Here is a 144,179-nt window from a genome sequence, read left to right on the forward strand (position 1 = left end):
TGAAGATTAAGTGACTTGGCCAGGGTTCCACAGCTAGTAAGTGTCAAGTGTCTGAAGGTGAATTTGAACTCAGGTCTTCCTGAATCTGGGACTAGTACTTTATCCATTGCACCACGTAACTGCCATAAGGCTAGTTATTTAAAAGATAGCCATATCTAGAGATGTTTTTGCTGCTAGTTTTTATATGTGATCATTTTATTTTAGAATTTATCATCAATTGCTTTCAACTCAAACATCACAAGTGAGAAAAGCTATCCTGAATGATTACTATCCCTCCTTCTTACCAGGTATTTTCCTACCTCCTTGTCTACAGCCTCTTCATTATTTGAAGTACTGTAATAAATGTTGTTTTTGCTAACTACTTATGATCTTATTTGCCCCAAACCTCTTCTATCCCTAATGTGTGGAGCCTGGCTGTTGAAAACACTATGGACTGACTGGTCTCACTAAAGCCATATCTCATAGGTGGCCCTGCTTCCACTATCTATGAATAACTTCTGTAGAGTAAATCAGAGCTCCATTTAAATGAGTAATTGAATAAGGTTCAATGGTCCAAGGGCATTCTAAAAAAGATAACCAAAAATTTTATGTTCATTTTCAAATCCAAGTTTATTACCAAAGTCTTTTGATTTTCTAGAAAATAAAGAATAAAATACAGCAGCAACAGAAGCAGTTCTAGAGAAATAATACAAAAATATAATACAATTTGTGTCTTTGCCCCTCAGTATTATTCATTGAATCACTATTAAAACCATTAAAGTATAGAGCTCTAGGGGGCAGCTAGATGGCACAGTGGTTAAAGTGCTGGCCCTGGATTCAGGGGTACCTGAGTTCAAATACGGCCTCAGACACTTGACACTTACTAGCTGTGTGACCCTGGGCAAATCATTTAACCCCCATTGCCCCGCAAAAAATAAAAAAAATAAAAATCTAGCTTTATATTTTAATACTCAAACATTTGATCCTTTTTTTCTGCTCGATCTGATCTTCAAATAATCCACTAGGGTACGGATTCTTACCTTTTTTGCTATCATGGACCCCTATGGAAGTCTAATGAAATCTATGGACCCCTTCTTAGAACAATAATATAATAATACCAATTATGATCTTCACCACCACCACCATCATCATTAAATATATCCCTTGCAATGTCACTTCTTTGACCAAAAAGAAATATTTTATAAGAAAATCCCCATCAAAAATATGCATAGTCCTGCAAACAAATTCTCAGATTGGTGTTGGCCATATCTCTCTCTCTCTCTCTCTCTCTCTCTCTCTCTCTCTCTCTCTCTCTCTGTCTCTCTCTCTTTCTCCATCCCTCTCTCCATCCCTCAAGTTCATTACTTCTCTGCCAGAGATGAATGAATTCTTTCATTTTCTCTCTTCTGGACTCATTATTTACTTTGCACTGACCAGAGTTCAGAATAAGGTTTTAAGATACAAAAATAAAATAAATAAAATGAAAAAGAAGTTAATTATATAGAAATATATTTATCAAATATTGCATTGAAAATAAGCTAACACATGCCATTTTAAGAACTCCTGTTACAGGATTTGAATTTAAATCCTAAACAGTACCAAAACACAGTGCAATTGGACACCTGCATATATTATTCTTCACATAATGGTGTTCAGAAACTATCAATATAACTTTCATCATTTAGAAAAACCTCTTTTTGGGCCCATCCAAATAAAGCAACCACAGTCCATTTGTTTAATATGCATGAAAACATCTTCCTAAAAGGTGCTTTTCTTGGAAAATTCAACCCTGAGCACTTCCACCAAAGTATGAAGAAGACAAGACATCCATGAAGCCAAAGCATGAAAAAACAGGGTGTAGAAGAAAGAAAGAGAGAGAGGGGGGGGCAGCGAAAGCAAAGAGGGACACAACAGGGCTGTAGTTATTTTCTCTAGCCAAGTGACCCAACAAACTGCCAGCAATACTAAGTCAGATGACTGGCATGTGGTATGGAATGTCTATCATGGACATTTTATAACAGCAGCACTGTGCATAACCAACATGCAGGTGTTTCATCTTCTCTCAGCCTGCCAGCCAGTGGTCAGATTTTCTGAAGGGATTATGCACAGTTGCTTCTCAGTAAAAAAGAGGATACTGTATGCAGACACAGGATCCACTGTTAGTAAATTTAGCTGTTCTCATTACCTCTTAAACCAACCCTGTCCTCTGATTTGTAAATTAGCAGGACAGATGCACTCAGTACTATTTTCATAATAAATGTTTTTCTGGTTTGTCTAAATTGGCATCAACAGTTACTATATAGTGACTACACAACTCTGAAATGATGCATGAAATGGGAAAAATGGAAATGATCCTTGCCCTCAACACCCAGGTCACAGATATTGTAGACATAGTCTGACATAGCAAATGGAATTAAGAGTCCATTGGATTTCAGTTGTGAATAGATGCTGATGAATGCTCCATCTTACTGATTAAAGTGAGGCGAGCACTCTGGTGATGTTGGGTTGTGGATTTTTCTTTCCTTTTGACTTCCTCATTATGTTTCTGCATAACTTCTGCTTTGTCTGTTTCCTTTATTTTTTGTTTATATACTTGATAAAATCTGACCTGATTTTGCATTTCCTTTTTCCTCTTTTCCTATTTAAATTTCTTCTCCTTTCCTGATACATTTACTTGTCTTTTCCTTTTCCCTCCTCTTTGTTGTAGTCCCTTGGTTCACATTGAAATCTCTTCTTTATTTCCTCAAAAATGTAATCTCTGAGTTTCCTTTCTCCTAATTCCACTCCCTTCTTTCTTGAGCTATCCTTTGAAGTAGGCCCTTTTTATTTTATTTTTTTTTGTCAAACAGTAATAGAAGGAACAAAGGGAATTCAGGGGTTATTGAGCATTGTTAATCATGTCTTTTTTTCTTTTCATTATTATTAGCATCATCATCAGCATTATCAGCATCATCACCATCCTCCTCCTCATTATCGTCCCTCTTCTCCCTTCAATTCCATGATCCTGCCTTCTCTTAGTCGTATCAATCTGAGCACATCATTTTTCTTTGCTGTGCGTCCTTCTTCCTCTTGCCACCTAAGTGCACTTGCCCTCTGTCCCTCTTCTTGTACTCCATTCTCTGCTTTCTTCAATCACTCTCATGTGTTCACCTTTATGCAGATATTTCTTGAAGCTATACCTAATCTCCATCTCTATTTCCACAAATCAAATGGCATGCTAGACCTTCCAGATATATATCCCACCAGCATCTTAAACTCAACATGTTTTGAACTGAAACATTTTCTACTAAACTTCTTCCCTTCCAAACTTTCTTCTGCTCATTTAGAGTATGACTAATTTTTTCAGTCACTCAGGTTTGAAATATCAGATTCTTTTTCTACTCTACCTTGAGCAACATCTAATTTGTTAAAAAATTAGGTTTATTCTCCATTTACAAGAGCTCCTTCATCCCTCCCCTTCTATTAATACATATGGTCAATGCTATTATGCAGACACTCACCATCTTTTATCTGGGCTCTCATAAGATCTTCCTCCTTGGTTTCCATGATGATAGTTATTTCTATTTCTAATTCAACTTTCAATATAGCCAATAAAATGTTTTCACTTCTTTATGTCACTAATAAGTTCAAAAATATTCAGTGTCTCCCTAATGCTTCCAGGATAAAATCAACCTCTTAAATGTGACATTTAAATACCTAACAGCCTCCAAATTAGTTTCCAATTTTTATTCATTTTAAGTTCTCCTTCACATACTTTAAGGTGCAACCAGTTTGGACATTTTGTGTTTTCTGAATTTTCCATGCAATCTCTTGATTCTAAGCATGAGTGCAAGTTGTTACCCATTACTTAGATAAATCAACTCCTCCTATGTGCTTTTTAAAATTTTTCTTCCTTAAGGTTCAATTAAGATTTCATCTCTAATTTTAATCTTTCTCTGATTACTTGAGTTGAGAGTGTTTCCTCTCCTCTTAGATTTTTCTAGGGTATTCTTCTTGGACATCTTTGATTCTATCCAGTGTCATACAGAGGACAAAGTAGTAAGTGCTTTGCCTTAGGGTGAAAAATTTAGAGGGCACAAACTGTATTTTCCTGGTGGTGCTTCCTACCTTGCCACCACAGTTGAGTTAGTCATGGTGGCATTAACAGCTACCACTGTCCATTGAAACCCTTCCTTCCCTACAACTTTTACCCTTGGTAGTGGTTGCAGTTTCAGTAGTAAGGGAAGGTTAAAGTATATCAGGTTAGGCTTCTTTCCCCCAAGAAGCCACCAGAGTGGGAAAGAAGGACCTTATCTGAAGTAATATGAAAATTACAAAGATATTGGAGGGGGAGGTCATTTCAAACAAGGAAATACCATGAAGAAATTCATAGCACTGAGAGATAGAAGGTGATGCTGAAGAATAACATCTGTAAGAAAATGTCCAGTCATTTTGTATACTCATTATTGCTTATTAGGATCTATTCTCCTTTGCTTCTGTGTCATAATGAAGTTTTATTAACTATCTTTGTGAAGCTCTGCTACTCTTTATCTAAATTATCTTGCACCACAAATATAGTCCCTTCCCTCAAGAGGATGATGATTGAGATACTACTAGATTCTACTAGGGGTAATACAATATAAATTAGAGGTCTACTACAAAGTTGAAATAATTGCATAAAGGAGGTGCAAAAAAAATTACTTGGTTTGACTTCCTGACATGGATGTCAGGAGGAAAAATACTTCTACCAATTTCCAGAAGAGATGAGAATTTCAAGTACACATGTTTATAGTTTCAAGTAAACAATAAAATATTTATTTGTGTCCTCATAGGAATATGACACTTCTATGCATTGTGGGTCTATAGCTTTTATTTACATTCCAGGTTTGAGAAAAGTCACATGCCCATGAAAAGTTCAGACTATACTATAATCAGTGATTAAGTGCTATAGAAAGGTCAAATAGTAAATAATTCAGAGGAGAGAATGAAAGTGATCACAGTCATCAAAATGAATTTGTAGGGATGATGTTAAGTTGAGCCTTAAAGGATGAGTGGAATTTGAGAGAGAAGAGGGGGAAGTCTTTTCAAGTGAGGGACTGCCATCAAGAAAGGCATAGGAAGGGGCAACTAGGTGGTGCAGTAGATAAAGCACCAGTCCTAGATTCAGGAGGACCAGGGCTTAAATCCGGCCTCAGCTGTGTGAACCTGGGCAAGTCAGTTAACCCTCCTTGCCCTGCAAAAAAAAAAAAAAGGAAAGCATAAGATATGGCAGAGGAAAGGCATTAAACACACAGAGCTCATGAGACAATTACCCCCAAAACAGCCACAAAATAAACACTGGAGCAGCAAAACCCACAAAAAGACAGGCTGAGATTATTTTTCAGCCAAAGACAGTTAATAGGATGCCATGCTGTGCTGTGAGAAGAGTCCAACCCTGTGATTATGCCAACACAGTCCCCAGGCAGGCTGCACCAGAGAAACTTAGCCCAAGCATCCACATCAGCTGGAGCACCATAATTTTCTGGAACTAAGCTTACAATTGGGTGAGATGGTTGAACAGTTAGCCAGGAGGAAAATACCGGGGTGCCTGTGGGACCTAAGGAGGAATTAGGCTATCCACCCTCAGCTAGGAACCAGAAAATAATCATGAACGGTAGGAGGACCAGTTGGGGGAGGGGCACAGGTTCATTGCAGCTAAGAAACACTTCACACAAAGTTCTGAAGGCTGATTAATTAGCAAGTTGGCTTGAGGTTATCTTCAGACCAGAGAACAGGCCAAGTGAGAGAAAAACCTGCCCTCCCTCAAAGCAAAATAGCTGGGACCCTCTGAAGCATGGGACAATATAGCTCAGAAGTAGGGCCCCACTGGAAGATGGAGATAAAAGTCAAGTAAAAGGGGCAGCTAGGTGGAGCAGTGGATAGAGCATTGGCCCTGGATTCAGGAGGACCTGAGGTCAAATCCAGGCTCAGACACTTGATACTTACTAGCTATGTGACCCTGGGCAAGTCACTTAACCCACATTGCCCCCCCCCCAAAAAAAAAGAGATATTGAACTTGGGGTAGTTAGGTTCCATAGTGGATAGAGCATCAGCCTGAAGAAAATAATTGCCTAAGAATTAGGCTTAAACAAATGGTAGCTAGTGACTTTATGAGAAACCAAGACACAGTAATTAAATCCAAATGAATAAAAAAATAGAGGGCAATATTAAATATTTCCTTGGAAAAAACAGCTAACCTGGAAAATAGATACAGGAGAGATAATTTGAAAAGCATTGGACTACCTGAAAACCATGACCAAAATAAGAGTTTATACCTCTTCTTCCAAGAAATTGTCAGGGAAAATTGCCCTGATATTCTTGAAGCAAAAGGTAAAATAGAAATTGAAACAATCCACCAATCACTTCCTGAAAGAGATACAAAAAGGAAAACCTCCAGGAATATCAAAGACAAATCCCATAGCTCATAGGTCAAGGAGAAAATATTCTAAGCAGCTAGAAAGAAAGAATTAAAATACTGTGGAGGTACAATAAGGATAAAAGAAGATCTAGCAGCATCTACATTGAAGGACGGGAGGTTATGGAATATGATATTCCAGAGGGTAAAGAAACTGGGACTACAGCCAAGAATCTCATACCCAGAAAAACTGTGTATAATCTTTCAGAGGAAAAAGTGGGCCTTCAATGAAAAAGATGACTTTCAGACATTTGTGATGACTTTCAAATACAAGACCATAGAGAAGCATAAAAAGGTAAACAGGAAAAAGAAATCATGAAGAAAATTCTTTGTCAAGTTTAAGGTACTATATAAAAGTTATAATGAAAAGGATCCTATCAGAAAAACTTGGAAAGACCTATGTGAACTAAAGTAGAGTGAAATGTACTGTATACAAAATAAAAGCAATAGTGTAAGACAATCTGCTGGGAAGCATGTGGTTATTTTCATCAATGTAATGATCCAATATAACTTTGAAGGACTTATGAAAATTGCAATACATCTACAGAGAAAGAATTGATGGTATCTGAAAACAGATTGAAGCATAATTTTTTTTGGACAGTTCCTTAATCTTAAGTTTTATTTCTATCTGTTTTCTCTCATATCCTAGCTAATGTGGAGGTGTGATCCATGACTATTCACATATAACTCATATTGAATTGTTTGAGTTCTTGGGGATGAGGGGTGGGAAGGGAGGAAGGAAGGGAAGTTGGAACACAAAGTTTTAAAAAATGATGTCAAAATTTATCTTTACATGGAATTTGGAAAATAAAATTCTAAACAGAGCAGTAAAAAAAAAGAATGAATTGGATGTAATTCTGACCAAAAAAAAATAAAGAAAAAAAATAAAGGAGTGAGAGTTAGGATGTATTCTGGGAGCTGTGCATAGGCTAACAATTCTGGAATAGAAAACTTAAGCTGGGGGTAAAATTATAGATGACAATTGAATGGAATGTTTTGAGGCCAAATTGTGGAATGTGAATTTTATTTTATATGCAATGGTGAGCCAAGGCTTTTGAGGTAGGGAGTGATATGATGAGAGTGATGATTAAGGATAATGTATATGACTGAAAATTTTCATTCAGTTTAGAGAGGGATGAAACTTGAGCCAGGGAGACTGGTTTTGACGATAGTACAATAGTTTACTCTATGAGATGATGATGGCCTGGAATAGATTGATATTAGTATGAATAAAAAAGAAGGCTTATTAGTCAAGGATAAATAGTCAAGATAGAAATCATGCAAGAATTTCCTGGACCTCTTGCATTTGCACAGTGCCTGGCCAATGGCAAGTATTTAATATATGTCTTATCCATCCACCAATTTATTACTGAACTTGAAGAAGGAGAGGAGTGTCTTGGGCAGGTCACTTAATTTCTTTGAACCTCAATTTCTCTCATCTTTAAAATGAAGTTGAAATAAATTATGTCTAAAGTTATTTTCACCTTGATTTATGATCCCATGACTTCATGATTATGGGATTCTGAACCTGTGTAGTAATTAGGAGAATGATGGCAAATTAGAGGATAGATAATATGATTTTTATAGGGTGAAGATTAGTTAAACTGATTTTAGGCTATGTGTGAGGTAATAATAATATAGGGAATATCCACACTCTTCTATTAATATTTATGTCACAGATTTAATAGGATATATGTATATATACACACACACACATATATGTATATATACACATACACATACACATACACATACACATGCATATACGCATATGATGTAGCTAGACATGTCCAGCAGGCATTAGGTGATATGGCTTGGAGATTTAGCTAAGGTTCATGGAAATAGACAAAGATGTGGTAGTCATCCAGGATGAGAGTCATGAATATTAATGAGTTCTTTGAGATCCTAAGATAGGTTCCTTCTATTCTGCAAGTAACAATTATTACTAGTGAGTAGGTGTGGAGGCTATGTTCAATAACCACTAAAATAATTGGAACCCTCAGAAGAAATATGGCATAGAAATGTCAGACTTCATATTACATATAAGAAAAAAAATAATTTACATTAATATAGAACTTAAAGTTTAAGAAGTACTTTTCTCACAATGCTGTAAAGATCATATACATATTTATATACATAATTTTATAGATAATAAAATTGTGTGTGTGTATATATACAATAAAATCATGGATCAGCATAGTTGAGCGACTTGATAAATATTGCACCAGAGTCAAGATTCAAATCTAGATCTCCTGATCTTAAGTCCTGTTCTCTAAATAAATTAATCCTTGCTCACTGAAGATATATTAAGGGTGTTTCTTTCCCAGATTGTGTGGGTACCTTAATTCCCCCCTCAACTAGCTTCCATTAATAGCCATGTATTTATTTGTATTCTCTTGATGTTTATTCCATATAGAAATCTATGTTTACTTGTTTGCTCTCCTGGTTTAATAAATTCCGGGAAAGTAGGGATTGTTTCACTGTTCTTGTGTGCCCAGGACCAAGCACTACGCTTGGCATATAGGGTTATTGATAAATGCTTTTGTTTTTTGTTTTTTGTTTTGTTTTGTTTTGCGGGGCAATGGGGGTTAAGTGACTTGCCCAGGGTCACACAGCTAGTAAGTGTCAAGCATCTGAGGCTGGATTTGAACTCAGGTACTCCGGAATCCAGGGCTGGTGCTTTATCCACTGCACCACCTAGCTGCCCCCGATAAATGCTTGTTGACTGTACATGGTTGAAGAGAATCATGAATTCTAACAGTTCCTTCCCACTTGTTAAAAGTGTGATAATGCAAAAGCCTCCCTGTTTTGAGAGACCTAGCATCTCTTGTGACAGGCTACCACCCCTAAGTATCCATTCCTACTCTCTTGGTACTTCTACTGTATCCATTTCTAGAAACTTTGGAAACTTCCCAGCCCTATAATTGTAGAGTGGGCATTTCCGTTGGCAATCCATGTTTGTCTGTTATAGCAGAGATGAAAAATGAATCAGATACACCTGATTGAGACAACTTTATATCTTCCTTATCAACTCTCACAATATTCATATATCTTTGCTTACATTATTGAGCTGCCTAGGTACGGTGGTGATTAAAAAACACAGGCAATATACCTATTACGTAGGAGAAATGTCAGAGATGTGCCAAAGACAAATTCAGGGACATCCTCTCTAACAGGCCTTTCTCTCTTTATGACTGAAGTTTATTCTATTTCAGGTCCAAGAGAAAACCATGTATCCTTTCTCTGTCTATGTTTTGGAGGAAGGAATTATTGCCCTGGTTGTATACATCCCTTGTGGACCCTTTCCCACCATCTTTATCTAATCCTCGAGACACTTTGATTGAACTAAAACACACCCAGAAAATGCCTACTGCTTTAAGCATTTATTGGCTATATTCTTTATTTGATGAAACCACCTCTTAAGTCTATTGCTATGGCATAAGACTAAGACATAAGGCCTCATGAGGACCATTTGGCACTTACCTCCTTCTTTTTACATTTGGCCAACAGTGTTTTTCCCCTTTTCATTAAATCTCACATCTCTTCAGCATTTAGTACTTTGAAGAGGACTATATAGTATTTATTTTAAAATGCTGTGGGTTCTAATGAATTTGAATAAAGTTACTTGTCCCAAGTCAAAAGTTCACTAATGGCATGGATTTGTATGGTTACTGTTCAGACTCCCAGTGGTTAACTAAGGTCATGGAAACTTACCACCTGACCAGAAGCAGATGAATTGACACTGCAATTTCTCAAGCCAAAATTGCTAAGTTTAACTTCTTTCTTTTTTACATGCTTATTTCACACAAACCACCTTCTATGATTCATTGCTATTGGCAGGCAAACCAATGTCCCCCTAATGGCATGTTGACTTCAATCAATTAATGGAGTTCAATAAGCCATTTCCAGCTGCAATATTCTGAGAGGTTAATTTTGCAAACATATAAATACTTCTGGCTATATAGCAATTTGAAATTACAGAGGCAGTAAGTTTCTGTGGGTTAAACATAGGGAAATCAGTCTATAGACCACATCCTGTCAGAATCTCTGACCTTGGACAAATCACTTAACCTGTTTTTACCTCAGTTTCTCTATCATTTACTTCATTCCCAAATATATTTTTCTAAAGTCATGACATAAGTATGCTCATATTTATCAATTTTATTGGCCCCCTCCCATCCCTGAGTGGTCATTCTCTAGTTGTCCAGATGAAAGAAAAAAATTAATTGTTGTTAGAGTTGTGGAATGTTTCAACCATTCTGGAGAGAAATTTGGAATTATGCCCAAAGGGAAAATAAACTGTGCATACCCTTTGACCCAGAAATGCCACTACTTGGCCAAATAAACAGGAAAAGACCTATATGTAAAAAATATTTATTGTGGCTCTTTTTGTGGTAGCAAAAAATTAGAAATTGGTGGGGGGAGAATTGTTCATCAATTAGTAGGGAAAGGATTTCTTTTTCTTCCTCCTTCCATTGTTCTCAGGTGGTTTTAACATTGGAAAACACATTTGAGAAATGGTATTTCTCTATCAGATAGGGGTTGGACTAGATTAAAACTTCTTGAATTGTGGGTCATGACCCCATATGGGGTCACATAACTAAATGTGGGGAATCACAAAAAATTTGACAGTAAATGTTTGATTTGTATATCTATTTTATATACCTGTATACCCAGGGTCACATAAAAATTTCTTGGCAAAAAGGGGTTACAAGTAGAAAAAGTTTAAGTCGCCCTGGACTGGATGAACTCTTAAGATTTTTACAACTCTGTAATTCTAATTCATACTATGCTTGAAATAATCCACAGTTACTTAATGTGATATCTGTTACCTCACAGAGAATTTTTACTTAATAAGGTATAATACAAAACCTTAAAGAATGGTGTTCAGATGTTCAAATTTCAGACAACATCAATTGATAGGGGAAATAATGTTAAGGTAGGAGAATCATGAAATTAGATTAAATAAGATGTTGACTGCAATGTCTACTTGTATGTCTGGTTAGTCCTTCAAATAATATAACACTATAGGAGATCCATATGTTTATGGTCCTCAGAGGATATTATATTTATATTTCATTTGAAATTTACAAGGATGATAGAACAATCCATTCACTTTAACTTTCACTTATGACTATAATCAAAACAATGTATGTTATAGGATTCAAACACTTTCTATCAGAGTAAAGCCAGGGGAGGCTTACCTGTCTAAGGATCCAGGCCACAACAGAGCTTTTCTCCCAAGCCACATATGTAAGACACAGTTTAAGAGGACTAGTAAATGTGGTGTTTCCTCATCTGTAAACTATAATAGCTAGAAAAAAATGTCTACCCATCCTCTGGCCTTGGAATTAGATGACCTGGGTTACACCTTACACCTATCAGATTGGCTAATAAGAACAAAAAAGGAAAATAATAAATGTTGGAAATGTTGGAAAACTATGTAAATTTCCCAAATGTTAGCTTGGTATTATGCAGCCTATGCTTTTAAAGGTGTGCATTGTGGGCAATCATTAAAGTGGGTCCCATTAAAAACGGCCCTTGTCTTTGTTTTGTTCTCATGAATCAAAATGGGCTATGCTATGAATGGAGAGAGAAACCAAATGGCTTGGGTAAGTGGTATGTCAAGTATTGACAGATGTAAACCAACTCCCTGGACTCTTGTCATATGAACTATGATGTTCATCATATATGCCTGCCTGACCACATCTCATGGTATGGTTGTCAACATTCATATTATGGACCAAGTTGTTTCTTCACTTCCTTGGTTTCTTCATGAAACACTACCAGTCCACCTGGCTGATAACGTGTTCTGTCCAGTAGGATGTTTCTCTATTTCTGATGTTTCTTCTCCTGAGAAGAGCGCCAGAAAATCTGAATCCCCTTTATTTAATAAAAGACAATTCAGTCTGACTAGAAACTATTCATTTCAGCAGGAGATGGCTTGTGTCATGAGATCCAGTCTTCATCCTATTTAAATCAGCTTTATTCCTTCCTTCATTCAACAAGCACTTATTAAGCGTTTTCTTCATTCATAGCAACAATGGACAATGGGAAGGGCCTTGTCTCTGGAGTCAGATGACCTGGCTTCAAACCCTGGCTTTGCTACTTAACTGTCTGTAATCATTGGTAAGTCACTTAATCTCCCTAGGGCTTCTTTTCTTCACATAGAAAAATGAGGGGATTGCACTAGAGAGACTGATGTCTCTTCTATTTCTAGAAGTATAACTATTAGATGTACATAGAAGGAAAGAGATTCTAAAGGCACTAAAAGCTAAAAATATGGCCACAGGAAAGTAGATATTATCTAAGGTAGTATAGATGCTTAAACACCGAATCAGAAGAAAGATGGACGCAGACAATAGTTTGGGTTTTCATTTTAAAACTATAAAGAACAAATTGATGTAGGGCAAGCCTTATTTATAATGATTTCTCTCCCTTCCCCCACCCCGGACTAACATCTCTTTCTCCTTACCGCTTTTTCAATATGGACAATTTTTTTTCAATCTCAGTGCAAAAACAAATAATTTGCAAGCTGGAAGCAATTCATTTGGTCCATTCCTCTCCTTTTACATAGGAGGAAATGGAATCCTCCAGCGAGGTTAAAGGACTTGTTCAGAAGCTTCCAACTAGGAAGTGGAAGAGCTGAGCTTAGAACCTGTCTCCTGAATACCTCCCTAATGTCCATTCCAGGCCACTGTGATGTCTCTTGCTTGAGGTCAACAAACAGAGTAAGGACAATAAAAGGCAGCTCTTAGTTGGCAAGCAGAAAGCAGTAACCAGGAGCTGCTTAAATTCTGTGAGCATTCCAAACTTTTCCCAGAGGGATACACATGAAGCTCTTTCAAAAGATCCCAGCTGGCTGAGAGTTGTTTTCCTTCCTCCTGCAATTTTAAAGCTGCAGATTTACTTTGCCACCCTGAGCCCTACTGAAATGGTCATCTGTCAGGCAAGATTCCTTGTAACCATTGCCAAGTCCCTAAGGCATAGACAGAGACAAAGGTTAGTGCTCCAGCAGACAGACCATGTATCATCCTCTCATGTATTAATTCAATGGTTTGACTAAGAAGGTTCTTCAATAAGGAAAGAGAATGGCTTTTAGGGTGTATCCTGCTTTGAAAGGAGGAATGTCCTGGAGCAATGGCCACAACATCTGCACTATTTGATTTCCCCTCAATTCTCTCACTAGTTATGAGCCATCATGGAGACACACACTATAAATCTCACTGTCTAGGAAAACAAGTAGATGGTCACATATGCTTAGTGATGCTAATTTTTTTTCACATGGGAATTTATTTTTTTCTGAAAAGAGTGAACTATAATTATATCAAAGAGTAGTTATTTTGCAGGATTACAGACTAACTACTACAAGAGACATTTAAAAAACCCATTTAATCCAACTCTCTCATTTCATAGATGAGAAAACTGAGGCTTAAAGAAGTTAAAGTTTTACCATAATCACAAAGATAACTATTTACTGATTTGCAATTTGAACCCATTAACTAATTATGATCCAAGTATTCTTTCCGATGCCATTGTGAAGAAAATAATACATGACTTAATAGCTAGCCACTTCGAGTATACTTGAAATGAGGAAGATCTATGTTTGAAACTATGTGATCCTAGACAGGTCACTTAACTTTGGTGAGTCTCAAATTTATTCATCATCCATACCCAAATGAAATAATCAATCCAGTACAAAATTTAGCACAAATCTGAGAGGGTTTACAGGTTCAAATGAGAGGATAGAAGTAAAGTATTGTGCAAATCTTAAGGTGATATAAAAATATGTTCTGTTATTATCCTAAATGGACATGTTCTCAATGTAGAGAAGCATTTTTTGGAAGCAGAGCAAACTTGTAAACAGATGGGATATAGGAGAAAGAAGAATAAAAGCAAATTCTGAGTTTTCAAATCTGAGTGATTGGGTATATAGAAATATCAATAGAAATATTGGAAAGAACATATATGGGGAGAGAGGGTGACAAGAGAAATTTTGGACAGGTTGAGTTTGAAGTGTTGGTATACTATCCATGTGGAGATGACCAACAAGTCATAGGAAAACTAAGAGCTAAATATGTGGGCCATCTACATAAAAAGGAGGTTTGAGCCCAATGGAGAAAGAATGAGAGCATAGGACAGAGCCTTGAAGAATATTAATATTTAGGGAACAGGAAGAGGAAGAAAAACCAACACAAGAGACTGAGAAACAAAGGTGGACAGCCCAATAGGAAGAGACAGTAGTATTTTGGAACTCAAGGCAAGAGAGTAAATCCAGAGTAATGGACAGTTGCAGGAAGGAGAAAAAAATGATAATTTAACAAAGGCTACTATATTTAACAATTCAGATGTCATTTTTATGAGTATGATTTTTAATAAATGATGTGGACAGAAACCAGGATACTAGGTGTTAAGGAGAGAATGGGTTGTATGACAGTAGACACAATAAAGATACTCTTAGTTTAGCAGTGAAAAGAAGATGAGATATAGAAAAGAAAAAGGAAAAGGACAGAAATCCTAAGTATTAATAATTTTACCGTAAAGTTTGTGTATGTGTGCATAGATATTGCATGTTTAATTTTGACCTTATAGGCCTTATAGGTATAATTTTTCCCCCAGTTCTTCAGATAAAATGGTGCAGTGGAACTAGAATCAGCAATGCCTTAAATACTTACTAGTTGAAGGATCCTGAAAAAGTCACTTAACCATTTAACCTTGCTGTATGCCTCAGTTTCCTCAGTTGTAAAATTTTATAAAAAAGCAACTACTTCCCAGAGTTGTTGTGAGGCAAAAATGAGATGATGCTTTGTAAGCCTTAAAGAGCTACATGAAAACTAACTATTAATATTGTTTTTATTATTATTTTAAAATCATTACTATTATCTTTCTCATCATTTTAATTTTAAGTTTTTTTACATTTTGAGTTTAAGTTGTTTCTTTCCCTCCCTTCTAAGAAGACCAACATTAGATATAGATATTGATATATATGGAACCCATACAACACAAATTTCTGTATATCAGTTCTTTCACGGGAGGTGGATAGCATTTTCCTTTATAAGTCCTGTAATTGATTTGAATATTCAGATTACTCAGCATAGCTTAGTCATTAACAGTTACTCTTTGAACAATATTGTTTTAATTGTAGACAATGTTCTTTTGGCTCTGTTCATTTAACTCGGCATTATTTCTTGCAAATATTTCCATGTTTTTTTCTAGGATCATCTTGCTCATTACTTATTACAACATAGTACTATTCCATCACAGTCACATACCACAACTTATTTAGCCATATTCTCTGATGGCCATGACAATAGCTGCTATAAATATTTTAGAACATATAGGTCCTTTTATATTTTATAGGTTCATTATAATTACTTATTAACTGAAGCTTGGGGCCATGAAGTGTCTTGCCCAATATCACTTACCTACTAAGTGTCAGAGTTACGATCTGAACCCAGCTTTTCATTCCTCAAATTCCATTATGTAACACTGAATCAGGTCTCTAAATTCCCTAAGGTTCATGTGGAGCCTATTTTAGGAAATGATACTTCAAACTGAGAACCACAAGGTTTTTAGAACAGTCTGTAATTGACAGAAAGGACCAGATGAACTGGGATACATTCCATTGAAATTTTTAGTCCCTTAATTTTCTTATGTACCATCTAAAAACTCATGTGAAAATTAGAGTATCTTCCAGGATAACCTTTGAAAAATATTCTTTGCTTCATTTCTGACATCTTTAATTATACATGTCTAAAATAAAATTTCATCCCTGACCATGATTATATTTAGCTAATTTACACCATGTCATAGTATGGATACTGAAAATAAAACAAACAGAAAAAGAAACATGAGGGAAGTTCCTATCTGTTTTGTTGTTGTTGTTGTTATTGTTGTTTTACCTTCCCTGGCTATTCCAGACCTGGAGAATCACAGTTGGAAAGGTAACAGGTTCAATTTCAAATAAAACAGAAATCTAAGGTATACGTCATGTTCTACTTGGCATTTCATTTTTAATTCTGGGGCACATGACTGACTTTTCAACATCTTTTGTTTTGATGCCAATCTGGTACTTCTAGCCCAGTTTCATCATTACTCAGGTCCTAGTCTTATTCTGAAATAAATAGCCTATATTCAATGTGCATTTCTTTAAAAAATGATGTTGCTCCACAGCAGTACATGAGATGCAATATTTGAATAACAGCTGATGGTGTATGTGCTTTTCACCCCGGGAGATTCCCTTCAAGAAAAGGACACGGCAGGGATGCTGTAGAGCTCCTGTATCAGTATTCACACAGTCCATATTTGCAGATTGATACTAATCCTCAAGTCTCCAAATTATAGACATAAACCTCCCCTCTTTGTTTGCATCATACATAATGACCAAGGAAGAAGGGAAGAAAAAGGCTCTCAAAGTGAGATTCAAAATTGATTCTATGCCCAGTGGGTAGAGATTAGATGTGAAACCACAGCCACATTTAAAATCAACATAAAAGAGAAAATATATCTCGACTCTCAACCTCTTTGTGCTGTTTGGAATCAGCACATAGGCTCCTGTCATAGAAGCTTGTAGCAAGAAACTGTGTGTTACTTTGAGGCGGTGAATTCTCAGATATTAATTTTAATTGGGCTAATCTTTTGGATTTGGAGAGTGGTATGTATGCACAAGCATGAACATGGCCTTGTCCTATTAAATCACAGGTTTCTTGTTGCATTTTTCTTCATCAATGAGGCAACTTCATTTCAGGTCTAAAATGCATAATATCAGTCTCTGCCACCTTCCTCCTCCCTTTACCACCAGCTTTTTTCCTCTCTTGCCCTGAATCTAAAGCTCTATTTAGCTTATAGCCAGATGCAAACAATCAGAGTTTGACAAGAGGTACAAATAACACCTTCTCAAGCCATCTACTCTTAAATTGGAGCAATGCCCTTGATGTGTGTTGGAGATTGTTCTGGTTTATGTAACTTGCACATAAATGGTAGTAGGCATCAAGTGAGAACTACAATGGAGAGCTTAGACCCTAAGCCCAGAGGCTACTCTGGACTCCTATCAAATGAGGCAGAGCTGTTTGGAAAATGGAGTGAGGTCAGAGGTCATAGTTTAGCCTGAAGGCCTAAGTAGCCTAATGGGTTCTGAAAGCACAGAGTAGTAGACAAAACAATACCAAAAAAACCCCCAAAACTTTGAAACCTAAATGATCATTTATTTGCTTCTTCTGTTTCTCAGTAAGTGCCTTTCCTACAGTCATCTATCGTTAGTGTTAATGCTATTGAACATTGGCCTTGCATTAACTTGCAGAGCACTGAGGAAGAGAGGAAATTGATTAGAAAGTGTAAAGGAAGTAATAGTCTGGCCTGTTCCCTGGCCAGACCACATCAGGCATATTGTGTGTGGTCTAAATGCCACATTTTTAGGAAGGACATTGATAAGCTTCTAAGACTCCAAAGAAAGCTAACCAACATGGAGAGAAATCTTGTGATCATGCTATCTTTTAGAAGATGTATGAGACAATTCAGTGTGGACACTAGAACACTTAGAGAGACATGATAGTCGGTCTCAATTATTTGAAGAAGAGTCATGTAAAAGAAAAATGAGATTTTCCTTGATTTGTTCCAGAGAACAGAACTAGAAACAATGGGTAGAAACTGAGGAAAAGGAGAGTTAGACTCAATTTAGTTAGAGTTTTGAAGTAAGAACAAGTTTTCTGAATACTGGAGTTTCCTCTAATAGAATGTGTTATCCTAAGATAGTGACCTCTGTAGATCTAGAAATCTATAAAAAGAGGTGAGATGGCCATCGGATAAGAAAAGATTATTGTAGAAAGGATTTTTGTTTGGGTACATTTTTGGACTAGCAGAGCCAGAAACTAGGAATGTTTTGACTTGGGTGTTTATAGTCTAATCCACAAGCTGTACTTGGGACAAGTACCTGAAACATCCTTATCTGTGAGCAGGACAAGATATTATTCATTGGTAAAGAGACAGAGACCCTGGGACATCACTTCAAGGTTACTGGGAAGGTTGTGTATGTGTGTGTTGGTGTGTATAGAGAAACTAATTCCAGTGTGTAATCTGAGAAAATTCTGTTATAGAGAATTATTCCCACTAATTGAGAATAATCGTATTGTTTCCATTGCTAAATCCTACTGTTTATATGCTGCAGAAAAACTGCAAATGCTTTTGGTACCCTCTAAATTTGACACCCAGAGGTAAAACGCTTGCTCGCTCACCCACCCTATTGATAGTTCTGTGGATTCCTCTCTCATGGCATGGATTAGATTTCTTCTGAAGTTCCTCTCAACACTGATATTCTGGGAGTCTGACAGGGGGAAGATATCTCTCAGAAAACTATTCTGGTGTGTTTGGTGGTCAAGATTGTGGTTTACCAACTTCCTCAGATGATGTTTTAAAGTAATTTTTAAAAAAATCCCTCCTTATAATTCCAAGTAGCTTTGATTTCTTTGATCTTTCCTGCATGAGTCATTTTTTTCTGAAGTCGAAATGCAATAGTTCCCCTTCCTCTTCTATGTCTAATGCTTGTTAGGAAGAATAACAGCATGTCCTTTTTAGCAGAGAAGGCCCATGCTGAGTTAATGTTCAAGACCACGATCCATGCTATAAAAATCAGGAAAACCTTTAGTCTTTCTTTGTAATTTATTCTAATTTTTTCTACCTTTATTTATTAATTTGCCTCTTCCTTAAGTGTTATTTTTTCCAAAAATGAGACTGTTCGCTCTTTCTAATTTGGTTTTATTTGTTTCTCATGGGTATTGAATTGATCCTCTTAGCAGAAACATGAAAAAGTTGCATCTAACTGAGTTAAAATAAACACTATTCATAAATTGTGGTCAATGCAGGAGAAGTTCCAGGTTGAATGTTTAGCAAAGGAAGTGAATTGTGGCATACACTAAAGTTTAAAATAGATGTAGGCTAGTTAATATATGTATGCATGTACACATATGATGTATGTTGATATATTGACTCTTTTTAGAGAATCTAAAATTAATGTGAACTCCTGTCCAATAGGGAATCTTTCCTAAGTGAAAAGTGACAATTGGACTTTAGGAAATTACTGTCATTTACCTTCAGTTGGAAGAAAAAACTCTTTAAATGGCAACCCTAGTTCTATTCAGTACATGTTGCTATGATGCCATCTGAAACTATTATTGTTTGCTCATGTGATGCCTCAGTAGAAGCAGCTCACTGACTTGTTAAAATTAGATTTAACCTTCCTTGGTCTAGGGACCTAAGAATAGAACACCCTTGTCTGTTTATCCAATGGGGAAACAAACTCTTTCCTACATATGCTCTCTGACAATGCATCCATAGGAGTGGCACTGAGTATCAACTATTTTTAAAAAAGAGATAATTAAGTACTGGGCTTATGTACACAGGTGGAAGTAACCAGTCTTAGAACTAAAGGGAAAAAAGCCAAGTCCAAGGCAGATGTACAATTAGCCAAATCAATACATGATAGATATCAAGGAATTTTAAAGCAAGCTGCAAAATCATAGATTCTAGAGCCAGAAGGGATGTTTGATCATTGACCCAAATCCTCTCATTTTTCAGAGAAGGAAATTGATGCCTCAGAAGTTAAGTGGCTTGGTCATGGTCACATAGGTCACAAGTAATAGAAACTGGGATTTGGAACCAATTCTTCTTTTTATGGCTATAGCTTGCCTTCCTGTATAAAAAGAGAAGGTTTAGTATATGGTTCAAAAACAGGGTACCAATAAATTAGACATAACTTCAGTCTCTTTATCATTATTCTTACCTTTATTTACATTTTTTATTGTTAACTTCTGTTTTTCCTTTGCATTCATTTCCCCATATATTCCTCCCCTTACCCAATTCAGAGCTATACCTTTTTCCAAGGAATTCCAAAGACAAAAAAAAAAATCAACAAAACTAAACAATACCTCATCAATGTGCAACAGTATATATAATGTTCCATACCCATAGTCCACCTCCTCTGCAAAGGAGGGAGGGACTATTATTTTTATATTTTTGGGGGGAGGTCAAGCTTACTTGTCAGTTATTTTCAGCTATTTGATGATAACGGGTCATATAGCAAACACCACAAAAGCATTTTAAAAACAATTTGAGGTCATTCAATTCTATAAAAATTCCTTGAGCATCAACTTTTTACAATTTAGCATGCTAGGAGAGAGAACCTCTTCAAAGATGAAGACAAAGACCATATTCTCAGAGATTCAATTCTACCGTTCTCTGTCTTCCACCAACCACATTCTTCTTGACCTAATTCCAACTGGGAGGTTTTTCTCTTGCTTCACTTTTGTAAAATAATAACTATCCCCAAGGCTTCTTCATGACATCATCTACTCCTGTTAAAAAATGATCTTCTTCTGGCAGAACTGGAAGTCAGGCTCTTCCGCTCTCAGATGGTAGTGTGTGTGTGTGTGTGTGTGTGTGTGGCGGGGTAATTAATGATTCTTTTTCTACTTTGCTTGCTTTCAAGGGTCTCTCAAGTCCCGAGATTTAAATTCATGAATGATCTTTTCCTAACACCTAAGAAGACATCAAATATTTCTACTCCCACAATAATTCTCTCTAGAAAAGAAATTCTTCTTTTTGCTGATTTAAGATGTTTTACTTTTACACTGAGTCTTATATGGATGCTTGATATGCATAAGAATAAGAAAGTGGATGCAGAACAAAGGTTAAGAAAGATCTCAGACAGAAACCTGGTAATTCACAGAATTGGCAGATATTGCTCTATATAGAAACAAGTAGGTGATACTGATTAGATAAATTCAACTAAAAATAAAACATTTTTTGTGAAGTCTGTGCATAGTGCATAGTAATGCTAGGTGCTCTGTGCTATGACACTGGGGACTCTATCTATTTCCGAATATATGTATATGTGTATTTGCACACAGGTGTACATATGTACACATACATGCCATGCTTTTACATGTACACATGTATTACATGTGCACGTTCCTATGTATATGGAGCCACACGTACACTAAATACACATGTATGAACACATATACACACAAACATATAGTCCCTGACCTTAAGGAGCTTATTATGTAAAAGATGGAATAAGACATACTACACAGCTAGAAAGTCCAAAACAACTCCTGACCTTGAGAAGCTTATATTCTAATGGAGGAAAACAATATTCTCATAGACAGGTAAATAAATATCAATTATATATATGTGTGTGTGTGTGTGTGTGTGTGTATGCTCATACATAACTATGCAACTGATTATACATACATATTTTTTATACATAAATATAAATTGGGGTCAAACCTGTATCATTTGCATAAAATTTTCTACACTGGTAGAAATTATACTATGTGTCTTTCTGAAGGGCAGACTTAATACCAAAATTTTCAGAGGGACCTTCTTTCTTTCTATTTTCAGATAATACATGTGGTTATGAAGTTATATGGTGAAATATCCAGAAGAAAAGAGAAAGTAATTAGGAAGGCAGACATATTGGGGACACTTGATATTATATATTCTGTCTCTGTCTCTCTCTCGCTCTGTCTCTCTCAACATCTGTTTGTCTCTTGATCTCTTTCTGTCTGTCTCCTCAACAGGAAGAGCTAAGCCACTGTACTTGATTATAATGAACTTTTGTATAACTAGCATTTTGGGGATGGAATTAAAGCCTTGAATATATCAGCCATATTCCATCCCTTTCAAGAGAGAGAGTGTAAGGAATTAATTGTGATTTGGAGTTTTTATAACCCCATCTTTGCTTCATCATGGTCAGACTGAAAAGAAGCAATCTTTAAAAGCCTAAAAGAAGATGGGTGCATACTTTAAGAGATTATAGAACAAACAACACAAAGAATATTTATTAAGTCAAAGTATCAAAATAAAATACCTAACCCCCAACTAGGAGTACCCCCACACCAACATGGGCCTGGCCAAATTATAATGGGGATAGCCCAGGGAGTATGTTAAACCAATTGGAGATTCAGCCAGGCTATAGAACCACCCTTCCTATGAAAGAGGCAGGAAGGAGGAGAGAGTACTCACAGAGAGGGATGGGGAAGGAAGGGGGGGAGAGAGAGAGAGAGAGAGAGAGAGAGAGAGAGAGAGAGAGAGAGAGAGAGAGAGAGAGAGAGAGAGAGAGAGAGAGAGCTAACCAGGAGATACTGCAAAGTGAATTCTCCTTAGAACTGCAGATTCCAGGTGGTGGTGAGTTTGTGTTGTTGAAGGGAGGCTGGCTCATTAGGCCAGCTGAGCTGGAAAGAAGTTTAGGGTTTGAGTGAGTTTTTGCCAGACTCAGGCTGTTCTAAGTAGCTGAGGAAGTAGAGCTTATTTGAGGTACCTGGGGGACTTTTTACCCTAGAGATTTAGATTCTAACTATCTCTATCCCCTTTCTCATGGTCCCTGGCTTTATTAGCTTCACCTGTGTCGTAAAGTTTGTTCCCATTAATAAAACCTGATTTGTTTGTGGAAAAGATGCTGTTAATCTCCTTTCTTATCAGTCTGAGAGAAATAACTAAAGAAAAGGCAGTGTGGAAAGGAGGAAACTCTGGACCTAGAGGTGCTCCATTATTTTCTGAACCCCAATATTATGGCGAGGCACGCAATTAACTCTTCCCATATTAAATTTGGCTCATATAAGAGCAACAAGGGCAGCAGATTGAACTTATAAAAAAATTTCTTCTAGACTAGCAACATTTATTTATTTATCTATCTATCAATTAATTAATTAATTAGTTAGTTTGTTTATTTATTTATTTATTTTTGGTGAGGCAATTGGGGCTAAGTGGCTTGCCCAGGGTCACACAGCTAGTAAGTGTCAAGGGTCTGAGGTCACATTTGAACTCAGGTCCTCCTGAATCCAGGGCCAGTGCTCTGTCTCCTGTGCCACCTAGACTAGAAATATTTAAAAGGGCAGAGAGATATAATTCTTTTTTGGCTATCCCATCTCTGAGGAGAGCAACCAGACTAATGGAGCCAAATTTCTGTTTCCCTTCAGGCAGGCTCATATAGAAAATGGCAGCAAGATTCCAATAATATCCAGCAGTGTCTCCTACTGACTCCCATTTAAACAAACCTATGTGGACATATATATAACCTGTGTGTATTGTGTGTATGTATATATGTGTATGTATATATATATGCACAAACATATATATTAATATCATACACATACCTTGCACAGACTCATATCTGTTTATGTGTGTACATACATATACACACATAATCTAAACAAAATCAATACGAGTTTATTTGAAAATAGAGGGCACTAGTATGGCTGAGAGCACGAGGAAATGTTTCTTATAATAAAAGGTGATACTTGAACTGAATATTGAAGGTAACCAGAGAGTCTAAGAAGAAAAGGAAAGGAAAGATACTATTCTTGGTGTAGGGAACAGCCTTTGGAAAGGTACAGCAATGGGAAATATAACATTTCTTGTGAAGAATAACAAATAGGCCCGTATAGGTCAACCTGAGAGTTCATGGAAGGAATTAATCTTATAAGAAGACTGGACAAGTAACAAAGAAGGCAGGATATGAGGACTATAAATACCAACCATAGTTTATATCTGTTCCTAAAGGTCATAGGGAAGTACTGATTTATTGATTAGAGGGGTACATGATCAGAAAACCACTGTGGTGGCTTTCTGGAGTGTGGCTTAGAGAGTGCAGAGGGTTGGATGCTATTGCAATTGTGTAGGTAAGATAATTTGACAAAAGAAAGTGTGAACACTGAGTAAAGATGGCTCTTTCAAGAAGTTAGAGGAGAAAAGGAAATAAGATGACAGCAAAGATTTTGGAATCTAGCTTTTAGGATATTGGAGATATGGACATATTTAGTCAGTGGAGATTGAAACCTGTAGGTTACAAAGGGAGAAAGCTGTGGGAAAAGTTTAATAGTCAAAACAAGGCAAGATGGGTTAAAAGGTGCATTGAGAGAATGTGTATTTGATTAGGAGAATGGCCAACTCTTAATCACAGGCTGTAATCAAAGAAAAAGAGTAGGGAATGATGCCATAGGATTATAAGATAAAGAACAGTGAGGAAGGGGCAGCTAGATGGTGCAGTGGATAAAGCACCGGCCCTGGATTCAGGAGTACCTGAGTTCAAATCCAGCCTCAGACGCTTTACATTTACTAGCTGTGTGACCCTGGGCAAATCACTTAACCCCAATTGCCTCACACACACAAAAAAAACCCCAAACAAAAAACAAAACAAAAACAAAAACAAACAAACAAAAAAGAACAGTGAGGAAGATCTAGGTAAATGACCACTCCTCCCACCTGCCCCCCCCCCCAATAAATTATGAGAGGATCTAAGTGAATAGTAATCAGTAGAAAGGACTAGGTTTGAAGTTAGATGATCTGTTCTTAAATCTTCCATCACTTATTACCTGTGTGATCTTGGCCAAGTCACAGGTTTATATTAGTAATAATGTATTTAAATGCTCATTTTAGGCTTGCAAAGTTCCTTACAAATATTATCTCATATGATCTTCACAATTCTGGAAATTCATGCTATTAACCCCATTTTTACAGATGAAGAAACTGAGGCAGACAGGGTTTAATTGACTTATTCAGTATCACAGTCATTAAGTCTCTTAGTCCAGATTTGTACTCAAATCTTAAGGACTTCATGTCTATAACTATTCACTGTACTGTCATACATACATACACAATACATACGTATGTACATATATATGTACATGCATGCATTCATTTGTACATAACCCTTCTAGGTCTTAATTAGCTTATCAGTAAAATTAGAGGGTTGTAGCAAATGACTTCTAATGTCCCTTTCACCTCCAAATCTATGCTGTTATGCTAGGAGCTGATGAAATATGCTGACCTGTGCTCAACAGTCATAACTATACATGTGGTCACACAGAGGGCTGGCTGCCAGATTTCTTTGAAGGCAGCAATGCTTGATGTATTTTCCCAAAGCTTGTTTATTTTGCCCTTTAGTGAAACTTTGTTGAGTTGAAAAGTAGTCAATAAATCTGCACTATAGTGTCTAAGAGACTTCAACATTGCTTTGGAGCAGTAATACTACCTGCCTTGGGGAGGTTGGTATAACACAGCTCTTTTGTCGAAAGTGCAATATCATTTGGAAAAGGAAGAACTAGGGAGGGCAAAGGGTAAGAGAAAAATGCTGTGAGAGTTGAGGGGAGCAATGACTAGAGGTTAGGAGGAATGTTACTAACATTCTGATCCAGTCTTTCAAGGGAGTTCTTGCCTAAGTTCTGGGTAGGAGCATTTCATAGGGTGTTATTCTGTCTATGTGAGGAGCTATTCCAAGATATGTGGGTGGACTGGTCAGGATGTCACTGTGTGATACTAAAGCAAGGCTTCTCAAAGCAATTGCCTAACCTAGGTCAAGGCTTGCCCCAAACTCCATGCCTTTCATTTGCCTGAGGTTGTTCCTGTACCCTCAAAGATTAAATGTCTTAGTCAGGAAGTATATGGAGTACAGTGCCAAGGGGAAATGAGATGCCACTTTAGTGAAGCTTTCTTGGTCTTTGACCCACCATCATATTTATCTCTGGACACTTCTAGAATAAGGTAAAGAATGGCACTTCCAAATGTACTTATGTTGTTTCTTCCTTCATTTCCCTTAAGATAAGGTAAGACAGGAGCTGGGAGGGGGATGGGGCAAGTGTTGTCCCAGAGAACCAGAAGGAAACAGTGGTAGAAGAGGCCTTATCATGTCATTCATCTATGAACTTGGTTCAAGGATTAGTGTGCATTTTGTTAAACCTTAGGAGTTGGTGACCGGAAATGACAGAACTTCACTTAGATATTTTCCAATAGTGATCAGGACAGTTGCCTCTCCTTTTTCTTCATAGATACTGATAGAATTCTGGGGTCCTAGATGTATATTGGAAGAACTTTGGAAAATATGTCTGGAAATATCTTCTATTTTCCCTTAAAGGTATTTTATTCAGGGGCAGCTAGGTGCTACCTGAGTTCAAATCTGGTCTCAGACACTTGACACTTATTAGCTGTGTGACACTGGGCAAATCACTTAACCCTCATTGCCCCATAAAAACAAGATAACAAGACAAAACAAAACAAAAAAAATGAAAGTATTTGATTGACTTTTATATGGCAGACCAAGAGGAAAAAACAATAGAGAGGAGGAGAGAGAGAAAAAGAAAAAGGGGAAGGGGGAGGGACGATATTATGTGAAGAAACTAGCAAATACAAATCATTCCAGATATTGCAACCATTTCATTTATTTTATCCTCATTCTTATTTGGGGTAAACAGTTTCTATTTACTAACATGATATCAATTAATAGGATAAAATATATATATGGAAACTCCCCAAAATAAGACTCTTATGCTATTTCTGAGATTTTAGTCATTTTTGTTAGTCACCTTCAAAGAGAATGGGGTATGTATAAGTGTATATGAAGGTACACATGTACATGGATGTACATATGGCTATAGGGAAGTAAGATGGGAAGAAAGTTCAGCTAAGATTCATAGAATGTTGGGGATGGAGGGAATTTTTAAGATAAACTATGCTAGTTTTCTTTATTTACATATGACACAGACATATTATGTGACTTAACTAAGGTTCCCCACAATGTTACTGTCACATTTCAGAACAGAACCCTGTCTTAAATCCTAGAGATCTGAAATTATACTATAACATACAATTTCCTGAAATTTTCTCTTTGTTTCCCCAAAGCCATTTCATTTCCATTACACCTACCAGAGGTGGTAGGTTTCTAGGAATGTCCCTGAGTAATAAAGTGCTATGGATAATTGTTTGTGTTTGGATCCATTCTACCATTGAACTTTGATGATATAACTGTTGGTGATTGGCAACTATGTATTTTGAGACCATGGGTTTAATGTTTGTCCTTGTCTTTGGCTCAATTCTAAGGGTAAAAATTCTTGCATAGTGTGAATGCTGAAGAGCAGGACTCCTTTTAAGATCTCTGTTAGTGTTTATCCATCACACTGGAAGAATTTGGTGGTACGTAGGTCCTGGACTGGTCAAATTGCCATGGGTATGAGCGATGATAAGAGCTGGCTTCATCCTAGTCTATATGCTTGTATATGTAAATACATTTCTGAGCCTTCATCAATGCATAGCAGTAGACAGGTTAATCAGGGGAAGTATAGTATTCTCTTGGACTACAGCAACCAGGGTTATACTAAAATGAATCCATATCTTCTGGAAGGGGTATTTTCCTAAGCATAGTTAAAAAGTCTAGCAAGAAGAACGAGTTCCATCAAAAGTGATTGTCAACTGTTAAGTAGTGGGAGGAGAAAAATACAGAAAACTGGAGACATATACTTCTCTGAGGCTTTTTTGTTTTTTATTCCTTTAGATGCTCGTATATCTTTTTACTTGTCTCTAAAAGTTGCCAGTGTAGTATTTTAATCGCAGTTTGAGATATATGCCTGATTCATGCATTTGAGAGGTGAACTCATGCAAGTCTTCCTGCTGTCTGAATGTTACTACTAATAGGATTAGTTCACATTAATGAAGAGACATAGAATGGGAAAATATCAGCCTCTAGGCAAGTAGATGAGCTATCAATGGCCATAGAGAAGGAAACTAGAACTGATAGGAAAATAGAATATATTGGAGTCTGCCTAGAACATGAATCATTTTCCAGTGGAATATGGTCTAAGACACACCTATCTTGGATACAATTGAAGAAGTTTGCCACAGCTATACACTGTTATGGCTAGCTTGAGGATAGATATTATTTCATTTTTGTTTTTATATCTCCAGAGTCTATCACAGTGCTTGGTACATGATAGATCTTTAATAAATTACTATTAATTTAATGTGCTGATTGCTTGCCCAGAAGCAGTGTGGTAAAGTGGGAAGAGCATTGACTCTTGAATAAATTAATGATGACTCCATAAAAATGCATTTCTGAAGACTTGACTCTGTTCCTTGCTAAGTGCTGGTGTTCCAAATACAAATTTAAAGACAATCCTGCCCTTAAATAAGTACATTCTAATGTAGGAGGCAACACATATAGAGATACTGTGCAGGGTGACACTTTGATCAGAAAGTTATAGGAATGGTAAGTGGGGTCATAGAACATTCACAAACCCCATTCCAGGAAAAAAGTGATTTGGTCATGGTTCATGTATCTAAAACTAAAGATAGGGGATGAAGAAGAGAAAATGGCATTTGTAGCAGCAAGGCAAATGGCAGTGCTGTGGAGGGTCAGAAGTAAAGTAGAGCATGGCTTGCTTTTTTGTCCTAAAGAATTGGTATAGGAGAGGCAATCATCAATCATGGCAGCAAGGCACAGAGTAGATGCTTCATTGATGGAAGATTAGAAAGCCTGGAACGCAGTTTCTGGTTTGGTTGGCAAAACAGTTGGTGAGGGGCAGCTAGGCAGCACAGTAGATAAAGCACAGGGCCTGGATTCAGGAGGACCTGAATTTAAATCTGGCTTCAGACACTTGACACTTACTAGCTGTGTGACCCTGAGCAAGTCACTTAACCCTCATTGCCCTGCAAAAAAAACTAAAAGAAAAACAGTTGGTGAGGCTGTGGAAGAAATGACAGAAAGTAGAAAATGAAGGATGAGTGTGGCTTACTTGAAATAATAGCTTTGAGAGGTAGTCACCAATTAGGAGAATGGTGTTACAGGGCAGCCAGAGATGGAAGGATGGAGATTTCAAGGGCATTATGTCTGGTTAGAATGGAAAAGTTATAGAGAAGATGGCTGGAGGGCCTCTAGTTAGGACATCTGGCTCCATATTCCATTTTTATGATGCTTACCTCCTGTCTGACCTTGTACGAGTCACATCATCATCACCACCACCATCACCATCATCACTAGTTTGTGTATATCACTTTGAAATAGTTTGGAAAGCTGAATTAAGTTACATATTGTAGATAAGATATATATTATTTCTTATAATTCTCACAACCAACCTACAAGGCAGGTGCAATTATTTTTGCCATTTTATAGATGAGATTGAGATAGGCTAAATGGCTTGCTAAGGGTAATGTAGCTAGTAAGTGTCAGAGGCAGGTTTGAACTCAATTTGTCCTGACTACAAGTCCAGCAGCACTCTATCCACTGTGTCACCAAGCTGCCTTCTAAGACAATTGCCTACTCGTTCAGTCTCAGTTTCTTCTAGAAAATTAGGAGGGCTAGAAAAGATGATCTCTGATAACTCTAACAGTTACATATCTATAAGCCTCTGACTGATTAGAAAGTGGTATCATTTATGAGGAAATCCCATTTCATTGAACCCTAACACCGCATTCCAATGAAATACCACTGGATTATAGCGTATTATATTGACTTAAAACATTCAGATCAAGACTTTTATATATACATGCATATAAAAGATATCTAGATTATGAGTATGTGTGTGAGGGAAAAATCTACTCAATATTCTAGCTTCAAAAAGCAGAATATGAAAATGTAATGACATTTTTCTTGAACTTTTCCCAAATTTAATTTACCTTTGTCTATAGCAGGTCTTCATAATCTCTCCTGTGTCATGGACAGACCCCTTTTGGCAATCTGGTAAAGGCCACTGACATCTTTATTTTAATTTTTTAAAATTTTTAAATTTATTTTTCTTTTTCTTTACCACTGACATCTTCTTAAAACAATGTTTTTAAATTCATTGTATGAAACAGAATTAGAAAGAAAACCAATTTTATTAAAATGCAGTCATCAAAAAAATAAACAAAAAAAATTGAGAACCCCAGGTTAAGAACCCCTGATATAAAGTGAGCATTAATGTGTAGATAAAAATTTTTAGATATTAACTGCTAACAGCATATTCTAAGATAATTGGAGGAAGAGAAATTAATGTGTGTCAGAGAGAAAATTAAAATACTGTCTTACTTTTAGAGAGATTATAGATTTTGATTTAACTACACACACACACACACACACACACACACACACACACACACACACACACACACACACACACGAGTATGTATTTACTTGACCAAAATGTACTAACAATCAGACCTATTGCAACAAAGAGAAGAGAGCCAAAACAGCCAGTGGCATAACCCAGAAGTTCAGCACCCTGTTTGTTACATCAGGAGAAAAGATCATTGAGCTCAGACTTACTCACATGATTCTGACTATTTGTTAAGGCCTCACGAAGGTCTGAAAGCCAGAGACCATAGTCTGTTCCATTAGGGTGCAAATCAACTCTCTTGACCAACAACATGGCTCTCTGTTGCCCTCTGCAGGGACAAAAATTAGACATCTTGTTTAGCAGAGGCCAGAGCTGAAAATGGAAGAGCTTTCAAGCCTTGGACCTTGGAAGGAAATACAGTCAGTGTATTAAATCTTGATGCATGTCTGGCTCTTTAAGGAAGGAGCCATCCATTATTGTGTGATTTAAATAGCAGGCAATATTTTAAGGAACTGTGGAGGTAAATGTTTGAAAGGGGCAAGAGATTTGCTGACTTTGGAAAATGGAGTAACTTGGGCAATAGGGTCAGGTTATTATGGGAGAAGAGGGAAAGTTTTTTTTTTTAATTTTTCAAAAATTTCTTTCCTTCTAGCATCATATGTTAGCCTCTCTAGGGTGAGCTTAGGGTTAAACAAAAACAACTGCATTTGTATATTTAGCACTAATGTCAGTGGAACTAATAAAAAGCAGTTTGGTCACAGGAACATAGAAAATCAATTCAGCAACTATTTCTGATTTGGCTTTTTGATAGTCCAGGGCTCCCTTCCTTCATCTGAGGATCTCAAAGTGGTGTGCAAAGGAAGGCAGAATTGCTAAGCTTCCTTTACAGGGAAAACAGAGACTTGGAGGTATAGTGACTTGGGTAAGAATACACACTTTAAAATGTAGCTTGTCCATGGCCTTAATTTTCAAGGCTATTATGAAGACAACTTCATGTTGATACTATCCCATAGGTTGTTTTTACTTTATTTTGTGTGTGTGTTTTTTTCCAGAATTGCATGGCCCATCAACAAAAAAAATTGTAGTATATATGCAATCATCAATGAATTTTGAACACCCTTTACTAGAGTTATTAAGTGGTAGTGAAAAAATATAATTTATAGGGCCACAGCTTTGAGGAAGATAAGAGGTCATAAGATCCATTGCCTTTATTTTACATATGAGAAAAAAAAGGCCTAGGGGATTTTAAACAACTTGTTCAATGTCATACAAGTAAATAGCATCCTGGGTATCATTTGAACCAGGGCTAATGGTGTGTCTACTGAACCATATTGTATCCCTCCATGATTTGCTTTATGTTTCTTAAATATTAAGTCATAGGTAAGCATTTATTAAAGGTTTATTATGTGTTAGGCTCTGTGCTAAGCTCTGGGAATACAAATACAAAGAGAAAGAGCAGTATATGAATGGCAAAATCTAGTCATATATGTGCAAATATGCCCAAAGGCAGGGCAATTTCAGGAGGCATGGAGGGTTGTTTTAAATGTGAGAATTGTGTTAGACAGTGCAAACTTCATAGGCACAGATTATATTGTAAATGTAGAGAAAGAGGGAATGGATTGAGCCAGAGCAAAGCCTTGAGATCATAACTTGGAAAGAGGAGGAACAAAAAAGGGGCTATAAGAGATGAGAGGGTCGAGGGAATGTGAACAACAAGACAAGGCAGTATGACTAGATGATAGAGACAAAATACCAACAAAGGATGGTGCTAGTGGCTTTCTGAATCTCCCATGCCCAGCATGATAATGACAGTAGAGCTGAAGTGAAATTTTAAGGTATTTTCTACCATGATTTGAGAGACCCCCAGGAAAGACTCAAAATAACACTGTACTCCAAGCTTCTGCTACTTCAGCCATGAATGGAAATATGAGCCCTCTATCCTGGGAAATTGAGGAGAATTGAATGACTATTACACTGTAATTCTTATGAAACTGGAGATTTATAGCCCTTGTGTATGGGCATAGGGAGTGTTTAAATATTAATTTCTTACCTTGCTGTTTATACTGTATCATGCCTTAATCAGATTTTTTTTAATATTAGATTTATGTGTCTCTAGTAGGTATAGCAATAGTTTAATACATTGATTGGAGTTTCTGGCTATATATCTCATGGTTACCTCCCTCTCACAGACACACTGAACTTGAGAGTAGTTGGATATATATATATATATATATATATATATATATATATAATTATTATATATATAATTATAGATATATATTACTATAGAAACATAGTACAATTATATTATCAGTAAATAAACAAAATGCAATAGGTAAGACTCCTATGTAATTAAAATTCCAAATACCTTTGCCTTATGTCTCTGAGTAATAGGAACAAAAATAGATTATTGTCTTGTCCAAATTATCAGAACAATTGACTTATTTATCTACATCACAGTATGTATGTAGATGCATCCTTCAGGATATGAACTCTATAAAGGAACTGCATGGGAAAGACTGATATATACATATATACATACACATTTACATATACATATACACACAAGTATATATGTATGTACAAATGTATATATTCATACATATGTGTATATATTAGTCCTTTCCATATATATGATATATATAGATATTATATTCAGTCTTTTCCATACATATGCCAATATGTGCATGCATATATACAAATACATTCATATTCACACAATTCATTCATGATATATAGCTTTTTTGCTATTATATGACAAATGTCATATACATATATATACAAATATATATGTATGTGTGTTGTCATGTGATAGAGAGATCTCTATACATATATACATATTATGTATATGGATACCCACAAAGAGACATATAAATATGATAGATATCCCTATTGTATATATAAAAAAATGTAGATAAAGATAGAGATGATATAGAGAGATAGAAGCATAGATATATAACAGAAAAATCTCTCATACATACATATATACAAATGTATGCATATATACATACACATATAAATGAAATAGAAAGCTCTCATACTTACGTATATGTACATATATATATGCATACATACATACATACATGTAGATAAATATTTGACAGAAAGGTCTAAATGTCAAAACACACAGCATATCAAAGGTAAGAACACTGCAAATGTAGCTACTGGTATAAAAAGCAGCATCATTCTGGGGTGTATAAATGGAGCTCTGCTTTCTCCACTCCTGTTCCTCCATAGCAGCTTTGAGCAGATCCGTATAGTAAGCTGAGTATTGGTCAGAAGACTTTACTATATCCGGTGTAAGGCCTCCAATTAAGAGCCAGAATTTGAATGAAGAGAGTTCAGAGACGAGCACAAAAATGATTAAAGAGTTGGAAAACAAGATCTACTTGGAAAGGTTAAATGAATGAGATCATTTAGCCTGGGGAAGAGATGGTGGAGATATGAGTTAATAATGATTTTCAACTATATGGAGAGTTATTATACATGAGATAGAGACCCCTTAACCTCCATTTTCTATAAATATATAAAGAGCAAGTAGGTTTAAACTGTAAACTCAGGGATTTTCTTGGACTTTGAAGAAGAATTTCTAGAGTGAGACTATAGGGTAGGGAACATTGATATTTGGTTGCTTCCTTTTTACTCTGGACAGAAAAGCATTTTCAATGAAGACATTTTCCCAGAAAATAAAAATAATATTTCTTAGTTCATTACTCCTATCATGTCAAACATTTTCTCATCAGAAGAATGAGGGAGTTGAAATAGATGGACTCTAATGTCCCTCTAACTCTAAGATCCTATGTATGAAAGCTTTACATTAAAAGAAAGGCCAGGTGATTTTTTTTCTGCATTAGTCATATTGTGAAAGAAGAATCAGAGCAAAGGGAAAAAACTCAAAAAAGAAGGAAAAAAAAACAGCCCAAAAGTACAAACAGTATGATTCAATCTGCATTCATAATACAGTTCTTTTTTTCTGGTTGTTGAGAACATTTTCTATCATGAAATTCTTTGAAACTCTTTCGGGTCATTGTACTGCTAAAAAGAGTCAAGTCTATCACCATTGTTCATCACACAATGTTGCTGTTACTGTGTACAATGTTCTCCTGGTTCTGCTCTTCTCAGTCATCATCAGTTCATGTAAGTCCATGCAGGTTTCTCTGAACTCCTGCTAATCATTTCTTTTCACATTGATTTTTTAAAATTTTGTGTTCCAAGTTTTCTTCCTCCCTCCCTCCTCAAACCTCCCTAGGAAATCCAACAACTCAAAATAAGTCATACATGTGAAGTTATGCAAAAAATGTTCACATTAGTAAGGTTGTGAAGGAAAATAGACAAAATAACTTTAGAAAGAGGAGCTAACAAATAAAATTATACTTCCATCTCTATTTTTAGTGGAGCCAAGTTGGTGGAAGAAAGGCTGTAACTCTTCCAGTTCCTGAAAACCTGTCCACATACCTCCAAAAATAATGCCATAAGACAACTTTTGGAGCAGCATATTCGGCATAAGAACATAAGGAGACTAGGGGGCTGCTAGGTGGTGCAGTAGATAGAGCACTGGCCCTGAATTCAGGAGGACCTGAGTTCAAATCTGTCCTCAGACACTTGACACTTACTAGCTGTGCGACCCTGGGCAAGTCACTTAACCCCAATTGCCTCACCAACAAACAAACAAACAAAACAAAACATAGTGAGACTCTTTTCTAGCCAAAGACAGCTTAATTAGATGACTGAGATCACCTGCTATTCAGGCTGATAGAGGAGTGCAGCACTCAGAGAAGGACAAGCCCTGAGGAAGCAGCACCTCCATAGCCTCAGAATCTTCAGTTGCTTCTTCTGAAGCTCAGCTCATGGACTGGTGAGGGGTTGTCCAGCAGTTGGTGGGAATGGCTATGGTCTCTGATGGAACTGGGGTGGGGTGCCCATGTTCTGAACCAGCAAGCAAACTCCAATGACAGCCACCCAGTGGGGTAGGGTCACAGGCACACCAAGCTTCTGACCATAGAGAATCATATTTCAGTCAGACTTCTGTTTCCATGTCAAAGAGAAAGCAAGTCATGGTTACTCATATACCAGGCAGGCTGAGAACAAGCACAATCACCCCCTGTGCCAAGCTGTAGCTCAGAATAGTGTGTCCTGGAAGCAACACTACACTTTGAGATAGAGTTAAAAGCCAAGAAATAGAGGATCAAGATGAGTAAGCAGAGAAAACAGCAGACCATCGAAAGCTTCTTTGGCGGCAAGGAAGACCAGAATACACCCTCAGAAAAAGATAATAACAAAGTTAAAGCTCCTACATCCAAAGCTCCCCCCCCAAATAGAAATTGATCTCAGGCCATAGAAGCACTCAAAAAGGACTTTGAAGAGAATCTAAGAGAGATAGAGGGAAGATTTAGAGAGGTAGAGGAAAAAAGGGAAAGATAAATGAGAGTGATATAGGAAAGTCAGGAGAAAAAAGTCAAGAGCTTGAAAAGGCAAATGGAAAAGGTGAATTTAATTAAAGAAAATGTGCACTATTTTGTTTTGTACCAAAGGATGTGTGTCTCCTGACTAAAGAAAAGGGAGAGGACATCTCTGCATCATGCTCCCATGTTCTTCAAACTGCAGCTTAGAAAAAGAAGCCTCTTCGGGACCACCACATATAGAGGAGAAAAGGTAGCAGCTAAGAAATGCTATGGACAGTAGGCCTAAGTGAGAATTATACCACTGGATTTGGGGTAACCAAGTGATTACTCATTGACCTTTTTTTGTGGGGCAATGAGGTTTAAGTGACTTGCTCATGGTCACACAGCTAGTAAGTATCAAGCATCTGAGGTCAGATTTGAACTCAGGTCCTCCTGAATCCAGGGCCTGTGCTTTATTCACTGCTCCAACTAGCTACCCCCTACTCATTGACTTTTGGAAGAGTCAAAAAGAAGAGGGGGAGTGCACAGAAAGGGAAGTGTGAAGATACTCCAAAGTTTTGTCTGAATCCATCTCTGTATAAATTGGTCCCCTTAAAAAATTTATATGAACTCAAGTTTTAATCATCACAATGCATGATCAAAAGTTGAAGGTGTCTATCTAGAAGAGACTAGAGGCAGAAGAGGTGGCAGTGCTGGAAGCAGACATAAGAGCTGAGATTCATGTCCAAATCTGAGCTGAAGCTCTCACAAGACAACATTCATGTTTTCAGACTTCAGATTTCTAAGCTGACATATTTAGGAGACTGAGATACCCTATTGATGCAGAAGTTTTCCAAACACTCCCATTGCAGAAGGAGGGTGTAATGATTGCATCAAGTCCCAGGATACTGGGGGTTTCTTCATTAAAATTCATGACCACTCAAATAGATTGTCCTAACAATCAATAAAGGGAAATGAAAAAATGACTTTCTCAGTTTGGTAGTAAGGACATTGAATTGATGTATTAAGTACATCTATCTTGGAGAAACGTTATGGACTGTGAGCTTGACTTGAAATTCAGTGGAAGAAAGGGAGTGATTTGGTTTGCACTTGGCACAGTACCTGGCATTTAGAAGACATTTAATAAATGCTTTTTAACTGCCTGACTGACAAGGAAGCTGTAGTATACTCTTAAGGATGCCCAGTGTTACCTTGAAGCAAAGCAAAACCTCATCATCTTTGATACCCATACTCGTTAATTGTGTTTATAGAACTGGAAAGAATGGAGAATAATCCCTCAGGATACAAAATTGCAAATAACCTAAAGGGCAATGGAGAGGCCCTGAGTAGGCAAAAGTTGAATGTTGAACAGCATGAAAAGAAATGGCACAAATAGCATAATCCAGTCAATATAACCTTGGAAAAGGAAGTGGAACCATTATGTTGAAGTCACAAAGGATAAGATACAGACCATGAGTTTTATTCTGGTATCCATAGAATGTTAAAAGACATAGAGAAAGGCTTCTAGGATTGGTTTGGGAAGATTTCAGAGGGAATACCGTTGAAGAGGAATAGATAAAAATAATAGAAAATGAGGTATACATGGGTTTAGATATGCACCATGGCCTAGAATGCCGAAACACAAAACTACTAACCTATCAAAACATCATTTATATGATCAATTATATACCATTGCCTTTTTTTTTTAGTGAGGCAATTGGGGTTAAGTGAGTTGCCCAAGGTCACACAGCTAGTAAGTGTTAAGTGTCTGAGGCCAGATTTGAACTCAGGTACTCCTGATTCCAGGGCTGGTGCTCTATACACTGCTTCACCTAGCTGCCCCCCCCCCCCCCGTTGCCTTTTTTTTTTTTTTAAGGAAAAGGCTGCTCTCTCACTAGAGGCAAGCATTTTTGGCATATACTATGGATAGATGAAATATCTACAATTCTAGAATGTACACATATTCAATGCTTATATTTATTTTATAACTATATTCATTCTTATTATATTGGCTTTAGAATTAGAATTAAATGAAGCTGCATGTGTGGATCTATTACATGTATGTGGCATGTTTCTAAAAATTAGCTCAAACTGTAGCCCCAAATGCCAATAAATCTTTTTTTCCCTTATCCATGGTTTCTCATCTCCTTCATACTCAAAATGGTAGAGAAAAAAAAAATTGATAATATTATGTCTGGTGTTAAAATAGTTAATGCTATCAGAGCCTATTAATTAATTAGTCAATCAACACATTTTAATCAAGGGGCTGTTATATGGAAGTCACTGTACTAGGAAGAGGCCTGAAGCAGAAGGGTGGGGTAGCTTCACAGGTGCTGCTGACTATGGATCCTTCTCTTGGCTGCAGAGAAGATGGTTAGGGTGTGGCTGCTTATGTGGCAGGTGATAGCAAGACTGGAGAGCTGCTATCTGGTTGGCAGACACAAAGTGCATCCACTCATAGAGAGGGAATTACACCACTAATGAAAGAGTAAGCTCCAAAGCCACACAGAGTTAGAAACCACAAGACAAAAGCAAGAAGACAACAGTGTGATACAACTTGGTCTGGGCCAGAAAAGAGGTAGATTAACTGCTCAAACCTGAAGAAACAATGTTGCTGCCCTTCTTGCTCAGTATGGGTTGGACTAGATGACGTTGTATAAGCTATGGTTTTATGCTCCAACAGCCCTTTCATCAAGAATCAATAGGCCTAGGTCTTTTTGTTTGCTGTTGTTTTTTTTGTTTTTGTTTTTTGCTGGAACTGAAAGTAATAGCTCAGTCCTTCAAGGCAGGTAAAGCTATCCTATTCGCACTTTCCTGCAAAAGGAGCTAATATAGGGGACAATTAGGCGGGGGCTGTTGCTTCTGGTTTGGCATGGATGATAAAACTTTCCCTGAGTCTCATCTGGGAAATGAGAAGGGTTTGTAACTCTTAACATTCTTTGATTCCATAGGAAAATCCAGGTTCATTACTGAACTCATGGGTCAGTCACTGGGCCTCTTTTTCATGATTTGGGGGGAACAGATGTTTTAAGGGCAACTCTGGAAACAAAAGCAGTACTGGGTGGGTGGAGGGCAATGGATATGTGTTCAAGGTCCTTATCTAGCAATCACAGGAAGAGACATTCCCAAGCCTGAAAGGGGCCTGAATTGTCAGACTAACTTTGAAGTGACTATGTTTAGTTAGCTATTGTTCAAGTATTTATGTTGTATGATTTAAATGTAAGTTTCAGTGATTTCCTTGGGCAAAGAGTATACATATGTCTGTGCAAGTGTAGGTATGTATTTGCTAAGGCAGGGGAGGGAAATATCAAACAAAATTTTTTATGACTGAAAAAATGGTGCTCATATGTAGCGTGTTTTCTTACTTGCAACTTAGTGACATGTATATATGGTAACAAGGGCTGGTGTGGTGAGTCACAACCACCAACATGAATGCATGCTCGCACTGCTTCTGATTTGACCAAACATGTCCTCAAACGTTAATTGGAATCTGTCTAATATGACAAGTACTGGGAGGGGGTGGATGTAGGAGGGAAACTGATCCTTTGATCAATTTGCTGTTGAATCCACTAGGTTTAGATAACCTTCTCATTCATCCATTAGCATTTTAAATCCCAATCACTGCCTGTTCACAACTCCTTAACCCCCTATTTATAAAATACACAGTGTTTCAAATACCCAATTGACAGAGTGAATTGCCTTCCTCTGGACTGCTCAGCTCTTGGAAGGTTATCTAGACTGCAACCATTTCTGATGGTTTTATAGAGTAAAAGGCATTATAAAGCATAGTGGAAAACTCATAGAACTGAATATGATTTTACATGAGATAGACCCTTTCCCATAATCTTTGGAAGAGGATTTGGCTATATAAATATACCTAAATTTGTTTGTCATTTTCGTACTTCCAAGCTTATTCTGGTTTATTAGGTTAGCTATTGCGCAAATCTTCCAGTGAAGAAATTAATTGTGAGCAAAAGAGCTAACCTCTTTGTATATAAACTCCCACCCACACACATACATACCCTTTATATCATCAGATTTTCAGCTGGAATTTGATAGAAATATAATTGAGGCATGTGTGTGGCTCTGAATACAAAACACAGAAAACCATGTAAATCATGTCTATCTTCCAGATTTATGATGGTGATTTATGGTGGTGATGGTGAATCAGGGTGTCAGGAGGTAGTGTTGCATTTGTAATTAGAGGGCAAAACAGATGTTGAAGCCTTCATCATAAATGATATTTCCATTAGAGTAATCCTTGTTGCCCAGTGATCATTTTCTATCTTTCCTATTGAAATGTGCTGTGAAGACTTCACTTCCAGATAATATTCACCAGATGAGGGATTAACTAAAGATAAATGATACATTTTGGGATACATTACACTGAGTAAAATGAGGATCAATTAGTTTCCACGGACAAAGTCTCAATCACCATCCATCAAAATTCAGAAGCAAAAAGGATTTATTCATTTATTTACCAAAATGTCTATTTATTTATTGTCATTCATTCACTTATTTGCTTATTTATTCATTTATATATCATTCATTTTATTCAATTATTTCACCTTTTGTTTGTAAGTATGCATGCATGTATATATGTGTGTATGTATTTAAAAGTCACTTTTTCTTTTTTAGAATATAGGAGCCACATTGTCAAAATTTGAGTGCTATGCTCATGGAAATGTCATTCTACCCCACAAATGAATATTGTAAATGTTACATATATACTGCACAATGATGCCTAGATATGGACAGATGTGTATACACACATATATGCCCCAAATTTCTCTGGGTATATGTTAATATACATACTTGCCCAGATGCACATGTATGCATATACAAAGACACATATATGTGAATGCATTTATATATAATTACACATACACACCTGAAGCATATTCTCTACTTGTTTACAGAGAGGTGATAAATTCAGGAAGCAAAATGAGATATTTTTTGTAAGATCCTCAATAAGGGAATCTGTTTTGCTTGATTATGCATATTTTCATAAATAGTGTGGGGGTTTCCATTTCTTTTCCCCAGTGAGGTGGGTATGACTGAGAAGAAGAAATAGATTTATAGTCACTAAAAACTGTTTATTTATTTATTTATGTGTTTATTCATTCATTCTTTCACTTATTTTCATTTGTTTATTTTTGGAGGGTGGGGGGATAAGGGTTAAGTGACTTTCCCAGGGTCACACAACTAGTAAGTGTCAATTGTCTGAGGACGGATTTGAACTCAGGCCCTCCAGAATCCAAGACTGGTACTTTATCCATTGGGGCACCTAGCTGCCCCATAAAAATAAATTTGAATTTAAAGCATACACAAATGTCTATTTACACACATGTATAAGCTGCATATATACACACATGCACATGCATATTCACATGTTATGGTAGTTCAGGCATATGGAAGTGTGTTAGGAAAAACCTGGCTCTTGATTTTTAGCCTACTAGAAAGAACACTTATTTTAAGGCACAGTGCTGTTACATACTAGCTATTTAACCTGGGCTAAGACATTTAGCATTCCTCATATATAAACTGCAGGGAAGAATGCATGTTTGTAAGGATCAAATGAAAAAACATATGTAAAGTGCCTTGTAACTATAAAGTGTTCTACAAATGTCAATGATTATTACTGTTTGTTCTTTGTTCCCCTTTATTCCCAGAGAGGATGCCAAGGGTTTTGTTTCTTCATCTGTTTGTTGGTTTCTCCATTGTACCCTGGAGAGGCTAGGATATCAGGAGAAACAAAGTTTCTTTGAAATTCAGAAAAGTAATATCTTTAATCTTTTCCAAAAAGACCAAAGATTTAGAAAACCACAGCCTAGTGTTTTGCTATACATTTTAAATTCAAGTGCAGTATCAGAGGATCTGAGGATTTTTAGCCAGACAATAATTTAGGGGTCCAACTCCCTGATTTTGTGCATGGAGAAACTGAGTCCAGAAAAATTAAGTGGCTTTCCTGAGATCACGGACATAGAAATTATTTAAGGCAGAAACACATATCTAAAGAAACTATATTATATAGTTGAAATTTATGTTTTCCACTTTGTTGTTATTATTGTTTGTCCTTCATTCTTTTATTTTTAGAATTTTATTTTCCAAATCACATGTAAAAGCAAATTTTGACATCAATGTTTTAAAACTTTGTGTTCCAACTTCTCTTTCTCCCTCCCTTCCCACCCTTCACCCCCAAGAACTCAAGCAATTCAATATAAGGTATATATGAGTAGTCATGGAAAATACCTCTACATTAACTAGGTTGTGAGAGAAAACAGATAAAAACAAGACTTCAGATTAAGGAGTTGTCCAAAAAAAGAAAAAGAAAAAGAAAAAGAAAAAAAATATGTTTCAGTCTGTTTTCAGATACCATCAGTTCTTTCTCTGTAGGTGTATTTCAATTTTCATAAGTCCTTCAGATTTATATTGGATCATTGCCTTGCTGAAAATAACCACATGCTTCCCAGCATATCATCTTACACTATTGCTGTTATTTTGTATACAGTACATTTCTCTCTGCCTCAGGCCATGTGGGTCTTTCTAGGTTTTTCTGATAGCATTTTGTTCATCATAACTTTTATATAGTACCTTAAACTTGATAAAGACTTTTCTTCATAATAGCCCAGCAGAGTAGGTACCAAATGTTTTGCCATTGTAGTCAATCATCATATTTATTTCCCTCCATCCTATTCCCTTCCAATGATGTTTACTCTATTTTCTATCTTATTTTGTTATATTCCTCCTCAAAAGTGTTTTGCTACTGACTGTCCCCTCCCCTGCTCTACCCTCTCTTCATTCACCCTTCCTTATCCTCTTCCCCTCCTACTTTCCTGTAGGTTTAATAGATTACTCCTCCCAATTGGGTGTGTATATTATTCCCTCCTAGAGTCAATTCTGATGAGATTAAGGTCTTTGAGCTAATTCTGTGTTCAAAATTTTCTTCCTCCCTCCCTCCTCAACCCTCCCTATGAAATCAAGCAATTCAATATAAGTCTTACATGTGCATTTATGCAGAACATCTTCACCTTCTTTCAAAGTGTTTAGCTTTTTACTGCTCCCTCCCTCAATCTGCCCTTCCTTCTTTCCCTTCTTCTCCCACCCCCTTGTCTCCTACCTCTCCCACTTTCCCTCAGGGTAAAATATATTACTAGACCCACTTGAGTATGTATGTTAGTCCCTCTTTGAGCCAATTCTGATTATTGTAAGGTTCACTCACTCCCCTACTCCTTGCCCCTTTTCCCCTCCCCTCTATAAGCTTTTTTCTTGTTTCCTTCTTGTGAGCTACCTTTCCCCAGTCTAGCTCTCCCCTTCCCCCTCTGCCAGTCTATTCCTCCTACCCCTCAACCCTATTTTAAATATGTCATCATGGGTTAGTTAGGTGGCACAGTGGACAAAGCACCAGCCCTGGGCCCAGGAGGCCCTGAGCCCAAATCTGAACCCAGACATAAGACACCCCACCCTGTTTGCCCCACAAAGAACAAGAATAATAAAAAAAATGAATGCTTTACATATATCAACCCTTCATATTCAGTTCAGACCTTTGTCCTCTGTGTATTCCTTACTGAGAAAGTTCTTATGAGTTAGAAGTATTATCTTCTCATGTGAGAATGTAAACAGTTTAAAACCTTTTAATGTCCCTCAGTTTCTTTTTCTTGTTTACCTTTTAATGCTTCTACAGGGTCTTGTATTCAAAGGTCAAATTTTCTATTCAGTTCAGGTCTTTTCATCACAAATGTATGACAGTTCTCTTTTTGACTGAAATTCCATTTTTTCCTCTGAAAGAGTATGAAAGTTTTACTGGGTAAATGATTCTTGGCTGTAGTCCAGTTTCTTTGCCCTCTGGAATATCATATTCCATTCTCCTCAGTTCTTTAATGTAGATGCTGCTAGATCTTGTTTTATCCTTATTGTATCTCCACAGTATTTTAATTCCTTTTTTCTAGCTGATTGCAATATTTTCTCCTTGACCTGGGAGCTCTGGAATTTGGCTATAATATTCCTGGAGGTTTTCCTTTTGAGATCTCTTTCAGGAGGTGATTGGTGGATTCTTTCAGTTTCTATTTTACCTTCTGCTTTTAGAATATTAGGGCATTTTCCCCTTACAATTTCTTGGAAGATGATATCTAGGCTCTTATTTTGGTCCTGGTTTTCAGGTAGTCCAATAATTTTCAAATTATCTCTCCTCTATCTATTTTCTAGCTCAGCTGTTTGTCCAAGGAGATATTTCACATTGCCCTCTATTTTTTCATTCAAGTGGATTTGCTTTACTATGTCTTGATTTCTCATAAGGTCTCTAGATTCCATTTGTTAAATCCTAATTCTTAGGCAACTATTTTCTTCAGACAGCTTTCTTATCTCCTTTTCCATTTGACTTTTCAAGCTGTTGACTTTTTTACTCATGGCTTTCCTGCATTGCTCTCATTTCTCTTTCCATTCTTTCCTCCCTCTCTCTAAATCTTCCTTCTATCTCTCCTACTTTCTCTTTAAAGTCCCTTTGAGAGCTTCCATGGCCTGAGACCAGTTCATATTTTTTCTTGGGATGTAGGGGCCCTGAGTTTGTTATCCTTTTCTGAGGGTGCACCTTGATTCTCAACTTTCTTTCCTTGTTCATCTTGATGTCTTTTACTTGACTTTTAACTCCACACTGGGGGGCTCTGTTTCTAGTCTACACTATTGTTCCCCAGCTTCAGAGGGTCTCAAGTGTTTTGTTTTGAGGGAGTGAAGGTTTTTCTCTTACATGGCCAGTTCTCTGGTCTGAAGATAACCTCAAACCTACTTACTAAAAAAACAAGCAGCAATGTTTTCTGTGGTGTGGGTTTTAGCTTCAATGAGCCTGCACTCCTCCCCCACCTGGGTCTACTGCTGCTCAGGATTTTTTCCTGATTCCTCACTGGTGAGGGACAGCTGAATTTCTCCCTAGGTCCTGCTGACACCCCTGCACTTCCTCCCCCCACTCTGGCTAGCCGTTCTCCCCTCTCACCTGACCACAAGCTCAGTTCCAGAAGAAGCTGGTGCTGCATCTGATTTGGAGGCTCAGAGTTAAGTTCCTCTGGTGTGGTGTGCCTGGGGTCTCTGTTGGCATGATTGTGGGGTTGGACTTCACTGGTAGCTCAGCATGGCCCCCTTTACTCTGTCTATGGCTTGAAAATAATCTCAGCCCATATTTTGGTGAGTTTTTCTGCTCCAGTGGTTCCTTTATTCCTGTTTTTGGGGTAATTGTATCAGGAGCTCTGTGTGTTTAATGTCTTTCCTCCACCATCTTGGCTCCACCCCTCTTTGTCCTTCATTCTTGAAGAGGACCATGCTATGGGGTGATGTCATGACTTGCACTGAATTGGATTGAAGTGAGGGAGGGCTGTGCAAGGTCACCAACCTCACTCCCTTCTCCAGAGTCATCTGGATCCAGTGGCAAGATATAGATCAGGACAACTGGAGATGGCCCCAGAAGTTTAAGGCAATTAGGGTTGTGACTTGCTCAGTCTCACTAAGTGACTGAGCTGCTACTAAGTGTCTGAGCTAAGATCTGAACTCAGGTCCTATCGACTCCAGGGCCAGTGCTCTATCAATTGAACCACCTAGCTGCCCCTTATTTATGCATAAGGCATGCATATGGTCAAAAACCAAGTGGGCTTAAACACCCAGATTCATAGCTAGACCTTTGCTCTAAGGCACGCTTGCATTAACCTTGGTTAGCTGGAAGGATAGAGTATTTTAAAAATATTCAATGTAACAGGTATTTATTAATCAATTATTATATAAAAGCAGTATATTAGTTGCTTAGGATTTTAAAAGTTTTTTTTTTTTTTAATGTTCTCTTCTCTAAACTCCAATCCCTGATTACCTGTATTCAGGCATCATGATACAATAGAATGAACACTGAATTTGTGTGACTTTCATGTAATTAATTATACGTATGTTGCTATACATGTCAATGAATGCCAATTCTACTACTCACTGCCCATGTGACATTGGACAAGTTACTTCATTTTCCTCACATTAAAAGTATGACCAGGTAACCTCTATAGCCCCTTCCACCTCTAAATATGCAATAGTATGATTACTACTTGGATATTCTAAAACTCAAAAAGTCTAAAAGTCTGTCTTCTCTTTCAAGGTATGCCTTTTGTTCCAACTTCTTTTTAAATATTGATGGCACCACTAGTCTCCTAGTTATCCAGGCTCAAAATCACTTTCCAATGAGTAAAATAAATGCTTAATTTGTAGAACTGATTGAATCATTCCTCCTTCTTACTTTAATCTCCCATATCCAATGAATTGCCAAGTTTTTTCAATTATATCTCCTCCATATCTCAAAATAATTGCATTTTCTTTACTTATACTCCTCATCCTCCTCTAATTTAAACCCTTAAATTATCTAACCTGGAGTCTTCAAACAGGTTTTTTTGATTCTTTTATTTCCTTCAACCAACCTATCCTTCATAAAGTTGCCAAAAATTATGTAGCTTCAAGTTTAAAATTCTCTAAAACCTAACCCAAACCTACATTCTTTTTACTCCATTCCTTCCTTTTCCCCCTCCCAGAGGCAGTACTTCTGCAATTATGTAAAACATTACCATATTACTTATTTTGTACAAGAAAACTCACAAAATAGGAAAAAATGAAAGAAAGTGAAAATAGCATGCTTTAGTCTGTGTTCAATCAACATCAGTTCTTTCCTTGGAGGTGGATAGTATGCTTCATCATTAATCCTCTGGAATTTTCTTGGATCATTGTATTGCTTAGAATAGCTAAGTCACTCACAGTTCTTAATGGAACAACACTGCTGTCACTGTGCACAATATTCTCCTGGTTCTGCTCACTTCACTGTACATCAGTTCATAAAAGTCTTTCCAGGCCTTTCTGAAATCATCCTGCTTTTCATTTCTTATAACACAATAATATTCCACCACAATCATATAACATAGCTTGTTCAGTCATTCCCCAATTGTTGGGCATTCTTTTGATTTCTAATCCTTAGCCAACACAAAAAGAGATTGTAAAAACATTTTTTGTACAAATAGGTCTTTTTTGAGAAGTCTATGGAATGTAATCCTAGCAGTGGTAATGCTGGATTAAAGGGTATGCATAGTTTTGTAGCCCTTTGGGCATACTTTCAAATTGATCTCCAGAATGATTGGATCAGTTCACAACTCCACCAATAGTGGATTAGAATTCCAGCAAAACCTACATTTCTAGCCTTCTTTCACATTACTTTTTATGAACTTGTTATTCCAGACAAACTACAAACTCTTCCTGTTCTAATTTTATACTTTGCCATTTCCTTGCATTTGTATAATGAAGTCCTTCTCTTCCTTCAAGCCTGAATCAATCCCCATCTCCTTCATTCCAGAGTCTATAATTCTTGCAGGTAAAGATGATCTCTCATCCTTTATGTATTTTAAATAGCACTTTGTCCTGATTGCTCCTTTGCCCCTAGCCCTCTGTGTATCACACTGATGTTTTTATATGTCACTCTTCACCACATCCCCTATTAGTCCCTTCTTCCATTTATTATGAACTTCTGACAGGACTATATTGTTGTTTGATTTTTTTTTCATATTTTTATCCCTTGACACTAACACAGTACTTCACTTATAGAAGATGTTTAATAGCTATTCATTGAATTGAATGACATAGTCCTTCCCCCAAAGCAACCTATGAGACATAATAGGATGAAAGTTTATTGTTGGTCAGCATGAATATAACTATGATAAAATATCAGTTTATTATGATTTTATAATAGAAAATGTCAGTGAATAACTCTAACTCTCTCTCTCTCTCTCTCTCTCTCTCTCTCTCTCTCTCTCTCTCTTTCTCTCTCTCTCTCTCCCCTTCCCTATAGCACTATAGGGGACAGTTGATGGGGCACTGACCCTCAAGTCAGGAAGATGTGAGTTCAAATCTAGCAACTCTGGGAAAGTCATTTAATTTTTCTCTTCCATGGGTTACTCAATAACAAGATGTGGGTAGTAAAAGCATCTGACTCCCAGGATGTTTCTGAGAATAAAATTCAATATTAATTATAAAGTGCCATGTAAACACTGCCTATTAGGATTCAAAGGAAGACCTACAAATTCCTTTCTCAGAAGAGGTCCTACACACACCTATAGAATGAGATATTTAAACCAGAAAGGAGAAGGAAATACCACATAAAAGTTGATAGTTTTACTGCTCTAATAAGTAACAGTTATCTCATACACATATCCCTCATTTTTAAGCATAGATTAGCAATTAGAATTCTGTCAATGATTAGGATGTTGGGTCATATGTCTGTCAGTCATCAAAGAACCCATTTTGCAAAGGGCAAATACTTTAGTAAAGTATTGATTTAGATTAAATAAAATGGTTGGAAAATTAGAGTAGTAGGCAAGGTTATCATAGAAGTAGCAGTTATCAATCTTAGTTGCTGCCTCCTCCCTTCACAGTATTCAAAGGAGAATTGCTTTTTCTCTCACTGGAAGGCAAAAAAATCCTTTCGTTTCATGTAAATGTCCTAATTCCCTTTGGGCGCAGTAGGTAGGGGTGTTTCAATTACTTCTCACTATCAAACTGGCTACAGGTTTGAGAGATTATATTCCTTTCATTAGCTTCTATGGCTATAGAAATCCTCAAACATATACTTTAAAAAAATTTTTTTGGTGAATCAATTGGGGTTAAGTGACTTGCCTAGGGTCACACAGCTAGTAAGGGTTAAGGGTATGAGGCCATATTTTAACTCATGTCCTCCTTACTCCAGAGCTGGTGCTGTATCCACTGTACCACCTAGCTGTCCCTCAAACATATACTTTTGAATTCTTCTTGCTGCTTATCCATTGGGTCAGGCAGCCAGGACCTCACTCACTCTGCACTAACTAGTCTCTGAGACCAAACTGAACTAGGGTTCAGTTCAATTCTAAACATCTAAAGACAAAAGTGGGTAAAAGTGGGCCTTTTTACTATCCTTCTTCAATTCCAGGGAAAATATCATGCCCATTCCAGTATAATCTTCCCCTGTCCTCTCTCTCTTTTTTTTTTTTTTTTTTTTTTTAGTGAGGCAATTGGAGTTAAGTGACTTGCCCAGGGTCACACAGCTAGTAAGTGTTAAGTGTCTGAGGCCGGATTTGAACTCAGGTACTCCTGACTTCAGGGCCAGTGCTCTATCCACTGTGCCACCTAGCTGCCCCTGTCCTCTCTCTCTTAATCCCTTCAGATGTCTGTGCCTGGTGATATTTGTACAGTGTCTGACACACATATCACCCCATAGGGGACTATGGGAAATCACTTTCAGGACTCATGTATTCTTTTGTCATAGTCTTCAGAGAGATACAGCACATGAGACAAGGCTCATAAACTCCTGAATCTCAGTGTTACATCTACTTGCATGTGAAATGACCAAGGAAGAAGTATATAAAATGACAAAACCAAGGCCCACACCTAGAAGTTCTTTTGGCCACCTAATTAATCAGATGGAAACTCCTTTCCATCAATGACTCACACAGCTCCACTTATTTTCACCATCAGGGATGAACTCCCACATCTATATAAGTTACTTTTAAATTGTGCTGCCCTACTGTGGGTAGATATTAAAATGAAGATAATGAAAACTAGCATTAAAGATCAGGAGCCAAAAGGGATCTGGCCCATCATCAAATAGAGCTTCCTTTATTTTACAGATAAGGAAACTGAAGCCAAGGGAGGTTAAGTCACTTCCTCAAAGACACACAGGTAGTAAGCAACAGAGGTGGTTATCACTCAAACTTGAGTTTATTAAATTCAACTCAGCAAATATTTAGAAAGTGCCAACTATTTTTAAGGTAGTGTGAAAAGCACATGGGAAATAGGAGTGAAAAATGACATTTCCTGCCTCAAGAAGTTTACAAACAGAAGCATTATGGTACAGTGAGGAAAGTACTGAATCTGTGTTTGAATCCTTCTTCTTCATCTTAGTATTTGTTGGACTTCAGTCAAGACAATTCAAATCTCTGGGTTTCATTTTTCTCATCTGTAAAAAGATATTGTTGAGCTAAGTAACCTCTATATTCCTAAATCCTCAAATTACAGAAAACTAAATCCTTTGATTCTATGATTTACTAGGGTGATAAAAAGATGTATGTAAATAACTATAATACAAGTTAAGAAATAATAAATGCATAGGAGGAACAAAGCAGTAAAGCAAGAGAGAGTCAAGGAAGGAGAGATAATCACTTTTGGTTCGTGATATCTAGGAGGACCTGGTATTTCAATCAGGCCTTGAATGGAGGAAAGGTTTCAAGAGTCAGAAATGTTGCAGGAGTCCATCCTAGAAAACAAAGGAGCATGTGCACATTCATAGAGAGGAGAGAATGGGATGAATTTAAAAAATGACAATTAAACCCACTGGAGAGGAATTTCGAGTGTATGGAATGGAGTAATGGGAAATAAAGTTAAAAAGGTAGGTTGGAATGAGATCATTAAGGGCCTTGAATGCAAGCAAAGAGCTTTTTCATTTATTTGTTTTAATAAGGAAGTTACATGGTCATATAGGTAATGATTATTCATTGAATCGAACTGAATCAAGTGTTAGGAAGGTTAGGTGACAGCACTGAAAATTTGGACTGGTGTAAAGAAAGTATAAGTAACTGCCTTGGCCTCAGCAATTGGTTGGTTAATAGGAGGTGAGAAAAATGTATGAGCCAAAGACAACTCAGAAATCAGATCTAGGAAGTGCAGTAGGTGTGATTCCACCTGGCAAGGGAATAAGTCAAATAAAGATATTTCACCAAACTTTTTTGATATAGTATTTGAGTGTTGGTGGCTATAGGATGGACCCATTGTGAATGATTGGGCCTTTTTTGTTTTTCTACACACACAAATACCTGCTGGTCTTCTTTGGGGGGGGGTGCTGTGAAATTTGGGATATGAGCCCTGACTCTACTGTTAAACAGCTCTAGGGTTATGGAATCATCATTTAAGTTCCCTGGTACTTAGTTTCCTCATTTATAATAATTGTCATATTATATATGTTGGGGGAATGTTACAAGAAAAAATGTTTTGCAAGCTGTAGGCATTCTTGAAAATATGACTTCAAATTATTGCTTGTTCCATTAGTGCAATTTCTTAAAACAGTATGTCCTTCTACCCCAGCAAAACACAGAGAGACTCATATATTCATGCACACACATTTTCATCCCCAAATAATTGTCAATCAGGAATTTCATTTTCTTGTTTACATTCATTCTGAGCATCCTTTGCCCTCTTGGGCTAACCCACCACTCCACTTCAAAGTAGTGATTTTATATTCCATGTGTGTGAACAGGGGGAAAAAGGCTTTTCAATGAAGCCTGGCAAATCTGTCCAGAACACACATCCCTGGGTACAAACAAACTGTACTGTGTAGGAACAGACCTGTCAAGTCCTGTTCATCAGAACTGAAATGGTCTCATTTTAAGCATTTTTAAAGTGTTATGTCTCACCCTAGGAATGATGGATTTTGCTCTATGACTCCATGAGACTGTTCACAGCTGACTCATCATCTTTTGATTTCTTCTCTTTCAAACTGTGGGAGAATAAGAAGGAAAAATTGTTTTGCATAAAGGGGAGCGAAAGAGCTTAATTTCATATATAGTTCAACTCTGCTAACAGGATTGGATAAATTCAGGAGGTAAAAATCAAACTTCACAACATGATATGTCTTCTTCAAACAAAGGACTGCAGGGTACTCATATAAAAAGGGGATACCTTCCCTCAACACAATGCCTCATCTTGCAGTTTTTTGTTCATTCATTCATTCATTCATTCATTCATTCATTCATTTGCTCATTTCTTTGTTTATTTGTTTGTTTTTTGATTGGCCTATAGAGCTCACTAGCCCAATAGACCACTTCCCATTGGTATTCCCAGGCCTCAGCTTGTGGATTTGAGGGCCAGGTTATCTAGAGTAGGGCTTCTTAAACTTGTTCTCCTCATGACTCCTTTTCACCTGAGAAATGTTTACACAATCCCAGGTATATAGTTATATAAAATAGTTATACATAACCTTTTACTGTTGCCAAATTTTTCTCAAACCCCACACTCAATTATGGGACCCCAGATAGGTCCTGACACACAGGTTAAGAAGCTAGGCTCTACAACTGTCACCCACTTAGCTCTTCTCAGCAATACAATGATCCAAAACAATTCCAAAAGACTCATGAAGGAAAATGCTCTCCACATCCAGAAAAAGAACTATGGAGTCTGAATGCAAATTGAACTATACTATTTTCACTTTGGTTTTTTGCTTGTCTGTTTGTTTTCCTTTGTCTTATGGCTTTTTTCCCTTTTGTTCTGATTTTCCCCTCATAACATGACTAATGTGAAAATATGTTTAACATTCTCAGCTATGGGTCTGTGTATACTGGAAAGCACACTAGAGGCTAGGAAGCAGTAGATTAGAGTTTTGATTTCTGCTGACCTTGGGTAAGTCAGGTTAATTAACCCTTTAGAGGTAGAATGGCAAGAAACATACGCATAACTCCTGTTTCCCAAGTTTGCCAAGATGATCAAATGAGACAATATTTTTATGTAAAGTACTTTATGAACTGAAATACAATTTAAATGTGTTATGATGATGATGATGATGATAAATGGTGTTTGATGAGCCACGTAGAGGAACATACATTAGCCTCTTTTTTCATAAACCTCTTACATTCCCATGAGTATCATATGAATTGAAGGGCTACTTGGAGAGGAGGAATGGAGGCGGAAGGGAATGATAATACCAACATCTGTCTTATTACCTAACACTCAACTCAGCTCAGTTCAACGAATATTTATTACACAGGTCTGACCATGTCACTCCCCTACTTTAAAATGAAAGAAAAAGTAGATAATACTCTTAGATTGTGTGCAAATGTAAAGCCATGGGTTAAGCTCTTAGCAAGTAATTTTTTTTTCCTCTTTTAAACAGATGGTGAATCCAAAGCACTTGAGCCAGACCCTCCCCCTACTCCTGTGATCTTTCTTGTGAGTTACCTACATATTCAGGGCTAACTATGCTGCTCTTGGCTGCCTCAGAGTTGTGTTAGCCCCTCTGACCTCTGTCATTAGGTTCTCCTTCAGTTGGCATGTCGCTGCCGCCTGTGCAACCTGGCTGCTGAGCCACATACTTGTGTCTGCAAGCCGGCATTGCCAGGAGATGGCTTCCAGGTGTTTGCTTACAGGAAGTCACTGGAAGTCAGTGTAAATGTCAGAGCTGTAGACATTCAGCTTCAAGGGCCTCATAGGCAAGGTCACACTTTAGCACAGCCTTGTGGTATTCCCAACCCACAGGGGGAAAAATATGATAAAGACTGAAAAGGCTGCCTACTTTGCCTCAAAGGAAGGCTGACAAATCTCAGCTTTCTCTCCTTGGGAAAACAAAACAAAAAACAAAAAAAAATACCCATTTCATATGCTGAAAATGCCTGTTGGCCTGAGGCAGAGGAGAAAAAGGCAAATGTGTGTGTTTGAAGGAAGGAGAAAACCACCCTGACTATGTCCACACATGGCAGGTAATGACTCCTTTACAAATGAAGGCCCCTTTGTCTCTTGGCAGCTTGGCATTTCTTCCTTCATGCTCAGTGACAAGAAATTCCCCATTCCAAAACTTGAGCCATCTGGTCTATTAGCAAAGTAATCAATCCTAGCCAATAAATCACCCCACCCATCGTTCTTGACAACAAATTCTGTAGTATGTTAAAACATTATAATAATGACAACATGGCATGATCTATGAGGCCTCTCAGCACCATCTCCTTCATCCAGCTGGGAAAATTATGACCTCCAACATCTTAGCAGGCCTCTCAGTTAGGAGCACTTACATTTGCTGAACAGACTCCCAAAACTTCGTCAATCAAAGCTAGAGGAAGAGTTTCAGCCACCTGTCCATTGGCAGAGACCTTCTTCTAGAAAGATATAAATTCATCACCTGTTTCCTTAGCATTATTTATGAAGTAGAAGTTAATTTATAAAAATAATTGAGAGTAATAATATAGAAGTATTAATATATAATATATGTATATCTGTGTACAAATAAACATATGTGTATATGTATACATATACACACATATATGTGTGTTTATATATATTAGTATGTATTATATGTTATATTGCCTAGGGCCCTAAGAGGTAAAGTTACCTTCCCAAAGTCAGTCAGTCAGCAACCACTCATTAAGCATTTATTATATTCCAGGCATATACTAGGGATACACAGAAAGGCAAATACATGGACCCTGCTCTCAAGGATCTTATAATAGGGGAGACAACATGGCAAATAACTTTGCCCATACAAGATATATAACAGTAAATAAAGTTAATCTCAGGAAGAAAGGGAGGGGGAAGGGAAAGAAGCTGGGTAAATCTTATAGAAAGTGAAGGAAGATCACTTTGGCAGCAGATTTGTAGATGGACAGAATAGGGAGTAGAATAGCTAACAACTTTGGAAGATATTAAGTTGTAGAATAGCTCAAAGCTTCTTAAACTGTGGATCACATAACTGAATGTCAGAGGCATGGAAAATTTGGCAAAGGTAAAATTTTTCAGGTGAAAAGGGAACATGAGTGGAAAAAGCAGATGACCTAAATTGGTGGATGGCGTTTCTTCAACAGGCATTCTTTACACCAAAACATACATACATACATATACATATACATATACATGTACATGTACATGTACATATACATATACATATACATATTTTTTTGTGTGTATATGTCTAGATAAAAGAGCAGCAATAGCACTTACTCTAACATTTCATTTATATGGCTCTATGAATTTTGTAAAATGCTTTAAATACATTATTCCATTTGATCCTCACAAAAAGCACTTGAGGCAACTATAATTGTTATTACTATTGCCATTTGGTACATGAGTTAAGTGATTTGCTGAGGCTCATATAGATAAATGTCCATGATGAGGCTTGAATCTTCATTTGAAGCCCTATAATCTATCCACTATGTTGTACTACCGGGCCTTGGGGTTTATCCGTATATACATGTATCCCTTGAAATTAGCTTTGTTAGATGAGCTCTTAGATTTTGTGTTTTATTGCTTCTCATAATCATTGAGGCACTAAATCCCTGAATCCACTGAGGACATGTTGGTTGTGAATCTTCCATTTGAAAATGTAGAAATGGTATAATAGGTCTTGCTACACAACACTCCACAACAACCACCATGATATGTATGGTATTTCATGGAGAAACCCACTGGATGACTCATGCTTCTTGGTCATTCATTTATGTGAGAGACAACATTTCTTGAGAATCTACCAAAATTCTGCAATGAAAAGAATCTTCAGTGATTCCCAACACAGAAATGGGATAGAGTATGCACTTTAGAAAAGCCCCAGGGAAAATTGTGGATTGCTTCTTATCAGAAATACAGGAGAGATGAAATATTTAAAGGGATATATAAATACATCCCTGCAAGCCATCACCAGGCACATAATATGTTGGAATGTATGGGGATTTGTTTTAGTCCAATTCTGACTCCCCCTCCCCATGACAGTAAGACTGCCAATTATGTTCTATAGTTAAGCTGTGCAAAGAAAATACTCAGGAGCACTATAGCAACACTTGTCTACTACATGTGGAAATAACTAATTGTTTAGGGACAAAACTTCCCAAATTTTAATTCCAGATTCAATTGGCATTGCTGAAAAGAAGTTGTATTTTTATAAATTCACTGAGAAATATTTTATTCACTGAAATCTTCTAAATTCAAGTTGTACTTAATAGCCATAGGGTTCACAAATATTCCTATGCTTATCACCTAGTTGTATCCTGTATAGGTACAATGCACAAAGGACTGAAACTATGCATCTAGGGAAACATTCCAGCAAATGCTTTACTTATTACTTCTAAAGAATCTTTCCCAGGTCAGCCCCATCTAAGAAGAGGCAGCACAGTGTAGTGGAAAGAACATTGTAGTTAATCAAGAAAGCCTAGTTTTGAATCCTACCTCAGACAATTACCAGTTAGATTTATGACCTAGGACAATTCAGATAGACACTCTGGGTCTTAGTTTCCTCATCTGTAAAATGAGAGGATCAAGTTTGATCACTTTTAAGATTCCTTTCACCTCTAAATCTATGGTCCTAAGATCCGATGACTCCTCTGTTTCCTATCTCTTTCTTTGTAGTTAGAGAAGTAGAAAGATAGAGACAAATAAAAAAATAGAATGAGCAAGAGAGTGAGAGATAGAGAGAGCAAAGTACTCATCACATAGGAGATGCTCAAAGAAATATATGTTATATATAATTATCTTCAATTGAGTTGCTGTTGTACATACACACATGTGAATGTATGCACGTGCGCATCTATAATTCATAATATTTATTATTTATAATAAATGTTGTTCGTCCTTCCTTTTCTTGTTTTTTCTTTTTTTCTTTTTCTTTTTCTTTTTTTGTGGGGCAATGAGGGTTAAGTGACTTGCCCAGGGTCACACAGCTAGTAAGTGTCAGGTGTCTGAGGCCAGATTTGAACTTGTGTCCTCCTGAATCCGGGGCCAGTGCTTTATCCACTGCTCCACCTAGCTGCCCCATCTTTCCTTTCCAAAGGGACCAATGACATCAAAATATGATGGGTGATATCTTGACTTGCAAGTCAATTGGATTTAAGTGAGGAAGTGTTTCACAAAGTCCTTAGCCTCACTGTCTCTTCCAAAGTACTAGAAGTCGAATGAAAGGACAAAGGTCAAGAAGAATGATGATGGCCCATGATACAGTAAATGACTTTTGTCTATTCAATGTCTGACCAAGTACTAAAATGTCATTTTTCCTGCTTCAGCTGCCATTATGGTCGTGGGAACAAATTATTCTCCTCTGCACATTCCACTGGAGGAAGTCTTTACATGACTTCTTGTATTTCCATTTCTAGAGACATTTCACCACCTTGTTGAGATCCTTCCTTCTTTTTTGAGTTGAGCTATTATCTTTCTACCAGTTGAAAAGCTCATTTATTAATATATTTAGAGGTATATTTGGATCTGTATAACTTCTACATTTCTGTTTTCTACTTTCTTTGATAAATTAATTTTATGATGTTTTGTGTAATCAAAATTCAGAGGGATAGTAAGAGAGTTTAAGCTAAGAAGATATTCATTCTCAATTTGGACTCGAATCTTTAAACTAGAGATATTTAAGAGGTAACAGGCAGGTATAATTCTAGCCTAATACTCCTCTTGGATACTGTAGTAGAGATTACTAAATCTGGATTCTGCCTGATCCAGTCTACAGAAAGGCACATTCCTCTTAGCCTTTGCAAAAGTATGTCAAATTTTAGATCATATCTATCCACACTACCTGTGACCTCATTAATAGATAACACTGTATATGTATGTATATGTATATACACATATGTTTCTTTGTATATATGCATACACAAGTATATATGTGTGTTGGACATGATTTAATACATTAAATTGTGTAATTATGTGTCAGACATTCTACCAAATATTTGGAGGTAAGTTCATGTAAGTGTGGCAGTCACTGTCCTGAAGGAGCTTGAGCTTCACACACACACACACACACACACACACACACACACACACACACACACACACACACACAGCCCTATATACACGTGTGTGCATGTTTATGTATACATGTGTGTATACACATGCACACATAAAGCACACATATGTGTATATATCACATATACAGACAAGTATACAGACATATGTAGATGTATGGATAGATAGATATGAAATGCCCTGCTTGTTCTGATACAGATAGGTAGGCACTGGAGGTGCAAAGACCTTTGACCTTGTTCCATATAAGGTCAAAGGTCAAATTGAATTCTAGTCTATTATGTTTTAATATGAGTGTGTAGCAATGTATAAATGAGGAGGCTTAAACTGTTTCTAGAATTAGGTGAAAACTGTTGGTATTCAACAAACATTTGTTTCAAAACTATTTTGAATAAATTCCTGTACCAATCACTGTTTTTAGACTATGTAAAATTAACAGAGTAAGAAGAAATAATGGGAAAAGTGATTCAATTGTTAAAAAGTAATATAAAATGTAGTCATATCTGTGAACAGTTTACAATTTATATCCAAATACCTTATTGCAAAGTGGTTATAAATATATTAATAATATATCAGATTAGCTTTGTTTTAAGCATTATTACATAATGTTAAATACTACAAATGCATTGATTATACACACACATATATATAAATATATATATATATATATATATACACCTACATACATACATATATATAAAACCTACATAAAATTGCTTACCATCTTAGGCTGGGGATAGGGGAGGGAGGGAGAAAATTTTGGAACTCATTTTTTAAAATGAATATTAAAAATTGTTTTTAGATGTAATTGGAAAAAATTAAAACAAACTATTAAAATAATTAATATATGTTTAGTCTTTGGAGGAAATCTAGGAAAGGAGTCATGGAAATGCCACTGATGGATAAGGTGGGACTAGAAATTTTCAACATTTCTGAGATGTGACATATCCTAAGCCAGTTGAACTAAGACTTTAGGTCTGAATGGATGACCTCCCACAGATGGATTTAATGGTTAATGTCTGGAAAGCCTTAGGTTTTATCTGACTTGCTCTTTAAAGGAGGCCCAGCTAAACAACTAACCTCCCTGGGGCTTATGTTAAATAGGTTTCTCTGAAATTTATAAGTAAATAGAGTTTCTACCTTTCATTTATGGCTACACCTTCCTTTGTAGTCATTTAGAAGGATTCACCATATCCAATGACTTCTATATCTTATGTAAGGCAGCTTGTGATTTTACTGAGAAGAGAAAGAAACTTTCAAGTATTTATGAATTAATTTTTTCCTAGTCTTATTTCAGAGTTAGTGACCATTTGTTCTAGTTGTTATTAGCTTCACTCTTTGCAGAGCATTCTGTTAAGTAAAATGTGAGGATTTATTGAAGTAGAAATTATGCTTTCAAGGAGCTGGAAGTATAATAGGAGGTACAAGACTCACAGATACTAATACAAACAAACATACACAAATGTACATGTGTTACATACACAGATATGTATATACCCTGTGTAATTTAAGATTCTAAATGTGGATTCTAATCTGTTCCCCCAGTTTTGGGGGAAACTGACTAAAATCACTGATAAAACGAGTTTAGGTTTTTAAGGGTTTATTGGAAAATAGAAAGAAAAAGATTGAGAACAGAATTCCAACAGCCTGGCATGCCTATCTTTCCTCAAGTTTCCTGTGAAGTCCTCTGTGTCAAACACTGGGGTTACAAAAAGGGACAGAAGACAATCCTTGTCCTCAAGGAGTTCACAATCTAGTGAGGGAGAAAGATTGTTGTTAGTCCTTTGTTCTGGAAGAGGACCAATGACATCAGGACTTAAAAGTGAATTAGATTTAAGTGAGGCAGAGTTGTGTGAAATCACTATCCAGACTCTCTCCTCCATAATTATGGGAGTCCAGTGGCAAGACATAGGATTGGTGATGGCCCTGGATGCAGTGGGAGACCTTGGCCTTTTTGAGCTAAAGTCTTTCCCAGGTCTCAGTTTGTCTGAGGCAATAACCATTCTGTGATTAAGGATAAGTAAGAACTGATACAAAAAGATGGCTTAGTTTGACTTCAAGCAAAGAAATGTTTACAAATAAACTAACTACAAGATAAAATGGAAGTAATTAAAAGAGGAAAGACACTAGGGTTGGGAATGGTTTTCTTTGGAAGATGAGATTGTAAATTGAAGTCAGGAAACCCGGTAGGTAGAAATAAGGAAGGAGAGTAGTTCAGGCATAGGGGACAGTCAGAGAAAATTCTAGAGCTGAGATGGAGTATCTTGTTTGGGAAGCAGCCTGGAGGCCAGTGTCATTGAATCTAAGAGTAAGTAAAGTATAAGAAGACTGGAAATTTAAGGAGGACAGTAGACTATAAAGGGCTTTGAATGAGAAGCAGAACATGTTGTATCTGACCCTGAAGGCAATTAGTAGCTACTGGAGCTAACTTATTGCTAAATGCTGGGGGGATGGGAGGAGGGAGGGGATGACATGATTTGATCTGCTCTAGGAAAATCACTTTGGCAAGAGAATGAAGGATGGATTGGAGGGGGGAGATACATAGGCAGATTCACCAGCAATCTTTTACAATAACCTATGCATGATATGATGAGGGCCTGTGCTAGAATGGTGATAGTGTCAGAGGAGAGATGTGGCTGCATTCAATAAATGTTACAAAAGTAAAACTGGGAGAAGTGTTCTTGCATTATGATGGCTTCCCTTGGAGATCAACAGTGAGAGAAATGATATTAATAACCTATTATAAGGGAGATCCAGACTTTTTCCCTGTCCTGTTTCCTTGTTCAAAGCCCAGTCTTTGACAGACATTACTGATCTCTGCCAAAAATTTATCTCAACCTAGATCATCTTATCTATGCAAATTTCTGTCAATTTGGTCTAAATGTGGATTCTAATCTGGTTTTGGTGGGGATACATTTTTATATAGATTGCCAAAGGCTCAGGCAATTTAGAAGAAAATTCCATAAAGTCACATTACCCCAAGCCTTCATGGGAATGGTTCCCCCTCTCATTGTAATATTATCTTTTCTTATCAATTCTTAACCAGTCAGGGTTGATTGCCACTTGCAGGAACACCCATTCTTCCAAGGGCATATAAACTGTGAGCCCACCACCATTATTCATCTTTTGTCCAAGAGAGAGACAACCAAATGACTGTTTCTTTTATTAATACATGCTAGAATCGTTAACAAAATGATTAATTACTATATGGGTCTAAAATTCTAGCTATACTGTCTAAAATATCTAATGAGTGGTCACCAATAAATTATAAGCTTTAGCAAGAGTTAGATTTTTAAGCATTTATTAAGGAGAATAAGAATTTGGTAAAGGGAGAGAGAAAGGCCTAGACTCATCTATCTATTAAAGAGAGAGCGCATTTCTAGCTCCCTTCTCCATAAGAGTCCTCAGGAAAGAGAGTGAGGCAGCATTCCAGCCTTCCCCTTCTTCCTCCCACAAGCCAACATCACTTCCTGACTTCCAAGAAAAGCCCCATGGTCCTGCCCTCAGAGGACTTCTCCTCATGTTGGAGCTTTCCTACAGTACGTCTCTAGCAGGTATTATCATTCCAATCATTACAGTACCCAGAAATCATGTCTCTCAATTTTGGGGGGGAGAGCAATGAGGGTTAAGAGACTTGCCCAGGGGTCACACGGCTATTAAGTATCAAGTGTCTGAGGCTAGATTTGAACTTAGGTTCTCCTGAATCCAGGGCCAGTGCTTTATCCACTGTACCACCTAGCTTCCCCTTGTCTCTCAAATTTTTAAACATCACAACAGGAAGGTCAGCAAGTTGTCTGGGGGGGCCTAATATCATGACATAATAAAATGAATATTCACTCTTTGGAGTCTAGTGTCAAGAGAATGAGAACCTTAGTTGTGCTAGACAGGATAAAAGCTAAATATATGAAAAGATGAAAAATAATTCCAGTGAACAAATCATAACCAACCAAGGAGTTGCATAGACAGTATTGGTGTTAAGTGCTATTGGTGTTTAGGGAAGTATGGGTAGTTTGGGAAGTTTTTTCTTTAAGAACCTGACATTTGAGCTTGTTCTAATAATAAAAAAAAAACATGCAGATATGAATTTGAAGATTAAACCTGTGCCAGCTGAAGTTAATATTTTGGGTCTGACTTTCTGAACATTTATTTCATCAAAATAATTGCTCAAAATAGTATTTTGTGCCATATTCAGAATTATCTAGTCTGTGTTCCATCATGCAACCCACTTGCCTACCCTGGAAGTAGCACCTGTAGAAAAGCACCAAGGATTTTCTAGTGTCCCACACTTATTTAGAGTATCAAATACTTGGCAAACTTAAAGCATTATATAAATGCTAGCTAGCTATCCATCATGTAATTTGGATGGTCTCTTCCTGTTCTCAAGTTAAACAGAACTTAGAATGGCATTCTAACCAGGGTTCATTCCTGACTTTTAAAAAGTAGGGACAATTTATAAACTACTACTGTGAATCTATCTGAAACAAAGCTATTGAAGTCCCAAGTTTTCTACCTCCTCAAGACTTCCTGACTATGGGAAGGTTCATACACCCCGGAGATTCCTTATATTTCTTTGTAATTAAAAACCATCTCATAGGCTTCAACTACTTAGAAGCTTCTAATCTTCTGCAAAACATCCACTGAGGAACATCAAAACAAAGAAGGATAATTGGTATTTTCTTTAGATGTGGGTTTAGATGCATGTGAAGAGCAGAAATTTTATCATTGCATTGATGGAATTTTCTATAGTTAAACATTAATGAAAGAAATGTAAGAACTAACTCTTCACCTCAGAAAATGTTAAAGCTCCCTTTACTACTCCCTGTGGAAAATCTCCAGTCTTGGAAGTCTTAGTACCTTTATAGACTTTTTTTTTTTAACGATTTAGAGAAACTACCTTTTTGTATTCCATGAACTGCATATTCAGTAGCAACTACAAAAATTTTCCTGTAGCTTTAAGATTCATTGTCAATGAAGAATAAAGCTCAGCACAACCAGAATTCCATATAGAAAGGAATTTTGAAAAAGAACCCATGTGGTTAGCCTCATTGTCAGAAGCAGGGTGCGAAGTGGGCCTGTGTCAAGTTGTGTGTGTGTGTGTGTGTGTGTGTGTGTGTGTGTGTGCGTGTGTGTGTTGCTCCCTCTACCTTGTATTGGAGAAATTTTGCATTATATACTATGGAGAAGAAAGTAGATTCACCTTTTACAGAAGATAGTAAGCAATACTTTCTCTTATGAAACATCTAAAAAGTAAATCACATTTTTAAAAAAAGCTTTCATTACCACTAGCTATGCCCTAGATATTTTATTGAAAAAAAATTAAAATGGATACACACAAAAAACAAGATAGATTCCTATCTCATTTTATAGTTCATTTTTTTCCTTTCACACAGAGAAGACCTCTCCTTTTCATAAAAAAGGAGCTCTGAATAGAAAGAAAATGTTAATGAGTGTCCTAGCAAAGTTATAATTTATATTTTCATTTTCCAATAGATTCTTTTTAATGTGGTGTCACTAGAGTGGAGGTTACTATTTTTCACAAAACAACAGTGCTTTCTTCCACTGAGGTGTTGCTTGGCTTATATGATGTTATTCCTCAGCTCCATTCTTGGTACAGTATTTGTCTCTATAGTAATTACTATTGTGATGGACCATGGCAGGGGAGAAAGAGCATTGACCTGGAAGGCATATCTGGGTGTGAGTGCAACCTCTACAGCCACATCCTTGCTTGATTCATCATGCTTAAGTCACTGATCTCTCTGAGTCTCAAATTTGTCACATAAAATGGAAAGAAGAAAGTATATACTAACCAGCTCCCATTACCACTGTGAAGAAATTGCTTAGTAACATTTAAAGCATTGTCAATGTATTATAAATATCCAATCTTACAATGCCAATTAGAAAGGTTTACCTGCTTCCCTTTTCCTACTTTTTAAGGTTCCTATTTTACACAGCTCATATTGTATAACATTTAAAGTCTGAAAGACTGTTCTTCAGAATAGTGCTAAATAAGAGGTCAGAAGTCTTCGGCTATCAGCATCATTACACTTCACAGCTAGGGGTATTTAGAAGGCTGCCACAGCCAGAAGTCTCTTCTATCTGTGCCCTGGTCCCAACAGATCAATGGATCTTGGAAAGGGCATCAGTAAAGAACCATGTTACTAGATTAAGGAAGGCAGCTTTCTGTTGCTGAACAGTAGGAGCCACTCAATTTGAAATTGGCTTGTCCCTTAAAGAGTGGTAACCATGCACTCCTCCTCACATCCTTCTCTAAAAAAAAAAAAGAAAGAAATGAAATGAACACATCTGTCATAGAACTTGGAATCTAGAAGTTGAAGTTTTACTTCATTACCTCAGTTGTACCAGAAGAGCAGGATAAGAGTAAGGGAGAAATTCTGTTTGTTTCTTTTGTTTTCCTTTTATTTAGTTTTGTTTAAAGATCATTAACAGATCACCTGACAACATGGATAACTAGTGGAAAACTATAGGGAAGAAATACATAAGAGTTTCTTTCACTCTCTCTCTTACACACACACACACACAAATACATATAAACATGCAGGAACATGCACATGATTCTTCATTTTCACATCTTAATAGTTGGGATTTGCAGGTGGTGGGCTGCAGTAGCCTACTAATGTCAGAACAATGGCGTCTCTAAAGAAGTAATAATCTGTAAGAGAAGTCTATTTGTTTTAGGAATGCATGCATGTCTGTGTCTTTGGGATTGTTGTTTAAAGTGATTTACTCTATAAAAGAGGGATTTGACTTGTTAAAAAGTCTGCTTTAGTAACTTAATTCAGTGAGCATTTATTTATTGAGTTCCTATTGCACTCAAAGGCACTATGCTAGGCAAAGGAGTCTAGGCAAAGCTTATCTCATATTCATGGTGAATCATAGAATTTGAGGCATAGGTGTAGGATGTATTTTATGACAAAAATCTTCCTAAGTCTTTCCATTCATCTCACTTATTCCACCTGTACAGGAGAGCAGCCCTACTGCTCTATATTGATAGAAGAATGTGAATAGTTGAAGTAATTGATGTAATGACAGATTATAGCTATAGTAGAGGTCAAGTTTAATTTCAAGATGTTTCAAAACCCATAGTTTTTTTTTCCTCCACTCCTGGTTCTTAGACCACCCCCCAAAATCAATGTTAAAACAAAGACAGAGAATATACAACCAGTCCAAACATAATATGCTGAGTTCTAGGGAAGGGCATTGTTACCAATAGGGAAATTAGTAGTTTATGTTTCATGTTAAAACAACAGATGGGGGGGGGGCAAAATTAAGCAAATCAACCAGTTACATTTTTACAATTCTAAGTAACTCTTTTGATTTTTAATTTAAAAAAACCTGAATTACTTATTTCATAAGATCAGAGATTTACAGCCAGATGTCCAAGTTGTGAAGGTTGTAAATCAATCCATCAGCATTTGTTAAACACTTCATACATGACAAGCATTGTTCTAGGTGGTTGTGAAGACAAAAGTTTTACCTGTTATACTGGTGCAGAAAATATGGCAGAATAACAAGGAAACAATAGTATTTGACTTTATAAGCATTGTCTAGAAAGGCAAGAAAATGACTTCAAAAGAAAGAAAGTTTTCCCATTTCTTCTCAAACAAGTCAGTCTCAACGTGAATAGTTAGTTAAGAGCTATTTCTTTTTGAAAATTTCAAATACTGATATGTGAAATAATGAAATTTACCAGGTGACATGAAGTCTGTGAAAATGGCAATATGAGGGTCCAATTTTGTCCACTAAACATTTTCCGGAAACATGGAGTAATGCCATTCATGCTGATTTTGCCCACCTGTAGCATAATGCTTTTCCTTAGGCCAGAGTAGAGACAAATGGAAACAGAATCATGATGAAGAAAACGTCTGGCATGATTTATGTGTGGTCTGCCTGAAAGTGGTGGGGGAGGAGGTAATGGCCTTTCCAGATGCTTTCTATTCCTATCGTTGTATAGAAAGAATAGAATTCCATGGAAGTACTAGTCCAGAGACTGAAATGGAAAAAAAAAAGACTAAATCAAAGAATAATATGAACATTTGATGAGAAAGTCATAGAGAGGGATGAGGAAAAATAGGAGCACTGTAATAATTTCCATCTTTAGATAGAAAACTGTTTAGAACTATGAGGAGAAAAAAAAAGTTCCTAAGTAGTAATATTTACCATAAAATGACACATAATCATCAAATACAAATACGATTTTTGGTGGGTGCCAGAGTGTGGATATTTCTTTGTAAATAATGTAGCAAGAAGAGAAAGAGTATGAAGACACCCTGGTAAAATCATATACATTTGAAAGATAAGGACATTTATATTATTTGTTGTTGTTCAATAATTTCAGTGAGATCTGACTCTTCCTTCCCGCATTTGGGGTTTTCTTCGTAAAGATATTGGAGTGGTTGTCATTTCCTTCTCCAACTCATTTTACAGATGAGCAAACTGAGACAAATAGGGGTAAGTGATTTATCCCAGGTCACACAACTAGTAAGCCTCTGCAGCCAGATTTAAACTTAGGTCTTCCTGACTCCAGTCTAGGTGTTCTATCTGCTATGTAACATAGCTGCCCCCATTTATACCATAGGGAGTCTATTTTCAATAGTGACAGTCATAGGTACAGTCAGGTCCCAATCAGTGAAAATGATTAATCTCATAAATTAATTGCATTATTCAAATTTGCATTGCATTTTTCCATTAGAGAGGAACAAGTTTCAATATCTCAACTATAATTTTAAATTGTGTTAATATGAACACATGTGTCCATCCCAGGTGATTCGCTATTTGTATTAATCAGGACCTGGTAAAACCTGAGTCCTATGTATGCATTCATGGAAAAAAACAACATAAAGCCTACATTGAATAATTCATAAAATAGCACCTGATTTAAACCTTTCTTTGACTACAGAGGAGCCCTAATGTGAGGGGGTCTTCTTTAAAAAACAATACAATACAAAATAAACAAAAACAAATATGGAAAAAATGCTCCAAGATGTTAGTTCATTATTTTACTATATTAAATTCCTGTTTTTAAAAGAATTCTGTATTTAATAGGAATAAGAATCCTAGAATCACAGGACTATAGCACTTCAGATTCAGAAGGACCCCCAGTAGAATTAAGTTCAACTTATTTTGGAAAACATATCTTCTCTAAAATGCACCTAAGAAGTAGCCATCTAGTATGTAATGGAAACCTTTGCTACCTCCTTAAACAGATCATTTCAGTTTTGGAAAACTGTCTATGTTACTATCTGTGTATGCAGTCACTCATGGTAATATCCATATCTATAATATAATTACTACAATACAACATGGTTTATATTGTATACATATAATTTGTGATCATTATAATGTCTATTTATCTATCTACATATGAGGAAACTTCATCAACCAATGAAGCTTAGCAATTTTTTTGTAAATTACAGTCTTGAAATTTTGCCCAGAGAAATGAGATGTTACAGGACTTGCTTGTACTGGAGGGTCAGGCAGACCAAACATGTGTTGGAGGTTAAACTTAAAGCCAAATCCACTATGATTCTCTTCCCTTCCCTTCCCTTCTCTCTCCTTCCCTCCCCTTCCTCCTTCTCCTCCCTTACTCTCTTCTCTCCTCCTTTCCATTGTCCTCTCCTTTCCTCTTTTTCCCTACAATATCCATTGAGTGAAAAGGGCATGTTCATCCACAGGAGGGATGGGATGAATTGACTGGGGTAGGGGGAAGGAGGTGCCTTTTGTCATTCTCTTTTTACTCTTTGGCCACAAGAAACATTTAGGTTTGATCCAAGTGTCCTTTTCAGTTCTAGGTGCAGGCAGAATCCCCATTGAATCCAAAATTGTCAAGGTGACTTTGAACTTAAGATTCCAGGCAGGATGTACAACCATTCCAAGAGGGAAGCCCTGAGAAGCCAAGGTGCCTTGAAAGCAAGCCCAGGCAGGACTTTGGATTTGCAACTTGGTGGAATATTGCTATATAGGAAATTAGATAAACTGTGAAACTAATCCTCTTCCCCTCCCCAGAGAATGAAGTGGTACAGAAGGGATTATAGCCTCCAGGTGTTGGGAGATGCTTTTATGTTTGCTTTTGCTATAGCTTTGAAGTAAATCTTCCTTTATAAATCTAATCTGAGAGTCAAATGGATAAATGGAACTAGAGTGCAGTGGACACCCTAAAATTGAGGGAACACCATTAGTAAGGGCTGGATCCAATGACAGAGAGCCTAGATACCTCAAACTCTCTTAAAGGATATTGGCGAATTTTGAGGGAAGACTTTGTAACATATGTGTCACCCTGCAATAAGCTAGAAGCAGTATGACATGGTATATAGAATGTGGTTCTCATACTGGGAAGACCTGGGTTTAAGTCCCACCTTTACTACATACTGTCTGTTTAAAAGTGGGAAAGTGACTTTTCCTCTCAGTGAACTAGGCAACTTTCTAAGGCTATACGTTATGGAGATGATATCATTCTCTATTGGTAGAGGGATTTTCACCACCTAAGAGTCCCCTATGCCAATGAAATCACAGTACCTGTCTCTTTCCTGGTCCCAGTTCGATGTAAACTACATGGCACATCCAGATTGGAAAATGTTTGGCCATCATAAATACCAGAATCTCCAAGAACAAGATCTAGGACATTGCTTGTTGATACCTTTCTCCTATAATTTCTCATCCTTCATAATCAGGTAACTGTCACATCTGTCTTCAAAGGCAGGAAGTTTGTACATCTGCTGGTTATTGTACACTGTCTTTATTGGATTATCCCGAATTATCTTTGTAAACAGACCACTATGAAAAGCACCTTTGCTATTGACTACAAAGCACATTGAGTTAGAATACCTATTCTTTGGGGCTTGACACACCTTCAAGGAGATCAAATGCCCAGAAACCTGCCAGCTGCAGTCATGTAAATAAAAAACACTGGGGCCAGGCCAGGTTTTCAAAGTTTCAATGATTCTTTGGTCAAATCACAGCCCCTTGAATGACATGAGAGTATTCAGTGACACCACTTGGTATATGACACCTACTCATGGGTACTCTTTGGAATTTGTCTGTTATCCAGATCTATTTTCTTCTTGTTTCTTTCCTTTTTTACTCTGGTAAGGAAGAAGGACATTGACAAACTAGATTGTGACGTTTCTTTCTGGCCAAACTGCCAAACCAGAATAGACTAGCAATCCTTACAAACCAAGATTTTCTTTCTCATTATGAAAGCAAAGCATTAATAGCTAGCCTAACAAGGGCTGTTATGCATGGGTGATTATGAGCATGAGAACAAAAGCATTCAAGCACCAGGAAAAATAATATTAGCCTAGAATCATTTATCAGTTTATCTTGGGAGAAGATAATTTAAGAACAATCCCTGTATCAAAAGTAAACGTATGTGATGTTTAAAAATTCAAGACAGTTTCTCTGTAACAATCATTTTATTAATAAGGTAAGTAGGTTATTAATAAAAGGAGGGTCATTGGCCATCTCTCCAATCAAAGAAGACTATCATGGCAGCAGGGTTCACAGCTTATATAACCTTGAAATAGTAGGTGGTTCATCAAGCAGCATTCAAATCTACTTGGTTAATGTAGATTGGAGGCAGACTTTGTGAAAATGAAAGACTATATCAGATCACACCCAGTTTGGGCTATCATTTCAATAAGGGTATCCATTTAAATGGCTGAGATAAGTGACTACTTCCTGGATAGAGAGACCTTCCTATCTAGACAAAATATCTTTCTCCACCCAAGCTTGAGGAGAACACAAGGAGCTTCCTTACATTAGATTCCTTGCAAGCTTGGGGTAGACTGACCAAGATAAAGAGATTAAATGTTATCCTATTTTCAAGGAGGAAGTAGACTTCTAAAAGTCAGAGTTTTGGAAGAAGGGAAGCTCTCAATCATTTCTTACAAGTATCAAATCAATCCACTAGTACATGATAATTCTCCTGGGCCAAAGTGTGTAATAGGAAGATTTCATTTGAAACTATACCCTTTCATAGCATTGGTTTTTTGGTTCTTACTAACCATTTGTGAGAATTAAGTGACTCCCTGTGAATTTCTTCAATAGAAGCAGAATATTAATCAATTCTTTTTCTTTCCAGCTTCACATGGAAAGTATGGTCATTTTCTGGGGAGCTCACATTAGACTTTACTGTCTGAATTGCAAGAGTAGGCAGGACAAGATATTAGAGTCAGTTGGTAAAACTTTAAAACAACAAATTCCTATAATACATTGGCATTAGAAAAGACAGGATAGTGGAATTAAAGCACTTATCTTCTATGTTGAAGCCATATTTTGGGGTAGGAGATATTTTCTAAGATGAACAATATTTTGGAACAATCAGAGTTCAGATTACAGAGTATCTGCAAGAAATAAAACATGACAGAAACTAGGGAAGAGGAAGGAGAAAAGGGAAGGAAGAATAGTAAGGAAAGTTGACACCTTAGAACAAATGGTAGATAACCTCACCCATGAAATGAATGTCCTGAAAATTAGGATGAACCAAAAAGAGTGACAAAAGTTCAAAGCACAAGAAGTTTTAAATACTATATAATAAGACAAGTCAAGGAAAAATAATTCAATCATAAAATAAAAATGTATTAAATCATAAAAATGAAAGGAAATAGAATCTAAGAGTTGATAACTTATCTGGAAATCATGAACAAAACAAACAAATCCTGGATATCTTATTTCAAGAACTTCAAATGAAAACTTCCCAGAACTTTTAGACCCAGAAAGCAAAGTGAAAATAAAAAGAATCTACAGGAAATTTCAGGGAGGAAACCAAAAGATGAATGGTAACATTTTCATAGAAAAAATCCAGATCAAAGAAAACTTAGTATGAGTAGCAAAAACAGAAAGAGTTCAAATATTAATGAACCATGGTAAAGAGTAGGCTACGTTTAGAAGTTGTCACTATAAAGAAGGGAACAAAGGCTAAAATAGAGAAAATTGACAAATGTTGGAGGAGCATAAGGAAAATAAATACACCAATGCATTGTTGGTAAAACTGCAAATTTTGCCCAGGCCTTTTGACAAAACAATTTGAAACTATTCCAAAAAAGTTAATAAATTTTGAAAAATGTTTGAACCAACAAGAATACTACTCAACTATACTAAAACAGACCAAAGAAAATGGTTAAGAACCTATAGATACACCTGAGTTCACATCTGGCCTCAGACACTAAACACTTATTAGCTGTGTGACCTTGGGCAAGTCACTTAACCCCAATTGTCTCACCAAAAAAAAAAATAAATAAAAATTGAAATAAAAGAACCTATAGATAAAAAAATATTTATAGAGTCTCTTTGTTAATTTGTAAGATTGTTGAGGGCAGGATTTGTCTTTTGCTTCTTTTTTTATCTTAGGCACTTTAGCACAGTGCCTGATACATATTTATTGTTATTGAGTCATTTCAGTAGTATCTGACTTTTTGTGATCCCATTTTGGAGTTTTCTTTACAAAAATACTGGAATGGTTTGCCATTTCCTTCTCCATATCATTTAACAAATGAGGAAACTAAGGCAAATGGGATTAAGTGACTTGTTATTAATAAGTGTTTATTGAACTGAATTGTAGTCTAAAACAGGAATATGTGTGGGTCCCTACCTACTGAGGAATAGGTAAACAAACTGTTCTATATGAATTTAATGAGATATTATTCTGGTAAAAATGTATAATAGTGGACAGTTTCAGAGCAAATTGGAAAGACACTTATGACCCAATGCAAAATGAAATGAACAGAACTAGAACAATTTACACTATGTTATCATACAAATGAGATTACATTTGTAACATAGCATAGTGTCTGGCACAGAGAATTTATCTATTTGATTGTTAGGTTTTTTTAAAATACTTTTTTTAGGGGGGTGGGGCAGGGCAATGGGGGTTAAGTGACTTGCCCAGGGTCACACAGTTAGTAAGTGTCTGAGGCTGAGTTTGAACTCAGGTCCTCCTGAATCCAAGGCTGGTGCCTTATCCACTGTGCCAACTAGCTGCTCCCTGATTGTTTTTAATAAACATTTGTATTTAAAGCTTTGAATTCCAAATTCTATCACTCCTTCCCTCCCTTTCTTTCCTCCTCCCTGAGCTGGGAGCAGACCTATATAGCTTATATATTTGCTAAGGAAACATTACTATATTAGTCACTTTGTATAAGAAAACTCAAGTAAAAAAAATGGAAAAAAGTGCATGCTTCAGTCTGTGTTCACTTAATATCAGTTCTTTCCTTGGAGGTGGATAGTATGCTTCATAATTAGTCCTTTGGGAGTGTCTTGGATAATTGTATTGCTGAGAATAATAAAGTGTCACAATTCTTCATCAAACAATATTTCTGTTACCGTTTACAACATTTTCCTGGTTCTGTGCAATTCGCTAAAGTTAGCTAATGTAAGCCTTTCCAAGTTTTTGTGAAATCATCCTGCTTGTCTTTTCTTAAAGCATAATAATATTCCATTATATGGTAAAAATTATTTGTTGTAAAGATTAATATCTGAAGTTTGTGCATGCTACTGAGGAGCTTCTGAAGGACTCCCTTTTGGGGAGGAAAACATGAGGAACTTCCCAGAACACCAACTCAAAAGTGACAGCGGGAATGGAAGTTTGCTCTCTCTGTCTGTTGACTTAGCCATGGAGGAGCTCTGGTGAGGGGAGTTTGGAAGCACATGCTTCGTGTTTGGTCTTGGGTGCACTGCTTCTCGGCCTGTCAGGCAGTTTGGAATTCGGTGAGTTTTATAAAGGAAAATCCTAAATTCCATTAAACTAGCTTAATCTCTGGGATTGCATAGACTAAGCTTAGATCTAAGACTATTCATCTGTATTTCTACTTCCTTATTTCCCTAATTGGTTTCACCTTTGTTGTGTAATTAATTCCCAAGCAATAAAACCTGATCCCTCACAGATTAAAGCTCATAGGCTCCTTTTCTTATTGGCCTGGGAGGTATATATAAAAGGGAAAGTTTAAAGGGGGAGATTAATGCTCTGTATATCCAATTTTGACTCTCACAATTACAATCATGTACCACAGCTTGTTTAGCCATTCCCCAATTGATGAACTTTCCTTTGTTTTCCAATTGTTAGTCACCACAAAAAGAGCTGCTAAAACTATTTTTGTAAATAGGCTTTTTTTCTCTTTTTTAGGATGTCTTTGGAATATAAACTTAGCAGTAGTATTACTGGATAAAAGGGTATGCACAGTCCTACAGCCTTTGGGGCCTAGTTCTAAATTCAGAGCATGTGTTTAATAAATGCTTGCTTTCCTACTCTTTCCTTCAGAAATAACAGTAATGTAGAAAAAAAACATTAAACACTTTAGAATTCTGCTAAATTTAATAATAAATTGGGGGTTCAGAGAACTAAAGATTAATCATGCTAGCCATCTTCTTCCAGAGAAAAGATATACTTAAAATCCATAATGAGGGGGCAGATAGGTGGCACAGTGGATAAAGCACTGGCCATGGATCCAGGAGGACCTGAGTTCAAATCTGAGACACTTGACACTTACTAGCTGTGTTACCTTGGGCAAGTCACTTAACCCTTATTGCCCCACACAAAAAATAAAATTGGATATAGCCAATGTGGAAATTGTGTTTTTCTGCACTATATATATTAGTTGAAAGGGTTATTTTTTAGTTTACTATATTAAATTCTTCAAGTAAGAAGCATTTCAAAAATGTTTTCCATTCCTCCCATTATTACTCTCTCCCATAGAGCAAATTTAGAAAAACCTAAAAACTAAAAAAACCCCCAGATTTCTCAGTACATATATACATGATCTAACAAAACAAATCCATACATTAATCATATCCAAAAATGCACCTTAATTATATTACTTTTTGGTTCAGAATTTAGTCCAGTGTTCCATTTTCTTCTTTTGGTCTATGTTGTTTTATTAGTACATTGATCAAAATTCTAAAATCTTTCAAAGCTGTTTTTCTCTATAATATTTCATGGTATAAATTGTTCACATACTTATCATTTTGCTCTGCATTAAATCATAAAAGTTTTCCCTGTTTCCTCTAAATTTGCCCATTTTCTCGTTTCTTATGGCACAATAATATTATATATACACATATGCATACAAATGGCATTTCATTTATCAATTAATCAATAGCAAATAGATAAATAAACTGGCTTAGTTTCTAGTATGGGGCTATCAGTGAGAGTTTCCTTAAATATTTTTGTGCCTATAGATCGTTTTCCTTTGATTTCTATTGGGGAATAGGTCTGGTATTGTTAGTTGGGTTAAAGGGTAAATTTTTGTTTGTTTGTTTTCTTTTTTATTGTTTAATTTAAAGGAGGTAGCAAGAGGGAGAGAAAAAGATTTTTAAAAATGAAAAGAAAAGTAATATTCATAGGATCACAAATTTAGGTTTTAGAAAGAACATTAGACTTCATCTAATTCAACATCCTAATTTTATAGATGAGGAAAATCAAGTCCTCAAAAGTGAAGTGACTTTTCCAAAGTTCTCTGGGCAGTAAGTTGTCTTCCATGAAAACATCATTAGTGTTTATAGGAAATACTCCCAAATGTTACTAATTCCTCTTTTCTAATCCTATATGGATCATGCATCCTTGTAGTTATCAAAATTCACTTGGGCCAATACAACAGGTGTTATAAAAATGAAAGGTCACCGATGTAACATTGTAAAAGAATGGAGACAAAGGGAGTAAAAAGCTGATTGAATAGAATGAGTCCTAGAAAGAAATTTGGTTTTATTGACATTGAACACCAGAAAGTAAGAGTTGCAGGACAGATATGCTAAAAAAATTGACTTCCAATCAGGATCACAATGTAACTTATGATGACTAGAAATGGTGTGTGTGTGTTTTGTGAGTATGTGTATGCATGTGTACTGTATGTGTATTTATGTGAATATACATACACACCCTTATATATTATATATGTAATTAATCATATTTAATTTCTTCCCAATTACATGTAAAGGTTATTTTCAACATTTATTTTTGTAAGATTTTGAGTTTCAAATAATTCTCCCTCCTTTCTTTCCCTCCTCAAAACAACTAGCACTCTGATATAGGTTATATAATACAATGATATTAAGCATCTTTCCACAATAGTCATGTTGTGAAAGAAAAATCAGAACAAAAAGGGGAAAAAATGAGAAAAAAAGAAAACAAAAAAAGTGAAAATAATATGCCTTAATTTACATTGAGACTCCATAGTTCTTTCTCTGGATGTGGGGAGTACTTTCATGAGTCTTTTGGAATTGCCTTGGATCATTGTATTACTGAGAAGAGTTAAGTCTATCATGATTGATCTTTGCACATTTTTTCTGTTACTGTTTATAATGTTCTCCTGGTTATGCTCACTTGGTTCAGAATTGGTTCATGTAAATCTTTCCAGGTATTTCTAAAGTCTTCCTGTTCATCATTTCTTATAGCACAAGAATATTATATTATATTTAGGTACCATAATTTGTTCAGCCATTCCCCAGTTGATGGGCATCCTTTCAATTTAGGAAGGGTATATTTGCCAAGAAATTTACTAAACTATTTAAGAGAACTTTCCATTGAAATTTAAAAATCAGAATGAAAGATAATCATCTTGTTGGAAGACAAGAAGTATGACAGGAAAAAAAAAAGACCAATAGTGTAGAAAGTACTTGAAAATCTGATTCAAGACTTTCAATAAACATCTAATAAGCATATATTATATATGTACATTGTATTGGCCACTGAAGGCTAGAGTGATTCAAAGTTTAGAAAAGATATAATACATGAATGCAATTTAATAACAATGTGAAATGTGTGGGTAATAAACCAAATGAACTTAAATTTTTAAATAGTCAGGTAAATGCAATTTCACATTATTACTGAGACTTGGAAGAATGGACTCATGAATGTAATATAATAATATATGATCATACATTATATAAAAACATATCAATTAGAACAACTTGAAGAATATGTAAACAAGGTACAAACTACAATGGAACACCAAATGCCCAAAAGTAGAATAATGGTAAAAGATATTATAAATGAGGATAAAACAAGAGCAGAGTCAGAATAGCATTGTTGTGAGAATATATTAAAAACTGTCAATTCAGATGTAATATATGAATTATTATTTTTCCCAACAAAGTTTATGGAACAGACACAGTAGAAAGATAAAGATTTGTTTATATAATGGAATTTTCATTTTTAATAAGAATGGCATCACCTTTAATATAATTTTTTAAAATTATTGATCATTTAATCAAGAAACCAGAGGGGAACTGCTACTTTAGTATCCACTCTGACCAAAAAAAGACAAAATGTTTGATAATTGGAAACAACAATAACCTTAGAAGAAAATGGCCATTCCATTTTAGAATTTGCATTTGAAATATATTCAAGGAAAAAAGACTTAAAAAAAATTCAGAGGTATGGGAGGTTTGATTTATTTCATTGTCCCCTTCCATCCTACTTCACTGGACAAAGTTGGCCTTAAGCCAATTTGAACCCAATAAATATATCTGCTACTAGCTACTTGAGCAAAAAAACCCAAAAAACAAAACAAACCATATTAAGATTAAAAAAAAAGAAAGAAACCTTCCCCTTTAACCTTGTAAGAGCCAAAGGTGAGATGATTCACGTGATGATTAAAAATGGATTTCTCAAAATACAATAAAAATTATCCTAATTCTGTCTTAGTTTAAACTTTAAAAACATGTTATGTACCATCTGGGTACAGGTTACTATGGTAGACTCTGAGATAAAGAGATTAACATCTAAAGAAAGCAGCACAGTTACCCAGGTACTTTTTGGTGAGTTCTGAGGTCAATAAAACATGCTGAAAAGATAGAAAATAATTTATAATTAAAGATGAAAATGAGTGATAAAATTGCAATAAGAGTTTGGTAGAAATGTACCTATTTAATAATATTTAAATATAATTTAATGGTAACTAAAAATCACAAAGGACAACAAAAATAAAGCAATTCCTCTTTTTAAAAATTTCTATCAAAGAATAATATTCATTTTGGAAAAAATAAAATAAGCCTAATTAAGAAGGAATTAAAGTCTAGATGGGCAAAGAGTTGGTTAAAAAAGAAAAACAAATAAAAATATACCCCTCTTCTTTAATGATTTTAAATCAAGTTTTTAATATCATGCTTTTATTACCTCTTCTGGGTATTTTACCATGAGTTCCAACAGGGTCATAGCTGAAAGAATAGGGAATACAACTGTAGCTATTCTTGTGACACAGAATGATCATTGTCTTATCCCTGGAATATGCTGCATTTGAAGAACTCTGACATAAACAAGTATAACTTAATCCATGAGACTCTCCTCAGGGACATATACTAGAACAGAAATTTAGACCCAAAAGAAAAACACCCATGGCAGAGCTGCTCTACCACAAAGGGTTTGCCTTGCTCTCATTCCTCTCTGCATGTTCAACATAACATAGACCCAGGGCCAGTTTAGAAAGAGGTCCAGAACCCTGGCTTAGCCTCCATTTATAAGATCTTCAGAGGAGAGGAAAGTCTGCTATTCTCATTGGATACAGACAAAAATTATTACCTTCCTACCAAACAATTAATTTTCTAGTATTCTTAATTATGAATTATATCCCAAAGTTGTAGTAGTTTGTCCATTTTTAAAGAGGACCATGATATCATGGGTGATGGCTTACATGCAGATTGGATTTAAATGAAGCAGAGTTGTGCAAAGGCATCAGCCTCACTCTCTCTTCCTAAGTCATGGAAATCTAGTGGCATGACAAAAGTCAAGACAACTGGAAATAGCCTGGGGTCCGGTGACTTTGCTTGTATTCTATTTCTGACCAAACTCTAAGCACTCACCAGTGCCTGCTTTAGCAGCCTCAATGGCTGTTGGAACAAATTATTCCCATCAGCTCATTCTACCATGGGAAGTCTTTACATGCTTAGTTAGGGTATATTTATCCTACCTCAAGCCCAAGAATATCCCAAAGAATTGAAGCAGCAGCAGCAGTAGTAGTAGTAGTTGTTGTTGTTGTTATAGTAGTAGTAGTAGTAGCAGCAGCAGCAGCAGTGGTAGTGGTCATAGTAGTGGTGGTAGTGGTGGTGGTGGTGGTGGTGGTGGTGGTAGTAATAGTAGTAGTAGTAGAAGAACTACTACTAGTATTTTTATAGTACCTATTATGTTCCAGGCACTGTGATAAGCACTTTACAAATATTATTTGATTTGATCCTCAAAACAACCTAGGGAGGCAGGTGCTATTATTTTCCCCATTTTTAGGTTAAGAAACTGAGGCAAAGGTTGCGACTTGCCTGGGATTGCATCGCTAACAAGTGTCTGATGCTATATTTGGACTGTGAGAAAATAATGGGTTTTGGAATGCCCAAAAGGACCCACTTCAAGGGGATTGATTGGATTGACTGACTTCTCTGATTAACTCACTTAAAGTTAATTCAATTAAAATGACACCTGCCTGGCCCTCAAGAGTGTGTATTTTCAGAGGGTGTGAACTCTAACCTCAACACAGGACCACCCTCAAGTCCATTGAACCAATGGATTTGGGTGATGCTAGACAATGAGCTTGAACCAGTGTGTAAAGACTGCCTCTTCTCATGGTTGAGGACTTGGAGAAAGAAGCAGGCCAGACTGAAGCTTTAGGCTATATAGGCCTATTCTTTTTTTTTTTTTTTGAATTTTTTTTTTAATGTATAAGGTATTTTATTTTTTCCATTACATGTAAAGATAGTTCTCAACTTTTGTTTATACAAGCTTTACAATTTCAGATTTTTCTCCCTCCCTCCCCTCCCTCCCCCCTCCCCTAGACAGCAGGTAATCTGATATAGATTATATCTATATATCTCTATACATATAGATATAGATATATACACACACATATATATACACATAATAACATTAATCCTATTTCTGCATTAATCCTGTTACAAGAGAAAAAATCAGAGCAGTGATGCAAAACCTCAAAATAGAAAAAAAAAAAACCAACAGCACCCAAAACAAAAGAAATAATATGGTTCAATCAGCATCTATACTCCACAGTTCTTTCTTTCTTTTTTTTTTTCTTTGATTTGGAGATCCTCTTCTATCATGAGTTCCCTGGAACTCTTCTGTACCATTGCATTGGTGAGAAGAATATAGTCCATCACAGTAGGTCAACACTCAATGTTGATGATACTGTGTACAATGTTCTTCTGGTTCTGCTCATCTCACTCATCATCAGCTCATGGAAGACCCTCCAGGTTTCTCTGAACTCCTCCTGCTCATCATTTCTTATAGCACAGTAGTATTCCATTGTATTCATATACCACAACTTGTCCAGCCATTCCCCAATTGATGGGCACCCCCTCAACTTCCAATTCCTTGCAACCACGTAAAGAGCAGCTATAAATATTTTTGTACATGTGGGTCCCTTTCCCCCTTCCATGATTTCTTTGGGCAAAAGACCTAAAAGTGGAATTGCTGGGTCAAAGGGTATGCACAGCTTTATTGCCCTTTGGGCATAATTCCAAATTGCTCTCCAGAATGGTTGGATCAGCTCACAGCTCCACCAACAATGCATTAGTGTTCCAATTTTCCCACAGCCTCTCCAACATTTATTATCTTCCTTTTTTGTCATTTTAGCCAATCTGATAGGTGTCAGGTGGTACCTCAGAGTTGTTTTAATTTGCATCTCTCTAATCATTAGAGATTTAGAGCATTTTTTCATATGGGAATAGATAGCTTTGGTTTCTTCATCAGAAAACTGCCTGTTCATATCCTTTGACCATTTCTCAATTGGGGAATGACTTGGATTCTTATAAATTTGATTTAATTCCCTATATATTTTAGAGATGAGGCCTTTATCAGAAGCACTGGCCTCAAAAATTATTTCCCAGTTTTCTGTATATAGGCCTATTCTTAACTTTCTGACCCTGGTGTTCTCTTTTTACTAATACTTGGTATGCTTTAATAAATGATTAATACCCCAAACGGGTGCTAAAGCTTCTAATTTATAAGTAACAAATATATTAGAAATCCCAGCTAATTTTCCCCAAACCTGGGACAGAAATTAGAAGACCACATTTAATTTTAAATGTCACAGGATTCAGGTCTTCCTCACTCCAGACCTAGCACTGTGCCACCTAGTTGCCTCAAGAATTGCTTGAAAGAGTTGATAAATATGATCATTCCTTAAACAGGGTTTTCTTAAATACTTACTCTATGTCAAACATATCCTAGACTTCAGGGATACTAATTCAAAGAATAAAATCATTCCTATTTACAATAAATTTGCATTCTTACAGATAAACAAGTACATATACAGAATAAATATAACAGGAATAAATAGAAATAACTAAAAGTGAGTTGAATGCAAGGGAATTAGGTAAGAAGGGTACTAAAAAACAGGGCAAATTTGACTTCATATAGAAGGTTGTACTTATGCAGGATATTGAAGGAAGATGGAAGTGAGGTGGCTTCCAGGCATGGCTAACAGCCATTGCAAAAGAATGATGATAGGATATGGAGCACCATATGTAAGAAAAAGAGAGAAAGCCAATAGCTTGTCTCAGATCCCACATATAGTATGTGGCAAAAATAGAATTTGAGTCTAGGTCTTCCAGAATCCAAGGGTAGTTCTCTATCCACAGCACCATGCTGTCTCTCCAATAAAATGCTAGGCTGCTTTAATGGAAATATAATGTACTAAATGAAGTAGGAAATATTTCACCATCCTCTGCCCTTGTCATACCACATCTGGAGAATTATGTTCAATTTTGGGTGCCACATTTAATCACAGCTATCAGCATACTGAATTTCATACAGAGGAAGAGGCTGACTGGGAAGGATATGACAGCTGTATTATAATATTTAGAGAACTTCCATATGGAAGAGACATTTGACTTATTTTGTATGGCTCTGGAAAGCAGAATTAGAACCAGTGGTTGAAAGTTATGACCTGATATATTTAAATTCACTATGAGAAAGAACTTTTAAGCAATGAGTTGTCCAAATAATAATCCATATCTCAATGTAGTGATTTACCTGACACTGCTTGGGATAGGGGGAATAATTAAACAAAAATTTGGATTAGCAGATGTTCGGAATATAAGAGAAGCTGTTTTGGCATTGGGTGGGAATTTGGAGCACAGAAATGCTAAAGTTCCTTCCATCTATGTGGTTATCGATTTACTTTTAAAAATTTCTCTTATGATTACTCTTCCAAATTGAAGGAATACAAAGAAGTTTACTCATTACAAAGATACTTTGAGTTTGGGAGAGATGAGTTAGATAAGATTCTGTGTTTCAAATTACATATTTTCTAGGTATAATTGATATCTGTGTACATTTGAATATACCCAAAGATGTTCTGTAACCAGAGAGAGGGCATTGTAAAAGGAATACAGTGGTTTGAATGCAGTTGGATTCAGGTAACAGCTAGGATGGTACAATGATATAAAGATCAAGAGACACATAACTCACATTTATATAATGCTGCATGGTTCACAAAGCAAGAAGATGGAGACCAAGACCTGGAAGGTGAAGGGTAGGGAGCTGAATCCTGAGAAAGTTGAATGAAAGAGAAAGTTTAGTGGGGGTCCATAATAGCAGGTGAATAGCTGAGGAGGATGCTTCTTAGAGTAGAGCCATCATCAAAGGTCAAAAATAAACCCTGATATTAAAGCAGGCTGAAGATTTTTATATTGCTTTTAAATGTAAAATGTCTGGAACCAAAACAATACCAGTGGCATTTCTTAATCATGTTTAATTTATGTATATAGAAATACTTTCATACTATAGCAAAATTTGCCTTTTCACTAATACTTGCAATAATGCTTACAATAGTGCTTACTTCCAATGGACAAAACAGGAATGAGGATTCTTCTACTCGACTTTTAACTCCCTCTTACAGTGGGGCCCTACTTCCAAGCTATATTGTCCCAAGCTTCAGAGGGTTCCGGGTGTTTCAGGTTAAGGGAGGGCAGGTTTTTCTCTCACCTGGCATGTTCTCTGGTCTGAAGATAATCTCAAGCCAATTTTCTAATTAACCAACCAGTAGAACTTTGTGTGCTGTGGTGGTTCTTAGCTCCAATGAGCATGGGCCCCTCCCCAACCTGGGCCTCTTGCTGCTCAAGATTTCTTCCTGGTTCCCTCAAGGGGTGGGATAGCCTAATTCCTCCTTAGGTCCCACAAACACTCCTGTATCCCTCCCCCCCACCCCCATGCCCCAAGCTGTTCAGTCTTCTCTCTTGACCATAAGCTTAGTTCCAGAAGATGCTGGTGCTGTAACTGATTTCAGAGGCTTGGGGGTAAGATTCTCTGGCACAGTGTGCCTGGGGACTGTATAGGTGCAATTGCAGGGTTGGACTCTTCTTGCAGCACAACACAGACCTCTCTAAGCTGTCTTTGGATGGAAAATAATCTCAGCCAGTCTTTTTGTGAGTTTTGCTGCTCCAGGGGTTGTTTCATTGCTGTTTGGGGGGGGGGTAATTGTGTCAGAAGTTCTGTGCATTTAATGCTTTTCCTGTGCCATCTTGGCTCTACCCCTGGAACGAGGAATGAGGATACTTTCTGAGAATCCAAAAGGGTCCTTTATAGAGGTGAAGTAAACTGAGATTATAAATAGATGAAAAAGCATAATAATACCTATAATAGCAAGGCAACACAAATTTATATAGTATTTTAAAGTTTATAAATCACTTTATATACTTCATCTCATTTGAGCCTCCCAAGAAGCCTGTAAAATAGGTCTTTGTTACTTATTTTTATTTATCTAGTGATAATTGAAGCAATGGAAGTTAGAACACATTATCTATGCAATGGATGAGAAGCCCTTATTTAGGGGTGCTATAGCTCTTCTTATTATCCTAATATAATATGGTCAAAACATCCTATACAGTTACACAGTGGATTTAGTGCCAGGTTTGTGGTAAGGAAGAAAAGAGTACAAATACCTTTTCTGATACTTATTAGCTGTGTAAATCTAACCAAGTCATCTAACCTTTATTCACTTTATTGTTGTTCATTTATTTCCAACTATGGCCAATAATACTGGCTATGTGACCTTTATACTGTTCTTTATTCCTATCAATGCTAGTACCAGAAATGACATCATTGATTTGATCCACATATTCTGGGATTGCCATCCTATCACATAAAATGCAATAAACTCCCATATTCCTATAGAAGAGTCAAAACACAAGACTTTCCCAAGTGTCCAAATGCATGAAAAAACAAGAATTTTTTTTTAAATCACAGAGAATACATTTTATCTTGTGAAATGCATGGCAAGAGATGCATTGGAAGGATGAGGAGAGATGGCTAAAGGACTTATTGCCAATTGTAGCTTTTAATATTGTACCTTCTCAGATTTATAAGGAATTCTCCCATGTTGCATGATCAGAACATTATCAGAGTACAATTTACAGAATGAATGTATACTTGAAGAGACCATACTTTTCAAGATTTTTTGAAAAAGAAATTCCATTTTGTTCAATTTAATTGTATCTCTTTAGTTTACTTCACAAGCCACCTCCGTTTTTTCTCATTTTCCCAAGGCATTTCACCTTGCAATATGTTACTAATAATCGCTTGCAGCGAGATGCAATATTAACTTGTTTTTTCTTTTATGTATTTAAGATTAAAACTTCTTTATCTAAAGTGTAATTAGGATCATTAAAAGATAATTTATTTTTTTAAAAAAGAATGACTATCGGGGGCAGCTAGTGGCACAGTGGATAGAGCACTGGCCCTGGATTCAGGAGGACCTGAGTTCAAATCTGGCATCAGACACTTGACACTTACTGGCTGTGATACCCTGGACAAGTCACTTAACCCTCATTGACTTGCCCCCCCCCAAATTAAAAAATAAATAAAATAAATTTTAAAAAGAATGACTATCAATAATTTTATACATGATCTCCTCATTTTGCTTTGTTTTCAGGATGCCAGTAAGTTTCTTAACATATTCAGCCACTGTTATCTCCTTCCTATCATTACACTCATTTTATTATTACTATCAGAATCATCATCATCATTGTCATCATCAATAATAGTCAATGTGCATAATATTGTTATGATTCTGCTTTCTTCACTATGCAGGTGGGTTTTGTTTTTGTTTTTGTTTTTTGACACATTACAGGTCTAATACATCAGACCTGACAATACTGAAGGTATGGGTTGATGTTAAAATTCACTCAAGGGGGCATCTAGGTGGTGCAGTGGATAGAGCACCAGCCCTGGAGTCAGGAGGGCCTGAGTTAAAATCCGGCCTCAGACACTTAACACTTACTATCTGTGTGACCCCCGGGCAAGTCACTTAACCCCAACTCTCTCTCTCTCTTTCTCTCTCTCTCTCTCTCTCTCTCTCTCACACACACACACACACACACACACACACACACACACACACAAATCACTCAAAAGAGATTCACCTAAAATTCCACAAAGAAAACAGCAAGGAAGTGAAGATGGCTTATTGTATAGATTATGGAATTTAATTAGGGCAATCTAATTCAGTAGAATTTGTCTATCAGCACAAATATCATTATAATAGATTGGGTCCAGAATTCAAGAGGAGATGTAAGATCTAGATTGAATTTGGGAAACTATAAAACATTTGTAATGTTCTGACAAATTCCCTGACACACAATACCCATTTTTATTTTTAACATACCTATTCTCAAAGCAATATTTTATTAATTATGGAATGTTATCTCTAAACAATGAAAATTGCAAGTGATTCAAGAGACAGAGAAAGATACATGGGGAATAAAAAGGCCCTATCCTGTGACTAATGATAAATGAACAGGAAAATATTTCTGGAAAAAAACAAAAAAACAAAAAACAAACAAAAAAACCCCATGATTAAAGAAATACATGATTAGAAACCGTTGAAACCAGTCATCTCAGTGATGAATTATATATGACTATGAAAATGACACACATTCCACAGATCATTTAAGACAAACAAACAAATAAATGCTATATCCTGGAGAAAAGCCTCCATGTGAATCACCTTCATAGTATTTTAGAAGGATACAACAAAATTATAGAGGATGAGAAGCTATGAATGGACTGTAATCTGTGTTCATGGTAGAAGTACTCAGTTCAATGAGATTAGGGATTCATTGAAATCCTTAAATGTGTTGGAAGATATCCCAATTTCAACAGAAATGGTTTCTTCCGATGCCTATATTGCAATCTCTCCTGTTTTGTTTCTTAGTATACTTTGTTTCCTTCAAAACTCAATTCAGCCCACTTAACCCTCATTGCCCTGCAAAACAAAAAATCAAAACCAAAATAACTCAATTCAACTATCCTTTCTACATCAAGCCTCTCCTGATCCTCTCACCAACCAATGCCCTCTTACCAATCCCCCACCCAAAATCCTTGCATTTATTCTGTACAGACTCACATATATACTTTTTTTTCACTCCCTGGCTCCCTTGAAGGCAAAGACTGGGATTAGGGGACAATAAGGGTTCTCTTTATATCTGCAACAATTAACACAGTGTCTGACACATAGTAGTTGGTTAATTGATTGATGTCACATTACTGCCCAGACACTCTTCTTCTCAAACTCACTATTGTTAATATGAATGCCCTGGACTCTGGGATTTCCCAGACCTTTAAGATTAGAAGAAACACAGGGGAGGATGAGTTATTCCTTTGCTATTAGGCACAGTCAGACAAAGAAAGGGAAATTCTTCACTACCTTTGCTTCACACCTACCAGTACCCTGCTTCCTTTGCTCCTTACCATTGCCACCAACGAAGAAGAGATATCTATTTCACTTCTTGGCAAATTCTTCAAAGAATTTGCAAATGCCAGGTGAAAACAGGTAAATATATAGGCAATCAAAATGAGATTATAGGTACCATAAAAGATATTTTTAAAAGGCACAAAACAACATAAACGATTTCAGTAGTTTCCCAATTAAAGACTGTTTAGACAACTAAGGGGCTAAAGTAGGAAGAGTAGGAAGTCATGGTTTTCATACATTACAAATATCTCCCTACCCCTAGAATAGGCATTCTCCATTGAATAGCTGAAATAAAGTTCCATTTAAAGTATAAAAATTTGAAATATAGAGCTGTAGCAATAATGTCCTTTTCTAATGCTATTTTGATATACAATGCAGTTGAAAGAAAAATGTCCTGTATATTCTTCCATTAAATGCTAAGCTTTCTTACTTTTTGCTAGTAAAAATTAACAGAAAAAGTATAGTAATATTAATGCACTTATCTTACCAAAGTTACTTTATATTATATGAATTAATTCTATTTTAATCAATTATATATGTGTTATTAGGAATAGACAATTGGTGTTTTGCTACAGAGAAATAAAAATTAGAGGCTAAAAAACCTTTAAATGATAATTTTAAAATATTACATAATTTCAGTATTTGTTACATTTCACATCGTGATCATATATACTCTTTCAACAACATAGACAGAAATAGATCCCTATTTTAAGTAATTATTTTTGGTAACTAGTTGTGGCCTATAGTCTTCCCTCCCATTCAACTAACTTTGTCTTAACAACTTCTTGTACTATTTTCCTGTCAAGGAATTTAAAATTTGAATTGTAATCAAAATTGTTTATTATGACTATATGTATATGTATATGTATATATATATATATATGTATGTAAATGCTATTTATGAATAAAATAGGGTGCCTACCTTAAACAAGTTTACTCACAATTCCAGTAGAAACCTTAAGTGTAGGGAGGCAGAGCCAAAATTGTAGAGTAAAAGGAACAACTTGCCTGAGATCTCTCCAAACCCTTCTAATTACCTTCATAATGGCATAAACCAATTCCTGGAGCAGCAGAACTCACAAGAAGATGGGGTGAAATAATTTTTCATATGAAGACAACTTAGAACATTATCAGAAAAGATCTGTAATACCCAGGTGAAAATGGAACACAGTCTATTGGAGGCTACATCAGTACAGGCCTGGCCCCAGCAACCAAGGAGGATATTTGGGGAGCCACTGAATCAGCAGCAACAGCAGATTCTTCTGGAGCTTTCAGCCTATGGAGAGCAAGGGGTTCAAAGAACTAATCAGCAGGAGATTATAGGAGTCTCTGCTAGCACTAGGGACCGGACTCTGTTGCTTTGTGCATACTCAGATGTAGGTTGCAGTCCTGGATAACAGTTTCAGGGTGAGAAGGAGCACTAGCACACCAGAGATTATGGCTAGAGTGAGGCAGGGACACTTTTTACAGTTCCAGGGCAGAAAAGAATGTTTGTGGTCAGTCATACACCAGAACACAGGCCAGAAAAGTAATAACATGCCTTCCCTTAGATCATACCACCATGGAAGAACCATAAATGTACAGGTACCTAGAAGTATCTCTGAAGACAGCTGCACAAAACCCTTGAAGCTTGGGACAGTGTGCCCTCTACCCTAGAAGTAGCGCCCTATTTACTTACTTTCTTAATGAATTTCATTCATTCTTTTATTTTTATTAATTTATTTGTTTATTTGTTCATTCATTCATTCATTCATTTATCCATCTATCCATCTATTTAATTATTTATTTATCTGGCCATTTATTTATTTACCCATCCATCCATCCATTTATTTATTTGCCTGTTTTGTTCATTTATTTGTTTGTTTCTTTGTTTTGTTTTTGGTGAGGCAATTGGGGTTAAGCAACTTGCTCAGGCTTAAACAGCTAATGTTATGTGTCTAAGTATGAATTTGAACTCAGGTCCTCCTGACTCCAGGGCCAGGTACCCTGCTCCACCTAGCTGCCCCCAGCAGAGTCCTACTTTAACAAAGAATTAAAAGTCAAGAAAATATACTGCAAAAATGAGCAAAAGACAGAAAAATTTCTGACCATTCAGATTTACTATGGTAACAAGGAAGATCAAAATACACACTCAGAAGAAGATAACAAAGTCAAAAACAACATCCAAATCATCCAAGTAAAATATGAATTGGTCTTAGGCCATGGAAGAGCTCAAAAAGGATTTTGTAAATTAAGTAAGAGAGAAGAAAAATTAGGAAGAGAAATGAGACCAATCCAAGAAAATAGTGATAAAACAGTCAAACAACTTGTTAAAGGACACAAACACACACACACACACACACACAGACACTAAAAAAAAAAAAAACCTATGTCAAAACAGACTATGCCAAATGGTAAAAGAGGGACAAGAAGTCTTGGTCTAATGGCAAAGGAGTTACAAATGCTCATTGAAGAAAATAACTCCTTAAAAATTAGAATTGAACAAATGGTAGCTAATGACTTTATGAGAAATAAAGAAACATTTAAACAATATCAAAAGAATGAAAAGAAAGAAAACATTGTGAAATATCTCATTGTAAAAACAACTGATCTGGAAAATAACTCCAGGCAAGATAATTTTAAAATTATTGGACTACCTGAAAGTTATGATTAAAAAACAAACAAACAAAAAGAACCTAGACATCATCTTTCAAGAAATGAACAAGGAAAACTGCCCTTATAGTCTAGAACCAGAGGGTAGAATAGAAGTTGAAAGAATCTGACAATCAACGCTTCAAAGAGAGCCCAAAATGAAAACTCCCAGGAATATTATAGCCAACTTCTAGAGCTCTCATATTAAGGAGAGAATACTGCAAGCAGCCAGAAAGAAACAAGTCCAGTATCATGGATTCACAGTCAGGATACAACAACATTTAATATCTTTGACTTTAAAAGATTAAAGCACTTGGAACATGATATTCCAGAGAGCAAAGAAGCTAGGGTTGCAACCAAGAATCATCTACCCAGCAAAAGTGAGTATAATCTTTCAGTGGGGGAAAATGGGTATTCAATGAGATAGAGGATTTTTAAGCATTCTTGTGGAAAAACCAGAACCGAATAGAAAATTTGACTTAAAAGTCAAATGTAGGACTCAAGAGAAACCTAATAAGTTAAACAGGAAATAAAAAATCATGAGGGACTTATATAAGGTTAAACTGTTTACATTTCTATTTGGGAAGATAGTACTTATAACACAAAATCTTTTTTCATTATTAGCACAGGTAGGAGTGTATATAGACAGAGGAGATGGAGTGAGTTGAATATGATGAGATTACATTAGCAGATGAGAAAGAGGAATGCATTGGGAGAATGGGGAAGGGAGGCATAGAATGGTATAAATTATCTCAGATAAAAGATGTAGGAAAAAAACTTTTATAGAGGAGGGGAAGATGAGGGAGGTGAGGGTGGGGACTGAGTGGATCTTACTTGCACCAGAATTTTCTCTTTAGAATTACTCTTTAGAAATTTTCTTCAAAATTTCTGTTTAGAAAATAACATATGCAAACATTTGGGGGTAGAAAGTTACCTCACCCTACAGGAAAGTAGAAGGGGGGAGTGATAAAAGATAGGGCAGAATGGGGGAGGCAAAAGTAAAAAGCAAAATACTTTTGAGGATGGACAGGGTGAAAGGAGAGATAGAATGGAATAAATGGGGGAAATATGATGAAGGAAATACATTTAACAATCATAAATGTGATAAAAATTTGAAGCAAGGCTTTTCCTCATAAAGGCCTCATTTCTCAAATATATAGAGAACTGAGTCAAATTTATAAAAAAAATATAAGAACCACTTCCCAGTTGATAAATCATCAAGGGCTGTAAACAGTTTGCAGATGAAGTAATCAAAGCAACCTATAGCCAAATGAAAAAAAATGCTCTAAATCTCTACTGATTTGGAGAAATTCAAATTAAAACAATTCTGAGGTACTACTTCAAATCTATTAGATTGGCTAATAGGACAGAAATGGAAAATGACAAATGTTGAAGGCGTGTGGGAAAAATGAAACATTAATGCACTGCTGGTGGAGTTGTAAATTGATTCAACTATTCCATACAGCAATTTGGACCTATGCCCCAAGGGCTATAAAACCATTCATACCCTTTGATTTAGCAAAAACTCTAATAGGTCTATACCCAAAAAGAGATATAAAACAAAAAGGAAAAGGACCTATATGTACAAAAATATTTATTTTTAGGAGCTCTTTTCTGGTGGCAAAGAAATGGAAATTAAAGGGTTGTCCACCAATTGGGAAATGGCTGAACAAATTTTGGTTTGTTATTGTGATAGAATACTGTTATGCCATAAGAAATGATGAGCAGGAAGCTTTCAGAAAAACCTGGAAATACTTACATTAGATGATGCAATGTGAAGTGTATTGTGTATATAACACAATAACAAACTATAACAACAATATTATAAGATAATCAACTGTGAATGACTTAATTATTCTCAGCAGTATAATGATCCAAGACAACTCTGAAAGACTTCTGATGAAAATGTTATGCATTCACAGACAAAAAAACTGATGGTGTCTGAATATAGATTGAAGCATACTTTTTAACTTTATTTATCTTGAGGGTTTTTCCCCTATGTTTTCTTTCACAACATGACTAATTTGGAAATATGTTTTGCATAACCACATATGTACAACCTATATCAAATTGTTTGCCTCCTCAATGAGAGGGCTGAGGAGGGAAGAAGGGAGAGAATTCAGAACTCAAAGTTTTAAAAATGCTTGTTAAAAATTGTTTTTTACATGTAATGGGAGAAAATAAAATACTAAATATTAGTTTTAATTTAAAAAAAGAAATACTTAGCTACAAAGAAGTTTTTGTACCTGTGAGTTTTGATTTAATTACCTCATATAGCTTTAGTTAAGATACTGATTTTTTAAGTAACAAATGTACCTTTGTGATTTTGTTTAATGTTCAGAGTTTTTGTCTTATAATGGCATTTAGAACTAAATTCTTTTATGGGGACAATAGTATCAGTCTCTCTCTCTCTCTCTCTCTCTCTCTCTCTCTCTCTCTCTCTCTCTCTCTCTCTCCCTCTCATTGAAATTACTTGGTCTTTGGCCTTGGCCTTCACAACACACTCAGGATATGTACTAATCAACCAGAAATATATTGCCTGTCACTTCTTACTACTTGCTGCTTAATTAAAAGGCATGTCAGGCATTTCTGAAAAGACTCTGGTAAATTGTCAAATTCAACAAAGAAAGAAAATAATTTTAGATAAAAAGGGCCTATGCAAATTACATTTCTCCTATACTCCCCCACCTCCATCACCACTTTCTTCTTATATCCACTGTTACCATCATTTTAGGTGACTTTTGTCTGGCATTTAGAAATGAAATGTGATTCTCTTGTTCTCTTCTTGGCAATATTCCCTGAAATATTCTGTTAAGTGTTTTCAATTATATGCCAGTCCCAATAGAATCTCAGTAAGAGTTTTTAAAAAGAAATTTTACCCAGTACATTTTTTTGCAGTGTGAATATTACCCATGTTGCAATGAATATAGACAAATTAAGTATTTAAAAAACATAACTTCAAATCAATAAACCAAGAAGATATTTAAAGAGGTAGGATCCTCTTGTTTCTTTGTTGTGTTGATTTTTGGAAAGATGTTTCAAAATTTTTTCTTTGAGAAGTCATTTGGTTAAATTTACTCATAGAAAAGAAAATTATTTAAAAAAGGATCAAATCATTCTTTCCCCTTGTGTGGGCATATGATAACTTTTGATCTATTTTATTTTCATATAGATAACAGAGGTTGGTCATCAGTCAGGCAGTCAACTAGATTTCACTATGTTCTTGGCACAGTGTTAAATTCTGGGGATACAGATAAAGGCAAATAAACAAACAAATAAAAACAAAAGTCTTTCCTCAAGGAGCTCAAAGTCTAATGATGCACTCAACATAGAAACACCTATGTATAAATAAGATATATGCATAATGAATTGGGGAGTCTCAGAGGGAGAGCACTAAGACTAGGAATGATTGGGAAACACTTTGCAGAAGGCAAAACTTTAGCTGAGACTTAAAGGAAGCCAGGTAAGCTGAGGAGGTGGAGATGAGGAGGGAGAACAATCCAGGTATGGGAGATTGCCCGTTAAAATGCCCAGTCACAGGCAGTGAACTCTTGAACGCACAACACGATCGCTTCAAAAAACCTCCAAATAATGCCATAGGAGAATTCCTGGAGCAGCAAAATCCACAGAAGAATATGCTGAGATCATTTTCTAATGAAAGATGGCTTAGAAGGTCAGAAGGAAGGGACTGCTGTGCCAAGGCAGGAGTGGAACCCAAGACCACAGTCATGCTGACACAGATCCAGTTCCAGGCAGGCCGAGCCTAGGAAGGACACATCCAGAAACTTTGCATCAGCTGCAGTGCCAATGTCATCTGGAGCTAAGCTCACAGTCTGTTGAGAGGGCTGAGTCCTTGGCAGGGGGGAAGATTACAGGGGTCTCTGCTCGTGCTGATGCTGAACTTGGGTTTTTCACCCCTGCTGGGAACAAGGAAGTAGGCTTGAGTAACAACAACACAGGTGGGGGAAGGGCACAGGCTAGTTGGAGCTAAAAAACACAGTAGACAAAGTTTTGCTATCTGGTTAATTAGCAAGTTGGCCTGGGGTTATCTATGGACCAAGGAACAGGCCTAAATCATACTACCTGGGACCCCCTGAAGCTTGGGAAAGTGCAGCCTGGAAACAGTGCCCCACTTTAAGGAGCTAAAAGTCACAAATAAAAGATAGGCAAGGTGAGCAGAGAGAGAAAGGTGAGGCCCATAGAATGTTTCTTTAGTGACAAGGAAGATTGAGGTGCACCTTCAGAAGAAGATAGCAACATCAGTGCTCCTACATGCAAAGCTTCCAAGTAAAATATGAATTGGTCTCTGGACATAGAGGAGCTCAAAATCGACTTTGAAGATAAATTCAGAGAGGTAGAGGAAAAAAATGGAAAAAGAAATTCCACAGGCAGGAGATGAAGTGTCCTGTGTGAAGTATGGGAGAATAATTCCCACATTTCTCTCTGCCCATCTTGATGTCATTGATGGCTTCCAGTTACTTTTGGTAACTTGCTCACTAAATGAAGGTTTTAACATCTGTCATTGTTTTCACCCTCCCTTCATCTCTCTCAGGTTGATAGGCAAATAAAGGAAACTTCCACCATAGTCTAGTTCAGTTGGTTACAACCCTTTGAGCTTATTGTCATGTTTAACGAAGATTTATAATGTGTTTATTACCACAGGCCCAAGGGTTCAGAATAGTAAAACAGAAAGGGGAAGGAGGAGAAGGAATAAGTGAAGGAAACACAAAGCTGTTAATAGAAATGTAAGATTGAATTATGATAATTAGTATGAAATGAATTAGAAATGTGAAGATTTTCATAAATCGCATATCTATTTTAATTATTTTTGAGATGTTTGTAATATTAAGACATGGTTGTGGAATATCTAATTAGAACATAAATAAAAATTCTAAATGTATTTTTATATGAAGGAAAACCATCATATTAAATCATGAACTTCCAAATTCTTGTTGTTATAATTTGGAAACATGCAAATTAATCAAACATTTATTATGTGAACCCACCCTTGTCAGATGTCTATTTTGATGGATTAACTATGTTGGGAGTGTTGTTGCTGAGGAAAATATGCAGTTTGGTTCACATAAAGAAGGAGAAAAAACCCTTTGTCACTTACCATTACAATAAATGCCATAACAAATAATGGGTCTCTGAGTAGTAGCTCTTTGCACCTTTTTGCATGTTTTACAAATTTTAATTTCTTCAAAGGCAATAGTATATTTTAAACATGAATAAAATAAATATACAGTGATAAAGTTTTTCTTGAGAGTCATTTCAAAGAGTCATTAATATATACTCTGTCATCTTATAGAACAATGCTGGAATCATCAGGCTAAAAGTCTATCTACTTAGAATATGCCCAAGAGAAATAATTTTGCCAATTGACCAGTTGCAAATTGGAAATGGGAGTGGAGAATTTCTGTCTGGAAGTCTTTGAAAGATCATTTTAATGTGATCTCTGCTGGAAACTTCAAGGATATACATATCCTTTTCAATTGTCTTTCTTGTTGTCATCCTACTCTTCATGACACCATTTGGGGTTTTCTTGGCAAAGATACTAGGGTGGTTTGCCATTTCTTTCCTCAGGTTATTTTACAAATGAAGAAAATGAGGCAAACAGAAGTTAAGTGATTTCCTCAGGGTCACACAACGCATAAATATTTGAGGCCAGGTTTGAACTCAGGTCTTCTTTTCCACAGACTCAGTGATCTACTCACTGTGCCACCTAACTTTTCTTGTCTTGGCTCAATCAAAGTCCTTCTAGGAACAAGATATTTTTCCCCAATGATGCTATAGGAAACACACATCTGAAACTTATAATTGATTATGGTACACATCAATGAAGTAATTTCATCAATAAGCATTGTCCTAGAAAGTGGGGATACAAAGACAAGTGATAAAGTAATCCCTGCTCTTTAGGACCTTCTAAGGCTATGCCAGGTAAATAATAAATGTGTACTGAATGCTTGTTGGATCTGATTGTATGCTTGAGGCAAAGTCATCTTTAGTGGTAAGACAGGGGTAAAAGATTCCATGTTCCCAAGAAGTTTACATTCTAAGCCCAAAGAATAGAAATATATCTCTAGCCCCTACCACGCTCCCTGACAAATAGTAGGCATTTAATAAATTTAAAAAATGCTCATTCATTAAGTGGCTGACTGATTCTATCATGAGAAGTAAGTAAAAAATCGATCAGAGATGTTTATGTTCAAGTAGTGAGTCAGATACTTACTAGTTCTGTGACTCTGGGCTAACCTAGCCTCATTTTCTTCTGTAAAATGCAGATAATTGCACTTACATAACATGGTTGTGAAGATCAAATGAGATCACATAGGTAAAGCAAGCACTTGGCAATCTTAAAGTGATATACAAATTCTAGCAATGATAAGGATGGTGATTTAAAAAATAAAACAGGTTTGCCTCCTTCCTTGAAATTCACACTCTTGGCCCAAAGCGCAGGGAAGGGGAGTCACAGCAGTTTCCTGCTTCAATAGTGCTTGAATGGAACCCACTGCTCCATTCCCAGCAGGAGCTGCCCTTAGCCACCTCTCCACCTTCAGCTTCACTAATCAACACTTCTCTGTCTTACCATTTGAGCAGCAGCTGGCTGCCACCCTAGGCCATCACCCCTGCTGGCGCCTCAGCTCAGCTGCTGTGCAGCTACCTCCTCACTCTGCCTTCTCCTTGTCTAAGCTGCCTCCACCATCTCTGACATCATGATGACCTCGTCTCCCTCTCAGGTGTGACAGAACTTCCACCAGGACACTGAAGCCACCATCAACCAGCAGATCAACCTGGAGCTCTACGCCTCCTACATCTAAATGTCTATATCTTAGTACTTCACCCCAAGATGGCATGGCCCTGCAGAACTTTGCCAAGCGTTTCCTACACCAGATCTACAAGGAGTAGGAGCATGCTATGAAGCTGATGAAACTGCAGAACCAATGCAGCAGTCACATCTTCCTGCAAGACATCAAGAAACCAGATCTTGATGAGTGGGAGAGTGGACCAAATGCAATGGAGTGTGGTCTGCACTTGGAAAAAAAAATGTCAATCACTTGTTACTGGAAATACACAAGCTGGCAACATACAAAAACGACCCATATTTATGTAATTTCATCAAAACTCACTACCTGGACACACAGGTAAAGTCCACCAAACAACTGGGTGATCATGTAACCAACCTGTGCAAAATGGGGCCCCCAATTCTGGCATGGAAGAATATCTTTTTGACAAGCACACCCTTGGAGACAGTGACAATGAGAACTAAGCCATACCTGGCTTCCCCTACACCTGGGAACTGTGGGCACTATTCCTCCTGTCTTTCAGTGGATGCACATTTTGGTTATTAGAAATTTTCCTAATCTGTACCAACAACTACCACAATTTACATCCCAATAAAGTGACTTGGTACTGATGAAAAAAAAAAGGAGAATAAAAAAGAAATTCAGACTCTTCCATTCCATGCTTTTACATAGGCTGTCCTGTATCCCCTAAATGCACTTCCTTCTTATTGCTCCTCTTAGAATCACTTCCTACATGTTTCAGCTGAGAGGGAAAGCTCTTCCTGATTGCTTTAGTTGTTAGTGACATCTTGTGGAAGTATATCTTCTCTTTTTTGTGTGTGATTGTTGTGTCTGCTTTTCTGTGTTTTTGTTGTATCTGCTCAGTAGAATAGTTTCAATAAGGATATCAACTACATTGCTTTATCAATTTCTATTCTAAAAGGCTAGGACTATGAACAGTTCATAGGAAGTAATTAGTAAATATTTATCTGATTGAATTATCCTAAGAAATGGTTTTTGTTCTTCCCTATGGAAGAGGGCTAAAATTACATCACTATGTTGAAATCAATTTACTATGTGTCCAACTGTGTCTGATCAGACCAATGTGAGCTCAATAGGCTCTACCACAGGTAGGGCACAAATTGTCCATATGAACATTTGGAGTGGATATGTCTCTAAATTTGTAGAGGTCATGTTTCTTTTGAATAACTGCAATTTGGGTTCACATATAGAGCACAGCACTTCTTTGATGCAGGCATGCCATGCTGGATGGTCCTTTGTCAGGGTCTCCCATGTCTTTCAATTAATTCCAAAGTTCTTTAGATAGATCTTGAAAACATCTTTGCCCTTCTTTTGTCCATGATGTGAGAACCTGCCTTCTATGAGTTCTAAGTAATAATCTCTTTTATTATAAAAGTATTTTATTATTTTCCAGTAACATGTAGAGATAGTTTTCAACATTTATTTTTATAAGATTTCTAGTTTCAAATTTTTCTCCCTCCCTTCTCTCCTTCCCCCCCTCCCTAAGAGAGGAAGTAATATGACATAAATTATATATGGAAAATAACATTAAATATATTTCTGCATTAGTCATGTTATAAGAGAAGAATCAGAGCAAAAAGAAAAACCCTCAAGAAAGAAAAAAAAACAACAGCACCAAAACAAAATAAATAGTATGGTTCAATCTGCATCCATATTCCACAGATCTTTTTTTTTTCTGGATTTGGAGAGCATTTTCCATCATGAGTCCTTTGGAACTATCTTGGATCATTGTATTGCTGAGAAGAATCAAGTCTATCACAGTTGATCAAAACATAATGTTGATGACACTGTGTACAATGTTCTCCTGGTTCTGCTCATCTCATCAGTTCATGCAAGTCTTTCCAGGTTTCTCTGAACTTCACCTGCTCATCATTTCTTACAGCACAATATAATTCCATTACATTCATATACCACAACTTGTTCAGCCATTCCCCAATTAATGGGCAGCCCATCAATTTCCAATTCCTTACCAACACAAAAAGAACAGCTACAAATATTTTTGTACATGTGGGTCCTTTTACCCATTATTATGACCTCTTTGGGAAAAAGACCCAATAGTGGTATTGAAGGGCATGCACAGCTTAATAGCCCTTTGTGCATAAATCCAAATTGTGCACCAGAATGGTTGGATCAGTTCACAGCTCCTCCAACAAGGCATTAGTGTTCCAATTTTTCCACAGCTTCTTCAGCATTTATTATTTTCCTTTTTTGTCATATTAGCCAATCTGACAGGTGTCAGGTGGTATCCCAGAGTTGTTTTAACTTGCATTTCTCTAATCAATAGTGATTTAGAGCATTTTTTCATATCACAATAGATACCTTTTATTTCTTCATCAGAAAACTGCCTGTTCATATCCTTTGACCATTTCTCAATTGGGGAATGACTTGGATTCTTATAAATTTCATTTAGTTGCCAATACATTTTAGAAATGAGGCCTTTATCAGAAGTACTAGCTATAGAAATTGTTTCCCAGCTTTCTGCCTCTCTTCTAATTTTGGATGCATTGCTTCTGTTTGTACAAAATGTTTGTAATTTAATATAATAAAAATCATCCATTTTGCATTTCATAATAGTCTCTATCTCTTGTTTGGTCATAAGCTGTTCTCCTTTCCAAAGATCTGAAAGGTAGTCTATTCCTTCCTCTCCTAATTTTCCTATGGTATCACCGATTTTGCCTAAATCATGTAGCCATTTTGATCTTATTTTAGTATAAGGTGTAACATGTTGGTCTATGCCTACTTTCTCCCATACCGTCTTCCAGTTTTTCCAGCAGCGTTTGTCAAATATTGAGTTCCTATTCCAGAAGCTGGAGTTTTTGTGTTTATCAAAGAGCACATGACTAAAGTCATGTACTACTGTGTTGCTTGTGTCATTGATCCTCCACTCTATTGTTTAGCCAGTAACAAATAGTTTTGATGACAGCCGCTTTATAGTAGAGCTTCAGAGTTGGTACAGCCAACCCACCTTCCTGTGCATTTTTTTTCCATTAATTCCCTTGATACTCTTGAACTTTTGTTTTTCCAGATGAATTTTCTTCTTATTTTTCTAGCTCTATGAAATAACTTTCAGGTAGTATGACACTGAATAGGTAAATTAATTTAGGTACAATTGTCATTTTTATTCTATTAGCTCTATGAGCAGTTGATATTTTTCCAATTATTTAGATCTGATTTGATTTGTGAGAAAAGTGTTTTGTAACTATGCTCATAGAGTTCCTGGGTTTGGCTTGGCAAGTAGACTCCCAAGTATTTTATATTATCTACCATTTCTTTAAATGGAATTTCTCTTTCTATCTCTTGCTCCTGGACTTTGTTTTTCATGTATAGAAATGTTGATGACTTATATGGATTTATTTTATATCCTGCTACTTTGCTAAAGTTGTTAATTGCTTCAAGTAATTTTTGAGTTGTTTCTCTAGGATTCTCTAAATATGCCATCATATCATCTTCAAAGAGTGATAGTTTTGTTTCCTCCTTGCCTATTCTAATTACTTTAATTCCTTTTTCTTCTCTGATTGCTAAAGCTAACATTTCTAGTACAATATTATATCATAGAGGTGATAAGGGACATCTCTGTTTCACCCCTGATCTTATTGGGAAGGCCTCTAACTTATCTCCATTACATATAATGCTTGCTGATGGTTTTAGGTAGATATTGCTTATTATTTTAAGGAAAGCACCATCTATTCCTAAACTCTCTAGTGTTTTTATTAGGAATGGGTGCTGTATTTTGTCAAAAGCTTTCTCTGCATCTATTGAGATAATCATATGATTTTGGGTAGTTTTCTTATTGATGCTGTTGATTATGATAATACCTTTCCTAAAGTTGAACCAGCCTTGTATTCCTGATATAAATCCCACCTGGTCATAGTGTATTGTCCTGGTGATCACTTGCTGTAATCTCCTTGCTAATATCTAATTTAAGATATTTGCATCAATATTCATTAGGGAAATTGGTCTATAATTTTCTTTCTCTGTTTTGGCTTTGCCTGGTTTTGGTATCAACACCATATTTTTGTCATAAAAGGAATTTGGTAGAACTCCTTCTTCCCCTATTTTCCCAAATAATTTGTATAGTATTGGGATTAATTGTTCTTTAAGGGTTTGGTAGCATTCACTTGTAAACCCATCTGGCTGTGGGGATTTTTTCTTAGGGAGTTCAGTAATGACTTGTTCAAATTCTTTTTCTAATATGGGCTTATTTAAGGATTTTATTTCCTCTTCAGTTAACCTAGGCAGTTTGTATTTTTGCAAATATTTATCCATTTCATTTAGATTGTCAAATTTATTGGCATAGAGTTGGGCAAAATAATTCCTAAATATTGCTTTAATTTCTACTTCATTGCTGGTAAAATCACCCCTTTCATTTTTGATACTGGTAATTTGGTTTTCTTTTTTTTAAAATCAAATTAGCCCATGGTTTATTTATCTATTTTATTGGTTTTCATAAAATTAGCTCTTAGTTTTATTGATTAATTCTATAGTTTCCTTGCTTTCAATTTTATTAATTTCTCCTTTAATTTTGAGGATTTCTAATTTAGTATTTAATGGGGGATTTTAAATGTGTTCTTTTTCTAGCTTTTTAAGTTGCATGCCCAATTCATTGAGCTACTCTTTCTCTTCTTTATTCATGTAAGCAAATAGAGATATAAAATTTCCCCTTAGCACTGCTTTGGCTACATGCCATAAGTTTTGGTATATTGTCTCATTATTGTAATTCTCTTGGATGAACTTATTGATTATTTCTATTATTTGTTGTTTGACCCACTCATTCTTTAGAATGAAATTATTTAGTTACCAATTAATTTTCAGTATACCTTTCCATGGCTCTTTATTATATGTAATTTTTATTGCGTCATGATCTGAGAAGGATGCATTGACTATTTCTGCCTTTTGACATTTACCTATGAGGGTTTTGTGCCCCAATATTCCTTTCTATTCCCATTCAATTTTCTCCAGACATCTATCATGTCTAACTTTTCTAACATTCTAATTACCTTTTTAGCTTCCTTCTTATTTTTTATTTTTTGGCTAGATTTATCTAATTCTGAGAGGGTAAGTTTCAGATCCTCCACTAGTATAATTTTGCTGTCTATTTCCTCTTGTAAGTCATTTAACTTCGCCTCTAAGAATTTTGATGCTATACCACTTGGTGCATACATGTTTAGTATTGATATTAAATCATTATCTATAATACCTTTTAGCAAGATGCAGTTTTCTTCCTTATCTCTTTTAATTAGATTTATTTTTGCCTTTGTTTTGTCTGAGATAAGGATTGCTACCCCTGCTTTTTTTAGTTTAGTTGAAACATAATATATTCTGTTCCAGCCTTTTACCTTTACTCTGTGTGTTTCTCTCTGCTTCAAGTGTGTTTCTTGTAAACAGCATATTGTAGGATTCTGGTTTTTAGTCCACTCTGCTATTCACTTTGATTTTGTGGCGGAGTTCATCCCATTCACATTCACAGTTATTATTACTAATTGTCTAATCCCCTCCATTCTATTTACCTACCCGCTTTGTACTTTTCCCCCTTCTTTCATCCTATTCTTCCTCACAAACATTTTGCTTCTTACACCTGCCTCCCAAAATATGCCCTCCCTTTTATCCCCCTACCTTTTCTTTACCTTTTTTCTCTTGCTTCTGCCCTCCCTTCTATCAGTCCCCCCTTTTCCCCTTACCTTTTTACTTCCCTAAAGAAGTTTCTTTATCCAAATGAACTTATATGTTATTCCCTCCCTGAACCAAATCTCATGAGAGTTCACCCCTCCCTTCTTTCCCTCTATTTTAATAGTTTTTTTAACCTCTTCATATGATAAAATTCACTCCATTTTACCTTCCCTTTCCTCTTCTACCTAAAAACTCCCTTTTTAACCCCTTAATTTTCTTTATATAATCACATCAAAGACAATTTATATTTATAGGCTCTGTGTATAATCCTTCTGTTTGCCCAAATAGAGATACAGTTCTCAAGAGTTATAAGTAACATCTTCCTGTATAGGGATGTAAACAGTTCAACCTTATTGAGTAACTTTTCCCTCCATTTACATTTTTAAACTTCTTTTGAGTCTTGCATGTTAAGATCAAATTTTCTATTCCATTCTGGTCTTTTCATCAGGAAATCTTGAAAGTCCCACATTTAATGAATGTCCATCTTTTTTTTTTTTTTTTTTTTTTTTTAGTGAGGCAATTGGGGTTAAGTGACTTGCCCAGGGTCACACAGCTAGTTAAGTGTTCAGTGTCTGAGGCCAGATTTGAACTTAGGTACTTCTGACTCCAGGGCCAGTGCTCTATCCACTGCGCCACCTAGCTACCTGAATGTCCATCTTTTACCCTGAAAGAGAATGATCAGTTTTGCTGGGTAATAGATTCTTGGCTGCAGTCCATGATCCTTTGCCTTCCAGAATATCATATCCCAAGCCTTGTGATCCTTTAATGTTGAAGCTGCCAGGTCCTGAGCAATCCTGACTTCCATGTTACTTAAATTGCTTCTTTCTGGCTGCTTGGAGTATTTTCTCCTTCACCTAATAATTCTGGAATTTGGCTACAATATTCCTTGGAGTTTTCCTTTTGGGGTCTCTTTCAGGAGATGATCAGTGGATTATTTCAATGATGATTTTATCCTCTGATTCTGTAATATCATGGCAGTTCTCCTTGATAATTTCCTGGAATATAGTGTCTAGACTCTTTCTGATCATGGCATTCAGGCATTCCAGTAATTCTCAAGTTGTTTCTCTTGGATCTGTTTTCCAGGTCAGTTATCTTTCCAATGAGGTATTTAACATTTTCTTCTTTTTTTAAATTTTTTTGATTCTTTTTGACTGTTTCCTGGTGTCTCATGGAAGCATTATTTTCCAACTGTCCAATTTTTATTTTTAAGGCATTGTTTTCTTAAGTTAGATTATGCACCTTTTTTTCCATGTGGCCAGATGAATTTTTTAAGAAATTGTTTTCTTTAGTCAATCTTTGTGCTTCATTTACCAAGCTACTGATTACTTTTTCATAATTTTCTTTTGTTGCTTTCATTTCTCTCATTTTTTCTTCTACCTCTCTCAATTGATTTTTTGTTTGTTTTTGGTGGGGCAATTGGGGTTAAGTGACTTGCCCAGGGTCACACAACTAGTAATTGTCAATTGTCTGAGGCTGGCTTTGAACTCAGGTCCTTCTGAATCCAGGGCCAGTGCTTTATCCACTGCACCACCTATCTGCCCCCTCAATTGATTTTTAAAATCCTTTTTGAGCTCTTCCAAGAAGGCTTTTTATTCTTGAGACCAATTCATATTCTCTCTTGAGACTTCACATGGAGGCAATTTGAGAGTATTATCCTCTTCTGAGTTTGCGTTTGCCTCTTCCCTGTGGACACAGAAACTCTTACTGGGAAGAACTCTTTTGTGTTTCTTACTCATATTTCAGCTTATTTATTTTTAAAGGTCTGTTCTGAAGGCTCCAGGGTCCCTGTTTCAAGTTTCTTGTGCTGGGCTATAGGGACTGTGTCACTGGCTTTCTACACTGAGGCCTCTATTACTTTTGGATTTCTCACGGCCCTGGGCTTGCTCCCAAGCATGCTGAGATAGCTAGCCCTGGTCGTTCCTATCCTGTGGTTGGCCTTTTAGCTGGTAGCCTGCCCTTTCACCTGGTGTTGGTGGGTTTCACCACTGGCCTGCTCTGCTACCAGCTTATTGAGCCAGGATTCAGGGGCCTCAGTTGCTTGGCTGTGGCCTACAGCTTCCTGCTGACTTGCCCCAACTCCCTCCATGCTGCACTGCACTGTGGTGAGCTGTGCCTCCCTTTTGCCTAAGTGAGACTGACCTTTCCTGAAGTCTTCTAAATTGTCTCTGGTTGAAAGACTGTGGCTCTCTGTCCCTTTGCAGGTTCTGCAGTTTCAGAATATGTCCAGAGCATTGATTTAATATTATTTTTGAGGGAACCGAAGGAAAGCTCAGGCAACTCACTGGCTTCTCTCTGCCCTCTTGGCTCTGCCCTCTAAGTAATAGTCTTTTAGACAATCATGCATTTGGCATTTTAACAATATTTCCCACCCATATTAGTTGTGCTTTCTCTAGGAGCATTTAAAGGCCTGGCAGTTTAGCTCAAGAAAGGACTTCAGTGTCTGGTGCCCTATCCTTCCAGGTGATCTTCAGAATCTTCCTTACAAAATTCAAATAGAAATAATTCTGTTTCCTGGCACAGCACTTGTCGACTCTCCAGATTTCATAAACACGTGAAAATAACGTCAATACAATAGCTCTTATTGTCTTCAGTTTGGTAGGTAGCCTAATATCTGTTCTCTCCCACATTTTCCTCTGGAGCCTCTCAAATACTGAGCTAGCTCTGGAAATACATTCATCAGTCTCATCATCTATGTGGGCATCCCTGGAAATTATACTACCAAGTTAAGGGAACTTATTCACAGTACTCAACATTTTTCCATTTTCTGTAATTGATGATTCTACTTATGAATGATGTGGTACTGGCTGGTAGAGAACCTGTGTTTTCTTTGTGTTAATTGGTAAGCCAAAATTAACACAACCAGAAAAGAATCAATCCATACTTTGTTGCATCTCAGCTTCAGAAGTTGCATTGAATGTACAATCATCTGTGAATAAAAAAATTATGCACCAACTCTCCCTTCACTTTATTCTTGGCTTGCATCCTATTCAGATAAACCATCAGTAAGATGAGGAATAATAATATTTAGGAAACAAATGACATTAGCAAATTAAAGTATACTTAATTGAAAGCTTGTGTACAAACACTTAAATTCTTATTAATAATTTTCAGTGAAATTTAGTAAATACAATCCAATGTATGTACCTGTTATGGAGTGGTGGTGATTTATTTGAGGAAGTTGTGGGAAAATTATAGTTTTTCTGACTTCACTGTTTCTCTGCAAGCAGCTTGTTATTGGCAAAAGAAATACAGATAAGAGTTGGACATTTCTGTTATTTTCATTTTGCTTCACTCTCAGAAAACCTAGATTTGCTTACTAATGCCTAGTCTGCTCAGTCATAGTGTAAACAGTGGAACCACCAAGTAAGGACTTTGGTAGCACTGCCAAGTCCTTTTCCTGATGTCTATAGACATATAATTATCTTCTTGACAATAGGATCCCAGTCTAACAGCAAAGACAAGGATACCGGTCAGTTGTATTATGTTGTGGTTTTGTGACTACCAGAAAGAAGGAAGGTGGATAGCTTCTAGCACCATCATCTGTGACATTTTTACCAAAGGAAGATGTCTTTGTAGAGGCAACCTAGTTCTAAACTAAGGGACACAGCATTGTTGTTTCTTGCCCAGTGTTAGGCTATTGGATGCATAGGAACATGTCAGAATAGAGGAGAGGAAAACTGGACATTCATCCTTTCTATATGACAGAGAGAACCATATTTTGCTATTTTTCCCATTTGGGAAGACAAATAGCAGTGGTCTATACTCTCATAACCTCAGGATAGTGGCATGGCTTGATGGGAATTTTCCCAGCATTTGGCAGTTATCAATACTTCCTAACAAGAAAGATCAAATATAACTAGGATTGTGGTGTTATCCTATTTCATCCCATAAGATAGGTGGATTGTGCATGTGTGTGTGTGTGCATGTGTGTGTGCATGTGTGTGTGTGTGTGTGTGTGTGTCTGTTTAGGAAGAAACTGAAATATCAAACTTGACCCTGTTCACAGTTCTCTCTTTCAATTCTTGGTCCATCTTAGATGGAAGTTCTTATTTCTGATTTCAACATCACCACTGTCAGTTATATGGAACTGATAAATGTTATCATGTAATCATAGGAGAAGTACCTGATAGAGGCAAGGCTTCAGAAGAGATACATTTCCAATGTAGTAATTGGCTAAGTTTTAGAGGTGGTTAAAATATCAGCTTACCCTTGCTATAGCCATTCTATATATATACTCATTACTCTGAACCATTGTTGAGAACATTATCAGTTAAAATCTTATCTCTGTTTTAATTCCTTTTTAGTATCATATTTGAAGTTTAGTTCCCATGACAGTAATGATGGCTATATGGGACTGAAATATACTTTAATCCCTAGAGTAGAGCTGGCAAGATTGGAGGTTGATTGGGTCAGTCTTCTGGCCATCTATATTTAGCTGGTCCCAGACTATGTTTCATCCCAAATCACCATTTTCCAAAACATCATGTTCTAAACAGTGGAAACATCATGTCATCTTCCCTTCTTTCCACCTCTGTCTTATGAATAATAATTAAATCAATATTATTATTCCTACTAGAAAAGGCATGATAATTTACTGCTTTGCAACTCTATTCACATCTATAACTGCCCAAACAAATGAATCTTAAACATTTTTTGGTGGAGGCAATGAAGGTAAGTGACTTGCCCAGGGCCATACAACTAGTAAGTCTCAAGTGTCTGAGGCCAAATTCAAACTCAGGTCCTCCTGAATCCAAGGCCAGCCCTTTATCCACTGCACCACCTAGCTGCCCCCAAAGATTTTTAAGGATGTATTCGTATCCATGAGAAATCTGCACAACATGAATTTTTAAATTGGTGTGACTATGGGAGACTTGGGATAAAACTCACCCATATGCAGAATCCCTTCAATAAGGAAAGACTTTTTTGTTGAATTCTTTGTACATTATGGTCTGATGTTTTGAGATTAGTACATATATATAAAAGGTTATTCTGGATTAATAAAATGTAAACAAACAAAATATTTATATATGTTCTTTTAAATAGGATGATAAAATATCTAAATTTTTATGATGACCTTCCAACACAGGTTGCACACCTATATTCAAATGCAAACTTCACTAGGTCAATAACTGTTTTACTTTTATCTTTATGTCTTCAGTAAACACCAAACACTTAGCACATAGTAAGGGCTTAATTGATGCTTGTTGATGAATAGATGAGTAATTTTCTACCTGCTATAAATAAATAAATAAAATAAACTTTATTTAAATAGAACTGGAGAGAAAGATTTATTTTTATTTGAGGCAAATGTGGAGAAAAAAGAATTCCATTTTAATTACACTATGCTTTTTCAATCTAATTTGATGCATCCCTCTTGCTAACTGTAAAGATTGGTAATATCCAAAATATGCATGGGAACACACTTCTCTATTAAGTAGTGAAGAAAATTAGTATCAAAAGACATCTCAGTCACTTACCACCACCACTTACCAAAATACCTAGAGCCATAGCCATACTTTTCAAACTTTGTGTTCTCTTGTTACAAGTTAGGGAACCAGTATCCAAAGCAGTTATGATAGAGGTGAAGCACTCAAAAAAAATTTGTTTAAATAGCATACACCATGAATAATATTTATTTTTATTTTAAAGTTTGCAAAGAGCTTTACATGTATTTTTCTCACACTTTAGCTATATGGTAGTCATTCATCACTAAACAAGCTATCATTGGTCTTTCCTATATCTTCAGCCCTTTTCCTTAGGTTCTTAGGTCTGTTTTAATGACTTTGTGATCTAGTTAGTGTAGATATTCACTCCAGTGATGCAGTCCACACCTTATCCCTGGATCTCATCATACTTAACTTGTGTCTATGTCTTCTCATAAAACGTTCTGGAGGTCCATCCAATATGTGGGTGTCTTTCACTTCTTCACTTTTTTCTGTTTGGAACTTTATTTTCCAAATTACATGTAAAAACCAATTTTGACATTAATTTTTTAAAACTTTGTGTTCCAACTTATCTTCTGCTGTCCCTTCCTACCCCCCACCCTAAAGAACTCAAGCAATTCAATATAAGTTAAACATGAGTAGTCATGAACATCTCTACATTAGCTAGGTTGTGAGGGAAAAGAGATTAAAACAAAACTTCAGATTAAGGAACTGTCAAAAAATATGCTTCAATCTGTTTTCAGATACCATCACTTCTTTCTCTGTAGATGGATTGCAATTTTCATAAGTCCTTCAGAGTTATATTGGATCATCACATTGCTGAAAATAACCACGTGCTTACCAGCAGATCATTTTACACTATTGCTGTTATTTTGTTAACATTGCATTTCACTCTGCTTAAGTTCATGTAGGTCTCTCCAGGTTTTTCTGATAGCATCGTGCTCATCAAAACTTTTATATAGTACTTTAAACTTGAGAAAATTTTTTCTTCACAATAGTGCATCAAAGTAGGTACCATACGGTTACCATTATAGTCAATCGTCATAACTATTTCCCTCCATCCTATTCCCTTCCTGTGATATTCACTCTATTTTATATCTTCTTTTACCCAATTCCTGCTCAAAAGTGTTTTACTTCTGACTGCCCCCTCCCCCACTCTGCCCTCCCTTCTTTCATCTTTTCCTCCTTATCCTCTTCCCCTCCTACTTTCCTGCATGGTTAGATAGATTACTCCTCCCAATTAGGTGTGTATATTATTCCTTCCTTGAATCAGTTCTGATGAGATTAAGGTCTTTGAGCTAATTCTATGTTCTAATTTTTTTTCTCCTCCCTCCCTCCTCAGCCCTCCCTATGAAACCAAGCAATTCAATATGTCATACATGTGCAGTTATACAGAACATCTTCACCTTCCTTCAAAGTGTTTAGCTTTTTACTGTTCCCTCCCTCAATCTGCCCTTCCTTCGTTCCCTTCTTCTCCCACCCCCTTGTCTCCTACCTCTCCCACTTTCCCTCAGGGTAAAATCTATTTCTATACCCACTTGAGTATGTATGTTATTCCCTCTTTGAGTCAATTCTGATGATAGTAAGGTTCAATCACTTCCCTGTTCCTTCCCCTTGACCTCTATAATCTTTTTTTTTCCTTCATGTAAGCTACCTTTCCCCAGTCCAGCTCTCCCCTTTCCCCTCCCCCAGTGCATTGCTCCTACCCCTCAACCCTATTGTAAAGATGTCATCATGGGTTAGTTAGGTGGCACAGTGGACAAAGCACCAGCCCTGGATCCAGGAGGCCACAACCCAAATCCAGCCCCAGACATAAGACACCCCACCCTGACTGCCCCACAAAAAACAAGGATAAAAAAATCTTTACAGATATCATCCCTTAATATTCAGTTCAGATCTGTGTCCTCTAAGTGTATTCTGTTCAACTACACTAATACTGAGAAAGGTCTTATGAGTTAGAAGTATTATTTTCCCATGTAGGAATATAAACAGTGTAATCTTTTAATATCCCTCATGATTTCTTTTTCCTGTTTACCTTTTTATGCTTCTCTAGGTTCTTCTATTTTAAAGTCAAATTTTCTATTCTGTTCAGGTCTTTTCACCACAAATGCCTGACAGTCCTCTTTTTCATTTAAGTCCCATTTTTTTTCTTCTGAAAAATTATACTAATTTTTTGCTGGGTAGGTGATTCTTGGTTGTAGTCCCATTTCCTTTGCCCTCTGGAATGTCATATTCCATTCCCTCTAGTCCTTTAATGTAGAAGCTACTAGATTTTTTTTTAATCCTCATTGTAGCTCCACAGTATTTGAATTCCTTCTTTCTAGCTGCTTGCAATATTTTCTTCTTGACCTGGGAGCTTTGTAATTTGGCTATAATATTTCTGGAGGTTTTCCTTTTGGGATCTCTTTCAGGAGGTAATCAATGGATTCTTTTTATTTCTATTTTGCCTTCTGCTTCTAGAATATCAGGGCAATTTCCCCTGACAATTTCTTGGAAGACCTTGTCTAATTTCTTATTTTGGTCATGCTTTAGAGGTAGTCCATTGATTTTCATATTGTCTCTCCTGCATCTATTTTCCAGGTCAGCTGTTTTTCCAAGGAGATCTTTCATATTGCCCTCTATTTTTTTATTCATTTGGATTTACTTTACAGTGTCTTGATTTCTCATAAATTCACTAACTTCTATTTGTTCAATCCTAATTCTTAGGCAATTATTTTCTTCAGACAGCTTTTTTATCTCCTTTTCCATTTGGCTTTTCAAGCTGTTGACTTTTTTCTCATGACTCTCCTGCATTACTATCATTTCTCTTTTCATTCTTTCCTCCAACACTCTAAATCTTCCTTCTATCTCTTCTACTTTCTCTTCAAAGTCCCTTTTGAGAACTCCCATGGCCTGAGACCAATACATATTTATCTTGGAAGCTTTGGATATAAGGGCCCTGAGGTTGCTATTAGCTTCTAAGGGTGCACCTTGATCTTCCTTCTTGCTAAAGATTATAGATGGTTATCTATAATTCCTGACTTTCTTTGCTTGCTCATCTTGCTGTCTTTTACTTGACTTTTATCTCCCTCTTACAGGGGTCCCTACTTCCAAGCCACACTGTTCCAAGTTTCAGAGGGTCCAATGTTAAGGGTTAAAATTCTAGCTAGTCTGTCTAAAATATCTAATGAGTGGTCGCCAATAAATTATAAGCTTTAGCAAGAGTTAGACTTTTAAGCATTTATGAAGGAAAAGAAGAATTTGGTAAAGAGAGAGAGAAAGGCCTAGATTCCTATCTATTAAAGGGAGAGCACATTTCTAGCTCCGCTCTCCACCAGAGTCCAAAGGAAAGACCCCGAGACTGAGCGCCAGTCTCTTCCTTCCTCCTCCCACTAGCCCGCATCACTTCCTGACTCCTGAAGAAAAGACTCCTGGTCTTGCCCTCAAAGACCTTTGCTTCATGGGCAGAAGTCTTCTACAGTAAGTCTCCAGCAGGTGGCGTCATTCCAATCGTTACAGTCCCCCCTGTTGTTCCTCAAGAAACAAAATGTTTCCTTGACGGAACACCAAGGTGTTTCAGGTTAAGGGAGTGCAGGTTTTTCTCTCTATTTGCCTGTTCTCTGGTCCAAAGATAACCACAAGTCACCTTGCTAATTCACCAGCCATCAGAACTTTGTGAGCTGTGGTGTTTCTTAGCTCCAATGAGCATGTGTCCCTCCCAGACCTTGGCCTCCCACCCCTCAAGATTTCCTCTTGGTTCCCTGCTGGAGTGGGATAGCCAAATTCCTTCTTAGGTCCCACAGACACCCCTGTATTTCTCCCCCCCCCCCGCCAGCTATTCAGCCCTCTCACCTGACCATAAGCTTAGTTACAGAAGACAAAGATGCTGCAGTTGATTTGGAGGCTTAGGGTTAAGTTCTTTTGGTGCATTGTGACTGGGGTCTTTATCAGTGTCATTGCAGGGTTGGACTCTTCTTGAAGTTCAGCATGGCCCCCTATAATCTGTCTTTGGTGGGAAAATAATCTCAGCCTGTCTCTTTGGGGATTTTGCTGTCCCAGGGGTTGTTTTATTGCTGTTTTTAGGGTGAGCCCTCAATAATTTGACATTCCTTTCTTGCTATATTTTGAAGACCATTGTTTTCCTAAAAACACTGTGATTCTCATTGAATACAAAAGAGATTCTTGATTTCATTGGAGAAAAAAAATCATGAATTGGAAAAGCTATTGAACGTGGTTTTGGTGGTATTATATAAATTGATGTCATCCAAAAGTGCCAAATAATTAATGAGATATCTTGGTATCTTCCTCTTTAACTTGCAAGATGTAATAAGTTATTTTAAGGATAGATGATAATGGCTTTAAAGCTAGGCACAAGCATAGGCAGCTTAAATCTTCTCCCTGAAATTTGCTATGCTTTATATCAAGTGTTCTTGACAATGTTGTGTTGATAGAATGTTAAGCACATACCATGATGGAAACATCAAATATTCTGGTATTCTCACTATATTTGGGTCTATTTTATATGCTGTCTTTATAATATACAAATAACCCTCAAGTGTGGAACTGAGTCAATGATTTTGTGATAATAAAGGTAATATAAATGTTATAGAGCTTATAAGAACCTTGTTCAGTAATTATTAAATCCACAATATATCAGTCTTTGTATCCCTGGGGCTTTTTGTTATACTCTTTATGATGTTTAGCCTTCATCTTGTTTTCTTGTAGATACTTAAAATAATTTTAGTAATATAATGAATGATTTTAGTAATATGTGAATGATTATTTAATTAAAATGCATAAACATGTAATTTCCCTATATTTATGTGAGGCAACTAGTGTTCAAATAATTTTGTTTTTTGGAAGTTAAATGATGCCTTCAATTAAGATATGTGGGAACATGGTGGGGATCTGTGAGGATGCTTGTTATGTACCACTATGAAGTACAGAAGTCAATGATTCTGAATCTTAACTGGTTCCCACCCATTGTCAATAAGGCAGATATGCTAAAGTTTCAACTAGCTCCCTTGATCTTGTGATTTAGTCATTCTTTATATTTATGACATGCAAATGTTATAATTCTTATCTCATCCAACCCTTACATTTTTTATTTTGTTAGATTTGTAGTAAAAACAACCAAAGACATCCATATCATCTTTCTTCAGAGATTATCCCTTATCTTTAATTTATTTGCTTCTAAAACCTCTGCAACAAATATTTGAAGTATTTGTATTATATATTTTGCAGCTTTGATTTAATCTTCTGACTTCTTAATTCAAGTACAAATTAAGTTCTAATACATTTTTGTTTTTCATGGTTTTTTTTATTCTTTTGTTTTGCCTTTAATTGAGTCCTATGGCATTCAAGTATTCTATGTGAACAAGCTACATATTGCTGCAATCTTCTAGTGCTTTCTTATATGCTTAACTTGTGCTTGCCATGGTAGTGCTTGATACCTATCCATAGATGTATTCCTTCATATCTCACTGGTGTACCCTTTCTTTAATATTTCTCTATATTTTCTTAAGTGCAATATTGTGTATTTTTGATAGTTATAGCAAATATTATTTTTTGTGAATTACTCTAGGTACAGTTGATATTCCAGTTGGATTCATGACAATATGTTTTTTTAAAAAAGCAATTCTAGAAATTCTGGTCTAAGTATGTCCATCTCCTCTACAAAATAATTTGAAGCATTAACATTATTTTTGTATTCTGATGAATATTAAGTAGAATAGCTAGACTTTCATTAATTCATGATTTTTTTTTCATGACCAACATTCTTCAATTTCTCCCCTTTAGATTTTAAGAGATCCATGGTTTGAATTCTTCTTTCAACTAAACTGAGTTTCAGAATAAAGTTATTTTTTAGGATGGTCCTGCATTGGAGTGCATCCCATTGTATGCCTTGTGACTGTGAAGCTTTTTTTTCCTATATAGTAAGATATGTTTGCAATTTTGATGTGATATAATGAAAACAAAAATAATAGTTTAATACTTTAGGTGATTTACAAATACTATATCATTTCCCACTCATAACAACCTGGGAGGTAAATGTTATTACTTTCCCTATTTTACAGTTGAGAAAACTTAGGCAAACAGAGGTTAAGTCCAGGGCCACACAGCTTATAAGTGTATATCTGAGAAAGGATTTGGACTTATAGCTTCCTGTTCCATATCAAGCCTGTGATATCAGTATGATATTTTATGATAATACTGGCTCCTATTGAAGACATTAATCCTGAAATAATAGGCATTTGTTTAGCACATACCATGAACTAAGCATTGTGCTGAGTGCTAGTTATTCTAAGAGACAGGGCAGGGAGTAGAGGCAGAGTTTCTTCCTTCAAGGAGCTTACATTCTAATGGTGGGGAAAAACAAAAATGGATACATATATTGTTGGTACATAGAAAGAAGATATATAGCCGCCTTCAAGGGGAAAAAAATCTCTAACAGCTGAAAATATGGGCAAACAGTTCCAGAGTCTTGAAGGAAGTTGGGGATTCTTAAAGGTGGGAAGAAAGGAAGGAATTTCAGGCATAGAGGACAACCAGTGCAAATGCATGGAAACAGGAAATCATAGGATTATACTTCTAGAGTTAGACCTAGTCTAAGAACCTTTTCTAGTTTAATTTTCACATTTTATAAATGGAACAACATGTATAAAGAAAGCAATTTGTCCAGCAAGGCTTAATTGTGTGTAGAAGAGAATGCAGCTACAGGAAACTGAAAAGACAGGAAGGGGACAAGTCATCTAGAATTTGAAATTCCAAACATAGGAATGCATATTCTGACATGGAGGCTATAGGGAGACCTTGGCAGGTCTATGCTTTAGGAAAATTACCTTGTCAGATGTATGCAGAATGGTTTGGAGAGATTCTTTAAGTAGGGGTGCCAATTGAAGGCTCTTTCAAGAGTGCAGATAATGAAAGAAAAAAAGGTTCTGCACAGCATATTTTAAGAAATCATATAAAATTGGTCATATCTTAAAGAGAAAGAGTCAAATTGCAGAATAATATAATAACATAATATACCAACACAGAGGACTATTAGGTTTAAATCATAAAGTTTAGAGTTTTATTTTAAAAGGAAAGAGTCATGGAAGGATATATGCGGAAAACCTTCATATGCCACATGAATCCAGTTTTAATTTTGAAGTACTATTTATTGATAATGAGAAAGAAAGGAAAATGTTTCACTATGATACAAAGTATACCAAACACAGACTAGAGGCTGGAATAAAATATCCTCTAAAGCCAAGCATAATCCTATATTAATTTTAATAATTTGTTCACATAAATTCAGATAGCAAAAAGATCTTTGAAGTGCAACCTTAAATAAAGGGATAAAATAAATAGAAATAAGTCAACATAGTAGGAAAAGTCTGGAGAAATTAAATCTCTAAGTTTTTTTAAGTGGGAGACAAGGTTATTATCCTTTAAAAAATCAACCTTTTATAGATGCCATTTAGGGAACAAAAAGAGCAGCTATGGGTTAAACGTATGAAGATTGATTACATAGAATTATCTTAGAAGAAGGAAGCAAAAATGAAATAATAGTTCTTGAAATGAGGGCATCATAGATAAAGATCATTCATCTCAGCTGAATAAAAGAAGTATAAAAAGGCTTATGTGAATAAAAGTACTATAGAATCATGGGGTATGGATCTTGGTTAGTTAGGTGATAGATATGAGGGTAAGGGTAGAGACTGGGATAAAATTATGTTAAATAAAACATTTCCCAAATATTAAGAATTCAAATTTTAGGGGCTAGTTTATGGCATTTGTGACTGGAATACTTCACCCAAATATCTAATTATTTTCCAAATCTTGATGTTTCTACATACACAACCACTTCTCTTAACTCACACAGCTAGTACCACCATCATCCTGCCTCACTTAGGCTATTACAATGGGCTTTTAATTGATGTCTTGAACTAAAATCTCTCCTCATTTCCATTAATTATACACATCAATGAAAAAAAAAAGGATTTTTTTCCTTAAGTAAGCATGAACAGTTCATTCCTCTATTCATTAAAATATGGAGGATGCCTATATTGTCTGCCTATCTATCTATCTATCTATCTATCTATCTATCTATCTATCTATCTATCTATCTATCTATCTATCTATCTATCTATCATCTATCTATCTGCCTATATCTATCTATCAATCTTTGTGTGCATGTATATACACATATGTGTGTTGTATCTATATGTGTATAATCATGTATGTGTTTTTATCACCATCAGAATGTAAGTTTCTTTGAGGGGAGGGACTTTTCTCCTTCTCTCTTAGTTTTCCTAGTACCTAGTAAAATTCTTGGAATATCATAACTTGATGCTAAATTATCTAGTTTCCCAGTATATTATCCTTTTCCTTTCTCTTTTTGAACCCAGCTAAGTTGGCTTTCTCTTTATTCCTTATACACATCACTCTACCTCTTGCCTCTCTGGCTATCTACTGGCTGTCTCCATGCATGGAATTCATTCTTGACCACCATCTTATGAAATCTTCTTTAAATATGCAGCTAGATAAAGAAGCACAACCTTTTATACAATGATTTTTTCTAACTGATAATGTCAATTTTTTCAACTGATAATGTCAACTCCCCCCATACACTACCTTATTTTTAATGGTTTCTTTTTATATTTCTTTTGGGATATATATATGTGTGTGTGTGTGTGTGTGTGTGTGTGTGTGTGTGTGTGTGTGTGTATTACAATATTATAATGTATTGCAATATTAACTCATTGACAGGAGGAACTATTTCATTCATAATTTTATTACCAGCTCTTAATATATAGTAGGCATTTAATGCTTATTGACTGAATGATTAGTTGATTAGTCTGGACAATGAGTGTCTATGTCTGACTATAAAGAAATAATATGGGGGCAGCTAGGTGGCACAGTGGATAAAGCACCGGCCCTGGATTCAGGAGTACCTGAGTTCAAATCTGGCCTCAGACACTTGACACTTACTAGCTGTGTGACCCTGGGCAAGTCACTTAACCCCCATTGCCCTGAAAAAAAATAATATGGGGTTAGATGGCTTAAAACAAAATAAGACACAGGAAACCTAGTGCTTTTGAAAAATAGAATTTAAAATGAATATATTCTTGGAGGAGGAAACAATTAAAAATTTTACCTTTGAAAATTACTGGGCTAAACTTTCTCATAAAACATAACATAATTTTAGAATGAGCTAGAAAATAGAAGCCATCCATCCATCCATTCATCCATCCATCCATCCATCCATCCATCCATCCTTCTCTCTCTCTATCAATTTATTTGCATGTACCCATGCACACACATACATACTTAAAACATAAAAAATGACTTTGTTGTTAATGTCTTGAGGAAAGTATATTATGTATGAGATAAATCTTAATAAGATTGAGCTATCATAATTATTTTAAAGCAAAATCACTGTAATCTTTCTCAACAAGTGTCTGAGGTCAAACAAGGCTATCCACTATCAAATATTTACTAAAGCACTAAGCCAAGAAAAAGAAATTACAATCAATGGCAAAAGGAATCAAAATTAAAAAAAAATAAAAGAAGCAGAATCATTGTTTATTCCAGATGAGATGATAGTTTTCTAAAAAAAAAAATCTCCTTGGAACAATAAATACTTAGTTGATCAATTAATAGATTTATTAATCCATTAACTTTATTATTAATAAAATATGTTGGACTAATAGTACTTATGATTTGTCCATAATAAAAATAAATCTACAAAAATACTGTTTCATATTTGCTTAACAAAAATTGCATCAAATAACTGAGAGTTAAAGTAGCAAAACTCTTTTCAGAAAAATAAAGATCTAAATAATTTATGACTTTGCAGTGTTTATGTCTGTGTCTTGTCAAAATAATTGTAATTTGGGCTTCATTTGCAAAGAGGATCTATGATATCATTATGTTGGTGTATAATAGTAGATGATAAATGATGTTCTTACTTGCACATGAATTGGATTTAAATAAGGTAGACTTTCATAAATTAAAGAGCCTCCCTTTCTCTTCCCAAGTCATTAAAGTCCTTTGGCAAGATAAAAGTCAAGATGACAAAGGCCTGGAATGCAAGAGATAACCTTGGCATCTTCAATGTCTGACCAAGCTCTGAGTACTCCACAGTGTCTGTTTCCACTGCCTTCATAAATGTTGGAAGAAATTCATCTTATCTGCCCATTCTACCATGGGAGGTCTTCACATGCATGGGGGAAACAACCCCTAATTCATCCAGAGGGTAGAGACCCCTCAGTTACCTTCAACCTGGTTTAGCTTATCTACTGAGATGATATACCAGGGTATGGCCACTGCACATGCAATAGCTTCTTGGAGCCAGAGGTGATAATGATGTTACTTAATTCTGTAGATTTAGTTCTGTAACAGTCAAATTTTCTAAGAAGTAATATAACAAATTGACCCAAAGGAATAAAATTTCAAGAACATCAAAGGAAATTATGAACAAAGATAGAAAGAAAGGGTACTTGGTATTATTAGGGGCTAAATCATATTAACAAGTCTTTATTATAAAATCTTTTTAGAAGTAGATAAGAAATACAAGCAAACTCATATAGCAGTCTGGGGTTTGGAAAACCTAAAAAGACAAATTATTGGAAAAGAGACTAAATACAAACTTCTGGGAAAATTTGAAAGCAATTTTTGAGAAAATAGGTTGAAACTAGTTTCATATCATATTGTAGAATAAATTCTAAAGGGACAAGCATTCTAAATATAAAAAGTTAAATCATTAAAATTACAAAGCAATATCAATTAATACTTTTCTTAGATATGGACTATCATTTAATTCTTAGTAATAGATGAGCTAGAGAGACTTACAAAAGACTAAATATATCCTTTTGATGATATATTTCACAATATTTACTTAAACAAAATTAATGTATCAAGAATTAGAAGGAAAGATAAAGTTTAGGGAAGGTCCTTACATTAGATACTGGGGTCAGAGGGTATGGTATCCAAATTTATTGGCAAGTGACAAAAATCTTTATTATTCAGAGATATTCACCACTATACAAGTGGTCAAAGGATATAGCTAGATTTTAAAGGAAAAGCGCAAACTATTAAAATAATTTACAGTCATTGTTATTCAGAGAAATGAAATTTGGTGGTTATTCTGGAAATATATTTTAATTAGATATGAAATAAGCTGATAAACACACCAAACCTCTTAACCCAATGGGTCTCCAACTGAGTTTGTACCCAAAGGAGATTATCTAATTCAAAAAAAACCATAGATAGATAGATAGATAGATAGATAGATAGATAGATAGATAGATAGATAGATAGATAGATAGATTGATATATAGATAAAAATAGATATAATTATTTCTTAAAAGACAGTAAAAATGTGGCTATTAATCGAAGTATTGCCAAACTAGCATATGGAAGTAATGGAATATTATTTTACCATAAGGAATGATGATTTCGAATATTTCAGAGAAATGTTGGGAAGTCAAATGTACGATGATATACAATGAAGAAGGTATACCCAAAAGAACACTACATACACTGAGTATAGTAATGCAAATAAATAGAAAACTAAGAGAAAAAATTTTAAAGGATCAATGGACAAAACAAGTGCCAAAGATAGCACTCAGTTTTTGTTAACTATTTGTGAACTAAAATAGTAAAAAGTGACAAAGAGTTATATATATAAATATATATATATATATATATATATATATACACACACACACATATACATATATATACATACACATAAATACATATATATAGTTTTCTAGAAGGTATATATATATATATATACACACACACATATATGTATATGTATATGCATGTATATATACATATTTATAAACTAATTAATATATTTTGGCTTCATATAAGAAAACATTTCTTATCTAGTCCTAGATCATATCAGTTATAACTGTACAAAAATGAAAATGCTCCTTCAAGAGGTAACAGGGTTCCCCTATTCCCACTGAATGTCACTGGGTGGCACAATGGATAGAGTGCTAGGCCTGCCCTCAGGAAGACTCACCTTTCTGAGTTCAAATCTTGCTGTAGACACTTACTCTATGACCCTGGGCAAGTCACTTAACCCTGTTAGCCTTAGTTTCTTCATCTACAAAATGAGCTGGAGAAGGAAATGCAAAACTATTCCAGTATCTTTGCCAAGAAAACCCCAAATGGGATCATGAAAATCAGACATGACTTTTACAACCAAACAACAACAAACATTCTTTTTACATACTATGTCAAAGAATTAAGTGATGGTTAATCCTGTGATTAAAAGATGCCAACCCTCTTTGCATCTAAACCAATTAATACTTCTCCTTACTTTGTGTATTTACTAAAAGTACAGATGTCTAATAGGGAATGACTAAAGCTGGAACACTGCCTATATGAAAATTTATTCAAAACCTTGTAGACTATATACACAGAAGATATGAGAAGAATGAAAAGTGATTTTCAGAAACATGAATGATTTTCAAGTTCAAGTTTTAAAATATTTCTGAATTTGTATAAATAATGAAATTGGATCAAGGTCCCAGGGATAAAGTGGATTTATACATTTTTAAGAGTTAACTTTTGAAAAGAAACAAAAATCAGCATAAATCTATTACTATAAAGTAATAAATATTTATTCAAAATCAATGGATTATTGACATGTGGTAGCCATAAAATTTAATCCATCTTCTATTTAATATGTCAGATGTAGAGTTTTTGTTTTTGATTTTGTTTTTGTTTTGTTTTGTGGGGCAATGGGGGTTAAGTGACTTGCCCAGGGTCACACAGCTATGAAGTATCAAGTGTCTGAGGCTGGATTTGAACTCAGGTACTCCTGAATCCAGGGCCAGTGCTTTATCCACTGCACCACCTAGCCACCCCCAGATGTAGAGTTTTTAATTACTGCCACAATAGTTGGGGCACATTTTTTTAGCCTGTTGAACTTTATGTAAGAATCTCATCTTCATTTTGCAGGTTAGGCTAAAGACAATTCCACAAATATTTGACTTTTAGTAGCAAATAAATCTTAACTCGCTGCAGGACACTAACAGTACTACATACCTTTCTACAGAAAAGAAAAGGTGGTGCACAGAGATTAATATCAGTTGCCAATAGAGAAAAAAAATGCTGAAGAAATAAAGTCAAATAGAGTTAAATAAATAGTTGTGTATGTGTGTATATACTATCATACCTGCACATGTGTATATGTATTCACATTTGTGTGCACACTGTGAGAAAATAATGGGTTCTGGAATGCCCAGAGGTCACCCACCCCCAACCCCACCCCCCACCTCCCTCCTGTTTGAGGGGATTATATTGATTGATTGGATTGACTTTGCTGATTGACTCCCTTGAAGTTGACTTTATTGAAACCACACCTACTTTAGAGCCTGGCTCTCAGGAGTTGGGTTCTCTGATCTCTGCAAGTTCTGCTCATGGACCACCCTCAAGTCCAGTGAACCAATGAATTTCGGTGATGCTAGCCAATTAGCTTGAAGTACTGTATAAGAACCACCTCTCCTACAGACTCTGAGGAAGCTTCCACTTTAAGCTTGGCTTTCCGACAGGCTTTTGGTGGAGGACTTGGAGGAAGAACAGGCCAGGCTGTAGCTCTAGGCTAGATAGGCATTTTCTTAACTTTCTGACCCAGGTGTTCTCTTTTTATTAATACTTAGTATGCTTTAATAAATGCTTAATGCACCAAACTGGTGCTAAAGCTTCTAATTTCTAAGTAACAAATATATGATAAACCTCAGCTAAAATTCCCTAAACTTGGGACAGAAATAAGGCGATCACACATAGTTTTACACACCACAATGCAGAGAAACATGCAAAGAACATCAGTCAGGTGTCTCTAGGTAAAGCAGCACACACATCTCTCACTCAATGCTTTATTTACACCCATGTTTGAGATACTTTATTTAAGACAGTGAGAATAATTATTACTATTTGCTTAAATACAGATTTATAAAAACAGAAAAAAAAAACCCATGCTGGAATGAAAAAAATCTGCGTGAAAATATCGATTAAAGTGATAAAAGAGGATTTTTTATTAAGAAATTCATTTAGAACCCTGCATATGGTTTGTCACTGATTTCTTGTTTCTCTTGTTGTTAAAAGAAACATTCTTCAGATTCCTTGACCTCCTTTTATTTTATCTGTTTGCTTCATCAAGATTTAAGCATGGTGCCTCTATGGGTTTCATTGTCAGAGGGAGTAACCTTAGAAAACATCTGAGGTGAGCCACTGAATTTGAGGTTTTCAAATATATACATCTACAAAAAGTCATTTCAAGCAACCATCCTGTTGCGGTCCCCTCTGATGAGACAGTACAGCCTACAATGACCTGCATTCTTACATCTAGCAGATGGGCAGCTCCTGTCTCTGATGGGCATTCTGATGAGGTAGCCTTGACAAAGTTGATTGAAGTCATAGGTAAGTTGGTGTATGGCTGGTTTTCTGTTCCCTATTGAATACGCTTATTCCAAATACCATTTTGGAGTTATAGATTCTGTTTAGACCAAATTGGGAATACGTATATATGTATATGTGTATGTATGTATACATATGTGTGTACATGTGTGCATGTACACACATTAACAATAAACTTATGTGTGTGTATTAGGAATATATATGGAAGATCTATATGTTTGTGTATACACCCATATATATTCCATACACACCCACATATACATAGCTATACATGCATATACGTGTATGTGTGTTGGTTTATTGAATAAAGCTGGACATAGAAGTAAAAAAGAGAAAGAATTGTTCAAATTTCCAGCTATATTATTATTATTTTTTTGCATACAGATGGTAACTATGGGAGGTGTTGGTTGTAAGAATTGAGTTGATCGTGAAGATTTGCTTGAGTGAATTTTGATTTTGTTTCCAGCAGACCTCCTCACATGGTATTGTTTATGCAAATAGAGCCTCTTTTCAGAAACCGTCTGGCTTCAGAAAACCCCTGGCAGTGTAGCATAAAAGCTAAGTTGTATAGCAGCAGTTAGCAGACCTGAAAAGGCAGACTGAATGAAGCAATGGACGCGATATGCAGGCAGGCAGACAAACAGAAGAAGCATTCTTTTCGGGGTACCAATGGTGTGTGGAGAAGGCAGCCTACCCCAGAAGTTGAAAGAAAAGGCTTGGAGAAGGGCATTACTGGCCTTCTCCTGTAAAGAAAGAAAAGGATCCAGAGCCCTGTAGCCAGGAATTTCATATACAAGTGTGCTGAAAAGATTAAGGGCAGGAAGGGAAGCTTTAACCCTTTGCTAGGCCCTCACTGGTAGCTCTGATTCAAGGCCGTTCGACTGCCACCTACTTGGCAGTCTTGCTGTTTGAGACACATAGGAAGGCTGGGAATAAGACTTCTGTTTAATCACATTTCAAAAACAGCAACAGCCTTAACTTTGTTTCCATTTTCTTTAGCATTTGTGTCCTGGTTTCTATTTCCTTCAGGAACAAATGAGTCAATTATTTATACTGTTGGCTAAAACAAAATAAGAAACCTGAGCATATTTTCCATGGTAATAAGAACCTTGGTGGATGATCTTTGGGGCCCTGATAGCTAGAAATCTCCATTTTTAGTCTTTTTACACACACACACATACATACAAACACACACAAACATACATATGCACAAACATTCATAGAGAGCTCTCATAAAGAAGTGTCAAGCAGTGCGGATGTGAGCATTGTACTTTTGGGGGGAACACGTTAAAATTAGCAGCTAATCCCAAGTAAAAAGGAAAGACTAAATGCGGAAAAATGCCACTGGAAACCAACCAGCAGGTGCAAAGCATTTTTATAAATTTTAAAATATAATTTAATTCTTTAGAGTTTTTCTTTTAAAATTCTGTCTGAATGTAGTTTTTTTTTTGTTAGAAATTCCCAGAAATCCAGTACATAAGGTATAAAGAAAAGGACATTGGCGAAGACATTTCTTCACAAACTAATCAAACTAGAGTTGATTCACTGTTCCCGTCATAAAATTTCTCATCTTACTCAGTTTTGAGAGAACTTCTTCTGGCCTGTGAATTTTTCCCCTTATAACTAATTATCAGAATACACACATGCAAACATATACTAACATACATATATAAATAAATGTGAATATGTATATATGCATGCATGCATATAATCCTTAGACTATCCTTACATATAAATATACATGTACAAATATATACACTCTACCTACATTCTCCATTATAACTAGTCAGTGTATTTTCATGTTTTTGAATCTACATGGGCTGTTGCTTTCAAAGCTCCCTAATAGTATTAAGAAGTTATCTATGATGAAAAGCAGGAGAAAAAAATCCAGGCTGATGCTACATGAGAGAAATGAATAATGCATTTTTAAATTTAATAGTTCTACTTCCATTACTTCTGCTGCCTTTTGAGCCAAGGAACAAGTTAAAGGGTGTGTGTGTGTATGTGTGTGCGCACATGTGCGCACATGTGTGTTTCCCCTTAAATGACATTTAGTGATACTGTTTAGGGATGTCAGAGAGTTTTCTCAAAACAAGGTTTGGAAACATTGGATCATCATATCCACCTTAGACCTTTTTTTTTTTTTTTTTTGCTTTTTCTCCCTCCCCCTCCCCCCAGAAAGGTAAAGAAAGCGAGCAGAGATAATAATGGGATCATTTATATTTCTGGGATTTGGCCTCCTTTATAATGAGATTTCTCTTTGTCTATGTCTTTATCAGATTCAAGAAAAACATTTAGGGCAGAAAGTTGTGAGCCTCGAAGTGAAGGGTTATTTGCCTTCTGCCATCAAGCTAGAATTTTGCATATCAATAAAAAATTAATAAACTAATTTCAGGCATATATGACACGGTTAGTGTGGAAGGCCTATTGTTAGGAGAGAAATAGTATATTCTTATCAGTGGATTTAAACAGCTATTCATCATTTCTAAAGGGCAATTATTTGGAATCCATTAAACTAGAATTCATAATACCCCTGCATACTGAATTTTAAATAGAAATCTGTATTTAGATGAAGGAATACATTAGTATAAGTCATTAGAGCACTGAAAATCCATGACTTGTTCATTTTTCACTCACTTCCTTGAAAAAAAAATCTACAGATAATATGAAGCGCCAGGGCAATACATACTCAAATAAAACCAAACAAAAATAGAAAAAAAAAAAAGAAAGTAAAAGGAAGAAAAACACTTCTATATTCCCTTTTGAGGGTGCAGTCATGGAGAGAATGGGATTTTCATCTTTTTTTATTATTATCGTGTTTTAGGAAACAAAATAAATCATCTACTACAGAACTTCCAGCATTTCAAAATGAAAAAGAGGTTGGCATACAGCAGCACCTGTCCTCAGGTGTGTTTCTTCTGATTCTGTCAACCATCTATACATCAGAAATAATTGCTACAGGTGGCAAATCTCACACAGGGCCAAGACCAAGGAATGGCATCCAGGGACTGGGTCTAGTTAGATAATCAAATCCCCTGATTTAGATGGATGGGCAAGATCAATCTCAGTTACTAGGAAATAAAAATTACAGAATAATTAAAAATAAACGTAGTTTGCTTACTTTCAAACATAAATTCACCTAAACCAGGATGACAGTACCAACATTCTGCCTGGAGGACCAGGTAAAATACATGGGAAAGACTCTTCATACATTCTGTTCTTATACAAATGGTACCACTCTTTAAAGGTGCTTGTGTTTTTCTTATATGTGATCTATTCCCACTACTGATCCATCCACCCCCATCTTAGTTCAGCACATTAAAAAAGATAAATTGTGCCAAGGTAGATTTCAGCCCAGCCTCTACTTTAGTAATCATACCTTCCAAATTAATGGGGTCCAGTTAATTGAGGTTTTCTAGTGTGTGTTGTTTATGCTAACATGAATGGGCTAGTTTTTCAGAATGATTTCTTAGTGAGTTGTTTATTAATTGCACAAACCATGCAAAAGCTAAAGATAACAGGAAGGAACACCTTACCCAACTACTCATTAATACTTTTTAATTTTCCTTTCTCTTCTCATTAAATATATTCATCACCAAAGGCAAATCATCTTGGAAAGTCAAACTTAAAATAATAGTCATATCCTCCACATGTATTGATATGTGCTGGCAATAAATCTGATTTTTAAAAAATACAGCATATGGCCCCTGTGACTTGGAGGCTCATTCAGAATGGTGTGAACACAGTCTGCTCCAACATCCATACCGTTAAAAATGTTTCTTGTCAGGCTACTGACTTTTAAACACATGCATAAGCTCATAGCCAAGCTCCTGTGGGTGCCCCAGTGCATCTGTATACCCACCCCTTACCCCTCACATTCCCTATTGCAGATTAACAACATTGTAGCAAATAAAACAACAATTTATAGTAAAAATACCCAATGAAAAAATATTTCCTTTTAGAGATTTTGTTTGTAATTTTTCTTCTTTTACAGTAATCCATTATCCACATGCACACAGATGTATGTCCATTCATATATGCACATATACACTCAAATATACATGCATGTTTTGTATTATGTATGCATAGCTATACAATTGCTTGAATTGCAATGGATGTATATATGTATATATACAATATACAACACATATAATTTATCTACAGATGTATATTATATAGATCTAATTATAGATTTCTATCAATAGACACAGACAATTAAATTTTCTAAAGACCCTTGGAACACATGTGTGTGCATAGATATGCACACTCACATAAGAAAATCCCAAGAATACCTTGGTTTTGACAATCAGTCAATTAATCAATTAGAGCTTTTCTGTGACAATTTTAAAACAACGATATTTCACTCATTTTTCTAGGGACAAGGAGAAATATCCATGTAAATATTTGACAGCATGAAGTCAGTCCTATTGGCTAAGCACTTTTTATTTGTTTGCTTGTTTTAAAATGCAAGGAAAAAAGATTTTTCTCATTTTTTTAATCTGTGAGAAGATAACCTTGGTGCCATGCTATTGGATCAAGAAATTATGGAGAGATGGAGCAGCAGTGGATAGAGCACTGGCCCTGGAGTCAGGAGGACCTGAGTTCAAATTTGACCTCAGACACTTAACACTTACTAACTGTGTGGCCCTGGGCAAGTCACTTAACCCCAATTTCCTGACTAAAAAAAAAAAAAAAAAGAAATTATGGAGAGAGACAAGGAATCATACCTGAGCAGAGAGCATGATGAATAGACAGTTAGGATGGGGTGGGATATTTAATTAGACTGACAGTTATTTATAAGTGTGCTATAATTGGAAAAAAAAATCAAATCAGAACCATTGTTCTATCATTGTGACCTTACACAATTCACTTAATCCTAATACAGTGTCCTTCCTAAAATGTAATGAATTATGTTTTGAATCTTCAAATCCTATCTCTGGATCCAAGCAGCATGTCTGATTTCATAGCATTTTTTGGTCAATAACACTAAGAAAACAAAACAACAACTTTTATATTATAATGCTTATTAACCTATATAGTAGAGAAAATATGTTCATGGCCCCATAAATGTTTTGTGTTCTTTGTCAGGATAGAAGTCAGTTTTAAAGTATTTCTATGTATCATGAGATTTTGAAACAGGTATGGGTGAAAAATAGAGGTAGAACAGAAGACAAGGAGGGCAGCTACTTGGCACAGTTGATAGAACTCAATTGCATGAGTACAAATTCATCCTTAGACACTAACTTTGTGACCCTGAGCAAGATACCTAACCCTGTTTGCCTCAGTTTCTTCATTTCTTTTTTTTTTTTTTAGTTTCTTCATTTCTAAAATGAGCTGGAGAAGGAAATAGCAAACCACTCCAGTATCTTTGCCAAAACAAAACAAAACAAAACAAAATAACAATGGGGCTCATGAAGAATCAGACAGGACTGAAAATGACTGAACAGAACCTTCCTCCACTCAAACAAAACAAAACAAACAAACCTGTGTGATACTGGACAAGTCAACTAACCTCTTGTTCATTTATTGTCTTTATCTCTCAAGTGAGATATTTGGACTAAATGATCCCTAGAGTCATTTCTAGATCTTACCAGTAGATGAGTAGGCCAGTTTTAACCAGAAAGTTTATCTCTGACAAATAAATAAAACTGAGACCTTTAACTAAAGTAAATAATTGGGTTACTGTGAATAAATAACCAAATACTGATAAGTAAAGGAGAATTTGGCATAAGTTGTGGGAGAATTGTGACAATATAAGGTTATAGAGAACTCTATTAAATATATGGAATTAAATATAAAATATATATTTAATAAGATTAAAATCTAATAAATAGGTAAATGAACATCCTTGTGAATAGTATTGTTCTTCACATTAATGTTCTAAATGATATTCCTCACTAATTCAATAATATTGTACTTAATTATGACTATTACAAAATGACTTCATTTTTATTTAAAAACCAAAGGAATCTTAGTATTGATTTGTAATAGTTCACGTTTCTTTTTAGCCATACCTTATGTTTATAGGGAGAGACAGATGATCCTAATTTATAGAAAGCTAGGTTTAGAGGCAAAAGATCTGGGTTCAAGTTTTGCCTCTGAAACCTATTGGCTATGTAACTCTGGGCAAGTCACAACCTCATTCTGTCTCAGGTAACTAGCAAAGACTTTAATTTATAAATTGATGCCTTTCTGTATTAAGATAAGGAATTCCTTACCAGGGACTTCATATAACAAATAAACCATAAATCTTCTTTATAAAATTGTTTCATAGAATTGGAAATGATCTTTAAAGGTCATTAGTCCAATTCTGTCATTGAGGAGATGAGGAAGAGAGGACCAGAAAACTGAAGTGACTTCACCAAAGTCACACAAATGGTAAATGACACAGCTGGTTGAAACCAAGGCATTTGAACTCAAATTCAATGACTTTTCTGGTCTTTGAAGGCAGGACCATGTGTCTTTTCTTTGGTGTCAGGAAGTGATGTTTGCTGGTGGGAGGAGGAAGGGGGAGCCGGATGCTCTGCCCCTTTCTCTCTTCCTGAGCACGCTGGTGGAGAAGGGAATCTAGTCCTTTCTCTCTCTCTTTACCAAAATGACACAAATATATAGCTCTCTTCTTAAAAGTCTAACTCTTGCTAAAGCTTATAATTTATTGGTGACCATTCATTAGATATTTTAGACAGTTTAGCTAGAATTTTAGCCCTTAACACTATATACCTATTTTTGGCTATAGAATCAAATGTGTCTTCTCTTGTGGCATAAATTGAGAAACTCTCTCTTCTCCAAAGCCCTCTTTCTTCAATTCTACCCCTCAAGAAGTTATACAGAATCTTTTCCACATTCTTCTTCTTAACCTAGAATCACATTCTGTAGGTAGCATGCGACAGAGGATCATTTATAATCAGGAACATTTACAGTCAGGTTATACTTACAAAAACCTTGTCTTACTTCAATTCTGTGAAGACAATAGTACAAATATATTTGCTCCCATTTTGTAGATGATTAAACTGAGCATATGAGAGGTTCAGTGACTTACCCATAGTTATATATATGGTGCTTATATAGTATGCACATAGTATCTCCTCATTCCAAATCCTTATGTATTAGGTACTCATTAAATGTTTATAGATTGATTCAGGTTAAACTAACACATTCTTGAATCTATGGTGACACTTATTCAACCTCATCTACCATTTATCATTACTTGATGTAGTTCAGCATTGATGCTCTCATCATAAAAATAATAGAATATAGAATATTATAATTGAAAATGACCTTGGCCATTATCAGATTATTTTACAGATAAGCTGAGGATCAGAGAAATTGAATGAATTATCCCAGGTCACACACTTAGTTATTAATAAACCCAGAAAAGGTTAAGGTTGTTGTGGTGTTATGCCTCCCTTGCAAGTCTCTAGTCTCCTATTTTAATTCTTCTATGTACTTAGCTAAGTTTAAATTTTTTGAATATTTTAAAATACATCTCACATCTAACTCTTTCACTGAATCAGAAATGTTAACCATCAGGAGTCTGTGGATAGATTTCAGGGGATCTGTATCTTGAAAGGCGAAAATACATTTTTATTTCACCATAACTAGTTCCTTTGTTTTTTCTTATTTATTCAATTAAAAACACAATTCTGAGAGAGGCTATTTAAACTTTACCAGACTGCCCAAGGGGTTCATGCTACCAAAAAAGATTAAAAACCCCTGAAAAAGACAATAAATTTCTTGAAGGTAGAAATTGTCTCCTTTTTTTTTAATCCTTGCATTAAAAAATGCACCCTCCTAGGACAGTCTTGCATATAATGGAACATAATAAATATTTGTTACATTTAAATTTAATCTGTTGGAATTAAAGTCTCTTGCCTTCCCTTCCAGTTCTCCATCATACAAAGACATGTTTGAATGGCAGAATCTGTTCTGCTAAGGGAAAATATCTGAAACCAATTAAATATTTTTTTTCTCAAGGTTACCTAGACCTGGGAGCTGGGCCAGGATGACTTTGCCACTAACAGTGTGATACAATAAAAAGTACACTCAGCTGAGAATTGGAAAGGCTTGAGTTTGAGTATCTGCTGTTTACTTACTGTACAAAATTGAGTAATTCACCAATCCCCTGGAAACCTCAGGTTCCTCATTGGTAAAACCTTACTAAAGATGAATAAGACACAGTGCTTGATTTTAAAGGCTTATAATCACTTACAATGAATTGCGAATAATAGATTTTTATGTAAAACTGAATGTGATAAGTGCAATGTGAGATATAAAGTTTCATTAGAACCTTAGAAAAGGAGAAATTTTAGGATGATCTGGAAAGCCTTCATGGAAGAAGTGGAAAATTAACTCGTTCTTAAGGAATAGGCGAGATAAGAACAGGCAGAAAAGGAGCATATGTGCCCAAAGGAATTCAGGTGAAAGGAAATGTGTGGACAAAGGCACAAATCAAATAAAAATTATGGGTATGTTTGAGGAAAGGCAAGTATTCTGCTTTGGCTTGAGAATATTTTGCCTGACCTGAACATGCTGTTGTCATTTAATCTTTTTTCAATTGTGTCCAATTCTTGACCCTATTTAGGATTTTATTGGCAAAGTTACTAGAGTGGCTTGCCGTTTCCTTCTCCAGTTAATTTTACAAATGAGGAAACTGAGGCAGACAAGGTTAAGCGACTTGCCCAGCATCACACAGCTAGTAATATCTGAAGCCAGATTTGAACTCAGGAAGACGAGTCTTTCTGATTTCAGGCCCTACTGCACCACCTAGCTACCCTTCTATTGTTCTGTGCTACATCTGTTTTTCACTCACACCTGTTTCTAACTCTTATGACTCAGATAAATTCTTTAAAACTGACCTCTGTCCTCCCAAAGAATACAAAACTTTTACAGGGCCACTGACACAGTGGGTGATAAATGTAGAAAGGTACACAGGTGTTATTAGATTGCAAAGGTCCTAGGATACCATGCTTAGGAGTTACAGCTTTATTCAATGAGAAAAAAGGAGTCATTGAAGGCTTTTAAGCAGGGGCAAAACATAATTGAACTTCTTGTAAAAAGAGACTCAGTACTAGTCAGTTTTTGTCAGTGGTGGCGGGTCTGATTCATCACATCAGTCAACTGGCCAGCAAATTCCACAATTATGAGTACAATCATATTGGCCATGACAAGAATGGTTGCAGAATTTCAGAACACCTTTAGCTGTGGAAAAGCTTTTTTTTTTTCCTTTCGAAAGATTTCCATATTCTTACTTATGCTTCCCACAGTTGAAACAGTTTATTATAGAAAAGCCAAGCAGGAAAGTAGGGGAAACAATCCACTTTGTAGAGCAAATTACTCTCTGAGTTAAACATCATCCTCACTAATGCCTCAGGAGCCAACAGCTGCCTCTTGAAACGCCAGCTCACTGGGGATCTCTTGCAACTCACCTGAATTTATTTAATTTCTGTCCAGCTACTTGGATTCAATTCCCAGTGTAAAGTCAATCACAAAATCAAGGCTTTAATGTATTGTGCTGGTTTTCCTGGGAGACTGAACTAAACAATAATGCATATCCTGCCTATTCCTTTAAATGGCTCTAATCAGCTTTTGAAAGTCCTGCAGAAATATGTTTATTCTAAGTAAGGATATGGAATGAAAGCATTGTTTGATAGACTAGGTCTGCACTAGTACTGTCACAGGGAGTTGGCTACTGATTATCCAGCTTCAGTCTTGAGTGTTCCCTGCTCTCCATTCACAGCTAATTTCTCCAAATCTTTCAGCCCTGACTTTAGCCTTTCCTAGCCACCCTCTCCCACATCAATCTCTTTCATCCTTCTCTTCTTCCATGTGGTGAGGAAAAGTTATTAGAATTAACATCTTCATCAGTTTCTTAGTACATATACACATATCATCATTTTCTTAGTATTTCCCATATCCCATGATGATGATGATGGATAGATGATAAATAGATAGATAAGACAGAGAGACACACACACACACACACAGAGAGAGAGAGAGAGAGAGAGAGAGAGAGAGAGAGAGAGAGAGAGAGAGAGAGAGATGTCCCATATATCTTATGGGTCCTCAAATTTATATCCTGTCTTCCCAACAAGAATAAGACACCTTAAGAGCACTGGGCTTTTGTCCCAGGGTATCAAAATTTATATGGGGGTGCAGCATTTGCAGTCTTTTAGTAGAGAACAACTTGTCCTAACACACAAAGTAAGCAAAAACATATTCCAAGTTTCCTGTCCTTGGATGCAGTGCCCCTGGAATTCCTCTTCCCTTCTCCCGCCCAGACTCCCCATAAGCAGTATCATGGGATATAGCACAAAAGTTCTTCCAAGTTTACAGCAGATGAATTTTTTTTTTAATGTTTTTCTCCTCGGGGTAAGTTTGGTGCAAATTTCTCCAGGACTACAAATGTCTAGGTCTACTCTGTCAGGAAACATGTTATTTATATCTTTTGTTATCCTCACTCACAACACTTTCCCTACAATCGGTATTCACAAAGGATTTATTAGTAGATATGTATACTCTTATAGGATGAAGAATTAAATACTAGTTTCTCAAGATAATGTGAAGAAAGGAAGGTAGTCGAGGTTCAGGAAAGAAAAATAGTGCTTTCCTCTGTTGCTTTCCACTGTAATTATTGTAAAGCCATCTTCTTGGTTTGATCTGTTCCCATCCCTCTGACCTGATTTACAACTCTCTCCAAAAGAGTTGATTCTAAAAGATGCTAATTACTGGAGTTCAGATAACTCAGAAAAGTTTATGAATTTACAAATCAAAGAATTTATGGGGGCTCTTTCTTCTGCTCTCTTTTCTACTTTTCTCTTTTCCGCAGCTCTTATCTCTTGTATTCAGAGCGTTTATTCATAGAATGGGCACTATGAACTGAACTCAGGAGAGGGAAGACTCTTCCTTCTCCTCCTCCTTTTATCCAGGCTCTGAGAAATTCTTTGGATTTCTGTAAGAAATAATTTATGCTTAAAGGAACCCTAAAGAATTTTAGTGTGGTCTTGTGAAGAAAGGGAAACTCTTAGTATAGACCCCAGTAGGATGGCCTTATGCACTTAGAGAATCACTGGAAGAGTTGCTACCCAAGACAATTTTCTCAATTGGCAGAGGGCCTATGCCAAATTGACTGCAGGGCCTAAAGTTCCATGTAGTTTAGAGTTCAATATGGACCAGGTAGGTTTCTATTTGCAACGGACTTAACTTTTCTTTGCGTTTACTTTTTTCTTTTGTTCCTGGGTCGAGAATGGTCTTAAAAATATTTCTTAGTTTGTTGATTTATTTGGAGAACTTTGTGAAATGTTTCTTGTTTTGTGAATCTGAAAAACCTTGATTTTGGAGATCAATTTTCATTTGTACATATGGGATTAGATATGATAATGTAGCATCGGCTGTTTTGAGACTATAAAGAAATGTTCTAAATGTGGAATGAGGGCTCTTTATAAAAAATATACCCTTGTCTATTTGCTAAAGATAGTATATTTCTTTTTTTGTTAGTATTTTGCAGGGCAATGAGGGGTAAGTGACTTGCCCAGGGTCACACAGCTAGTTAATGTCAACTGTCTGAGGTCGAATTTGAACTCAGATCCTCCTGAATCCAGGGCTGGTGCTTTATACACTGTGACACCTAGCTGCCCCAAAGGATAGTATATTTCAAACAGGGTGAAACCTGGACTTGTCTGTTCATTCCCAATTTGCCTAATAAGGAGGCCTCTGAATCCCCAGATAAACTGGTAGGAGTAGGCTCCTTTGATTGGTTGCCTATGTCTTTAAAACTGTCAAGACTGAACCCCTACTCTTTTTGATCATTCTGATCTGCTTCTGTGGGTAAAGATCACAGTTTACCCATAGACCCCATGAAATAAACCAATGAAGGGTGTGGGGGGAAACCTTCCTTCTTCTGCTTCCTCTTGATCCCAGCTCTAATAATAGACCTAGGATGTTTCAGTTTCTATTCTGTGTCTTTTGTCCTTCTCAATTTCAGGTGTCAGTAGTGATCCCCACTAAACCCAGGAATTGCATCCTTGGAGACGGTGGAGCCAGGATTCCAGAAGAGATGGTATAGCAAGCCAGTGTGTCATGGAAACCCTGAGAAGTATGGGTGCTTGGGATTAAAGATGGAGAAGAGTGTTGGACTTGGAACTGGTATTTTACACCAAAGAAAATATCAAATTTCCTTCCCTTTCTCAGAAATTGGAGTAAGGTAGGGAGGATTATCGCTTCCATGTATTGGTGCAATACATTTGTTTATTTATGATTATAACTTTTGAATTCAATGTTCCTTTGAAAAAGCTAAACAATAAATAAATACATAAATATGTGCACATATATGCATGTGTATATTAACCCATGTATATATGTATGTACATGCATATATATAGATATGTATATGTGTTATAGATATATAAGTATGTGTTTTATATATATGTGTGTGTGTGTAGTGTATGTGTGTATAAGCAACAATTAGATGCTACTGCAATATGTAAAAGGTAAAGGTGATATAGGTTCTGGACCGGGTCTACCACGTTTACACAAAGTCTTGAAAGGAGTTAAGAATATCTGACATATATATGTGAATTAATTGATACTACCAAAATGAATGATACCCACATGACAAATGAGCACTCTAGAATGTAGTGGGATATTTGGGGACATGAGCTGAGCTATCCTGGAAAGGCTAGACTGAAGGTTAGAGAGAAAGAAAAGAAAGGGATGTTGCATGCTGAAGGAAGAATAGAAGATCATGAGGAATCACAGGGTAGAAAGGAATGTGATATGTTCAAGGGAAAGTAAAGAGACTGACTGAACTGGAAAAAAGGGTATTGGAGAGCAATTAGAGATAAATCAAGATAATAATAATATTAACAGTTTATGAAGATAATAAAAATAAAATTGGATTATAAAAGGCATTTAAAATAAGTATGACAGCAGCTAAACTTGATAAATTAAACTTTAAAAAAACTTCTTTGGCACTGGAATTAATCTAATCCAACATTAGAATTAATCAAGTTAACTATATAATAGTTATTCATCTTTTTCCTCTTTTGTTGCATAGAAAGATATCAGCTGAATCCATAAGCTCACCATATTAACTATTTTAAAATGTGTAGTAAAGAGGGCAGCTAGGTGGTGCAGTGGATAAAGCGCCGGCCCTGGATTAAGGAGGACCTGAGTTAAAATCCGGCCTCAGACACTTGACACTTTCTAGCTGTGTGACACTGGGCAAGTCATTTAACCCTCATTGCCCCACAAAAATAAAAAAATAAAAAAAATGTGTAGCAAAATTCCAAAACACAAGTTCTTAAATTCATTCTGGGTAAGAGTGTGAGTGTGTGTGTGTGTGTGTGTGTGTGTATGTGTGTAGGGGATGGCGTCATTAACCTTTTGCTTATATGTTATAATTCAGTGAACATTTCAACATATTTGAATTAAAAGAAGAGAGGAAGATAAAGCTTACTGCCATTTTGTAAAGAGTTAGAGGGCACTGTGAAGGAACAAGAAATAACTGAAATTTGCATCAAGAACTACATGCAAAATACATTCCAAGGACAGGTAGAATCCTATACCATTTCTTAGTCTAGCACATGACTTATTAGGGAGAACCACAGAGTAATATTTAATGACATGATAACATTGTCACAAATAATAAGCTTATATATCATTACAGTGCAATGATAGGAAAAGTATTTGACAAGATAGCAAATGTTTTAGGGTTTAAGAATATCACATCAATGGTAAGTTTCCTAATTTCAGTCTTTCACTGAACTAAAGAGCTCTCTTATTGACAAATAGATAACAAGTTTGATCCATAAGTTTTCTCTTTTGACTTTTTACACCTTCCTTGAATTTAATTTTGGACAAAAAGAAACACCAAAAATAGTATTTCAGAATTGATAGTACTGAATTATTCTCTCTCTCTCTCTCTCTCTCTCTCTCTCTCTCTCTCTCTCTCTCTCTCTCTCTCTCTCTCTCTTTCGCTCTCTTTCTCTCTCTTTGAAAATATTACATTTGATTATTAGTAGAATTAAGGAAAAATCCCCAGGAAATTGAATTTATACATGAACATCAAGGCTTGGTTTTCCACTTCTCTAAGAATATTTCTCACCTATCAAAAATAAACTAATCACATTATAGTTTCTACATTATACTCATCATACACATATGGATTGTGCTTTCATTATTTAGTCATGAGTGCTTTAAATTTTTTATGAAGAACTGATTTATTTCATATCTACAAGGTCATCAATTTGAGTATTTGAATATATAGCCAGAGTTTCAAGAAAGTTTTCCATAGAAACATTCTCTTATTATATGAGAATGACAATAATAATAATAAAGACTTTCCCTTTTCTGAGATGTGTATCTATTTAAACATAAATTAATAAACCAAAGGAAGTAGTTCTGATTTTAAATTGAACACAAAGAAGTGTTCTTTGTGAGGGCATATTTAGTAACTACATACTTTCTACCTTTCAGGTTCATAAATATTAGAATGACTTTGGCCATTTAATGTGTGATTTAGAAACACAGTGACGCATTAATGAGTTTGAGAATTCAGGCCTATGGAATCCATTTTAATAGTTTGCCACCCCAACCGCCACACAGGAAAGACCAAGTCTACAAGATTTTCCAATTCCTTTTAATTCTAATGCCTTCCATCTTTCCTTTCCTATTTGTCCTGTTTATAGCTTTTTTTCACACATAATTGTTTATTTATTGTCTCTTCTATTAAATTGTGAGCTTCTTCAGCACTGGGACAATCTTTTTTATAGGCACATAGTAGTTACCTAATACTCACTGACTGAGCAAGTGAATGAAGTGTTTCTATTGCTTAGATTAAAATATCTATTTGGATTGTTAACCTATAGATCTTTACTTTCCATATGATATATGCTATATTTTTACAAAGGCAAATATGTACAGACTGGGGACAGGTAGTACTAATAGTAATTTCGGCTCAGAATTAAATGGGAGGAGGAGAGTGGGATAGATTTCTATCAGAAAAGTTCAAAGTTCCTTTTAATACCCTCAATGTTCTTAGGAATACAAAGGTGAGAAGATAGAATTAATAAGAAATTCTGAAGAACAGAATCAAAATATGTCATAATTGAATTGAGGAAAGAGAAGTTTGCTTTACTGGTATCCTTATGATGTTGGAGAAATAGCAAGTAAGATCTTCAGCATGTTGAGTGGACTCCCTGTGCTGAATTTGCAGAAAGTTTAAATGAGAGTCTCACAGAGAACAGGGCAGCATAATTTGGTTGTAATCTGGATTATTGAAGAAAATTTCCCAAATGGTAAAATCACAGCTCTATTTGAGTACTCCCACAAATGTACCTGGATTTTTAACTACTGATTTGTTTTTCTAGGAAAAGGGTGCCCTGCCTCTAGTAAAAAATGAAAAACTTTATGCATGACCTTTTAGGCAAAATTAATGGAAACATTAAAGAAGAGGCCCTTCTTTACTTTTTAAAAAGTAAAATATTTTCTACTAACAGAAAACTAAGATGACCCTGAGAAATGGTCCTGAAAAACACTTAGGTATACTCTTACAAGGAACTGTTTGACCTTCACATGAATGAAACATTATTTTTTATCTGCTTTTTTTGTTTGTTTGTTTCATTTTGATGATAGCAATTGGGGCAGCAGAATTTGTCTTTTCAATGACATCTAGCCAGAGAGCCAAAAATGATGTTTTCAAGCTAAGATGATACACATATTTCACAGAATAAGAATAGTGGTTGTGTTCCCTATGACCTCTCTTCTATCTTTCAAGAATAATAGTTTCTATTTAGATAGTGCTATCCAGTTTAAAAATGCCTCATATTTTGAGGTGGGTAGTGCAAGTACTTTACCTTCATTTTATAGATGAAGAAACTGAGGCATGGAGAAGAATATAATTTTTTATAGAGGCTATGCCTCTAGTAAGAGAGGGAACCAAATGTTTAAACCAGGTCAATTGTCCTAGTATTTATTATTAATTAATATTAAATATTAGTAAAGTATTGACCACGTGGCAGTGAACAGAAAAGCAAACAGAAAAAGCTCCAGCACCATGTTGTCTCAGATAGAGAGCACATGGCCTACAAACCTACCCTGTCCTAAGAGGAGAGCCCTCACCAATCAACAGCATTCTAAGCCAAGAGAGACAGGCTAAGATGGTGACAACCTCAAGCCTAGTGTGGTGCAGGCTTTTATACTCTTTTGATAGAAGCAGGACACTATATACTGATCAAAGTTAATTGGCTAGAACAATTCATTTCCATTGATTAACATGTCTCGAGGGTCCATATTAAAATGAGCTTTACCAGATGACATCATGATGTCAACTAATGGGAGTGACTCTAGGCAAAGGTTGAAGTCCCATCTTTAGGTGTGGTATAATCCCCTCAGCTCAATTTAGCTAGAGGAAGGAATCTGTCTTTATGTCTATTAGTCTCACCCTGAACAAGATTAAAACTTCCTCCTAAGAATTGACCTGGTAGAGGGAGAGAGAGAATGGGGTTCAATGACACAGGTATAGAATAAAAAGGATAGGAAAGGCATTATTAGGTGAGAATTTATTAATCATTGAGAAATGAGTTCAGGTAGGGTATCAATATCCAAAGCTAAGGGTATAGTTCTTTTAGGTAGTTAGGCAACCATCAAGTGATCAGTGTGGGAATGTATAGAATCAAATGTCTCTCCTTACCCTCAAAGTCCAGGAAAATTCAGGAAACTAGATGAGGGTCCATGATAGAATGGTGTTACTCTGTCCCCCGTAGGCAGCAAAATTTGAGTGTGTGTGCACATCTGTGTGTGCATGCATGCATGTGTGTATGTCCCCTGGAAAATGAGGAGAGGTCATGATAAGGCCAAATGAGATCTACATGCCATCTTCTGACTTCACTATTCTTTGCAATATGCCATAATACCACAGAATTAGAGCATGCTTCATTTAGGGCTAGAAGGAATTGCACATCTCTTGATTTCACAGATGAGGAAAATGAGACTAGAATGGTGAAGTGATTTGTCTATAATCAAAATGGGCAACATTAATAATTAGAAACACTTACTATCTGTGTGACCTTGGGCAAGTCACTTAGCCCTCATTGTCCCACCAAAAAAGAAAAGAAAAAGAAAAGAAAAAAGCTAGGATTGGAATTCAGATCTAAATACTCCAATCCCACTTCTTTTGCCACTACACATTTAATGAGCAAATAAGTATTTAGCCCCTGCCCTTGTGTAACTAAAAAATCTAGTAGGTGGGCATGATGCAGGTAAACATAATTATAATTCATAATATTACATAACAACTACATTTGAATGGCCCCAAAAAAGCAATAGGTCTGAGAAGTTAACTACCAACAATAGGGTTTACAAAAGGATTCCTAAAGGTGATAATATTAAAGTTGGGATTTTAACAATGAATAAGAATACATCTTTGTTCTATTTATAATAGTTTTAACTCACTGATTGAAAAAAAAAAGAATGGTGGCTAACTTTAAGGTAATTTCAATTGGATGGCAATGGTGCTGTTCATTCATTCAATAGCCATTTTTGGAGGATTACTATGAACTGGGCACTGAGCTAGATACTAGCAATACAATTATGAAAATAGAGCAGTTCAAGTCCTCAAGCAGTTTATTTTCTATTAGGGGAAGCATGCACAGAACAAATAAAACCAAACTATATTCAAAGTAGTATTGGATATGCAGGGAATTAGGGTAGGCTTCCTGAAAGAAGTAATTCTTGAATAAAATTGGGAATTCCATGACATGCTGAGAAGCAGGTGTACCTACGACTATAGTAACTTTTTTATCCTCATGCTTTTGTTGTTGTTTTATCATTTTTCCAGCCTATTACTTGACTTTGGACTTTATTTTAAAGTTTGGCTCTGTGCCTGATATGAGGGCATGGGGTAAGAGGGAGAAGGGCACTATCCCAAATTTCAGGGGTTTTTTGCACTATTGGCAGAACAATTTCTGGGAGATTAATAGGTTTTTGGTGCTTCAAAGGTGGTATGATCCAGTGAGAAGTGTGGTCACTCTTTTCAGGGTATGGATTCTGGTCTTTATGGAGAAAGGACCCCTGATCCCTTGTAGCCTTGTCATAGTATTCCTCAGGATTTCTGATCCACTGTGACCAAAAGTCATGCTGATCCTTGAGGTGTATGTTCCCTCATGACCAAATACAATCTTCATAGGTAATGGACTTGCCAAATAGCACAAGGTCCTTCACCTAGTACTGCTGTTGCTGTGGCCATCACCAAATCTCACCACAGTCATTACCTCTATGTGGGCTATAGGCCAGCCTTGACCACCTTGTCACAGATCTCTCCTTTGGATCTTCCAAGTTGTACTGGGCTAGAAGAATGTCTCACCCTGACTTCTTGCTGTCTCTGCCATTTCAGATTTCAATTTCAGGCACTGATTTAAAATTGTTTGGAGGGGAATGTTTGGAGAGTTTCCTTCGAGTGCTTACTCTGCTCTATCAGGGACATTTTGGCTATGTCCCTGGAAATCTGAGCCTTTACATTTCAAATCTACTATTTTCAATATACACTGTGTTAGGTCTGTCAAATATACTGGATTTGTAAAAAGATGAATATTATAGTATGGGAATGTTAGAGTATCTTTAATCTTCACTAATCCAACATAAGTTGTATGTGTGTGTGTTTATGTGTACATATATGTGTGTATATATATGTGTGTGTATAATTTGGAGGGGCTGTTAGGTAGCTCAGTAGATACAGAGCTGGTTCTACACACAGGAAGACCTGAATTCAAATCCAACCTCAGATACTTACTAGCTGTATGACCCTGGGCAAGTCACTTATCCCTATTTGCCTCAGTATCCACATCTATAAAAGGAACTGGAGAAGGAAATGGTAAACCATTGCAGTACCTTTCCACGAAAACCCCAAACAGGGTCAAAAAATGTCAGACCAGATTGAAGCAACTGAAGAAGAACAACAAAAAATTTCATTGGATTAATAAACCAATGTTTTTAACAAGTCAGAAGTGTGGAGGGTAGTGGATATAAGGCCTGATGACCTACATTCAAGTCTTGTTTCTGATATATAATGGCTGCATCCTTGAACATGTTTGTTTACCTTTTACTTTCCCAGGAAACTCTAGGTCAAAAATAGTTGCTGACCTACATAGTTTCTTCAAGAGGCAGCTAGGTGGTACAGTGGATAAAGCACCAGCCATGGATTCAGGAGGACCTCAGTTCAAATCTGCCCTCAGACTCTTGACACTTACTAGCTTTGTGACCCTGGGCAAGTCATTTAACTCCCATTGTCCGTTAAAAAAACCACAACCCCCCAAAAAATCCAACCAAACAAAAAAAGAGTTTCTTCAGAAGGAGCTCTATATACTGATGAAATAGTATAAGAACCAAAAGAAAATTTAAAAGAAAATTGTGGTCTTACAGTACATAATGCTTTTCATATGCAAATCTTTTCCTTGCTCTCCTGAGAATTCTATTGAGTTCCAGACAAATTAAATGACTTGCTCAGGTTCACAAAATGAGTCACAATTAGGAATATTGCTTCAATATAACTAAATTCTAGAAATGGCTTCAATGGAAGCTATATGGAGATAAGCCTACAAAATTCTCTCTGCAATATTTATGTAACTTTTTTTCTTTTTTTAATGTTTCCAGAGGCAAGTAATTTATTATCAAGTGAACAGTCCAATACTATTAGTGATGAACCTCTCTGTTCTTAGCTGACTGGTCCTTAAAGAGTAGATGTCATTTGCTGAGACAGTACTCAAAGCTTCTGTCTCATTTTAGAAGTTCTCAGAGAAGGCATTCTGCTGATATCACCTTCAAGAGTCCAGGACTACATCCATAAGGCATTCCTTGTTTCATTATCCCTTTCCTTTATGCAAGTCTCGACCACTACCCTCTACTTCTGACATATATGTTGATATCATATGCAAGTCTGAAGAAGTCAAATACCATTTTAAAATTATTTATTTTATTCTGATCTTAAGCAATAAAACAAAAATGTTCATAACATAGTAGAATACGGGGAAAAGATGATTTTATATGAAACTACAAATCTATTATGTATAACCTGCTATTCCTTTTAAATATATAATAAAATATCATATCTTTTTTGTTCCTTCTGTCATCTGACCCCACTCCAGAGAGCTATAATTAGACACAAATAATAACATGACCCAATTACTCCATGACCCTTATTTCTCAAGGATACATGGATTTCAAGCATGGAGGTGCCTTAGAAAAAATCTTGTTAGCTTCCCTCATTTTATATTGAGGAAACTGAGTCTCAAATAGGTTAATTGATTCATACAAGGACACAGAACTAGTAAATGTCCAAGGTTCAATTTCGACCTAGGTTTTACTGACTTCAAGTTATATACCACATTACCTCAAGTTGTGTTAAATGTCTATACATTTCTTCTGAGGCTGCATGAAATTGGTAATTCTACCCTTAATGCTATGTAGAAGATATGTATGTGAGTCCTTGCTTCAACAAAAGCTCCAAGGACTATAATTGAAGTTTGCTGTGCATAACAGCAGTGGGACTGATCCTGTAGTTTTGCAGATCTTAACTTTGATTTATGAAGAGAGAAAACTAAGACAATACAAAAATGCTATGCTAGTCAGAAATCAGTGAAGTGAGATAAAGAATAACACTTTGTTCTGATCAGTGGAAGGTCAGAACTAATCCTCTTTCTCACCCTCATTTTGAGACCATCAGAGAGCAGTTTTGCAGTGAAATGATGAATTGGAGGTTGTCTTGGTTTGCTGGGTACCCTGGATCTCATTTATTTTATTTTACAAGTCATTTGGCACAATAGTAATAATGACAGTGGAATTGAAATCTTGCTACTTAAAAGGATATTCTGCTTTGAAAATGAATGATTCAACCAAGGTATTTAGCTAGCTAGCATTTATATGGCACATTAAGGTTTGCAAAGTGCTTTATAAATGTTATCTTATTTCATCTTCACAACAACTATGGGCTTTAGTTGCAATTATTACTCTCATTTACAGGTGAAGAAACTGAGGCAGACAGAGGTTAACTGATTTGTGTAATATTATGTAGCTAGGAAGTAACTGAGGTTAGATTTGAACTCAGCTGTTTTTGACTCCAGGTATGATGCTCTATCCAAATCTAGTCCTAATAACTCTTTCACTCTTAAATCCATGGTACACAGTCAGCCTTATGCATACGCATAGTAGATGTGTGTTACTGAGATCCAACACTATCACCCTCCTGATATTCCCCACAAAAATCTTATTCACTTGAGACTCTGTTTTTGAATCCCATTTGAAATACCTTAATTCCTTTTGAATTTAGGTAGTCTGTTAATATACAAAAAATTAACACCTCAGTGGAAATGGACTTGTGGCATTGCTTCCTTCTAGGAATGATGGGTTGACATAATAAGCTCCTGATTTTTATGTCTCCCACAGACCAATTAGAGAGCCAAGGGCAGAAAATCTTGTAAATTATATATGAATGGAACAAATCACTGAAGGAAGTGAAATTTTGATGAGAGAGTAAGAAGAAAGTATCTTAAAACTGCTTGAAAAGGACTTGGTGGTTGTAGATGAAGAACTTAAGTATGAAGATAGGGATGACCTGGATTCAAGTCTTTCTTCTGATACATAATGGCTACATCAGGAGCAGAGTTTGACAGGAGCAAGGAGAATAGAGCACAGAGAGGTGAGCTAGAGGAATTGAAAAGACAAACAGTTTACATTTTTTCCTATGTCTCTTTTTGATAGAAAGAAGCAGTATTCAAGGTCTTCTATGTTTAAGAAATAAGAGGAAGCAATATTATCATGTCATATTCAGAAGAGTTTATTTCAAACACACTCATATAAAGACTCCACACTACTCTCTAACATAGGTTAATGTATTTGGATTATTTTCAAAAGTGTCCTTCCATACTTCCTGATGAAAAGTATACATACATGTATACATACATATATATTTGAACACACACATGTATACACATGTGTGCACAATCCACCTGTGTATATTATATGTATTCAAACACATACATACATATACACACAAATATATATGTATGTATACTTGAATAATGATGATTTATTGAACCATGGTAAGCATAAATGTATCACAATTAACATATATGTACGTGTATATATACAAACACATGTATGCATGTTTGTATACATACCTAACATATAATATATGTACATTTATACATAATAATGCTACTATATACATATGTATGGATATATATCATGAGGAAACTTCAGGCACTTAGCTTCTCTAAATTTCATACATAAATGCTGCTATACATCTAGCCATTTAAATATAAATTTACATAAATATTCATTCCCTGCTTCTGTCTGCTTTGACTCAAGGTCAAAGATATAAATACTTTTTTTGTTTTGGTAGAAATGGGGTATTTGTTGTGATGCAATTAACTAGAGCTGTACTCTTTGAGATAGTGCAAGCTCAAGGTGCTCACTAGTAGATAGGTCAGGCTACTTTGGCTAATCCCATTAAGAAAGGAGCCTAGGAAATGGTAGGTTCTTTTGAATCATAAAAGGGTACCTCCTTCTAAAATCTAGGCTGGATTGTGGAAATTAAGCTTGTAACTGAATGGGAAAAGGAGAGTAAGTGGGAAAATGTTTCTAGTACATATCTACAAATGGCCCCTCCATAGAAGGGCGAGTCATATCCCTTCATTTTCTCCTTGCAATTTAAAGTTATGATTTGACACTGAATCTTGCTCCATGAGAACAGTTTATTTATCTGTCATGTAGGCATTGACAGTTGCCTCTGTGTATTTTGACCTCAAATTGTGCTCCTTGCTTTGTTTTCATTTCAGTAGGTATATAGCTATAGAAAGATTTAGAAGCTTTTTTTAAGCAAAGATCCCTCACAGTGCATTTGAAATAGGGGTTGTGCAGGGGATAAATTGAGAAACAAATAAAATAATCATAATTTAGTTTCCTTTCTTTTTTAATGAGGAAAAGGAATGGAATACAATCTTTAATTCAACTTCAACAAATTAAAATAAAGTTCTTAAAATCTATTCATTAAATGATATAAATAACCAAAATATACTTCAGTTCTATATTATGATCAATAATGGAAATGTCAAATTAATAGATCATGGAAAATAAAAAAGGAGCAATGTGGGAGAGAAACAAAAGCCAAAAGAATCAGTTGGAATGAAGTAAAGAATTTTAGAATTGGAAAGCAACAAAGAAAGTATTTGGCCAAAACTTTGTTTGCACTTTCCAACATATTCTGATTCTTTGGCCTTGCTGATGTACATACTTCCTTAAATGGTTCAGATAGTAGCCCATGTACATCTTCAGTCCATATCTCACCATAAATCTGCCACAGAGTTCTCCCAAAAATGGAGCCTTTTTCTCACTTACTTAACCTTGTGACTATGTCAGTTGAGTACCCAGTTGGTTAGTCAGTCAACTAGTATATATTAATTGCCTAATGTGTGCCAGGCACAGTGTTACAAATGAAAGCCAAAAAAAGGCTCCCTGCCTACAAGGAGCTCACATTCTAATGGAAGAAAAATGTGCAAATAACTATACAAACCAGACATAAAGGAGGGAAATGGAATATAATATCATGGGGGAAAGAATTGGTTGTCTCTTGTTTATCCATAATTAATACATATTCTTGTCTTGTCATCCATCTCTCTGATGCACAGAGATATATAGTAACCTTTAGAAACTATTCATGTAGTCAAGTAGCTGGAATGGAAGCCGGTGCAATGGAGGGTGGGAGGAGTAACAAGCTTGGTCTCAGGGACCTTGGGCAAATCATTTAAACTTTCTTGGTCACAGCCTTCTCAACTATAAAATGAAGGATCTAGACTTTATCTCTAAGGACCCTTCCACATGTAAATCTATGATACTATTGCCCTAAATAGTTGTAGAAACAAGTTCCAGTTCTTTGCCCTCTAACGATTGGAATAACGCCACCTGCTGGAGACTTACTGTAGAAGAGCTCCCTGCCCATGGGGTGAAGGTCTTTGAGGGCAAGACATGCGTCTTTTCTTTGGCGTCAGGAAGTGATGTTTGCTGGTGGGAGAAAGAAGGGGGAGCCTGGCGCTCTGACTCATGCTCTCTTTCCTGTGGACACTGGCGGAGAGCGGAGCTAGAAATGTGCTGTCCCTTTAATAGATAGATGAATCAGGCCTTTCTCTCTCTCTTTACCAAATTCTTATTCTCCTTAATAAATGCTTAAAAGTCTAACTTTTGCTAAAGCTTATAATTTATTGGCGACCACTCATTAGATATTTTAGACAGACTAGCTAGATTTTAGCCTTTACAGCCCATTGCACTGGATTGTTTCCAATAACAACAAACAAGACC

The 144,179-nt window shown here is 36.1% G+C and overlaps 1 pseudogene; it reads left to right on the forward strand.

Annotated features, from left to right (window-relative positions):
- Window positions 1-94,209: 94,209 nt before the first annotated feature.
- Window positions 94,210-94,763, forward strand: LOC122746915 (annotated as a pseudogene).
- The last annotated feature ends 49,416 nt before the right edge of the window (window positions 94,764-144,179 follow it).

The sequence above is a fragment of the Dromiciops gliroides genome, chromosome 1 (genome assembly GCF_019393635.1).
Source record: "Dromiciops gliroides isolate mDroGli1 chromosome 1, mDroGli1.pri, whole genome shotgun sequence".
In the NCBI taxonomy this organism is placed as follows: domain Eukaryota; kingdom Metazoa; phylum Chordata; class Mammalia; order Microbiotheria; family Microbiotheriidae; genus Dromiciops; species Dromiciops gliroides.